At 40.8% G+C, this 144179-nt stretch overlaps 5 protein-coding genes across 32 annotated transcripts in view; 3 read left to right on the top strand and 2 right to left on the bottom strand.

The window, feature by feature from the left end:
• The window catches only part of LOC107969584 (zinc finger protein 781), a 30517-nt gene extending 1047 nt beyond the window's left edge, over positions 1-29470 (top strand). For 2 of the 7 annotated variants that reach the window (XM_063801625.1, XM_063801624.1), the window contains exons 3-4: positions 4790-4861; positions 20807-22469. In XM_063801625.1, coding sequence (XP_063657695.1) covers positions 21215-22198 — 984 coding nt within the window. In that variant the 5' untranslated portion in view covers positions 4790-4861; positions 20807-21214 and the 3' untranslated portion in view covers positions 22199-22469. Of the gene's footprint in view, positions 1-2125; positions 2223-4789; positions 4862-12560; positions 12698-14940; positions 15067-20806; positions 23396-27740 lie in introns of those variants that run through there. The other 5 variants (XR_010153865.1, XR_010153866.1, XM_063801626.1 and 2 more) reach the window with 5 other exon arrangements.
• Positions 29471-35522: 6052 nt separating this feature from the next.
• On the top strand, positions 35523-59829 carry ZFP30 (ZFP30 zinc finger protein). 18 transcript variants are annotated; one of them, XR_010153863.1, is made up of 7 exons: positions 35523-35926; positions 36468-36635; positions 43464-43549; positions 46632-46758; positions 48042-48137; positions 55094-57749; positions 58491-58920. XR_010153863.1 is itself a non-coding variant. In XM_063801620.1 (6 exons), exons 3-6 carry the CDS (start codon positions 43541-43543, stop codon positions 56416-56418), a joined length of 1560 nt encoding a protein of 519 aa, XP_063657690.1. In that variant the 5' UTR covers positions 35523-36300; positions 36562-36635; positions 43464-43540; the 3' UTR covers positions 56419-59829. The 18 variants fall into 18 exon arrangements, 9 of the variants coding, with proteins under 9 accessions (XP_063657690.1, XP_009433766.1, XP_009433765.1 ...); XR_010153857.1 differs by having other exon boundaries at positions 35524-35926; positions 48039-48137; XR_010153856.1 differs by having other exon boundaries at positions 35524-35926; positions 48039-48137; positions 55094-57759.
• Positions 59830-77278: 17449 nt separating this feature from the next.
• On the bottom strand, positions 77279-96267 carry ZNF540 (zinc finger protein 540). 2 transcript variants are annotated; one of them, XM_009435484.4, is made up of 5 exons: positions 96155-96267; positions 92800-92880; positions 91507-91633; positions 90154-90252; positions 77279-79862 (listed from the first exon to the last, which is right to left on the bottom strand). In XM_009435484.4, exons 2-5 carry the CDS (start codon positions 92806-92808, stop codon positions 78112-78114), a joined length of 1986 nt encoding a protein of 661 aa, XP_009433759.1. In that variant the 5' UTR covers positions 92809-92880; positions 96155-96267; the 3' UTR covers positions 77279-78111. The 2 variants fall into 2 exon arrangements, with proteins under 2 accessions (XP_009433759.1, XP_003316388.1); XM_003316340.6 differs by having other exon boundaries at positions 90154-90249.
• Positions 96268-96401: 134 nt separating this feature from the next.
• On the top strand, positions 96402-126979 carry ZNF571 (zinc finger protein 571). Of its 4 annotated transcripts, none has more exons than XM_009435486.4 (4): positions 99764-99806; positions 104467-104544; positions 106799-106925; positions 124625-126979. In XM_009435486.4, exons 2-4 carry the CDS (start codon positions 104536-104538, stop codon positions 126316-126318), a joined length of 1830 nt encoding a protein of 609 aa, XP_009433761.1. In that variant the 5' UTR covers positions 99764-99806; positions 104467-104535; the 3' UTR covers positions 126319-126979. The 4 variants fall into 4 exon arrangements, with proteins under 4 accessions (XP_063657683.1, XP_063657682.1, XP_009433761.1 ...); XM_009435485.4 differs by having other exon boundaries at positions 106755-106925; XM_063801613.1 differs by lacking the exons at positions 104467-104544; positions 106799-106925 and adding an exon at positions 96402-96509.
• On the bottom strand, positions 105540-141693 carry LOC112206381 (uncharacterized). Its single transcript, XM_063800405.1, has 8 exons — positions 141602-141693; positions 141088-141501; positions 140628-140678; positions 140285-140414; positions 139512-140090; positions 124827-124885; positions 120844-120990; positions 105540-105873 (listed from the first exon to the last, which is right to left on the bottom strand). The coding sequence occupies exons 1-5, from the start codon at positions 141691-141693 to the stop codon at positions 140004-140006; spliced, it is 774 nt and encodes a 257-aa protein (XP_063656475.1). The 3' UTR covers positions 105540-105873; positions 120844-120990; positions 124827-124885; positions 139512-140003.
• Between the last annotated feature and the right edge of the window lie 2486 nt (positions 141694-144179).

Genomic DNA, 144179 nt, shown 5'->3' with positions numbered 1-144179 from the left:
ATTATTAATTTTTTTTTGAGGCGGAGTCTCCCTCTGTTGCCCAGGCTGGAGTGCAGTGGCATGAGGTCGGTTCACTGCAACCTCAGCCTCGTGGGTTCAAGCGATTCTTCTGCCTCAGCCTCCTGAATAGCTGGGACTACAGGTGCGTGCCACCACACCCGGCTAATTTTTTGTATTTTTAGTAGAGACGGGGTTTCACCATACTGGCCAGGCTGGTCTCGAACTCCTGACCTCGTGATCCGTCTGCCTTGGCTTCCCAAAGTGCTGGGATTACAGGCATGAGCCATCTCACCTGGCCCAATGATAAAATTATAAAGAAATTGAGTACAAAATTAAGATCTGGAAATTTGTAGTCTTTGTTTATATATTTTTTAAAGCCAACTAAAAGATGTAATGAAAGAAAATATTTGGACGGATGCGGTGGCTCACGCGTGTAATCCTAGCACTTTGGGAGGCCGAGGTGGGAGGATCGCTTGAGCCCAGGAGTTTGAGACCAGCCTGGGCAACACGGTGACAGCCTGTCTCTATAGAAAATAATTTAAAAAAAAATTTTTAGCCATGTGCAGTGGCATGCATATGTAGTCCCAGCTCACTGCACTCCAACTTGGGTGACAGAGTGAGACCCTGTCTCTAAAAACATTAAAAATATTAATAAAGAATATTACTTAGCAATTATGCATGTTACAACATGGATGAACCTTAAAAATTCTAAGTGAAAGAAGCTAGATGCAAAATACTACATAGTATATGATTCTGTTTATATGATTCAAAGATAAACAGACACTAAAGCTGTGAAATTTTATTTTATTTTATTTTATTTTATTTTATTTGAGACAGAGTCTCGCTCTGTTGCCCAAGCTGGAGTACAGTGGCACGATCTCAGCTCACTACAGCCTCCACCTCCCAGGTTTAATAGATTCTCCTGCCACAGTCTTCTGAGAAGCTGAGATTATAGGCGCTCGCCACCACGCCCACGTAATTTTTGTACTTTTAGTAGAGATGGGGTTTTGCCATATTGACTAGGCTGGTCTCGAACTCCTGACCTCAGGTGATCCGCCTGCCTCAGCGTCCCAGTGTTGGGATTACAGGGGTGAGCCACCGCACCCAGCTGAGAAGAGATTTTATTCAGTACAGATTAAGCATTCTTAATTTAAAAAATCTGAAATCCAAAATGCTCTAAAATCCAGAACTTGATGTGCACTGACATGATGCTCAAAGGAAAGTTTATTGGAGCATTTCAGATTTTGGAGTTTTGGATTAGGGAGGATTAACTGCTATATAATGCAAATATCTCAAAATCTGAAAAAGTCTGAAATCTTCAGATTCCACTTCTGATTCCAGGCCTTTTGGATAAGGGAAATTCAACCTGTAATAGCTGCTGCAATGGGGAAGTGAACTGAACTGGACTGGAGTGCAGTGGCATGATCTCGGCTCACTGCAACCTCTGCCTCCTGGGTCCAAGCGATTCTCCTGCCTCAGCCTCCCGAGTAGGTGGGCTTACAGGTGTACAACACTACACCTGGCTAATTTTTGTATTTTTAGTAGAGACCAGGATTCACCGTGTTGGCCGGGCTGATCTCAAACTGCTGACATCAGGTAATTCGCCCGCCTTGGCCTCCCAAAGTGCGGGGATTACAGGCGTGAGCCACTGTGCCCAGCCAAAAGGAGACTTTTTAAAGGCTGGGGTGTGCTAGGGAAAAGCCACTGAAGGGTGCAAAGGGGAGTTTGGTCCATGTAACTAGTTTGCTAATTGCCATTTTTCTGGAGAAGAAACAAAGAAACAGAGTTTTTTCTTTTCTTTTTTTTTTGAGACAGAGTCTTGCTCTGTCACCCAGGCTGGAGTGCAGTGGCACAATCTCCGCTCACTGCAAGCTCCGCCTCCCGGGTTCACGCCATTCTACTGCCTCAGCCTCCTGAGTAGCTGGGACTACAGGTGCCCGCCACCGTGCCCAGCTAATTTTTTGTATTTTTAGTAGAGACGGGGTTTAGCTGTGGTCTCAATCTCCTGACCTTGTGATCCGCCTGCCTCGGCCTCCCAAAGTGCTGGGATTACAGGCGTGAGCCACCGCGCCCGGCCTCTTTTTTTTTTTCTTTTTTTAAGACAGGGTCTCACTGTGTTGTCTAGGCTGGAGTGCCGTGGTGCGATTGTGGTTTCCTGTAGCCTCGACACCCTGGGCTCAAGCGATACTCCCAGGTCAGCCCCCTAGTAGCTAGGACTACAGGTAAGTGTGACTAAACTGGTAATTAAAAAAAATTTTTTTGTAGAGGCGATCGATCTCACTATATTGCCCAGGCTGGTCTCAAACTACTGAGCTCAAACGATTCTCCCGCCTCGGCTTCCCTAAAGTGTTGGGATTGTAGGCATGAGCTACCACACCAGCCAGTTCTCAGATCTTTTTAATTTTTAATTTTATTTTTTCATAATTAAGTATCAAGCAAAGTTCTCAAATCTTTTATTACAGAAGGCCAAGTGGTGCAGCTTGGAGCACTGCACCCACCAAAGTTAGGCCTTTACTCTTCCAGAGGGGCTGGGAGTTATGTCCCTGAATGTTTGCATCTCAGGTCCTTGAGGAAATAGTTCTGAGTGGCACATGGTAGGTATACATCTCAAAGGGCAGAGAAAGCATTTATAATGATAAGCTTTCCTAGCAGTAGCCAGACAGGCCCCTGAACTCCCTCTTTAAGCAGTTAGTTTTTTTTTTAGACAGAGCCTCGCCCTGTCAACCAGACTGGAGTGCAGAGGCACAATCTTGGCTCACTGCAACCTTGGCCTCCTGGGTTCAAGCGATTCTCCTTCCTCAGCCTCCAGAGTAGCTGGGACTGCAGGTGCATGCCACCACTCCTGGCTAATTTTTGTATTTTTAGTAGAGATGGTGTTTCACCATGTTGGCCAGCCTGGTCATTAACTCCTGGCTTTAAGTGATCCACCCACCTCAGCCTCCCAAAGTGCTGGGATTACAGGTGTGAGCCACCGCGCCTGGCCAAAAACAGTTACTTTTAAAAGGGAGTTTAGGGGCCTATCTGCCTACCACTAGGTTTTTAGCTGGAACAAATAGTAAATTCTCCAGGCAGCATTAAACTTTGTCAGGCAGGCATTTTTTTTTTAATGTTTTTTTTGTTTTGTTTTGTTTTTTTATTGATCGTTCTTGGGTGTTTCTCGCAGAGGGGGATTTGGCAGGGTCATAGGACAATAGTGGAGGGAAGGTCAGCAGATAAACAAGTGAACAAAGGTCTCTGGTTTTCCTAGGCAGAGGACCCTGCGGCCTTCCGCAGTGTTTGTGTCCCTGGGTACTTAAGATTAGGGAGTGGTGATAACGCTTAACGAGCATGCTGCCTTCAAGCGTCTGTTGTCAGGCAGGCATTTTAAGGGGAACTGGGGTCAGCCTAGGAACATGGTCTTAAAATGCTGGAAGCTATTCTAGAATTTGGGCAAGTCTCTTACCATAGGAGTTTGGATAGAGTTGTTATGTGCTATGTGCGTGAGTTTATAGTTTACAGAGGCCGTAGGACCTGAAATCAGGCCGGGCGCGGTGGTTCACGCCTGTAATCCCAGCACTTTGGGAGGTCGAGGCGGGTGGATCACGAGGTCAGGAGATCGAGACCATCCTGGCTAACATGGTGAAACCCCGTCTCTACTAAAAATACAAAAAAAATTAGCCGGGCATGGTAGCGGGTGCCTGTAGTCCCAGCTACTCGGGAGGCTGAGGCGGGAGAATGGCGTGAACCCAGGAGGCGGGGCTTGCAGTGAGCCAAGATCGCGCCACTGCACTCCAGCCTGGGCGAGAGCGAGACTCCGTCTCTCAAAAAAAAAAAAAAAAAAAAAAAAAAAAAAAAAATCAGCAGGGAGATCCAGTCCTCCTTTTTATTTCTATGAGGTGGACAAATCCAGAGAGAAACCTCTTAGGGTAATGTCGGACGCTCTCTACGGTCAGTGGCACCCTGAGATTACTGTCTCTGTAGGGGTGGGGGGCATGGGATGAGATATTGGTGTGTGGGGTGTGGTTAGGGTTGGGGGATAGATTAATATTGGGTAGGGTGATGCTGTGGGGTAGGGGAGACTCTCAAGATCATTGATCTACAGGGTGAAATTAAACAGCTAATAGTGATTGATTAACCCTGACCCACAGCTCTGGTCTTGGGCTAGAATTTTAGAGCTGGAGGAGATTCGGGGAGAACGCTGGGAGCAGTGGCTCACGCCTGTAATTCCAGCACTTTGGGAGGCTGAGGCGGGTGGATCACCTGAGGTCAGGAGTTCAAGACCAGGCTAGCCAACATGGTGAAACCCTATCTCTTCTAACATACAAAAAACAGCCAGGTGTGGTGGCAGGTGCCTGTAATCCCAGCTACTGGGGAGGCTGAGGCAGAAGAATCACTTGAACCCAGGAGGCAGAGGTTGCAGTGAGCCGAGATTGTGCATTGCACTCCAGCCTGGGTGACAGAGCAAGACTCCATCTCAAAAAAAAAAAAAAAAAAGAAGGGGAGACACCTGAGAGTCACCAGAAATCGGAATTCCCTTGTCATGAATCCTTCTGGAAGCTCTGTGGAGAAAATTACACTTCCTAGAAGCCCTACCATGCCTGGGCTATCTCAGTTAGGTATCTGAGACCGCTGAGAAGTGGCAGCTCCAGGTAGCTTCCATCCTGACTTTTCTTTTTGACACAAAGATAAGTAAAAGATGCTGGTCTCTCTCTGACTTCTATCTGTGTACACAGGCAGAGGACCTGGAGAGCAGGCCTCAGTTTATGTTGACACAAAACTGGTTTCTCCTAATTCCATTCTCCTTCTCCAGTCTGTGTTTTTGCAGAGGTGCCCTGAGGAGCAGGGAAGCATGGCTATTGTGGATGTAAAAGCCATGTTCAAGGTGAGGGGAGATTTCTTTCTTCTGTTAACTCTTTCCTGTTTGTTTTTTCTCGGAAATGCACTTTCCACTTTGTTATAATGATCAAGTTTGGCTTGAGATTTGCCAGCATGATTTGTTTTAGGCCATATATCTACCTGGACCATAAAAGGCGGTATGATTTTCTTTTTTTACTTGAGCACCTCCTAGGCCATGTGGGGACCTTAATATCTGTGTTCTAGAGAAATGTAATTCTCTGCATCTCAGTTTCCTCATCTGTAAAATGGAGGGAATGATAGCACTCCCCTGTAGGTTTGTTAGAATGACTAAATTGATACATGTAAAGCCCTTAAGTATATTGGCACATAAAGTATATTCAATTTATTAATACATGAACTGTTACGATTATATTTTGTACTAAGTTATCTATGGATCAGGGAAAACAAAAATATAAAATTAATTGTGATAGATATTTGCAAATAAGAAAAAGAGCTAGATGCTCAAGTAGTATAGAACAGGAGTTTTTAATCTGCAGGTCATTTACTTCATATATTGGCCACAAATCCCTTGAAAATTTTTTTCCTGAAAGAGGTGTAGAATTTATTCTGACTTCAAAGGTATACATCTGTGGCCTGAAAAGATGCCCGGTTTAACCATAGATATGACCTTACAAACAATCTGTGCCTCCCAGATGGAAAGAACTAGAAACATTCTTCTCCATTCATGTGCTAGAATATTTAACACAAAGATGTGAAGTAACTTGCCCAAGCTGGTGCACAGCAGAACTGGAGTGCAAACCAGGCAGTCTGGCTTCACTTGAGCTCTTCCCCAGTGTGCTGTTTCTTCATTTAGTGACTTTCTAAAAATCCACTTATCAAGAGTCACATCACAGGCATCTATAAGCATAGCTGCATTTTATTTTGTTTGATTTTATTTATTTTTTTGAGACAGGGTCTTGCTCTGTTACCCAGGCTAGAATGCAGTGGTACAATCACAGCTCACTGCAGCCTCGACCTCCTGTGTTCAAGTGATACTTCTACCTCAGCCTCCCGAGTAGCTAAGACTACAGGTGTACACCACTGCACATGGCTAATTTTTGTATTTTTTTTGTAGAGACAGGGCCTCACTATGTTGCCCAGGCTGGTCTCGAACTCTTGGTCTCAAAACGATCTGCCCCCCTTGGCCTCCCAAAGTTCTGGGATTACAGGCATGAGCCAACGCATCTGGCCTCCGAGCTGCCTTTTAAATTATTGTGTTATATGCTCTTCTAAAATTATAGTTTTTTTTTGTTTTGTTTTTTGTTTTTTTTTTTTTGAGACGGAGTCTCACTCTGTCACCAGGCTGGAGTGTAATGGCGCGATCTCACTGCAACCTCCACCTCCCAGGCTGAAGCAATTCTCCTGCCTCAGCCTCCCGAGTAGCTGGGGCTACAGGCGCATGCCACCACACCCAGCTAATTTTTGTATTTGTAGTAGAGACAGGGTTTCACCATGTTGGCCAAGATGGTCTCGATCTCTATTTTTTTTTTTTTTCTTTTTTTTGAGATGGAGTCTCGCTCTGTCGCCCAGGCTGGAGTGCAGTGGTGCTATCTCAGCTCATTGCAACCTCCGCCTCCTGGGTTCACGCCATTCTCCTGCCTCAGCCTCCGGAGTGCCTGGGACTACAGGTGCCCGCCACCACACCCGGCTAATTTTTTTTTATTTTTAGTAGAGACGGGGTTTCACCGTGTTAGCCAGGATAGTCTCGATCTCCTGATCTCGTGATCCACCCGCCTCAGCCTCCCAAAGTGCTGGGATCACAGGCGTGAGCCACCGCTCCCAGCCAAATTATAGGTTCTTTTAAAGACCTGCCCCCTTACGTAGTAATTCGTCATGTATATCTTTCCTTTTTACTTAAAATGTTTGGTCATAGCTGTTAATGGTAGCGCAGTCATCTGTCATGTAACTGTTCTGTGATATATTCTTGTGTTCACTAAATTTTGCACTTTTCTAGGTTTCGTTTATTGATAACTTCCCAAGTATAGAATTTTTAGGTAAAATATTAAGCATTTATTAATGCCGGGAATATCAATGATTCTGTGCTAATACGTGGGAGAAATGAAGTGATTAGAAAGCCCTAGTTAAGTTTCTCTCAATCTAGCAAGGGACATATAATCTATACAGAAATAGATTAAAGTGTGACAGGAACTAGAGAAACACAGATGCTTTTCCTTGTGGGCTCATGGGAAGGTGACATTCTGACCACAGTAACCTCTGCTGTTTTATGAGAAAACCATCTTGAATACATAGAAACTCTGGAGATAAAGAGATTTTGTGTCGTAAGCGTTATGCCATGTAATTTTTTTTTTTTTTGAGACTAAGTCTTTCTCTGTTGTCCAGGCTGGACTACAGTGGTGCAATCTCGGCTCACTGCAATGTCCACCTGCTGGATTCAAGCAATTCCCCTGCCTCAACCGCCCGAATAGCTGGGATTACAGGCACCCATCACCATGCCTGGCTAATTTTTTTTCTATTTTTAGTAGAGACAGGGTTTCACCATGTTGGCCAGGCTGGTCTTGAACTCCTAACCTCAGGTGATCCGCCCACCTTGGCCTCCCAAAGTGCTGGGATTACAGACGTGAGCCACTCCACCCGGCCTTATGCCATGTAATTTTTAAATAAAGTTTTTTGTAAATAAAGTTTATATTTGTAAATAAACTTTTAATGTTAGATATACAGTCAGACGTCACCTAAGAACAGGGATACATTCTTCTGTTGTTAGGTAATGTTGTTGTTAGGTGATGTCATCATTGTATGAACATCAGAGGGTGGACTTACATACACCTAGATGGGATAGCCTACTACACACCCAGGCTATATAGTATAGCCTACAGCTCCTAGGCCACCAACCTGTATAGAATTTTACTGTACTGAATACTGTAGATAGTTGCAACACAATGATTTTATGTATCTAAATATATCTAAATACAGAAAAGTTACAGTAAAAGTATGGTATAGGCCAGGCGCAGTGGCTCACGCCTGTAATCCCAACACTTTGGGAGGCCAAGGCAGGTGGATCACGAGGTCAGGAGTTCGAGACCAGCCTGGTCAACGTGGTGAAACCCCGTCTCTACTAAAAATACAAAAATTAGCTGGATGTGGTGGCAGGTGCCTGTAATCCCAGCTACTCGGGAGGCTGAAGCAGGAGAATCGCTTGAACCTGGGTGGCAGAGGTTGCAGTGAGCCAAGATTGTACCATTGCACTCCAGCCTGGGTGACAAGAGCAAGACTCCATCTCAAAAAAAAAAAAAAAGGTATAAAAAGTAAACAATGGTACACCTGTACAGGGCATTTACCATGAATGGAGCTTGCAGGACTGAAAGTTGCTCTAGGTGAGTCAGTGAGTGAATGGTGAGTGAATGTGAAGGCTAGGACAGTACCATACCCCATTACAGACGATAAACACTGTATACTTAGGCTACACTAAATATGTGAAAATTTTTTTCTTCAATAATAAATTAACGTTAGCTTACTGTAACTTTTTTTACTTTATGAACTTCTTGATTTTTTAAAACTTTTTGACTCTTCTTTTTTGGAAATGGGGTCTCACTCTGTCTCCCAGGCTGGAATGCAGTGGTGCGATTATGGCTCACTGCAGCCTTGACCTGCTGGGCTTAAGCCATCCTCCCGCCACAGCCTCCTGTGTAGCTGGGACTATAGGCATGCACCATCATGCCCAGCTAATTTTTGTATTGTTTGTAGAGATGGGGTTTTACCATGTTGCCTGGGCTTAGTGGTGTTTTTTATGATGGTAAAAGATAGTATATCCTCAATGCAAAAATTCAGAAAATATGGAAAATCACAAAGTAAAGATTACCTATAGTACAACAACAACGAAAAATCTTTCCAGATCTTATATATATCCGCACACGTGTGGGTTTTCTGCCAAAAGTGGTTGACAGTCACTCTTCTGTTTGATAACTCTAGGATGACAATGACTATTCCGTTTAATAATGCTCTCTGTTCACTAGAAAATTGAGGTAAAAGATTTTTCATGTTACAAATTAAGGAGAAACTTTTTTTTTTTGAGATTTGAGATGGGGTCTCCCTTTGTCACCCAGGCTGGAGTGCAATGGTGTAATCATAACTCACTGCAGCCTCAATGTCCTGGGCTCAAGGATTCTCCTGCTTCAGCCTCCCAAGTAGTTAGGACTATAGGTGTGTGCTACCACACCTGGCTAGTTTATATATATATATATATATATTTTAGAGACAGGGGGTCTCTCTACATTGCCCAGGCTGGTCATGAATTCCTGGTTTCGAGTGATCCTCCCACCTCGGCCTCCCAAAGTGCTGGAATTACAGGTGTGAGTCACTGCGCCCCACCCCAAAGCTATCTTTTTTTTTTTTCTTTTTTTTGAGATGGGGCCTCACTCTGTCGCCCAGGCTGGAGTGCAATGGCATGATCTTGGCTCACTGCAACCTCCGCCTCCTGGGTTCAAGTGATTCTTCTGCCTCAGCCTCCTGAGTAGCTGGGACTACAGGTGCACGCCACCACACCCAGCTAATTTTTTTTGTATTTTTAGTAGAGACGGGGTTTCACCATGTTGGCCAGGATGGTCTCGATTTCCTGACTTGGTGATCCGCCCGCCTCGGCCTCCCAAAGTGCTGAGATTGCAGGCATGAGCCACCGTGCCTGGCAAAGCTATCAGTTTTATGATTATCTTGTTTTTCATTATATTAATACAATAATGGTTTGTTAAACTGTTTCCTCTTTGTACACATTTAAATCTTCATTTGAATAGAATCTAAGATGTATAATTGCTGAGTTTAAGGCATGCCTGTACATGCTCATACATTTTTCTAAATATAATCTTATGTGCAGGATGCCCTGAGATTATTTCTCATGTAATCATATGAGGTGTAACCAGTTGTCTCATTTTGCTAATCTCATAACTGGGAAATGATATTTCTTTGTTGCTCTACTGTGGGCGGCAAGCCACCCAGGCGCCAAGGCAAGAGATCGAGGACACGAGCTGTTCCAGTATAATAAAATATAAAACAAGAATAGTTATACCAGATATAGATCTTAGAGATATATGAATATCATTAATCATTAGTTTCTAGTAATTACTCTTTATCCCAATATTATAATAATCCTCGCTCTACAATCATAACCTAGGAAAAACCAGGCCATACAGAGATAGAAGCTGAGGGGACATAGTGAGGTGTGACCAGAAGACAAGAGTGCGAGCCTTCTGTTATGCCCGGACAGGGCCAGCAGAAGGGTTCCTTGGTCTAGCGGTAACGCCAGTGTCTGGGAAGACGCCCGTTGCTGAGCGGACGGTGGTCTAGCAGTAGCGAAAAGTGTCAAGGAACAACACCTGCTACTTAGCAGACCGGGAAAGGGAGGCTCCCTTTCCCCGGGGGAGTTTAGAGAAGACTGTGCTCCTCCACCTCTTGTGGAGGGCCTGACATCAGTCAGGCTTGCCCGCAGTTATCCAGAGGCCTGACCGTCTCCCTGTGATGCTGTGCTTCAGTGGTCACACTCCTAGTCTGCCTTCATGTTCCATCCTGTACACCTGGCTCTGCCTTCTAGATAGCAGTAGTCAATTAGTGAAAATACTAATAGTCCCTGATATGCAGAAATAATGGCATAAGCTGTCTTTCTCTCTGTCTCCTCTCCCTCTCTGCCTCGGCTGCCAGGCAGGGAAGGGCCCCCTGTCCAGTGGACACGTGACCCACGTGACCTTACCTATCATTGGAGGCGACTCACATTCTTTACCCTGCCCCTTCTGCCTTGTATCCAATAAATAACAGCGCAGCCAGACATTCGGGGCCACTACCGGTCTCCGCGCATTGGTGGTAGTGGTCCCCCGGGCCCAGCTGCCTTTTCTTTTATCTCTTTATCTTGTGTCTTTATTTCTACACTCTCTCGTCGCCGCACACAGGGAGAGACCCACCGACCCTGTGGGGCTGGTCCCTACACTCTACCATTCAAATCCTTGATTTCAAGTAGCATCTTACCTCTCTATTGAAATTTCTTTAGTAGTTGTTGTTTTAGAATTCTTCAAATTTATTTGCATCTTCTGCAAGGAAGTCTTCAAATTTATTTGTATCCTCTTTATTAAGATAGAGCAGGGGTCCCCAAAACCTGGGCCACAGACCAGTACTGGTCCTTGGCCTGTGAGGAACCAGGCCACACAGCAGGAGGTGAGTGGCAAGCAAGTGAGCAAAGCTTTCTCTGTATTTACAACCGCTCCTTATCACTCACATTACTGCCTGAGCTCCACCTCCTGTCAGATCAGCGGCGGCATTCGATTCTCATAGGAGCGTGAACCCTATTGTGAGCTGTGCATGTGAGGGATCTAGGTTGTGGGCTCCTTATGAGAATCTAATGCCTGATGGTCTGTCACTGTCTCTCATCACCCCCAGATGGGACCGTCTAGTTGCAGAAAACAAGCTCAGGGCTCCCACTGATTCTACATTATGCTGAGTTGTATAATTATTCCATTATATATTACAATGTAATAATAATACAAATAAAGTATACAATAAATGTAATGCACTTGAATCATCCTGAAACCACCCTGTCCCCACTCTGTGGAAAAATTGTCTTCATGAAACCAGTCCCTGATGCCAAAAATGTTGGGGACCGCTGAGATGGAGGTACTCCCTGCCCATCTTTACTGAGGTATAATTGACACATAAAAATTTTATATATTTAAATATATATTTATATATTTAATCTTTTGATAGAAATGTACATTGTGAAGTCATTGCCACTATCAAGCTAATTAACATATTCATTACACGATAGAGGTTTTAATAAGATATTTTGGGAAGATTCCCTCAAATGTTCCATTTTATTTTGTAAAAAGAGAAACTGTACTAAGAACTTTAGAGACTATCAGCCTCAAAGATTTGCTAAGATGCAGAAAAGCTGTTATTCTTACAGTTATGGTTTATTCTAGTGAAAGGATACATACTAAAGTCACCAGAAAGAAAAGGTACATGGACAAAGGTTAGGAGAAACCAGGTACAAGCTTTCAGGTGGCTGCTTCCAGAGGAGCTGTACAGGGACACACTTAATGCTCCTAACAATGACATGTCACAACAGTGTGTGAACTATTGCCAGCCAGGGAAGCTCACTTGAGCCTTGGTTTCCAGGGTTTTTATTGGGGAGTCAGTCTTGCAGGGATTTATCACTCAATGCCTGACTTTAGCTACTCAGTCTCCAGTTCCCCAGATGTCAAACTGATACAGCATGCTCCAAGGCCTGTGGCATACAAAAACAATCTTATCAGGTAGGATATTTTAAGGGCTCAGAGGTTATCTCCCAAGAGCCAGTCAAGGGCCAGTTCTTTCTTTGGAACGTGCAGGATTTGAGCATTCCAGGTGTACTGAGTTACCTGTCCACTCACCCAGGCCTTGGCTTAGGCTCTCTTGTAGCAAAACTATCTGAGCAGCTACACAGAAACAGCAATAGTATCAGGATGTAGATGGCTATCATTTCAAGGAGCCAGTATGGAATAGCAATGGATTTAAAGAAACAACTAACCTATCCAATAAAGCCATTACATGCATTCTCATATTTTTGTATTAATTTGATTACTCATTTCCCTCCTTGAATCTACTGTTATGTGCCACATGATAAATTTGTACAGAACTATTGAGCGTAGAAATTAGCTGATGGTTGGTTAAATTCTCCCTCAAGCCAGTCTTTTTCACTGTTACTTCATTAGCCAGGTATGGTGGTATGTGCCTGCAGTCCCAGCTACTGGGGAGGCTGAGATGGGAGGATCCACTTGAGCCCAGGAGGTCAAGTCCAGCCTGGACAACTATCAAGACCCCATCTCTAAAAATAAATAAATAACATTTTAAAAAAGATTGAAAGGTAAAGTTCCAGTTTCTTGTTTAGGGATCATCCCTGCTTTTGTCACTTGGAGTTACAGTCATAGTCCCAGGGCCACTGCATCAGGTAGGAAAAAAGAAAGTTGAGGTTATTTGGGGAAGATTTGTGTAACTGTGCCAGCATTCTGCCATGCACCCTCTCCTCCTAATCGCCCAGGACAGTAGAGGAATCTATCTAGTGGAGACTGTCTTTGGCTTTCCCCATCTTGAGAGTAAGCACACCCTCATGAAGGAATGCAAGCCAGCCCATACTTTACTTTCCCTTACTTTAGCCAACAACTCTATAGCTCTCCTATTCTAATTGTCTACCAAACCACTACTTTGAGGATGATATGCAACATGGTATATCCAATTGATGTGAGAACTCTTTGGACATTGTTGGACACTGCGGGGTGTAAAGTGTTTCTTTTGGTCTGAATAAATATAACACAGCAATGCCAATTGGCACGTTTCTATTCAAGATGTTTTATAGTATTTTGAGCCTTTACATCTACCACAGGGGAAGTGTGTCTATCCACTGCCAGGATCCTTTTGTAGGCTCCCAGGGCTACCAGTGGCCATCAGATAGAGTCTACATGCTATGCTACCTCTCTGCGTGGGCCTTCCCTGCTGGAAATCAGACCTAATTTGTTCTTCAGGTTCTGATGTTATCATTATCATCAATGTAGTATATTGTTACACTTAGGACTGGTCTCAAGTCCACGCTTTCCTAATCAAATTGTAATAGTAAGCTAGTGAATTCAAATAACCTGTGAGAATACAGTAGATATAAATTGGGATCGTCCCCTCATGAAGGCAAACTATGGTTGTCTCTTTCCCAAGATTGGGATAATGAAAAAAGCATTTGCAAGATTAGTCAGAGTACTGGTGTCCTTTAATTCGGTGGTACTACTTCATTCAAGCCTCGACAATCTACTGTTAGTCTCCCCCTTTGGCACAGACCTATCAGGGTTATTGTATAGAGAGTTGGTTGGTACCAGCACTCTAGCTTCTAACATGTTATTAATGAAGTGGTAATCTCTTGTATCTACCAGGTATTCTATACAGCTTCAAATTAACAACCTACATAGGCTGGGTGTGGTGGCTCATGCCTGTAATCCCAGCACTTTGAGAGGCCAAGGCGGGTGGATCACCTGAGCTCAGGAGTTCAAGACCAGCCTGGCCAACATGGTGAAACCCTGTCTCTACTAAAAATACAAAAATTAGCCAGGCGTGGTGGCACACGTCTGTAATCCCAGCTACTTGGGAGGCTGAGGCACAAGAACTGCTTGAACCCGGGAGATGGAGGTTGCAGTGAGCTGAGATTGCGCCACTGCACTCCAGCCTGGGTGACAAAGCAAGACTCCGTCTCAAAAAAAAAAAAAAATTAACAACCTATGTGGGCTTCAGCAGTTCTATAGGTTCCTGTTTGGCCTGTCTAATAACATTGATTGAAGGACAAACTTACATGCCTTTAGTTTTAAAATACTAGGTAGGAGAAGTGTTCCTCAGTCAGACATAATACCCTTCCCCATTATGTATTCAGGCAAGGAGATGTAACCACTTCACATAAGGTCCATTCAGACCTTCTAGTTTTCATTTAAACTTTCACCTTAATAACGATCAACCACTGCATCCCCATATCCTCCCAGTCTAACTGTAGTCCCTATTAGGGTATCACCAACAGATTTTGGAATCACACTGCACTGGGCTCCATGTCAAGGAGTCCTAGAAATGTTTCTTTTCCATCCCTGGTCTTAACTCACACACATGGATATAGCCTTGGTCCTAGCTTGGTTCGTCATCCTGATTAATTTGTCAGGCTGTTGCCTTAGTGATTCAAGACCAGGTTTCTCAGTGTCATCTTTGCATTTCAGCCTTTTAAGTTCCTTCAAATTAGGAGAAATAAAACATGGTCCTGGGATTACAGGCAAGAGCCATTGCGCCTGGCCCAGTTTCAATTTACATTGTTTTACACTGTTGGCTTCTCAACATGTTCTGATGAATAGAAATTTCCCACAGTGGCAGGATGTTGTATCCACCTCACAGCACAGGACTGCTCAACAATATGTGTGTATTCATTTCCTTATTGCCCCCTCCATAAGTTTCCAGTTTCAACCTACTGCTTACTATAGAATGCCTTCTAGGAAAATCCCTTTTTATATCCTTATCATTCACCTAAAATATATTTTCTTTATTATTACATATGTTAAATGGACTTTTCCTTTAAAGGATTGATGACATTCAGGGATGTGGCTATAGATTTCTCTAAGGGAGAGTGGGAATGCCTGGGCCCTGCTCAGAGAGACTTGTACAGAGATGTCATGTTGGAGAACTACAGCAACTTTGTGTCACTGGGTAAGATCACCTGTTCCCTGTAATTCAGAAAATATTCTCTCCACTGGGAATTCTGGGGCTGCATTAAATATCTAAATTTCTGTTCCATGTTCCAAAAAACTGGTTTGAGTTTTGTTTTCTTGGAATAGATTGCTACTCTCAGGCACCTTCATATTTCTTGTTCTTCACTGACCTTCACTCTTTCCCTGGGCTCCTTATGTAACTGAGTTTTTTCTTGATTTTTAAGGAGCTAGATGATGGTCGAGGGACATTTATGTAATAACCTGTAGGATTTAAGACGTGATGGTTCATCTAAAATTTAGGAAAACACATACCCTGTTATGTTTATGTTTGAGAGCTACATTCTAGGAATTTGACATTTCACAGGAAGACACATTGATTCTGTCTTGAGGCTTCTTGCTTTTTCTTACCCAAATAAGTAGAGATAGAGCCCACGTAGATTTAAATTTAACTAAGACCTTTCTGCCTCATTTGTCTCTTTGTTCCTTGTGTTCCTTAGGTCAGCTTAATGTGAATGTATTCTGACGTCTTCATCATTCTTTTATCCAAAAGCTTCTCTGGGGCCCATTTTTAAATTTTATTTTATTATTATTATTATTATTGTTATTATTATTTTGAGTCAAGGTCTCACTCTGTTACCCAGGCTACAGTACAGTGGTATGATTGTGGCTCACTGCAGCCTCAAACTCCTGGGCTCAAGTGATCCCCTCACCTCTGCCTCCCAAGTAGCTGGGACTACAAGTGTGCCACCGTGCCCAGCTAATTTTTTAAATTTGTGTAGAGATACGGTCTTGCTATGTTGGCTAGGCTTATCTTAAACTCCTGGCCTCAAGTGATCCTCCTGCCTTGGCCTCCTAAAGTGCTGGGATTACAGGCGAGAGCCAATATGCCCAGCCAAACTTTTTTTTTTTTTTTTTTGAGACGGAGTCTCGCTCTGTTGCCCAGGCTGGAGTGCAGTGGTGCAATCTCGGCTCACTGCAATCTCCGCCTCCCGAGTTCAAGCGATTCTCCTGCCTCAGCCTCCCAGGTAGCTGGGACTACAGGCATGTGCCACCACGCCCAGCTAATTTTTTGTATTTTTAGTAGAGACGAGGTTTCACTGTATTAGCCAGGATGGTCTCGATCTCCTGACCTCATGATCAGCCTGCCTCGCCCTCCTAAAGTGTTGGGATTACAGGCATGAGCCACCATGCCTGGCCAAAACTTTTTATTTTGAAATGATTTCGAGAGCTAGAACTAACCAGTATGCCAAATGTCCATCTACTCTTCAGTCAGTTTTCCCTAATGCTAACAATTTACATAAGCATAGTACAAACATCTAAACCAAAAAGTAAAATTGATATAATATTAAGTTATCTATATCCTTTTTTCAAATGTCATTAATTATCCTGGTACTGATCCAGGATCCCACTTGTACTGATCCAGAATCCCACATTGCATTTAGTTATCTTGTATCTGTAGCCCTCTTCAATCTTGGAAATGTTCTTTCTCTTTTATGACCCTAATTAACACTTTTAAACTGTGCTGGCCTGTTATTACATAGATTATTCCTGGATTTAGATTTGTCCTTTTTTTTTTTTTTTTTTTTGAGACGGAGTCTTGCTCTGTCACCAAGGCTGGAGTGCAGTGGCGCGATCTCAGCTCACTGCAAGCTCCGCCTCCCGGGTTCATGCCATTCTCCAGCCTCAGCCTCCCAAGCAGCTGGGACCACAGGCCCCCGCCACCACGCCCGGCTAATTTTTTTGTATTTTTAGTAGAGGTGGGGTTTCACCGTGTTAGCCAGGATGGTCTCGATCTCCTGACCTCGTGATCCACCTGCCTCAGCCTCCCAAAGTGCTGGGATTACAGGCATGAGCCACCGCGCCCGGCCTTGACCCATATTTTTATGATTAAAGTTATGTATTTTCGGGAAGAATACTGCAGAAGTGATGCCTTTTTCAGTGCATTGTATCAGGACATAAATAATGGCCAATCAAAAACAATATCTTGTTTTGATGCTTGAAATGGTATCCTCTAGGGTTCCGCATAGTAAAGCCACTATTTTTACCTTTGCAATCAGTAAGTAACTTGTAAAGAAATTTGAGGCTCTAGAAATACCCTCTTGCTCATGACATTTTTATCACTTTAGTTTCATCAGTGATTCTTGCAGAGAACAGTTATGGTTATTATGTTTTTGAGACAGGGTCTTGCTCTGTGACTCAGGCTGGAGTGCAGTGGCATGATCTTGGCTCATTATAGCCTTGACCTCCTGGATTCAAGCAGTCTTCCCGCCTCAGACTCCCAAGTAGCTGGGACCACTGGCGTGTGCCACTACACTTGGCTTTGACAGTAGTTATTTCCTCTGGTGTTTGCCAAATTATGATTTTCTGTTTCCATCAGTCTTCAGAGGAACCTGAATTAGTTTTAGGTTAAACCAATTCTAAATAAGAACATTTTTTGGCTTATTTGTTTTTAATATCCTATTTCCTTGAGCAGGACTTGCCATTTCTAAGCCATCAGTGATTTCCCTATTGGAACAAGGGAAAGAACCCTGGATGGCTGGGAAAACAGGGTGGTATCCAGGTGGGTAAGGGTGTTGGGGTACTCCCAGCAGAAGTGCATTTTAGGGAAGCCCAAACTGGCCAGAGTGGTGATGTCTTTTGTTTGAGATATTGTGTGGAAACCTTCCCTCAGAGGCCCAAGGTCTTGGGAGAAAAAGTTTGACAAATGGGAAGTATTTCAAATATTTACAAATAACTTTTTTTTATAGCAGATGTATTGAGGCATAATTGACATATAATGAACCAGCTGTTATAAAGTACATGGTTTGACAAATTTTGATGTGTGAAATGGTATACTTTATATGTGTACATGTTTGCTCATGAAACCATCACCATAATTAAGATAAAAAACCTATTAATCACTCCCATTGCTTCTGATCTAAGGAAAAAAGACTTCTTTATTATGATGATGATGAGACAGAGTCTCACCCTCTTGTGCAGGCTGGAGTGCAGTGGTATGATCTTGGCTCACTGCAACCTCCACCTCCTGGGTTTAAGTGATTCTCCTGCCTCAGCCTCCTGAGTAGCTGGGACTACAGGCATGTGCCACCATGCCCAGCTAATTTTTGTATTTTTAGTCGAGATGGGGTTTCACCATGTTGGTCAGGCTGGTCTCGAATTCCTGACCTCGAGTGATCCGCCCACCTCAGCCTCCTAAAGTGCTGGGATTATAAACATGAGCCACCGCGCCCAGTCAATATTTTTTTTACTGACTACGATATTTCTTGTAGATTTTTGAATGATGTCCTTTACTTGAGAAAGTAAGTTCCTTCTGTTTTTAGTTTGGCAAGAATTTTTATGATGATTCTGTGTTGAATTTTGTTAAGAGTATTTTGTTTTTATTCAAGTGATCATGTCATTTGACTTTTAAAATATGTTAATATGTTGAATTACATTAATTGATATTCAAATGCTAAGCTGACTTGTTCATGAGGTAAATGCCATTGAATGTTGTGTTATGGATTTAATATATATATTATTGGATTCTATTTGCTATTATTTTAAAAGGATTTTTGCATGATCATTCATGAGGAAAATTTGTAGTTTTTGAATGGTTTTTTGGTTTCAGTTGCAGGGTAGTGGTGGGCTTCTGTAATTAGCTGTGAGTCATTTCTGTACTCCAAAAGATTTTGTGTAGCATTGGTGTTATTTCTTCTTTGACTATTTGATAGGATTTGCCATTAAAGTCATTGGGCCATGTTTGTCCTTGGGGCAATGTTTTTACTATAAATTCAGCTTCAGTGATAAATAGACAGCTATTTCCTTCCTTCCTTCCTTCCTTCCTTCCTTCCTTCCTTCCTCCCTCCCTCCCTCCCTCCCTTCCCTCCTTCCCTCCCTTCCTCCCTCCCTCCATCCCTCCCTCCTCTCCATCCCTCCCTCACTCCCAGGGTCTTGCTCTGTCACTCAGGCTGGAGTGCAGTGGCATGATTACATCTCACTGCAGCCTCAACTTTCTGGGCTCAGACTCCCATGTAGCTGGGACTACAGGCATACACCACCATGCAGGGCTAATTTTTCTATTTTTTGTAGAGATGGGGTTTTGCCATGTTGGCTAGCCTGGTGTCAAAGTCCTGGGCTCAAGCAATCCATCTGTCTTGGCCTCCCAAAGTGCTGGGATGACAGATGTGAGCCACTGCACCTGGCTTGTTTTACTTATTTCTTCTTGACTGATCCTTGGTAGTTTGTGTCTTTCAAAGAATGTGTCAATTTTCTCTAACTTCTTATACTTCTGGATATTAAATGGTTCATATTTTCTTATGTAATTATGTTTAATTTTTACTTTTATTATTTATGTAGGGTTTATAATTAGAAACCCCTTTTTGTTCCTGGTATTTGTGTTTTTCTTCTTGTTTTTTATTGGTAGTTTGGCTCCAAGGTTTATCAAGCTTGCTGATCTATTCCATAAACCAGTTTTTGACTATTAATTATCTCTGTTATGGTCACTTTTCTCATTCATTGATTTCTGCTCTTATCCTTGTTATTTCTTTACTTCTACTAATTGTAGATTTACTTTGCCTTTTTTTTTTTTTTTTTTTTGAGATGGAGTTTTTGCTCTTGTTGCCCAGGCTGGAGTGCAATGGCACGATCTTGGCTCACTGCAACCTCCACCTCCTGGGTTTAAGCGATTCTCCTGCCTCTGCCTCCTGAGTAGCTGGGATTACAGGCACCCACCACCACGCCCGGCTAATTTTTGTATTTTTAGTAGAGACGGGGTTTTATCATGTTGGTCAGGCTGGTCTCAAATTCATGACCTCATGATCCACCTGCCTCGGCCTCCCAAAGTGCTGGGATTACAGACATGAGCCACCTCGCCTGGCCTGCTTTGCTCTTCTTTATCTACTGTCTTGCAGTAAAACCTTAGGTTGTTTATTTTATACGTTTTTCTTTTCTAATATAAGCATTTAAAGCTATAGGTTTCACTATAAATGTTACCTTAGCTATATAACATACATTTTGGTGTGCTGTACTTTTATATTGTTCATTTCTAAGTATTTTCTAATTTCCATGTGTATTCTTTAGTTTTCAAGTATTGGGGGACAGGTTCCAGATATTTTAATAATTTCAAACTGAGTTCCATTGTGATCAAAGAAAATATTCTGTGTGACATTGATCCTTTTTAGTGTGTTGAGACTTGTTTAATGTCCCAGCATATGGTCTATTTTGAATGTATAGGTATTTGAAGAGAATGTACATTCTGCAGTTTTTGATATTGTGTTTTGTGTATATCAACTAGTTGAAGGTGGTGGACAGTGTTACTTATATGCTCTATTACTTTACTAATTTTCTGGGGTAGGGGGATGTTCCAGTCGTTCTATCAGTTATTGAGAGATGGTTGCAAAATCTCCAACTATGATTGTAGAATTATCTATTTCCTGCTTTACTTTTGTCAATTTTTGCTTCATATATTTTCAGGCTGTTATTCTGCACCTACACATTTCTGATGCCAAGTCTTCCTGATGAGTTATTATAACTCTTTTATCATTATGAGAAAATTATCTTTGATAATATAGAGTAACTTGAAGTCTGTTTCATCTGATACTAATATAGCCATTCCAACATTTTTTTCCTGCAAATTAAATGCCAAGATTTAAAAGTTATCTAAGGCATTTCTTGCTTAAGGGCATTATTATCTGTTTGACTGCTTCTATGCAGTTTTATTTCTCATAAAAGAGGAAAACATGATGTTTATTTTCTTTAAGATATGCTGTCTAGATATGAGACCAAGGAGTTAACTCTTAAGAATGGCACTTTTGAAAAGGAATCATTAAAATGGAAAATAATAGAAAGTGTCAGAAGTTCTTGCCTTGAGGAATCTTTTTTGGGAAATGATTGGAAATGCAAAGGACTCTTTGAGAGACAACAGGAAACTACAGAGGAATATTTTAGGCATGTAACTGTGCCATTTGAAAAAATATCCGAATTCATCCAGCCTACATATTTTCTTCTAAATCAAATAATTCATACTGGAAAGAAACTCTATGAACAAAAAAAAAAATGAGAAAATGTTACTCAACAGGGAAGAATTCATATCAGTGACAAGCTTGACGAAATGTGTGGGAACACCTCTGTATTTTGCACAAATCATATGAAACATCAGACAAATTTTAATGCAAAGAAATGCAATGTATTTAAAGAATGTGGCAGAGACTGCTTGTAACTTTCAACTAACTCAATATCAAATAAGTCATGCTAATCAGAAACCCTATGAATGTCAGATATGTGGAAAGCCCTTTAGAAAGCGTGCCCACCTTACCCAACATAATCGAATTCACACTGGTGGGAAACCATATGAATGCAAAGAATGTGGGAAAGTGTTTATCTGTTGTTCAACATTGATTCAACATAAGAGAACTCACACTAGTGAGAAACCCTATGAATGTCTGGAATGTAGAAAGACGTTTAGGCGGAGTGCACATCTTATTCGACATCAAAGAATTCATACTGGTGAGAAACCTTATAAATGTAAGCAATGTTGGAAGGCCTTTGCTTCTGTTTCTGATTTAATAGACATCGGAAAATTCACACTGATGAGAGACTTTACGAATGTACAGAATGTGGGAAGGCATTTAACAATCGCTCAACTCTTATTCAGCATCAGAGAATTCACACTGGTGAGAAGTCCTTTGAATGTAAGGAATGTGGCAAAGCATTCAATAATTGCTCAACACTTATTCAACACCAGAGAACTCATACTAATGAGAAATCTTATGAATGTCAGGAATGTAAAAAGGCTTTTAGGCAAAGTGCACATCTTACTCAACATCAAAGAATTCATACTGGTGAGAAACCATATGAGTGTAAGGAATGTGGGAAGGCTTTCACTTGTGTTTCTGATTTTAATAGACATCAGAGAATTCACACTGGTGAAAAACCCTATGAATGTAAAGAATGTGGTAGAGCTTTTAACAATTGTTCAGCTCTTATTCAACACCAGAGAATTCACACTGGTGAGAAGGCTTATGAATGTAAGCAGTGTGGGAAGGTTTTTGTCTCCTGTCCAACACTTGTTCAACATCAGAGAACACATACTAATGAAAAACCTTATGAATGTCAGGAATGCAAGAAGGCCTTCAAGCATAATGCACATCTAATGAGATATCAGAGAATTCACAGTGGGGAGAAACCCTATGAATGTAATGAATGTGGGAATGCCTTCATTTGTTTTTTTGATTTTAATAGACATCGGAGAATTCACAAAGGAGAGAAACCCTATCAGTGTAAAGAATGTGGGAAGGTTTTCAATAATTATCCAACTCTTACTCAACATCAAAGAATTCATACCAGTGTGAAACCCTATGAATGTAAGGAATGTGGAAAGACCTTTACTTGGCTTTCAAACTTGAATAAACATCAGACAATTCACACTGGTGACAAACCCTATGAATGTAAAGATTGTAAAAAAGCTTTTCTTTGTTATTCAACATTTATTCAACACTATAGAACTCATACTAATGAGAAACCCTATGAATGTCAGGAATGCAGCAAGGCCTTTAAGCAGAGAGCCCATCTTAGTCAACATCAAAATATTCATACTGGTGAGAAACCCTATGAGTTTAAGGAATGTGGGAAGGCCTTTGCTTGTTTCCTACCTTAATAGAAATCAGAGAATTCACACTGGTGAGAAACCATATCAGTGCAAAGAATGTAGAAAATCCTTTATTGATTGTTCAACTCTTAACACCAGAGAATTCACACTGGTGAGAAACCCTTTGAATGTCAGGAATGTAGGAAGGCCTTTAGGCAGAGGGCGCATCTTACTCAACATCAAAGAATTCCTACTGGTGAGAAACCCTATGAATGTAATGAATGTGAGAAGGCCTCTTCTTGTCTTTCATAGGTGAAAAAGCACCAGAGAATACATACATGAAGGGATAAATCTTATGTATTTGAATAGCGTCTTTTTATTTAACAATCCTTATCTAACATCACCAAATTCACATTGCAGAGAAACTTCAGAAATATAAGAAATGTGGGAAACACTTTTACCTGTCCCTCAGCTATACTTTTTCATAACAGAATTTGTACAGGTGAGAAGCCTAATGAAAGCCCGATATGTGTAAAGATCTACTCTCACAATATACTCAACATTATATAATGTATAGTGTGATTAATATAGGAAATCCTTGATTTTGAAATTATTAATTATGGAATAGCAAACAATTTGTAAGTGAAGAAAATCCAGTGACTGTAAATTTTTTTGCCTCATAATTCACAATTTATTAAGCATCAGAATTTATATGGAAAAAATAGAATATCAATTATTAATAAAAACATTACCACTAAAATTATATTTGACTTATAGAGAATAATCATGTTGACTTTGTGAATGTAGAAAAGCTTTTATCTATTACACGAATCTTTTTCAGCATCATTATACTTTCACCAGTTTCCACGTCTGTTTTATTACCAAGTAATTTAAACTGTATACTTCAGATTACAAATTTCTTACATTGTGATAAGGTTATTGTGAAGATTAAATGAGTTTATCCAAAGACTTTGGGAATAGTTATTGGCAAATAGAAACTATTCAGTAAATATTGGCTGTCATGATTATCACCTTCATTACTACTCTTGGAATATTTATATAAGAACATTTAATTATGCAGATTTTACTAATATAATGAAATCCACCATCACAATTTCTCTGACTGCAAATCTATGATAATTTATTCTGGAATGAAAATTATTAAAATATAGTGAGTATGAGGAAACATTCATTTAAATTTATTTTAGTTGAATCAGAAAATTCACTCTGGAAACACTGAATGGATATAGTAAGTAAATTTTTTTAGAGTAAAGTTGATATGAGAAGTGATATATCTGAAGCAAGTTTCAAAAAGCAGTGTACGTTTTCTGACAGTAACTCAAGACAGGCTGGGTGTGGTAGCTCATGCCTCTAATCTTAGCACTTTGGGAGGCCGAGGCAGGTGGATCACTTTAGGTCAGGAGTTCGAGACCAGCCTGGCCAGGCTGGGCCTGGTGGCTCACGCCTGTAATCTCAGTACTTTGGGAGGCTGAGGTGGGCGGATCACGAGGTCAGGAGATCAAGACCATCCTGGCTAACACAGTGAAACCCCATCTCTACTAAAAATACAGAAAATTAGCCAAGCGTGGTGGCGGGTGCCTGTAGTCCCAGCTACTCGGGAGGCTGAGGCAGGAGAATGGTGTGAACCCGAGAGGCGGAGTTTGCAGTGAGCTGAGATTGTGCCACTGCACTCCAGCCTGGGTAACAGAGCAAGACTCTGTCTAAAAAAAAAAAAAAAAAACAATGAGACCAGCCTGGCCAACACGGCAAAACCCCATCTCTACTAAAAATACAAAAATTAGGTGGGTATGGTGGTGTGCACTTGTAGTCCCAGCTACTCGGGAGGCTGAGGCAGGAGAATTGCTTCAGCCTGGGAGATGGAGGTAGCAGTGAGCCGAGATCTCACCACTCCACTCCAGCCTGGGCAACAGAGTGAGATTTTATCTCAAAAAAACAAACAAGACAAGTAGATACAAAAGGTAAATTTTAAAAATTTGCAGTTTATAAACACCACCATATATAGTTCTTGGATTAAGTGAAAAATGTAATCTGAAATAACAAGCTGTTTAGATATGAAAGATAGTGAGAGTTTTGCATAATAAAACCTGAGGTATATGGCTCATCTGAATAAACATTCAAGCAGAAAAGTAACAAACCCAAAATTGACACTGGAAACGTATTCACAAATCAATCTGTTTATTCAGTGAATTTGAATGAATTACTTAAAAAGAAAATTAATGAGCTAAACAGAAAGTGGACTTTATCTAAAAGTGGTTTGAAATAACCAGTAATATAGACTAAATTTGCCAGTTATGATTGAGATGAGGAAGAGAAATAACATAAATGCATCAGTGCAAATGGGAACATGGAAATTTTACAGGCATTTTTAATATTATGAATTATTTTGTTTAGTATTTCAATTAAATTTAAAATATCTATGGTAAACTTCATTTTACAGGAATATGTAAATGTTTCTAGTTGGTTCACTGAGGTATAGAAAATTTGAATGAAGCCAAACTTGAAGCTATAGAAAGTTTGAATGAAGCCAAAATGTGAAAACTTTACTCCACAAGGAAGAATCCATGCCAGTGATAAGCTTAATGAAATGTGTGGGAGCACCTTTATATTTTGCACAAATCATATGGAACATCAGAGAAATTTCACTGGAAAGAAATGCAGAGAATATAAGGAATGTGGCAGAGACTTTGGTCATAACTTTCAGTTAACTCAGTATCAAATAAGTCATACTAATCAGAAACCCTATGAATGTTAGATATGGGGAAAGACCTTCAGAAAGGTCTTTCAAAAAAATTATCCCTTCAAAAACATTGAAAAATTAATCAAAGATAATTACCTTTAAAAGCTATTACTTAGGCCAGGCATGGTAGCTCACACCTGTAATTCCAGTGCTTTGGGAAGCCATGGCTGGTGTATTGTTTGAGGGCAGGAGCTTGATAACCAGCCTGGGCAAGATAGTGAGACCTCAACTCTATTAAAAAAATTTTTTTGGCAGGACATGGTGGAGCAGTTCCTCAGTCTTTTTGTCATTTATGACATTGACATTTTTGGAAAATACTGGCCATTTGTTTTATAAAACATCCTTCAATTTGAGCTTTTCTAACGTTTCCTAATTATTAGATTCAGATTATGTATGCTTTGGCACCCATATACTGTACTATACTATACCATACTGTACTATATACACAGTGCTTTTCCATTTTATTTTATTTTATTTTTGAGAGGGAGTTTTGCTCTGTCACCCAGGCTGGAGTGCAGTGGTGTGATCTCGGCTCACTGCAACCTCTGCCTCCCAGTTCAAGCAATTCTCCTGACTCAGCCTCCCGAGTAGCTGGGACTACAGGTGCACGCCACCACGCCCGGCTAGTTTTTGTATTTTTAGTAGAGATGGGGTTTCGCCATAGTGGCCAGGCTGGTCTCAAACTCCTAACCTCAGGTAATCTGCCTGCCTTGGCCTCCCAAAGTGCTGGAATTACAGGCATGAGCCACCGTGCCCCAGCCTTTCCCTTTTTATTAACAGTGCATCACATTAGTGATGCTAACCTGTATCTCTTGATTAAAGTATTGTTGACCAGGTTTGTCCATTCTAAAATTATCATATTCCCCTTTTTAATTACTAAGTGTTTTGTGGGAAGATACTTTGAAACTGTAAATGATCAAAACCGCTAATTTTTGTATTTTTAGTAGAGATAGGGTTTCACGATGTTGGCCAGGCTGGTCTCAAACTCCTGATCTCATGATCCGCCTGCCTCGGCCTCCCAAAGTGCTGGGATTACAGGTGTGAGCCACTGCACCCAGCCCAGATTAGTATTTTCTAATTAAAAAAAAGTTTCAACTATAACAGTCCACTCACTTTTGGAATTACTGACAAGGTTTATGTCTATCAATGCTTTTATGTAATTTTCATTTAAGTTGCCTATTCTATATTCATTTTTCTTTCCTTACTTGTCTCCTAATTTTCATTGATTACTGGTAATTTTTATAGCCAGCTTCATAAAAAGACACAAAAGACATAAAAGTGTATCATAGAATTTTGGGATGCCACCATTGTCCATTTTTGGAAAAGTAATTTAATCTTATAGAAATAATTGATAAACATTTAATGGTGATTACCTGTTCCTTCCAAATTTGCTTGGTAAACACTATGTCATACTTAAAAAAAATTTTTTTTGAGATGGACTCTCGCTCTGTCACCCACGCTGGAGTGCAGTGGCGTGATCTTGGCTCACTGCAACCTCCTTCCCCGGGGTTCAAGCAATTTTCCTGCCTCAGCCTCCCCAGTAGCTGGGACTACAGGCGCCCGCCACCATGCCTGGCTAATTTTTGTATTTTTAGTAGAGACGGATTTCCCTATATTGGCCAGGCTGGTCTCAAACTCCTGACTTTGTGATCTGCCCACCTCAGCCTCCCAAAGTGTTGGGATTACAGGTACATGTATATGCCACCATGCCTTTTTTTTTTTTTTTTTTTTTAAGAGACAGAGTCTTGCTGTGTCACCCAGGCTGGAGTGCAGTAGCACAATCTCAGCTCACTGCAACCTCCACCTCCTGGGCTCAAGCAATCCTCCTGCCTCAGCCTTCCGAGTAGCCGAGACCACAGGTGCATGTCACCATGCCCAGCTGTTGTTTTTGTATTTTTAGTAGAGACAAGGTCTTGCTATGTTGTCCAGGCTCATCTCCAACTTCTGGCCTCAGGCGATCTACCCACCTCAGCCTCCCAAAGTCGTGGGATTACAGGCATGAGCCACAGCACCAGCCATGCCTGGCTAATTAAAAAATATTTTTTTGTAGTGAAGGGTCTTGCTATATTGCCCAGGCTGGTCTCAAACTCCTGGCCTCAAGTTATTGTCCTGCTTCAGCTTCCCAAAGCACTGGAATTACAGGCATGGGCCCTGTTCCCTGACAGTATTGGTTAATTGTAACAAATGTATCATATTAAGGTAAGTGTTACTACTAGGGGAAACCTGGTGTGAGTGTATGAAATTGTCATATCTTTGTGTCTTATATAAATCTAAAACCATTGTAAAAAATAGTTCATTTAGCAAAAAAATTAATGACTTTTTTTCTTTTTTGGCTTTTGTAACCAAAAAGTCCAAAGATAAATGGAGCTTCAGGTATGGCATGATCAAGATGTTCACTATGTCATCAGGTTTCAACACTGAACACTCAGCTCTCCCTTTGCCAGTGTTTTGGCTTTGGCTTGAGGCTAATTTCCTCATGACTGCATCAGTTCCAGGCCTCCTATCTGGACATATCCCCTCCAGTACAAGAGGGAGAGCACCTTTGCCTGGCATTCCAAAATAATCCTCTGAGATTCACCTTGACTGGGTCAAGTTAATTGATACGCCCAATTGTAAACCAAGAGCTTCGGCTTGCAGGGAGCCCTCCCTACACAGAGGCACACACTGTCCCACATCTTTTGAGCTCCAGATGTCAAAGCTCTGAGTGTGGCTCGGACCTGCTTCCCTTCTCTCTCATCATCTTGGGTCCAGTTAACCCCATCACCAACAACCTGGGAAAGGGGAAAAAACGGGACCTCATGGCCAAAGGCTGTTCGCCGCTTATGGCACCCCTGCAACTGGACCGGAGACTCTTGCCAGGGCTGGCATGTACAAGTACAAGCCACACTTACACTCCATTCATGACTCAATAATGACTTCACTTCAATCTCATAGTGAAATCCCCAACTGCTTCCACACCACCAAGTCCCCAGCACAGGCAACACCTCTCCTAGGGAAGTCCCAGCCAACAAGCTCTGCCATTCTTCTACCTGCAATTCTGCCCTGAAAATGTCTGGGCCTCAGTTCCGTGAAACAGGCCGGGCAATTTCTGCCCTACTGTGTAGCCACTTGAGAAATCAAGTCAAAGAATTTACTCACATACTGACATCCTGCAGGGTAAAGCTGTACCTTTTTTTTTTTTTTTTGAGATGGAGGCTTACTCTGTCACCCAGGCTGGAGTGCAGTGACATGATCTTGGCTCACTGCAACCTCTGCCACCCGGGTTCAAATGATTCTCCTGCCTCAGCCTCCTAAGTAGCTGGAATTACAGGCGCCTGCCACTATGCCTGGCTAATTTGTGTATTTTTAGTAGAGATGGGGTTTCACCATAATGGCCAGGCTGGTCTCAAACTCCTAACCTCAGGTGACCCACCTGCCTTGGCCTCCCAAAGTGCTGGGATTACAGCCGTGAGCCACTGTGCCCGGCCAAGGCTGTACCTTTTATGGGTTGTCAGCAGCTCAATGTCTTGCTATTAAAACAAGAGGTTTAGTAGACATATCCAAACATGAGAAGAGTGGGGCACAGGATTCTACTCCAGACAGCAACACCAGCTATGCGGGCTCCTTCCCCACAGGGGTCACAGCAGTCCTGGGACGGATCACTGTAGAAGAAACCAGCACTCACACACCAGGACTCTGTTTATGAGCTCACTCAGAGATCTACCTGCCCCACTCTCCTACTCCAAGAGAAGGCTTATCATTGGTCCTGCTTCTTGTACCTTGCGTGGAAATTCTGTCTTCAAAGGCAACCCTGTAGTAATTGAAGCAAAGCAGATGTCTGATGCATCAGAGTGACCCCGGACCAGGCCGCATCCCATTGATTGGCAATGCCCAGCTGACCATGGGGCTTCTGGGATGGAAAATTCATGGAACAGGACAGTACATCAGATTCCTGTCAAGACCCCTCTCCATATACTTAGTAATAATAATAATAATAATTTTATAGTTGGTGAAAAGGTAACACATGTTCATAGTTCTTTTCAAAAGCAAATCAAACTGTTAAAAAGCATGTCCCATTAAAGGTAAGTTTCTCTCCTGTTCTGACAAGTCCTTCAGTTCTACACCAGTCCCAGAAATCCACTTAATCATTTTCTTGCATCTCATTCCAGATATCCCATCCGCACACAAGCACATGTATGCATCTAAGTGTACTTCCTATTTTTTGCACATTTCTAGTTTTTACTTAAACAATTGTTATTCAATTCCCATATTAAACTTTCTTAGAGACTATTTTATTTTTATTTTTCTATTTCTGAGACAGGGTCTCACTCTATTACCCAGGCTAGAGTGCAGTGGCATGACCACAGCTCACTGCAGCCTCAGTTTCCTAGGCTCAAGCCATTCTCCCACTTCAGCCTCCTGAGTAGCTGGGACTACAGGTGCATGCCACCATGCCTAGCTAATTTTTAAATTTTTTTGTAGAGATGGGATCTCATTATGTTACCCAGGCTGGTCTCCAACTCCTGAGCTCAAGCAATCCCCCTGCCTAGGCCTCCCAAAGTGCTAGGATTACAGGCATGAGCCACCACTCCCAGCATCTTAGAGACTTTTTTTTTTTTTTTTTTTTTTTTGAGAGAGAGAGAGGGTCTCACTCTATCACCCAGGCTGGAGTGCAGTGGCATGATCTCAGCTCACTGCAACCTCCGCCTCCCAGGTTCAAGCAATTCTCCTGCCTCGGCCTCCTGAGTAGCTGGGATTACAGGCGTGTACCACCACATCTGGCTAATTTTTGTGTTTTTAGTAGAGATGGGGTTTCGCCATGTTGGCCAGGCTGGTCTCGAACTCCTGACCTCAAGTGATCTGCCTGTCTCAGCCTTCCAAAGTGCTGGAATTACAGGTGTGGCGCCCAGCCTCTTAGAGACAATTTTATATCTACATGTATAGACCTAAAGAGTAACCAGATTATGTAACATTCAAAGCAGTATGCTTTTGAGAGTGAAAGTGGGTGATATCATTTACTCCAGGACAAGGACATAAACCAGGACTGTCCTCAACAAATACAAACATACAGTTATCCTAGATAATTATAATCCAATGCACAAAGGTATCCAATTTTTATAACCAGTGACCCATTGATAATTGTAGGATGCTTTCAGACTTCTGCTATTGCAGTGAGTATCCTTGAATGTACAGTGTGTGTGTCTTTGCACACTGTTCCCAATGCCCGACATATATTAAGTAACTTAACCTCACAACAGCCCCGTGATTTACCCAAGCAATAGGCACTAATATTATCTCCACATGACAGGTAAGGCCTCTGAATAGTTCCAAATAGGAAGAGTGGTTGTTTGTGGAAATGTTTCTGGTTGTTATAGTGTTTAGGGCGAGTCAGGGGGAAGAGGGAAGACGTGATGGTCCTGCAAGCCTAGGATGACCTGATGTCCTGCTTTGCCTGGGACAGTCTGGCCCATGCCTGCTGTCCACATGTTAATGACAGCATCTCCTTTGACTTTTTTTTTTTTTTTTAGACAGAGTTTCCCTCTGACAACCCAGGCTGGAGTGCAATGGCACAATCTCGGCTCACTGCAACCTCCACCTCCTGGGCTCAAGTGATTCTTGTGCCTCAGCTTCCCGAGCAGCTGGGATTATAGGCGTGTGCCACCAAGCCCAGCTAATTTTTGTATTTTTAGTAGAGATGGGGTTTCACCATGTTGGCCAGGATGGCCTCAGGATCACGTGAGGTCAAGAGTTTGAGACCAGCCTGGCCAACATGGCGAAACCCTGTGTCTACTAAAAATACAAAAATTAGCTGGGCATGGTAGCGTGCGGCTTTAGTCCCAGCTACTTGGGGAAGCTGAGACAGGAGAATCGCTTGAACCCAGGAGGCGGAGGTTGCAGTTAGCCGAGATTGCACTGCTGCACTCCAGCCTGGGTGACAGATCAAAACTCCATCTGAAAAATAAAATGGAAAAGCACTGTGTATATAGTACAGTATGGTATAGTGTAGTACAGTATATGGGTGCCAAAGCATACATAGTCTGAATCTAATAATTAGGAAACATTAGAAAAACTCAAATTGAAGGATATTTTACAAAACAAATGGCCAGTATTTTCCAAAAATATCAATGTCATAAATGACAAAAAAGACTGAGGAACTGCTCTAGATGAAAGACTAAATATACTTATCAGCCAAATTCAATCAGTGATAATACAATGAATTCTAGACAAATAAAAAAGTGCTATTCAAGAATACTGCAGGTACAACTGGTAAAATATATTAATAAAGGGCATTCATTAGATTTTTGTAATATTAAATTTCCTGATTTTAATAATTAATGGTAAAGTAACTAAATGTCTTTGAGCTTAGGAGAGACTCACTTCAGTAATTAGATGTAAAGGGTATGATTGGAATTTACTCTCATGTGGTCCACTAAAAAATATAAATATGGACAGAGTATGATAAGGCACATGTGGAAAAGCATGAACAACTGGTGAATCTGGGGGAAGGCTATAGGAGAATGAAAATTCAAAATTATTTCAAAATAAAAAATGTCACATTGAGTTTTAGGAGTGTAAATTTTTTCCTATGTAAATATTAGCCAAAAACATATTAAGAGACCTTCATATTTTATGAAGTTATGGTACAAGAATTAGTTTCATTATTTTCATTCATTCAACTGTAAACACATTTATACATTCTCTTGTGTATCTGTAATTTTTCAGAATTAATTTAAAAAAATAATAATTGGGCTAAAAAAGGAGTGAAAATACTGAAACAGCTAGAGAACATCTCTCAGCAAGTTGGAAGTTAAGACCAAGGGTTTTTTTCAGAATACAACCTGATGAATTTGAAAGGAATAGAAAACTGTAAATAAAAAGGTAGAAAATACACCCTGAGAAGTCATCAGAAGAAACTGATAAAGATAAAAGTGGAAATTAATGAAACAGAAAACAAAAGCAGTAACTAAAAGAAATAAGCTGGTGTAAAAAAAAAAGTCCGGTACAAGCAAAATCTTACTTAAAAGAGTAATGAAAGGCTTCTCCATAAACAGAGTAAGTAGATGCATTGATTTCCCATTTCTCCTCTGCAAAAAAAAAATATTAAAATGAATATATTAAGTAAAGGAATATAAAAAGTATTAACATGTAAGAACCAAAGAAAATGAGGAGGGAGACTGCAAAAACAAAACAACAACAACAACAAAAACGCACACACAAAAACAGGAGAACTGTCCAAGAATTCTGGTATGAAAGGGCTTAGGAGTCAGATTTCTATTAATGAGGCAATTCAATGCATAAACCCCTGGAAGCTCAGGCACCAAAGAGCATGACCCTGGAGAGATGTGGATCTGGAAACAGGAGATTGGTTGAAAGTTTGAACACAAACTGGCTGTTCACCTTTTTTACTTTTCCTCTCTTATGTGATCAAATACACTAAATTGGGGTAGGGGGTGATCTGTGGCTAAAATGACCCAGAGAGGATGTATACCTGCATAAAGAAAGACAGAACTGAGGCACAGGCAAACTAAATGAAAAACTACACTCAAAACTGTGGGCCTCTGAGAGGTCTTTGAGGTCTCAGACATCACTAACTCACTGTCCTCAAAGGAGGAACTAAAGAACAGCTCACATCTCCCAGTGAAAAGGCTGGCTCTGAAGTCAGGTTGAGAAGATTCACTCCATGACTAGAGGCAAGGATTACCACACATTTCAGGGAAGTATCCAGTATAAAAAGAGAACAATTCAAACTTTTTTGTAAAGGGGGAATTTGATTTGGATATAAAAGACAAAAATAGATTAAAAAAAAAAAGCACCAGAAAACTTTAAACTAATTGCCCTCTGAGAGATTAGAGGTTTTATTGCATCCATAATAAAAACGAAAGGCTATGAAGAAATAAAAATTACAGAATATAAAGGAGCTCTTGGAAATTAGAAATGATTATCAAATTAAAAATAAATACAATTGTACTGTAAAGTCAACAAAATTTCCCAAAGTAAGAGAAAAAGAGAAAAAATAGGAGACAAAACATACAGCTCATGAAAAGTCCTTCCATGAAATACAAATTCCAGGACAAGAGAACAAAAATTCAGAAGGATAGAGGACTGTCAAAAAAGAAAAAGAGGAAGAAAAATGTTCAGACCTATAAAGTGCTGACCTATAACTAGCAGAAAAAAATGTTTAAACATACATGCCAAGTGCATAAATTATGAAATGTAAGTGCATTGTGGATTACAGGTGGCAATAGGTATCTGGGCGTTGGTGGGAGTGGGACATGAAATTAAAAAGGAACAGAAAACAATTGGTATTAGACTTGACAACATTAGCTACTAGAACACTGTGAAGTGATGCCTCCAAATTCTGAATCTAGGCAAAGTGTGAAGGCAGAATAAAGACATTTTCAGGCCCAGCGCGGTAGCTCACGCCTGTAATCCCAGCACTTTGGGAGGCCTAAGTGGGCAAATCACCCGAGGTCAGGAGTTCGAAATCAGCCTGGCCAACATGGTGAAACCCCATCTCTACTTAAACTATAAAAAAAAAAAAAAAAAAAAAAAAGGCCAGGCGTGGTGGTGCACGTCTTTAATCCCAGCTACTCGGGAGGCTGAGGCAGAAGAATCGCTTGAACTGGGGAGGCAGAGGTTGTAGTGAGCTAAGATTGCACCACTGCACTCCAGCCTGGACAACAGAGTGAGACTCCGTCTCAAAAAAAAAAATTTCAAACATGAAAGAACTAAAAAACATCTTTAATACATGCATCTTAAGGAACTTATTGGAAAAGAACTTTAGCAAAAATTAGCTGAATTCTAGGAAACAAGAATCAAACTTAGGAAAACAATGACGGTAAATTTTAGGACAACTGTACAGTCCAATTGCAGCCACAGAATGGAAGAGAGATTCTACTCCGATGTTTGAACCACTGAAAAAATAATCGATGAACATTTAGCATATCTGTTGGAACATTTCTAAAAAATAGCAACAAGTACAAAGAAAACCAATAAATCCTTGATAAACAAACTCATGTAAGAAATGTACTTGGTTTTAAAGAGAAAATAATTGACTTAATTAGTACATATACTCCACATATTCACTTAACCAAAACTTGAGATATCTGGAAGAGATCGAGGAGAAAGAAGAAAGTTTTAAATATTTTAAATGAAGTATTACAATGAACATTTTTATTACTAAAGGTATTTTTAGCTACGAAAATGAGGCTGATCTTTCAACTAAAGATCAAAGAAACTTACTATCCAAGAATGCCTGGAGACATTGAATTTATCCAAGAGTTCATCCAGGAACAAAGGGGAAAAAACAAATCTCATTTGTTAGAATATTCCAAGTCCAGGTATGGAAGAAAATAAAATGCCTCTCTCTCCCGTTTCATGGTGTCCTATTCAATTTTCTGACACAGTCCTACAATTCCATCATTTGGAAGTAATAGCAACCTTATTCCTTTCCAATTTTTTTTTCTGCAATTATTTTACTTGCCTAACACCACAGTCCTGAGGGCACACAAGAGCCAGATGCAGATAATCAAAATCCCAACACTCAGTTTCATAGGGACCCACAAATCGTCTCCATGGAAAACCAGAACCAGAAGCGCTGCCCTATCAGGAGGATTTTGGAAATAACACTGGATGAGGCAGAGCCACAGTCACAGATCCGATCTCAGGTAGGTCACAAACGCAGACACAAACCGCAAAGACCCCAGAGACCCGCTACAGCCAGCGTCAGAGTCAGGCACCACCGCGCAGCCTTCTCTGCGGCACCATCCTAATCCCCCGCTAGAGAACGGCACACGCGCACGCAGCAGCCCCGTGCACGGAAACACTACTCCGCCAGCGGCCAGGCACTCGGTCCAGGTACGCGGGGGCGCGGCGGCCGTCACTCAGCAAACACCACAGGCAGTACGCGCCGCGCCTTGGTCCAGGCTCGCGATACTGGGGTTTCCTCCATCCAACTCACGCCAGGGTCACGGCTACAGGCCTAGATTTGAACACTTCATCCCCATCGGGATCCTGTAGCCAACCTCCACCCTCCTCCAAACCTCCCGACCCCTCGGCAGGTGCGGCCCCACACTTCTCCCTTGCTCCCTGAAGGGCCCCAGCGTTCGCCCCCCCGCGCGCTTGCGCACTCCAGGCAGAAGCCGATTTCCAAAGGTTCCGGTGAGGCGTCGCTGGGGGCGGGGCGGGGCTCGCAGCCTCCGCCTGTCTCCGAGCCGAGAACCAAATGAAAAATAAAAAGGCGGAATATTGTTTTTTTAAATTTTGGACCGCAGTGTCCACAGGGGAGCAGGCCCGGATTATCTTTAATGGCACTGGTCAGTCACGGGGCGGCCATTACAGGTAGAGGCCTGAGGCAAGGGACACTGCGGCCCCTCTGGCTCCGTCTCCCCGGCCCGACTATCCCCGCCGAGACCCGGCCCCACGCGCCCCTCCCGGCCCGGAGCAGCTGCGGGACTTGCCTCCGCCCCCCGCGCGCTTGCGCATTCGCGACCGAGACAGGCGCTCTCCCGTATTCTGGCGCCGCTGACTCCAGGGCTGGGCTATCCTCTGAGTCGGGTGAGGCTGGAGCTGGGAGCCGGGCACCACCGTGGCCGCTGCTTTTCTGAGGGAAAAGAGTGCGGAGTGGGCCAGGTTTTGCAGGCCGGGCCGAAGGTGGAGAAAAGGTTCCTGTGGAGCCTCAGGCCGCTGTGCTTTTTTTCCCGGGACTGAGCTTCTGCAGCCCTGAGGCCTGGAGGCCCGGGCGGTAGTAACTGTGCCGGGCCAGGTTCGTGGGTGCGGCCTGTGGTGCAGTTGGAGACCGAGGCCCCAAGCATCCTCGTCCGCGCTTCAGCCACTTAGGCTCGGCCGTAGCGAAAAGGCCCAAGAGGGAAGTCAGAGGTGAACGCCCCAGGATGAAGGTCCCCTGCAAAACGCTGGGACCTAGATTTGGGGTGGGTGTCTGGGGTCTGGGAGGACACGCTGGACAGTTCCGAAAAGACACAGTGGGTGGTCCCGGGCGTGGGCAACCGGGTGCGGAACTACAGCGTACCCGGAGCTGCGAACCCAGACGCGGGTGACTGCTGACCCTCTGCCCTGTCGTTTCCATTTGTGCATGCAGGTGGCGGTTAGTTGGGGCCAGGGAAGCGTGGAGGGTGGGTTCCAATCGAGTCAAGAAAAGCCTGGGGTGTCCTGAACTCTGCCTGCTTCCCCAGCCCTGCCAGTTTCCAAAGAAGGCGCCTGAGAAGGAGAAACGAATCGCTGCTGCTCTTCTAAAAGCCGGTTCCCTGTGAGTTCGTGCTGCTGCTTTGTTTCTGTGAAATGCATTCGAGTTCCTTCCGTTTAAAATCCTGCTTAGGAATGATCTATTTATTCATTGATTTGGGCCTTAGGATTTCCCTACCTACTTAACGGCAGGGGACCTAATTAATAGATTTTCCGTTGTTAGTGCCCATGCTGTTCTATAGTTAGACACATGGTTAGTTAACTGTAGGCTGCAAATTCAATTACTCTGTGAGCGCTGTTTTTCTAAGGATCTTGATGATATGGAAATACCCGTGCTGGAGATTAATGTTCATACTTTGTTTTTCTTTGTTTTTTAGGGTTTAGATATGTTTAATGGTTCTGGGGTAGGAGTGGAGATTTCTTTTTTTCCAGGAAATTCATGAGTGGAAGTTTTTGGTACCAGCCAGATGTGGTTTGAGGTCTGGCAGCATGAGTTTATTTTGGGTATATCTTGGATCGACTGAGGGAGGTGTAGTGTAGTGGTTAAGAATTTCGAGCCTAGATTAAGTGGAATTGAATCCTGACTGCCACTTAAATCTGAACGAGTTTAAGCAATCTGTGCTTCAATTTCCTCAGAATTGTAATAGTGTATACTTTACGGTGTTGTTTTGAAGATTACATGAATTAATATTTGTGAAGCTCTTAGGAGAGTGCCTGGCACATAGTGAGTCCTTAATTCATACTAGCTACTGGTATTAAAATGGTGATGCTCAGTCATTTCCTATCAGCTTTGTGTATTTCCAAGACCAATGCAAATGTGAAGGTAATTATGATGGATGCTTGCAAGCAGGAAAATGAGCCAGACCCTGCAGTGGACCAGAACAGGGATTGGTAACATAAGTCCTTGGACTCTGTTTATGAGCTTTCAGGGCAACAAAGATATTTTAAGATTATATACAGAATTGTTGTATGTATTTGTAAATGGTTAATTTTTTCAGTGGAGCGAGGAAGTCTATCATTTCATGGTATTATCAGAGTTGTATAAGCTCCAACAACATTGATTCTCACTGTCTAGAAATGAAATAACTGGTAATGACTTTCGGGATGTTCTTTTATAAAATTAATATCTAGCAGTATGGAAATGGTTAAATCACACTCCATGTGATGGAATGTTATGCAATAATAAGAATTTTGTTTATATTTAGTCATAAGAAAAAAGTATAATGTAATATTGAGAAGTATTGTTGTAAATAAGAATCATCGAGAAATTGTTACATATGAATCTTGTATACTACAATAAAGGTTTTTAAGTTATTTTGCAACAATGTAATATTTAAATATTAAATTGCTAGGTATTTAATGATTATTTATTTATTGGAGCTGAGGAGGGGTAAATGCAAGTTATTAAGTAGCTGCTGTGAAATGAGCATTTGTTTTTGTCTGCAGTTCTTACTGGCTCTTAATCACTTTGGAAATGACATGAACCAGGATTGTAATCCTTCACAGAACTATTTCAGGGTCTTGATGAGATACAATACTCAGGAACTGGTAGAAATTATTTTTTCAGTCACACTGATTTCCCTGTTGTCACCATTTATGCAGGGCCTATTTAATCACAATTTTCTTTTTTCTTTTTTCTTTTTTTTTTTTGAGACGGAGTTTTCGATTTTGTTGCCCGGGTTGGAGTGCAATGCCGAAATCTCAGTTCACTGCAACCGCTGCCTCCCGGGTTCAAGCGATTCTCCTGCCTCAGCCTCCCAAGTAGCTGGGATTACAGGTGCCCGCCACCATGCCAGGCTAATTTTTTGTATTTAGTAGAGACGGGGTTTCACCATGTTGGTCAGGCTGGTCTTGAACTCCTAACCTCAAGTGATCCACCTGCCTCGGCCTCCCAAAGTGTTGGGATTACAGGCGTGAGCCACTGCACCTGGCCCACAATTTTCTTAATGACTGTAAGGTAGCCTATCTTCCCAGTCATTTAAAATTTTTTGGAATAGCTTTTTAAAATATTTCTGATGACAGAATTAATACAAGCTTGTGAAATATTAGTAACTACGGAACCTATAAAGAAAATTAAAATGATCAATGGTCCCAATGTCCAGAAATAATAATTATTAATGTTTTAGAGCATATTTTCCCAAAATATTTCTACAAGTCTGTGTGGTTTTGTGTGTGGTTTTATTTATTTATTTATTTTTTTGAGGTGGAGTTTCGCTCTTGTTTCCCAGGCTGGAGTGCAGTGGCGCGATCTTGGCCCACTGCAACCTCCGCCTCCCGGGTTCAAGTGATTCTCCTGCCTCAGCCTCCCAAGTAGCTGGGATTACGGGCACCTGCCATCACGCCCAGCTAATTTTTTGTATTTTTAGTAGGGACAGGGTTTCACTATGTTGACCAAGCTGGTCTCGAACTCCTGACCTCAGACAATCCACCTGCCTCAGCCTCCCAAAGTGCTGGGATTACAGGTGTGAGCCACTGTACCCGGCTGGTGGTTTTCTCTCTGAAGAACAGGCTAATACTAATTGCAAATTTAAAAGAAACTAAGACCTCTAGTTCTTAGTTTAAAAGAGGAATTCAGTGCTCTTGTGGATTATATGACTCCATGGATGTATGGAGAAAACTGACATCCCAGTGATCCACTTCTGGTTTGACAGACCTTCCAAATATTTACAGTTCTTCAGATTATGGAAATTTCAGTTAAGTTGAGATTTAAATCTGATTTTAAAATTAATTTTAAAATCTCAGAATTGAAATTTTAAGAGTTTTTTTCATCTGTTCAAGTCTGTTTCCCTCTAATGGTCTAAAAAATCTAATCATATATTGTTTTGTAAACTTTTTTTTTCTTTCAATGTATCTTGAATATTTTCCTTTCCTTAACTGTTTTCTAAAATTTAGCATTTAGTGATTACCTTAGTATTCCATTTTATGGATGTTTTGTAAATTTTTTAAGAAATGACTTATTGGACAGGAATATTCCAAACTGCCCAAGCAATTCCTTCAGGAGGATTTCTGGCTCCTATGACTTGATCAACTTTTCACCTCAGAGTCATGTGAATTTCAGAGTTAGGCATATTTAGGAATTGACTTTTGCCAGGTGGGATACAGGTATTTGAAGCATTTGACTGTATTTCTGAAGGATTGATTTTTCATTCTTAGAATATAAAATAGACAGCTGTGCTATTTTTTTTTTTTTTTTTTTTTTTTTTGAGATGGAGTCTTGCTCTGTCGCCCAGGCTAGAGTGCAGTGGCGTGATCTCGGCTCACTGCAACCTCCGCCTCCCGGGTTCAAGCAATTCTCCTGCCTCAGCCTCCCAAGTAGCTGGGACTACAGGCACATGCCACCATGCTCGGCTAATTTTTTGTATTTTTAGTAGAGATGGGGTTTCACCGTTTTAGCCAGGATGGCCTTGATCTCCTGACCTCGTGATCTACCCGCCTTGGCCTCCCAAAATGCTGGGATTACAGGTGTGAGCCACTGTGCCCGGCCAGCTGTGCTATTTTATACCAGGAGCTTCATCCTTCAATTACATGATTCGGGGAAATGAATTAATGATAATTTCTTAGAAAACTAAACTTACAAAAAACAAGATCATTTTAATCCCAGAAAAGTCATATGCAAAAAAGGCAAAATAACCTGAGTATACTGCATAGTTCAGTTGGTAACAATGTTTAGTCACAGTAATGTAAACTGAATTTAAAAACTGATTTACTCTGAAATAGAATAAAACCATATTGAGGCTGGGTGCAGTGGCTCACACCTATAATCCCAACACTTTGGGAGGCCGAGGCTGGTGGATCGATCACATGAGCCCAGGAGTTCAAGACCAGCCTGCCCAACATGACAAAACCCCATCTCTACAAAAAACACAAAAATTAGCTGGGCGTGGTGGTGTGCGCCTGTAATCCCAGCTACTCGGGAGGCTGAGACAGGCAGAGAATCGGTTGAACCCAGGAGGTGGAGGTTGCAGTGAGCTGAGATTGTGCCACTGCACTCCAGCCTGGGTGACAGAGTGAAACTCTGTCTCAAAAAAAAAAAAAAAAAAGAAAAAGAAAATCATATTGAAAGGACAAAGGGACTGCAACTATGCATATGTGGGTGGGAGTTGAGTAGGTAAAAGACAGCTAAAACTATGCCTCTTATAGTAGTAAGTGAATATATAATGATTACAACTGAAAATTCAGAAGTGGAAATATTAGCATGTTTTTTAAATACCAAAAGGAATGGCTAATAGAGGTAAAAATTACTGCCTCTAGATTTGGAAGATGGGGCAGAGTAGCAGGGATGGAACTGTTGGAGCTTTTTGTGATATTCCTTGCATAGCTGTTTTGAATTTTTGTTCAGGTATAAGTGATAAAAATTTTTAATTAAAAAATTCAGGCCAGGTGCAGTGGCTCAAGCCTGTAATCCCAGAACTTTGGGAGGTGGAGGCAGGTGGATCACTTGAGTCCAGGAGTTTGAGAGCAGGCTAGGCAACATAGACTGCATCGCAGTAAAAAATAGCCAGGGTGGTGGCATGTGCCTTTAGTCCCAGCTACTCAGGAGGCTGAGGTAGGAGGGTCGCTTGAGCCCTGGAAGTGGAGGCTGCAGTGAGCTGAGATCCGAGATTGCACTTTAGCCTGAGCGACAGAGCAAAACCCTGCCTAAAAAAAAAAAAAAAAAAAAGTAAAGATTCCAGGGAAGAACAAATAAAGATCACCTAGGACTGGGATACCATCAAGTAGAGGTAACAATAAAATTTTATTCCAATTCACAGATCATTTTATACACATGCATATACATGTATGCATGTGTATGTAGTTTACCTGCCGAAATACAATTACATTACAATCATATTTTCTAACCTGTCTTCTTCCCCCAACAATATGTAGTGGCCATCTTCCCATGACATCAAATATGAATTTTATCTTCATTTTTAATGGGTGTTTATTTTTCTTTTTTTTTCTTTTCTTTTTTTTTTAAGACAGGGTATCACTCTGTTGCCCAGGCTGGAGTTCAGTGGCATGAATGGGGCTCACTGCAGCCTTGACCTCCTGGGCTCAGGCGATCCTCCCACCTTGACCTCCCAGGGAGCTGGGACCACAGGTGTGCACCACCATGCCCGGTTAATTTTTTGTAGAGATGGAGTTTTGCCATGTTGGCCAGGCTGGTCTTGAACTCCTGGACTTATTAAGCGGTCACCTGCCTTGGCCTCCCAAAGTGCTGGGATTACAGGTGTGAGCCACTGCACTCGGCTGTTTAATTTTCCATTGTGTGAATGCATGATAATTTATTTGACATTGCTGAAGGACATTTAGGTTCTTTCCAGCTTTTTTGGTCCCATTTTAAACACTCTATCCACATATTATTTCATTCTTTGTACATCATATCATTGAGTATCCATTTCCCCAACAGCTTAGTAACTATGAGGTGTCATAGCTTTTTGAAATCTGCCAATCCAGTTCCTTCAATATGCTCTCTAGTTAGGAGTAGATTTTGACTGATAAGCTGATAGGTTATTTCTTTTTCCTATTTTGTTCTTTTTTTTTTTTTTTTTTTTTTTTTTTTTTTAAGAGACAGGGTCTTACTTTGTCACCCAGGCTGGAGTGCAGTGGAAAGATTATAGCTCACTGCAGCCCTGAACTCCTGGGCTCAAGCAATTCTCCTGCCTCAGCCTCCCAAGTAACTAGGGATACAGGCAGGTGCCAACACACCCAGCTAATTAAAAAAAAAAATTTTGTTGTTAGAGACAGTATCTTACTATGTTGTTGAGGCTGGTTTTCAATTCCTGGCATCAAGCAGTCCTCCCATCTGGGCCTCCCAAAGTGCTGGGACTACAGGCATGAGCCACTGCACCCAGCCTATTTCTAGCTTCTAGAACATTATCCACACTCAGGCTTCATAAATTTACTTCTTTAAGTCTGAGTACCAAGAAAGATTGCTTGGTAATTGAGATCATGCAGGCAATATTGATGATCCTGAATAGGAAAATAAGGAGCAGAGAGCTCTGAGTTAAGCCTTGGGGAAGGGATCCCAATGTGCACCTGCAGTTTTGCCATAATAAAGGCTGCTATATAGCCTTTCTACAGGTGTTTTATACCTGTGGTTCTCAAAGTGTGGCATCTGGACCAGCAGTATCAGCATCACCTGGAAACTTTTTAGAAATGCAAAGTCTCAAGTCCAATCCCAGACCTACTGAATGCCAAACTCTGGGAGTGAGACCTAGCAAGTTGTGTTTTAACAAGCCCTCTGGGTGATTCTGATGCATACTAAAGTTTGACTACCAAACTTTGCTGCCCATTATAAGCACCCATGGGAGGAGGAGGTAGTTAAAAAAAAAATCCTAAATCCCACGTCACACTAATTAAATCAGTGTGTTTAAGGGTGGGAGCCAGGCAACAGTATATTTTAAAGATATCCAGGTGATTCCAATTTGAGCAAAGTTTGGGAAATTCTTGTCTATGCTATTTTTTGTCTTCATGTTTGGGGAGGCCAGCCAGATTCCTAAGGCCAAGAAGGAAGTTTTGGTTTAGATGGTGTAGCCCCTTTTCAGCTGGGAAGGTGGGGATGGAGGGAGGAGGATCTGTTCAGGACAGGTCTGCACAACCCATTCTTTGGTCCAAACCAGCCCGCCTTGGGGTCAGAGCTGGGGACCAACTGGCAGCCCTCCTGCTGAAGTGTCTAGACATATGCTTTGATGCCGCAGAGTCTCTGCTCTTCAATTCCTTGTGCAGCTGAGCTGATTTCGCTGTGGTTTTGGGGAGGACATCTTTGTCTAAACTACCTCTTACCTATCAAAACTTGTCTGTGTGTTGGGGGTGGGAGTTGCATATAGGAATGGAGAAGTAGTACCAGTTTTTAAAATTTGGAAACTCTGAGGCAATTCTCTTCTCATGATTTTACATGTTCTTTCTGCAGCTCTGGCGTCTGTGGACCCTGCTTCTGAAGTACATGAACCTTGAGGAAAATTGACCAGTTCTAGCAGTTCTAAAATCATGGCTCGTGTAAGTTGGAATTTCTCTCTACTTTGGAATTCTGTCATTTTTTTCAGGTTATGTGAACATTCTCATTTGTTATTCTGCAACTTTCTAACAGAGCCCCATTCAACAGCTGCTCCCCAGTCTTCCCCATTCCAGCACGGGATGGAGCCAGCCAGATTCCTAAGTGCCCCTGTCTTCTCCACCTGTATCTGTATTAGTCCATTTTCACGCTGCTGATAAAGACATTCCTGAGACTGGGTAATTTATAAGGAAAAAGAGGTTTAATGGACTCACAGTTCCACATAGCTGGGGAGGCCTCACAATCATGGTGGAAGGTGAAAGGCATGTCTTACATGGTGGCAGGCAAAGAGTGAATGAATGCCAAGAGAAAGAGGAAACCCCTTATAAAATCATTAGATCCCATGAGACTTACTCACTGCCATGAAAACAGTATAGGGGCAACTGCCCCCATGATTCAATTATCTCCCACCGGCTCCCTCCCACAACACATGGGAATTATGGGAGCTACAATTCAAGATGAGACTTGGGTGGGGACACAGCCAAATTGTACCAGTATCCATGTGTGCATTGACCAAATCATTCAGCATCTCTTGTGTGCTCCTTATCTGTCTAGAGCAGAGATGGGGCAGAAATGAAGTTCCTAGAAGTGGGCATTTTATCTGAAATTCTCGGGATTAAAATAGCACTGTCCAAAATAATTGTAATTCAAGCTACAAATATAATTTAAAATTTTCTAGTAGTCAAATTTTAAAAGTGTAGACTAGTATGCAAGGTCAAATATTTTAAATACTTTAGTAGTCACATAAAAAAGTAAAAAGAAACACATGTAGTTTATTTTAATGTCTTTTATTTAACCCAATATGGCCAAAATATTATTTCACAGTGTAATCAATATAAAAGTCATGGTCAGGCCCTGACAGTGGTGGCTCATGCCTGTAATCTCAGTACTTTGGAATTGGAAGGCTGAGGCAGGAGGACTACTTGAGCAGAGGAGTTCGAGACAACCCTGAGCAACTTAATGAGATCCCATCTCTTAAAAAAACAAAACAAAGCAAAACAAAACAAAACAAAACTGGCCAGATGTGGTGGCATATGCCTGTGGTCTCAGCAATTTGGGAAACTGAGGTGGGAGAATTGCCTGAACCCAGGAGTTCGAGGCTGCAGTGAGCTGTAATCAATAAATGGGCTGTGATTGTGCCACGCCATTCCAACCTAAGTGACAGAGTGAGACCCTGCCTCAAAACCAAGATAAAATAAAGAATATATATATAAATCATCAATATGTTTTACTTTGTTTTTTTGCTTCTAAAGTCTTCACTATCTGGTATCTGGTATATATTTTACATTTACAGCACATGTGAATTTGGACTAGTCCCAGTTCAAGTGCTCAGTATCCACATATTGCTAAACTAGAATATTGGGCATTGAAGCAGCTTTAGAGATTTTTTGTAATGTAAATTCTAAATATAACATATTTAAAAGTATAGCTATATCTAAATATAATCACTATTAAGTGTAACATATCCATCAGATGGAGTACAGCAGTCCCTCGTTACCCAAGGGGGATACATTCCAAGACCCCCAGTGGATGCCTCAAAACCTCAGATAGTATGGAACCCTATATTTACGATGTTGTTTTGATCTGATAATCAGGTAGTATATACAATGTTGATATGCTGGACAAAGCATATCACATCCCAGGTGGGGCGGAGTGGTTAGTGTGAGATTTCGTCATGCTACTCAGAATGGCATGGAGTTGAAAACTTATGAATTGTTTATTTCTGGAATTTTTCCATTTTATATTTTTGGACCATGGTTGACTGTGGGTAACTGAAATTGAGGAAAGCAAAACCATGAGTAAGGGAGAACTACTGTATCATGCAGTAAACTGTAAATATTAAATAAAGAATCTGTTATAATAAAAATGCTAATGATACATTATGATAAAGTTACATCTAGAAGACATTTTTAAGTTTTATGCAAACTATACTTTTTAAAAGTAGACATTTTACAGTTCATTTTTTGGGGAGAATACCATCAATTATTATTATTTTTTAAAAATCTTTAAAGGAAAAGAAGATAGAGTAAATCCCATTTATTGAGAATTTTTTAGGTCCTTTGCAAGTACTGTTCCTATGAACCTATTTCAGTTAATTGAAAAATTCTGATAATTACCCGAATATGTCTGGAAATAAATAAAATTATCTCCTATTCCATAGTACGTAGGAAGTTTTGGCCATAGCAGTGGTGGGAAAACTAGATACACTATAAATCTGGCCCACAAGCTGTAGCTTGTTTGGAACAGCCTGCAAGCTAATTACATTTTGAAATAATTGTTACAAAAAAAAAGAAGAATGTGGAACAGAGACCATATGTGGTATACAAAGCCTAAAATATTGGCCCTTTACAGAAAATGTTGCCAAACCCTGGTCTTTTGTTTATAGAAATCTTCAAGAACACATATTCTGCTTCAGTCACACTCACATCTTTATTGCCACCTTCCCACATCACAGGCTTCCAGCCCTAGTCTATTCATTTGATGTATGAAGTGAACATGTATCATCAAAACCCTTCTTCCACATTTTTTTTCTTTTTTTTTTTTTTTTTTTGAGACGGAGTCTCGCTCTGTCGCTCTGTCGCCCAGGCTGGAGTGCAGTAGCGCGATCTCGGCTCACTGCAAGCTCCGTCTTCCAGGTTCACACCATTCTCCTGCCTCAACCTCCCGAGTAGCTGGGACTACAGGCGCCCGCCACCATGCCTGGCTAATTTTTTATATTTTTAGTAGAGACGGGGTTTCACTATGTTGGCCAGGATGGTCTTGATCTCCTGACCTCGTGATCCGCCTGCCTCGGCCTCCCAAAGTGCTGGATTACAGGTGTGAGCCACCACGCCGGCCTTTTTTTTTGAGACAAGTTCTTGGTATGTTGTCTAGGCTGGTCTCAAACTCCTGGCCTCAAGCAGTCCTCCTGCTTCAGGCTCCCAAAGCTAGAATTATAAGCATTGAGCCACTACACCCAGCCACCTTCTTCCATCTTCAAAATATTTTCATTTATCTTACAAATAATACATGCGTTTATCATTTCAGGATTTGGTGATGTTCAGAGATGTGGCTGTAGACTTTTCTCAGGAAGAATGGGAATGCCTGAACTCATATCAGAGGAATTTGTACAGAGATGTGATATTAGAGAACTATAGCAACTTGGTGTCACTGGGTAAGCATAGCATATCTGTGTCAGATAATTTAGAAATTCACAGGACTGAATTTCTGGGCTGTCTTTCTTTTTGTTTTTTTCCAAAGACGAAGTCTCGCTGAGTCACCAGGCTGGAGTGCAGTGGCGCAATCTTGGCTTACTGCAACCTCTACCTCCTGGGTTCAAGCGATTCTACTGCCTCAGCCTCCCGAGTAGCTGGGACTACAGGCGCACGCCACCACACCCAGCTAATTTTTGTATTTTAAGTAGAGACGGGGTTTCACCAGGTTGGCCAGGATGGTCTTGATCTCTTGACCTCATGATCTGCCCACCTCAGCCTCCCAAAGTGCTGGGATTAGAGGTGTGAGCCACCGCGTCTGGGCTGTCTTTCTAAAAACTAGCTAAATGTCTGCTTTGTGCTTTGACAGTAAGTACCACTATTAAGCACCTTCATCTTTCTGTATAATTCAGTGACCGTTACATTTTTCTTTGACTTTTCTGTTATTACCGGTCTTTAATGACAGCTGGATATAAATTCTTAGACACTCATGGCAAAACCATTGTCAAAATAATCTGATTTCATACTGCTATGGATGGTCCATGTTATTTGTAACTCATTTACAGTGAGAATAGGAAGACAGAAGTGTCTGGCTCTACATAGCTATTAAAAGAGTCTATGTGAGCTATTAAAAGAGTGTAGCTTTTACAGTGTATGTGATGCTGGGTTGAATTGACAGTTTGTTAAAACTCAAGTGGACAGTATTCAGTTTCCTACAACAGACATATTTTAACTGCTTTGTGATTAAGTTTAAAATACACGAATTTGCATTTAATATTGTATGCATATCCTGGCAAGAAACTTATTTTTCTTTTTTAAAAAAAATCAAAAAATAGCAAATGTAGTACCTCATGAACATATATGATGGTTAACATGTACCAGGTACTCATCTAAACATTTACATTAAATTGAATCTCACAACAATGCTATATATACGCATTACTGTTATCCCTTTTTCACGTCTGAGAAAACTGAGGTGCAGAGAGATTGAATTAGTTGCTCTACTGACATGGGAAAGAGAGGCAGGATTTGAAACCAGTGCTTTCAACTATTCTTTACTCTCAAGAGACAGAGCCTGTGTAAGTTTAAATTAAAATAAAACCAGGTCCCTACTTCTGTGTTCTTGTTTTTCCTTGTGATCCTAAAGTAACTCTATGCTATGAATGTTTTTCAATCGTGATAGTCTTTTTCGTTTTGAAGCCTTAAATAAATTCTTTATTATATTCTATTATTTATTTTTAAGCAGGATGTTCCATTTCTAAGCCAGATGTGATCACCCTATTGGAACAAGGGAAAGAGCCCTGGATGGTTGTGAGGGATGAGAAAAGAAGATGGACTCTAGGTAAGTGCTGATCAGGCAGAGGTCAGCCATTATGGCATGGCCAGACCTGCTGGTTGAGGAGGAGACACACCCCTTAGATGTCAATTGTGAAGAAGAGACCTGAAACTTGGGAAGAAAATTTAGATCTTCTCAGCATGAGCCATCAAAGACATTTCATCCATACTTCCACTTATCACTCGTTTCTTTTTTTTCTTTTTTTTTTTTTTTTTTTTTGAGACGGAGTCTCGCTCTGTCGCCCAGGCTAGAGTGCAGTGGCGCGATCTCTGCTCACTGCAGGCTCCGCCTCCCGGGTTCACGCCATTCTCCTGCCTCAGCCTCCCCAGTAGCTGGGACCACAGGCACCTGCCACCATGCCTGGCTAATTTTTTTGTATTTTTAGTAGAGACGGGGTTTCACCATGTTAGCCAGGATGGTCTTGATCTCCTGACCTCGTGATCCACCCGCCTCGGCCTCCCAAAGTGCTGGGATTACAGGCGTGAGCCACCGCGCCTGGCCTCAGTCGTTTCTTTTCTATCTTGTTTCCCTCCCTTTTCTTTCCCCTATTTCAGTAGGGGAAAGCTTTCTTCCCTAGTGATTCCATTTTACCTGTATTTTGAATCTAATCCCTTTCTAGCTCATCTTTTATATTTTGACTTTTATGTATACATTTTTTCATTGCCCCTGTTCATGGAGTTTAAATTGTAGTGGGGAGTCACACAGTAAACAAGTAAATAAAATCAGTAAATGGATTACTAAAATATCCTGAAGTAATTAGGTATTATGAAGAAAAGTGAGTAAGGTAAGGATATGGAGAATTATAATGAGTGAATAGAGTAATTTTAGATGGGGTTGGTCAGGCTCCAGTTGGCCAAAGATGGGACTATTTGAACGTCATTACATATAATGACTGCAGTGTATTGCAATGCATAAAATACACTTAATTTTATAAATTCTTGATACTAACAGCAAATTATTCATCATTGAAAGTTACTAGAAAACTAACATTTAAAAAGCATAAATTAAAAGGAAAAGAAGCATTTATCCTGCCTTTCTTATAAGAATTATATGAATAGGTAGTAGATGGAGGTATGTTTCTCTTAATAAAAGTGTTCAGTGAATAAATGAAGAAGAAATGATAGAATATTACCATTGTGGAACCCATAAGAACTATTGGATTTAGATATTGAATATCAGTGCTGATAGCATCAAAGAAATAGAGGCAATCGGGTGTTGTTTCTCCTAATGAAAGAGCACGATATCACCTATGAGGTAACTTTGCCAACAAAAGGTCCTAAGTCTTATCAAGCATCTAAAGCCAATTGCCAACTTACGGGAAGAAGACAGAGGACTATGTTCTACACCTTGGGAATGTAGTGAGCCAAATTCAGAATATGGGAAACTACAGGACCAAAAACAGGTTCTTCAACAAATAAATTACAAGGGAAATAAATAAATGATAGGAAAACCTATAGATTAAAAGAGATGTAAAAGACACGTCAACAGTTGTATTCTGTGAACTCTGTTTGGAAGAGTTATTCTTTTTAGATTGTTTACAATTTTATCAGATGGAAGTGTGGACATTGACTTTTGATGATATTTAATAATTCATTTTTTGGGTTTGGATAATGGTATTGTGGTTATGTGTAAAAGTGCTTTTTGAGATGCAAACTTTGTACACATGAAACGATGTAATATCCAAGATTTGCTTCAAATAATACGAAGGAAGTAGATTGGGAGGTGCGTAGGCCAAGATTGGGCATGGGGTTAATGCTGGATACATGGAGATTTATTATGCTGTTCTGTCTACTTTTTGATACGTTAGAAATGCTCTGTTATAAAGGTTTTTCATTTGTTTGTTTTAGAGTTACTGAGAGATAAAAGGAAAATGGTGGTGAGGCAATGATGAAAATAAGGTTAAACCATTCTTTGGATGAATTTTGCCATAGAAGGGAAGCAGATACATAAGAGTACAAGGAATATATTTTACGATGTGAAATATTAGAACATGTTTATAGGCTACGAGAATGATTTCAAAGAGAGGAACATTGATGAAGTAGAGAGAGAGGGTAGTTTTGTAGGCAGCGACCTTCAGTAGATGGGAAGGAATGGAACCAATTGATGAAGTAAAACCACATATATGGTAAGAATTCAGACATAGATTGATTGGAGAATGTGGTGAAGAGAATACATATTTTTCTTTCAGTTGTTTCTGGTTCCTTGGTGAAATGGCAGTAAGATTATCGTCTGAACCTGAGGATTCAGTATTTCATTGGAATTCAGTATGGATTATGCAGTATTAGATCAGTGTTAATTTTCAAGAAGTACAATTTTGTGGTCATAGGGTTTTAACATTTTCAGATCTCTGATGTTAATATAATTAGAATTGTCTTGGTCATAAATATTCTGTATCCTGTATAATCTTGTATCAGCCAGAAAAAAAAGGGGTGGGGGAGACATTATACCTCAGGAAACAGCATACCTCCGGGGATGACAAGATAATTTGCTCCCTATTTTATTTTATTTTATTATTTTATTTTACTTTATTTTATTTTATTTTATTTTATTTTATTTTGAGACGAGGTTTCTCCATGTTGCCCAGACTGGTTTCAGACTCCTGGGTTCATGCAATCTGTCTGCCTCGGCCTGCCAAAGTGCTTGTATTACAGGTGTGAGCCACCACACCCTGCCCCTATTTTATTTTTAATTAAAGCTGATGCCCTGTAAATGGAAATAACACTTCTTTCATTTTGATCTAAGATGGACTAATATTTTGTTTTCACATTAGCAGTGCTTACTAGACTAAACTCTTTGATTCAGTAGAATCCAAACTAGTATTTGGCTTATTAATTTTATTAATATTAAATTATATAGTATTATATAATTAAATAATGTTAATATTAAAATTAAAATATATACATATTTTACATACATGTTTTTGGAGGTAGAACATTAAAATTGTCTATCATAGTCCAATCTTTTGATGTTTGGCCCAGCATTTTGTTTCAGTGTAGGTCTAGCCCATTCTGTCTTGATTAAAGTACTTATGAAACATAGGCTATTCTTTCCCGTTTCAACTTCTTTGAAGTAGAACAGGAATGTAAAGATACTTGTGAAGCAATCTGAGGGCAGAATTCTTGAATTTTTATGTTTTCTGTCTTTTACTATTTTCTCACCCATGCCTACGTTGACAAAAATGAAATGTTTATGTATAGCCAATACTACGAAACATCCAACTTAGTTTTCATAGAAATAATTGTCTTTAAACATTAATAATTTTAGTTGCTTGCAGCAGTAAGAACTGTAATAGGCAAACTTGGGAACAAACATGGCTATTTGGTAGCGTACAGCTCAGCTGTGTATATTATAGAACAGCCTTCTAACTGAGAATGTTCGAAATACCAAGATCTTGATCTGGCTTGTCACTTAAGTAGGGAGCCATATGTGACAATCTCAAGTTCACCTTATCAACACTGGCAATTTTTTTTTTTTTTTTATGAAAACCTTCAAATTTTACAGGATAAATTTTACAACCTATTCTAATTTGATTATTAGTGAATACAGACATTTTGTCCTAATTTGTTTATGCTTATATTTACTTTTGCATTGTCTTCTCACTTCCTTTATTCCATTACCTTTTCCATTGTTTATTATTTCTTATGCCAATTTGTATGGGCTTAAATTTCTTTCTTTTAATTTTAGTTTTTCGAGATTGGGGTCTCATTACATTGGCCAGGCTGGTCTTGACTTCCTGGCCTCAAATAATCCTTCCACCCCAAGTGATCCTCCCACCACAGCCTCCCCAAGTAGTTGGGGATTACAGGTGCGAGCCATGGTGCCCAGTTTGTGTGGACTTTAATGCTATAAACAGTAACACGTTCTCACTTTCTTATGAATGTTTTAGCCTTTAATTCGATTTTTGACTGGCTTTCCTTTTAGATTACTGGTTTTATTTTTAATTTGCAGGTAAATCCTTTGAAATGAGCATCTTATTTCTTAACCTTTGTATTACCTTCATAACTACTTACTTATTTACTACCATTATTTAGCTAATTATGATGCTTTTATTAATATCACTTATATCTTATTTGTCTTATTGAGGCCATAAATGGACTTTATCCCCAAAATTCTAGACAACTGCCATAGTTTTGTACTGCTTTTTTTGGGTGGGGAGACAGAAAGAGAGAGAGAGAGAGAGAAACACGATTATATAGCAGTATTTTCTGTTCCATTCATTTACCTGTCCCTGGTCACATTTTACCCACAGCATTTAAATTATTGTTGTCTTTTACTATCTTTTTAGTGTATACTTTTTAAAAGTAAACTTATTGAAATATAAATATATACAAAAATATACAGATAATTAGTGAATTGTCACAGTGACCACACCCATCTAATTAGTACACAGATTCAGAAATAGAGCTTTACTAGGATACCAGAAGCCCCTCTTGACTTCTTTCAGTCATTCCTCCCCACCAAGACTAACCACTGTCCTGACACCACCATAGATTATTAATTATCATTTTTTAACTTTATAAAAATGGAATTGTACAGTATAGATTGTTGTATGTCTAGTTTTGTTTATTCACCATTATGTTTTTGAGATTAGCCCTTGCTGCATGTAGTTGTAGTTTGTTAATTCTTGTTGTTGTATAGTATTGTGATGTATTAATATGCCATCATTTATTAGCTGTTCTTCCATTGATGAACACTTGGACTCTTTCCAGTTTGGGTATATTACAAATAACGTTGCTTTAACCCTAACTCTAACCCTAACCCTAAAGCAACATTATTTAAAATACCTTTTCCTTTTTGAAGAGTATTGAATTCCTATTGCAAAGATTTTGAGAACAGGCGCATTTGCAAAAAACATCTCTTTGCTCAGAATTTTACTAGCCTTTTACCATAGTATAAACCTGTTGTTACACCTGGAAAATCACTGAAATATTCTCTAGGAAGTACACAAATGGCATTATGGGGACTTTCAGGAAGATATGGGGAACCTGTAACATAGATGTGCAAGTTATGTAAACTCAAGTAAAGATAAATATTTGGAGCCTCTTACTACCTTGGTTGTGAAAGGGGGCAAAGTTCACTTACGATTATGCAAAGTAGGAATTGAACTGCAGTGGAGGTATCTGCAAGTGTACATGAAGAGGCAATTGGAAGGATGATGAAGTGTAAAGAAATCACTATTTTCCATTTATATATTTTACTGAGATAGCTTAGATGTACTTGTTTCCCATCTCTGTAGGAAGTGATAAAAAGAATGTTTAATCGGTGTAGTAAGGTTTAAGATTGGAGGCAGGATACCATATGCCATAATTGTTGACTAATTATGAGAATTTAATTCACAGTTAATATGTACTGTGGATTTGCTATTCACTGGTGAGTGAAAAATTGTTTCTGCCCTTGGGGAAGTTTAAGGTAAGAAAATAAAGAGAATAATAAGTGGAGAAAGTAATGAATAACAACCCAGTTGAGAAAAGTGTTCAGCAAGAAATAAGTAGCCAGGCATGGTGGCTGACACCTGTAATCCCAGCACTTTGGGAGGCTGAGGCGGGCAGATCACTTGAGGACAGGAGTTCGAGATCAGCCTGGCCAACATTGTGAAACTCTGTCTCTACTAAAAATACAAAAATTAGCCAGGTGCGGTGGCGGGCACTTGTAATCCCAGTTACTTGGGAGGCTGAGACACGAGAATTGCTTGAACCCTGGGGTAGAGATTGCAGTGAACCGAGATCGTGCCACTGCATTTCAGCTTGGGCAACACAGTGAGACTCTGTCTCAAAAAAAAAGGAAAGAAGTAGGCTGGGTGCGGTGGCTGATGCCTGTAATTCTGACACTTTGGGAGGCCGAGGCAGGTGGATCACGAGGTCAGGAGTTCAAGACCAGCTTGGCCAAGATGGTGAAACCCCATCTCTACTAAAAATACAGCGGTGGCACATGCCTGTAATCCTACCTACTTGGGAGGCTCAGGCAGGAGAATCACTTGAACCCAGAAGGCAGAGGTTGCAGTAAGCCGAGATTGCGCCATTCCACTCCAGCTTGGGCAACAAGAGCGAAACTCTGTCTTTAAAAAAAAAAAAAAAAGAAAGAAAGAAAAAAGAAAGAAGTGACTGGGATAGAAAACAAAGGATATATATTACATGAAGTCAGCAGGGATAATTTTTCTGATTTTTAAAATGAAACCTGATGGATGAAAGAAACCCAACCATGCAAACCCAAGTCAGGATTCCTGGGAGATTTAATAGCCAGTGAAAAGCTCCAAAAAGTGGAAAGATTGGGTCGGATGTGGTGGCTCACGCCTGTAATCCCAGCACTTTGGGAGGCCGAGGCAGGCGGATCACTTGAGGTCAGGAGTTCGAGACCAGCCTGGCCAACATGGTGAAACCCTGTCTCTACTAAAAATACAAAAGTTAGCCAAGCATGGTGGCGCACTCCTGTAATTCCAGCTACTAGGGAGGCTGAGGCAGGAGAATTGCTTGAACCTGGGAGGCAGAGGTTACGGTGAGCTGAGATCGAGCCACTGCACTACAACCTGGGCGACAGAGACTCCGTCTCGAAAAAAAAAAAGAAAAGAAAGATTGTGACACATTCTAGGAGCAGAAAGGAGGCAGGCAAGTGTCATAGGGACATGGACAGCAAAGGGGACAGTGGCTTGAGTTGATACCTTGTGTTCGACAGACTCCATGTTACTCCTGATAAAGTATTTGCTCTGTATTCTAATTGAAAAGAGAAATTGAAAAATTTAAGTGGGGAGTCTGAAACTTTGACCTACACCCAAATAACCTGGTCTTAACTCATCATTTTCTTATTTCCTTTTAGCTTCTTTTAAATTACCTATTTTAGAGATTTTGAGCCCATTTACTTCAATTGGGCTTTCTTTTTTTTTTTGGTCACTGATTTCTATTATAAAGTTTTCATTTGTTTATTTTGTGTAGAACAGGAAAATATGTTTTTGTCTTGTTTTCTTTCAGATTTGGAATCCAGATATGACACTAAAAAGTTATTTCAAGGAAAGGATATTTATGAAATGAACTTATCTCAGTGGAAGGTAATGGAAAGAATTAAAAGCTGTGGACTTGAAGAACAAGAAAGTCCTCATGAGGTGTGTTTCAGGCAAGTGACAAAAACCACCTCTGAAAAAATGCCTACTTACAGAAAACTCACATGTCTTCCTCTGTATCAGAAAAGTCATAACAGAGAGAAACCCTACGAATGTGGGGAATGTGGGAAGGCTTTTAGAGTACGACAACAACTTACTTTCCATCAAAGAATTCATACTGGTGAGAAACCCTATGAATGTAAAGAATGTGGAAAAGCCTTTAGACAGTGTGCCCACCTCAGTCGACATCAGAGAATTCATACTTCTGACAAACTCTATGAATGTAAAAAATGTGGGAAGATCTTCACATGTGGCTCAGACCTTCGAGTACATCAGAGAATTCATATTGGTGAGAAGCCGTATGAATGTAAAGAATGTGGGAAAGCCTTTAGAGTTAGAGGACAACTTAATCTCCATCAAAGGATTCACACGGGTGAGAAACCCTATGAATGTAAAGAATGTGGGAAGGCCTTTAGGCAGTATGCACACCTTACTCGACATCAGAGACTGAACATTGCTGAGAAGTGCTATGAGTGTAAGGAATGTGGTCAGGCCTTTCTGTGCAGTACAGGCCTTCGACTACATCACAAACTTCATACTGGAGAAAAACCCTATGAATGTAAGGAGTGTGGAAAGGCCTTTAGAGTGCGGCAGCAACTTACTCTCCATCAGAGAATTCACACTGGTGAGAAGCCTTATGATTGTAAGGAATGTGGGAAGACTTTCAGTCGTGGCTATCATCTAACTCTCCATCAGAGAATACATACTGGTGAAAAGCCCTATGAATGTAAGGAATGTCAGAAGTTCTTTCGTCGTTACTCAGAACTTATTTCACATCAGGGTATTCACATTGGAGAGAAACCTTATGAATGTAAGGAATGTGGGAAGGCATTTAGACTGTTCTCACAGCTTACTCAACATCAGAGTATTCATTTTGGTGAGAAACCCTTTAAGTGTAAGGAATGTGAGAAGACTTTTAGACTGCTTTCACAACTTACCCAACATCAAAGTATTCATACTGGTGAAAAGCCCTATGACTGTAAGGAATGTGGAAAGGCCTTTAGACTTCATTCATCACTGATTCAACATCAGAGAATTCATTCTGGTGAGAAACCATACAAATGTAAGGAATGTAAAAAGGCATTTAGACAACATTCACATCTTACTTACCATCAGCGAATTCATAATGTAACTTAATAATTATTAGAACCCTTCCTTTGCGAATTTTATGTTGAGCATAGGAAGTACATTCTAGAGGAAAGGTTTTTGAACATGGGAATCCCTTTTGCTTCATGCTCACAACTAAGCATAGGAAGTTTTATTTAAAGGAAAGAATATGTTAATGAACATATAGAAGCCTTTCATCACCTTTGAAACCATGTTAAACTTTAGGAAATTCATCCTAGAAAAGAACTTTATTACAGGACTGAATGTGGAAAAGCTTTTGATCTTACCTGTTATTATCTCCATATTCTTCCATCTGTGTATATACACACGAAGGTTGCTAGGGAACCACTTCATTCTGAAAATGTGTAAAGGAAAGGAAAGTCATTTAGTCTGCATTTCCTGTAGGAACTGTATTTCAAGGCAACCAGAAGTTAAGGAGGTAAAGTTCTTCTTTATTAGAAAATTCCAGGCTAATGAATGCAGAAAGAATAATAGAAAATTATATTAGAAAAACTATTGTGTAACACATAATGAAATAATGGATCTAGGCATGATTCTCTGTAGAGGTTGACACCATTCAGTGAAGGTTGTGAACTTTATAGTGAATAGATGAGACTGACAACGTCTGAACCCACTCATCATCTCAACTTCACAAAAAGCAAGAGAGTAAAAATTACGTGCCTCCTAATGTGATACAGTAAGATATACACATCTTGCCAAAAATATTGAACCTGAATTTAAGCCTCAAGAGCCAACTCCCAGTTTAGAGAAAATTCAAGGAATGGAAGAGTAAATTACATGACACAAAAAGGAGCAATTAAATCTAAAATAAGGGTAATTCTACAAGAGGAATCACCTGGTTTCCCAACCAATAAAATGGCATTTTAAGAAATAAGGTGGAACTCCTAGGTATTGACAGACTTGAGACATCAATCAAATGCAATGAAAGAGTGGTTTTTACTTAGATCATGAGTTGAACAAACATGTAAAAGAAGAGATACTTACAATAATTGGGAGAATGGAATATTGACAATATTAGATAATATTAAGAAACTTTGTTACGTGTGATAATAGCATTGTGGTTATGTAAAAGTATATTTGTTAGAGATAATTTCTGAAGTTTATACACAGGAGATGATATATCTGGAATGTCCTTTTGTTCATACAAAAGAAAAATGAGGATGAATAACAAGTTTGGCAAAATGATGGTAACCTAAGTCTTGGATACATGGTTTTTATTTGTTTTGTTTTTGCTATCCTACTTTTGTGTATTTAAAATTTTCCATGATGTTCTTTTAAAGATCAAATTATCCATGAAATTATAGCCAGTTTAAAATGAATTATTTTTAAAAAAATTTCTGGCTGGGCCCGGTGGCTCATGCCTGTAATCCCAGCACTTTGGGAGGCCGGTGGGCAGATCATGAGGTCAGGAGTTCGAGACCAGCCTGACCATCATGGTGAAACCTCATCTCCACTAAAAACACAAAAATTAGCCAGGCGTGGTGGCATGCGCCTGTAATCCCAGCTACTCGGGCAGCTGAGACAGGAGAATCACTTGAACCCAGGAGGCAGAGGTTGCAGTGAGCCGAGATCACGCCATTGCACTCCAGCCTGGGCAACAAGAGCAAAACTCTATCTCAAAGAAAAAAAGAAAATTTCTACATATTAAAACTTGTGGATGTTGCCAAAGCTCTACACATTGGGATTGGAATATTAATTACACTATAATGACGATAATGTATTCAGGAAGTTAAAATGTAGGTCCACATTTTATTTAGTTGACCTCTCTATCTCTATATTATAGTACCCATGGTATGCACCTTTTTTTTTTTTTTTTTTTTTTGAGACGGAGTCTCGCTCTTTCGCCCACGCTGGCGTGCAGTGGCACAGTCTCGGCTCACTGCAAGCTCTGCCTCCCGGGTTCAAGCCATTCTCCTCCCTCAGCCTTCCGAGTGGCTGGGATTACAGGCGCCCGCCACCACACCAGGTTGATTTTTGTATTTTTAGTAGAGATGGGGTTTCACCATGTTGGCCAAGCTGGTCTCAACTCCTGACCTCAGGTGATCCACCTGCCTCGGCCTCCCAAGGTGCTGGGATTACAGGCGTGAGCCACCATGCCCAGCTCTCACTTCATATGTTTAAAGAATGAGTAAAAGAAAGCAATTACTACTGCTAAATGTGGGAAATAATGGACTAGACCTGTACTAATATATGGTAGTCACTAGCAACCTGTTGAGCACTTGAAATTGAGTTATTGAGCACTGAAATGTGGCTAGTCCAAATTCAAATGGTGTTTTTTTGTAAAACACAAGATTCTGAAGACTTAGTTATTTTAAAAAAGTTAAGTATCTCAATTTTTCATATTGAGTACATATTGAAATAATATTTTAGATATATTGGTTCAAATAAAATACATTAAAATGAATAACACTATTTTTTGTTTTTAAAAGTGTTATAGGAAAATTTATATATGTAGCTCACGTATTTCTATTGTCAGCGCTGGCATAAACAATAAAAAGTAGACTTGGTTTTTTTGTGTGTGTTTCTTTAAAGGATACCAATATAGTCAAGACCTTTGCAGTTTTGATCACAGAAATATGAAAGATTACACAGCTACAGCTATATGAATGATAAAAGTGACAGCTATGGATTTTTAAAGTTATAAGTTGCTATACTATATATATGTAATGTGTGTGTGTATAGTGTGTAGGTATATATATTTATATTTATACACACACTATACATGTATTTTAAAATATTGAAAATCCAGAATTATTTTATGGTAAAAATTACTAAAATTGACTTCACATGCTGAATGAAGAGAGCCTGAGTAGACCAACAAACAAATGAAAAATTAAGACGGTTAGAAGATACGCTTTCTAAAAGAATACATTTAGAATCTAACTTTAAAAAAAAAAAATCCTACTCTCCTGAGCCAGAGTGGTCTCAGAGAGACTCCGAGAACCTAATTTTTTACAAGTAAAATCTTTGAAGAATTGGTAATTGCTAAATTTTTCCAACATACTATTCTACAAGACTAACCTAAAACTGATTATAAGAACTAGGTGAGGAGGGCTGGCAAAACGAAAATCTAGACATTTTCCGTATGAAGAGAAATCTGGTAATTCTAATTTCTATGGCAAATTATATCCAACAGTTTAAGTATAGAATAGAAAATCATTTATGTGGAATATCTTGGACCAGATCCATCCAGCTTTAATTATATATTTAGATTCTAGGCATTCTACCTTCAGAACATCATAATGATAGTAAAAGAGATACGATTCTGGCCCAGTATCATCTCAATTCATGCTTATTGTCTTTTTTTTTTTTTTAGCTTTCTATGTATTAAGAATGGAATGAATTTTATGTATGTAAAAGTGTAACCCAACACCTTAAAATTACCTTCTCAAAATTAATAAAGACAGTTCTTATAAATGATTGCATCAGTTGGACTTCGGTGATTTCACCTTGGTCATCCATTATGAACTGTATTTGCTGTTATAATTGGGAAGCCATGATGTTCAGTGTATTACATCATTATATTCCATTTCTCAAATGGAATAAGAAACTTGATAGCATTTGAAACCATTTCCCAGGAAACACTAGTGCTTGATGGTATTTTTAGAAAGCATTCTGTGGTTAAATGAGCATATTAAAATTAATAATTAAGAAAATAAAACTATAGCTTCTCCAAATAATGAAGTAATGAGAGTTTAATTGATTTTATTTAACTTAATGTATCTGAAGCACCTTTTACCCTGTAACTTTCACTCTTAATGCTTGTGAGTATGGGATATGAACCCATTTTAACAGATAACTGCTGTAACCAAAACAGGTGACGGCAAAGGTGGAAAGTTCGGACCTCATGTCAGGTGGTTAGTTGTGTTGGAAGGTGGATGTGAGGTATGTTTCCCTGGATGTGGCATCATGTTCTAAAGTCACCTGTTCTTTCTGAATATTGAACTGTTGCTTTTCTGCAGAAATAAAATTTCTGAATCAACACTATACTGCAATGAAAATGAACAACCTATGACTGTGTATAATACAGATAAATCTCAAAAGCATAATGCTGGGCAAAAGAAGCCAGACATAAAAGAGTGTGGGGAAAAGCAAGAGAGATCAGATTGTTACTGTGTCTGTGTAGAAAGAAGTAGACATAGGAGACTCCATTTTGTTCTGTACTAAGAAAAATTCTTCTGCCTTGAGATTCTGTTAATCTATAACCTTACCCCCAACCCCGTGCTCTCTGAAACATGTGTTGTGTCAACTCAGAGTTAAATGGATTAAGGGCGGTGCAAGATGTGCTTTGTTAAACAGGTGCTTGAAGGCAGCATGCTCCTTAAGAGTCATCACCACTCCCTAATCTCAAGTACCCAGGGACACAAACACTGCGGAAGGCCGCAGGGACCTCTGCCTAGGAAAGCCAGGTATTGTCCAAGGTTTCTGCCCATGTGATAGTCTGAAATATGGCCTCGTGGGAAGGGAAAGACCTGACCGTCCCCCAGCCCGACACCCGTAAAGGGTCTGTGCTGAGGAGGATTAGTAAAAGAGGAAGGAATGCCTCTTGCAGTTGAGACAAGAGGAAGGCATCTGTCTCCTGCCCGTCCCTGGGCAATGGAATGTCTCGGTATAAAACCCGATTGTATGTTCCATCTACTGAGATAGGGAAAAACCGCCTTAGGGCTGGAGGTGGGACCTGCGGGCAGCAATACTGCTTTGTAAAGCATTGAGATGTTTATGTGTATGCATATCTAAAAGCACAGCACTTAATCCTTTACATTGTCTATGATGCAAAGACCTTTGTTCACGTGTTTGTCTGCTGACCCTCTCCCCACAATTGTCTTGTGACCCTGACATATCCCCCTCTTGGAGAAACACCCACGAATGATGAATAAATACTAAGGGAACTCAGAGGCTGGTGGGATCCTCCGTATGCTGAACGCTGGTTCCCCGGGTCCCCTTATTTCTTTCTCTATACTTTGTGTCTTTTTCTTTCCTAAGTCTCTCGTTCCACCTTACGAGAAACACCCACAGGTGTGGAGGGGCAACCCACCCCTTCAAAAGAGGACATACTATATGATTATATGGAATACAAAAATTGAGAACTTTTTAATGTAGTTAGAAGTCAGGATACGGCCAGGCACCGTGGCTCACGCCTGTAATCCCAGCACTTTGGGAGGCCGAGGCGGGCGGATCACGAGGTTAGGAGATCGATGAAAACCCGTCTCTACTAAAAATACAAAAAAATTAGGTGGGCGTCGTGGCGGGCGCCTGTAGGCCCAGCTGCTGGGGAGGCTGAGGCAGGAGAATGGCGTGAACCCGGGAGGCGGAGCTTGCGGTGAGCTGAGATTGCGCCACTGCACTCCAGCCTGGGCGACAGAGCGAGACTCCGTCTCAAAAAAAAAAAAAAAAAAAAAACTGAAAATACAAAAAATTAGCCGGGCGTGGTGGCAGGCGCCTGTAATCCCAGCACTTTGGGAGGCTGAGGCGGGCGGATCATGATGTCAGGAGATCGAGACCATCCGGGCTAACACGGTGAAACCCTGTCTCTACTAAATATACAAAAACAAAATTAGCGGGGCATGGTGGCGGGCGCCTGTAGTCCCCGCTACTCAGGTGGCTGAGGCAGGAGAATGGCGTGAACCCAGGAGGCGGAGCTTGCAGTGAGCCGAGATCGCGCCACTGCACTCCAGCCTGGGCAACAGAGAGAGACTCCGTCTCTAAAAAAAAAAAAAAAAGATACTGGTGGGGGTGAGGGAGGTAGGGGTACATGGCAGGAGGGATAGTGATGGTAAGAGCAATGGGAGGTTTCTGTAGATGCTAGTAATGTTTTGTTGCTTGATTTGGGTGCTGATTACTCTGATGTATTCAGTTTGTGAAAATTCATTGAGTTGTACATTTGTATACTTTACGTTTATTATAGTTCAATTAAAAGTTTTTTTAACTTAGGAAAATAAAAACTGAGTTTATATTGATACTTCCAATTCAAATTTAATACCGCATTATTTTTAACTTTAATTTTATTCTCGCGGCTTTTCCTTTTCCCCTGAACATCTTGTTGGATTTTAACAATGAACTAATGTATGTGCTGTGATCTATAAACAGTATAAAATACTTACAACAGAATACGAGCATTACCACCAAAAATGAATGCTGAATGAAGTTGAAGATTTCTTGGCATCACTCTCCGTCCTTCAAATATCATTCACTACGAATGTAGAGGGAAAATGCTTAGTTCTAACCAACCTGATTTGCAGCTAGATTCATTCGTTTCTATTTATTTTCAGTGTTCAAGGACTGCCATTTTTATTTCTGATTTAATTTTACTTTTAAAGACTATAACATTTTCATGATTTTAAAGTTAAAAACATAAAATGTGTTCAGAGAAATTTTGCATCAGTTTGTGTTCCATACAATCTGTTCCATCAATTCCCTCTTTAAAAAAAACCATTTTATTACTCTTTGGTATAACTTTCCAGTGGTTCTTTTTGAGAAGGGTTTAAGTGCTCTGATGATTGCTGTGTAACAAGCCACCCAAAACTTCGTGCCATAAGACAAGCATGTTATGCTCATAGGTTCTGTGGGTCAAAAATCCAGAGAGAATACAGCAGGGATGTTTTTTCTTTGCTCCGTGATGTCTGGAGTCTCAGCTGGGGTTATAGTCCAGGTAGGGCTAGAATATCCACTTCCAGGCTTCTTCTCTCTCATGCTTGAATTTTGGACTTGGAGGACTTGAATACCAATCTTAGCTAGAACTGGCAGCAGGAACACCTACATGGTCACAGATTTTTCACAGAATGTTTATTCCAAGATGAACATCCCAAGAGTGAACATTCTAAGAGAACCAGGTGGAAGCTGGCCTTTTCTGACCTAGCTTTGGAAGTATTACAGCATCACTTCTGCATTTTAATGGTTACTAGTGAGACTTAAATCCAGCCCAAATTCAAAGGAAGAGGAATTTGAGTTTACCTCTTGATGGAAAAGTGCTAAGAACATACTGTGGAAGACCATGTGGGATGGGAAATATTGTATCCATCTTTGAAAAATACAGTCTGCCACATTTTGCCTCCTGGCCACCATTCACATCCTGCCCCATGAAAATACACTCATGCACTTCCCTCAGGCTTCCAAAGTCTCATCCTATTACAGTATCAATTTGAAGTCTAGGACCTTATCTAAATCAAACCCAGCTAGATAAAGAAAATGTGTGTGTGTATATATATATACACACACATACACCATATATATATACACATACACCATATATATATATACACACACACACACACACACACACACATACATATACCATGGAATACTACACAGCTATAAAAAAGAACAAAATCATATCCTTTGCAGCAACAAGGATGGAGCTGGAGGCCATTATTCTAAGCAAGTTAACACAGGAACAGAAAACCAAAACCAGCATGTTCTCACTTATAAGTGGGAGCTAAACACAGAGTACACATGGACACAAGGCAGGGAACAATAGATACCAGGGACTACGTGAAGACAGAGGGTGGGAGGATGAGAATCAAAAAACTACCTCTTGGGTAGTATGCTTATTACCTGGGTGATGAATAATCTGCACCAAACCCCTACAACACACAATTTACCCATGTAACACACCTGCACATGTACCCCCTGCACCTAAAATTAAATTTGGAAAGAAAAAAAAATCAAGTCCAGGTGTGGATAAGCCTCCTTCAGTGCAGTTCCTGGGATACACTCCTTGAGTATGAGCCCTCTCAGTCCACAATATTGGGAACTAACTTCAATCTACAGTTTCTTGACACACCCATATCCAGTGGTGGAACAGGCATAGAATAATAAGCATTCAGATTCAGAAAGTTGGTGGGTAAAACAGTTGAAGAAAATTGCTAATCGTAACAATTCTGAAATCTGGCTGGGCACACATAACCAGCTCCTTGATCAGCGTTCCCTGGAAATGATTTTCTATGGCTCTTGTCCTGCCATCTGATCTTTTGGTTCCACTTTCTGAGTCACGCTGGGGTTTTCTTTTTTTTCTTCATAAAAAGTAGCACATGTTTACAACTGAGTACTATTCTCATACTTTTTTCTTGTAGATATTTGGGAGCCCAAAGATCCTTTCTCACTTTGTACCGTTTCTGCCCCTGTAAGCTCAAGCTTGTAGTGCATCAAGTAGTACAATTCTCTTGAAAATTCTGTGTATACTGTGAATTTTATTAGGGTTCATTAAATGAAACAAAAGACACACCACAGGCTCTTCTCTTTATTGTGCTCCCTAAGAGGCCACTGTGGAAAAATGACAGATACTTTTTTTTTTTTTTTTTGAGACAGAGTCTTTCTCTGTTGCCCAGGCTGGAGTGCAGTGGTACAATCTCGGCTCACTGCAAGCTCCGCCTCCCAGGTTCACACCATTCCCCTGTCTCAGCCTCCTCAGTAGCTGGGACTACAGGTGCCCGCCACCACGCCCAGCTAATTTTTTTGTATTTTTAATAGAGACGGGGTTTCACCATGTTGGCCAGGATGGTCTCGATCTCCTGACCTCGTGATCCGCCCGCCTCAGCCTCCCAAAGTGCTGGGATTACAGGCGTGAGCCACCATGCCTGGCCCAAAAATGACAGATTCTTAGAGGCCCTGCTGTTTCACAGAAAGAATAAACATTGGCTTCATCTTTTCCCTGAGGCTACATTTTCATGACTGCACTATAGATGTGTTTTCCCCCCAACTCAGGCCCTTTATAACTTTGAGAACGCTCCCAGTTGCTGAGAGAGATGTATAAAAGTTCTCAACTATAATGAGTTCTGATAGCTTTTCGTTTATGTATTTTGAAACTCTGATATATGAAGCATAGCATTTAGGATTATTATGTTTTCTTGGTGAACTGATCTTTTTATAATTTTCGTTGTTTTTTTTGAGGGCTCACTGCAACCTCTGCACCCTGTGTTCAAGCAATCTCCTGCCTCAGCCTCCCGAGTAGCTGGGATTATGGGCGTATGCTACCACGCCCGGCTAATTTTTGTATTTTTAGTAGAGACAAGGTTTTGCCATGTTGGCCAGGCTGGTCTCAAACTCCTGACCTCAAGTGATCCGCCCACCTCAGTCTCCCAAAGTGCTAGGATTACAGGCGTGAGCCACTGCACCAGGTCTTTTTTTAATAATTTTGTATAATTTCATAATCTCTGCTCTGATTTTCTCTGAAACTGGCATTTTCTGATATTAGTAATGCCACTCAGCTTTCTTTTGGTTAGTATTTACATGGTGTATCTTTTTTCCTATTCTCTTTTAAATTATCAATATCATTATATTTGAAATTAATTTATTTTAATTTTTAATTTTTTTTTTTTTTAGAGACAGGGCCTCAGTCTGTGGCGCAGGCTGGAATTCAGTGGCATGATCCTAGCTCACTGCAGCCTTGAGCTCTAATGGTAGCTCAAGCAGTCCTTCCGTCTCAGCCTGCTGCATAGCCAGGACTACACACATGTGCCACCACATCCAGCTAATTATTTTATTTTTTGTAGAGATGGAGTCTTGCTATGTTGCCCAGGCTGGTCTTGAACAACTCCCGTCTTGGCCTTTCAAAGTGCTGGGAGTACAGGTGTGAGCTGCTGTCCCTGGCCAAGATCTTTTAAAATTGTGTCTATTTGGAGATCTCTGAGCCTCCTGAATCTGCAAGTTCAAATCTCTCTTGCTAGACTTGGGATGTTTTCATCTATTATTTCATTAAATAGGTTTTCCAGCCCTTTTGTTTTCTCTTCACCTCCTGGAACATCTAAAATTCTAATATTTGTTCTCCTATATTGGTGTCCCAATATGTCATGTAGGTTTTCTTCATTTTCAAAAATTCTTTTTTTTTTTTTTTTTTTTTTTTTTGTCTGACAGGGTTATTTCAAAAGACTTGTCTTCAAGTTCTGAGATTCTTTCTTCTGCTTGATGTAGTGTATTGTTGAAGCTTTTGAATGTATTTTATATTTTATTCAGTGAATTCTTCAGCTCCAGAATTTGTTTTTTTAAATGATATCTGTTTGAAAATGTCTCATTAATATCCTGAATTGGTTTTTTTCTGATTCCTTTGTTTTGTTTTTCATTATTATCTTGTATCTCACTGAGCTTCTTTAAAATCAATATTTTTGGTTGGGTAGAGTGGCTCACACCGGTAATCTCAGCACTTTGGGAGGCTGACGGGAGAGAATCACTTGAGCCCAGGAATTCAAGACCAGCCTGGGGAACATAAGGAGAACCTCATCTCTAATTTAAAAAAAAAAAAAGTGGAATATGGTGATGTGTGCCTATAGTCGCAGCTCTTCTGGAGGCTGAGGTGGGAGGACCGCTTGAGGCTGGGGTGGGAGGATCACTCAAGGCTGGGAGGTCGAAGCTGCACTGAGCCATGATCACACCACTGCATTCCAGCCTGGGTGACAGAATGAGACCCCATCTCAAAATAAATAAATAAAAGTAAGATAAATATTTTGAATTATTTTTTCAGATTTTATAAATTTCTTTTTGATTGGGATCTTTGCTGGAGAATTAATGTGTTCCTTTGGTTATGTCATATTTCCTTGCTTTTTCATGTTTCTTGTGTTCTTACATTGAGATCTTCACATCTGGTGTAATAGTTGCTTCTTCCAATGTTTTGAATTTGCTTTCATAGGGGAGGAATTTTTCTTGAAGATGTATCTGTGGTGTTGGTTGGATAGGCACCTTGGCTTTGATTCTAGGTGCATGAAGTAGTGTAGTCTCTCTATGATTGCTTCAACTGCAAACGGTGTCAGTGGTTTCTGTGATTTCCTCAGTGGCTCAGGGTGCTGTTGTCAGTGTAGGCTGTGGTGAAGTTTTACTTGGGACTGGGTTGCCAGCCACATGGACCAGTCTCCAGGCCCCATTGTTGGCAGCAGTGGGCTGAGCATGCCTGTCTTTTGGTCCCAGGGTAGCATATGCTGGCACTGGTGTTAGAGGGTCCAGGCAGATTGGTTCTTTTTTTATTCAGACAAGATCTCACTCTGACTCAAGCTGGAGTATAGTGGTGCAATCATGGTTCACTGCAGCCTCAACCTCCCAGGCTCAAATAGTCCTCTCACCTCAGCCTCCTGAATAGCCATCACTACAGGCGTGAGCCATCACACTCAGCTAATTAAAAATTATTTTTGTACAGATGGGGTCTTGCCATGTTGCCTATGCTGGTCTTGAACTCCCGGCCTCAAGTGCTCCTCTCACCTCTGTCGGGGAACCTGCCCCGATATTCACGTAGGTTCTTTTCTACTTTCCTTAAGCATCAGCCAGCTTGAGAAATAAAGGGACAGAGTACAAAAGAGAGAAATTTTAAAGCTGGGCATCCGGGGGAGACATCACATGTCGGTAGGTTCCATGATGCCCCACAAGCCACAAAACCCAGCAAGTTTTTATTAGGGAGTTTCAAAAGGAGAGGGAGTGTGCGAATAGGTGTGGGTCACAGACATCAAGTACTTTACAAGGTAATAGAATATCACAAGGCAAGTGGAGGCAGGGCAAGATCACAGGACCACAGGACCGAGGCAAAATTAAAATTGCTAATGAAGTTTCAGGCACCACTGTCATTGATAACATCTTATCAGGAGACAGGGTTTTGAGATCAGCTGGTCTGACCAGAAATTATTAGGCGGGAATTTCCTCTTCCTAATAAGCCTGGGAGCACTATGGGAGACTGGAGTCTATTTCACCTCTGCAGTCTCAACCATAAGAGATGACCACGCCCGGGGGGCCAGGTCAGAGACCCACCCCCAGGTGTGCATTCTCTTTCTCAGGGATGTTCCATGCTGAGAAAAATAATTCGGTGATATTTCTCCCATTTGCTTTTGAAAGAAGAGAAATATGGCTCTGTTCTGCCCGGCTCACTGGTGGTCACAGTTTAAGGTTATCCCTCTTATTCCCTGAACAATTGCTGTTATCCTATTCTTTTTTCAAGGTGCCCACATTTCATATTGCTCAAACACACATGCTGTACAATTTGTGCAGTTAATGCAATTATTACAGGGTTCTGAGGCGATATACATCCTCCTCAGCTGACAGGATTAAGAGATTAAAGTAAAGACAGGCATAGGAAATCACAAGGGTATTGACTGGGGAAGTGATAAGTGTCCATGAAATCTTTACAATTTATGTTTAGAGACTGCAGTAAAGACAGGCATAAGAAATTATAAAAGTATTAATTTGGGGAACTAATAAATGTCCATGAAATCTTCACAATCCACGTTCTTCTGCCATGGCTTCAGCCGGTCCCTCCGTTTGGGGTCCCTGACTTCCCACAACAACCTTGGTCTTCCAAAGTGTTGGGATTACAGGCATGAGCCACTGTGGCCAATTCTTGGGCCTTCAGGTGGCTTGCTTGAGTGCCAGGAGTGGCAGCAATGGGCTGGGTGGTTAGGTGGGTCCCTAACCCCCTGTGCAGCTGAATTGTGTGGCCTATGCCAGTAGCAGTGGTGGGACAACCTTCTGGAACCTATGCAGTCCATGCTGGTGTTGGTAGTGGCTACAATGGGCTGGGCAGCCAAGTCCCCAGGTCTGCAGGTGGTGTGTGCAGGTGGCTGCCAGCTGTGGTGGTAGTGGCAGGTTGTGTAGGCCTGACCTCAGACCCTGGGAGGAGTGCTCAGGTGCCAATGGTTGTGGACTGGGCTGGGCGATCCCCAGACCCCTGGATGGCATTCTCAGGCCAGGGACTGTCCTTGAGCCATCTGGTGGTGCTTGCAGGTGCTGACTGTGGTAGGCAGGGATGGGTTTATCCCCAGGCCACCAATGGAATACACGGAGGGGCAGGGGGAGTAGCAGCTGTGCTACAACCATGCTATTGGGGACATCACAGTTGCTTTCAAATGGTAGCAGCCATAGGGAGCTGGGGGAAATGTGTTTTGCTCACCTCTTGGTCCTGCAGAAGCCTACAGTGGTGGCCAATGCAGGCAGTGGATTTGTCCTTAGTGCTCATGAAAATGTGCAGCCACCACTCTGCTTGTGGGAAGTGGGGTCACTGCCAGTGGCTGCTGCCTCATCCCTGCTGGGGTAGCTATGGGTGGCAAATGTGATGGGGTTCCAGGGATGTGGAGATGCAGGGCCTGTTGGGCCCCAGGGCAGGATGCATTCTGGTGGGGATTGGGCTATCAAAATGGTGCCATGCAGCAGCTGCTTAGGACTCAAGGGTTTGTGGGACCCAACATGCACTCCCCCTCTGGAGCAATGCCCTTGTGCAGTCTTCAGGCAGCTACCTGTGTTAGTCTCAGGGCTCATGAGGGTAGAGGGGGTCTCCGTTGGCGAAGATTAGCCATTGATGGGAATATGGACCACTGGGGGTCTCTCACTTAACCGTTTCCCTGCATTAGGGAGCCTCTCCAGGCTCCCAGACTCTCCTGGCCAAGCAGGCTACCTCTCCTTCTTTCAGCTTTTCCCATCACTTCTCTGTTGCATTCCAGTGTTCTCCCTCAGATGATCTATTCAAAGTGTGATTATCTATATGCTAATTTGGTTCCTTTCTGTGGAAGAGGCTAGTACTAGATGGATCTAGTCAGCCACCTTGAAGCCCTTCAAAAATAGATTACTCTGGCTGGGCGTGGTGGCTCACGCCTGGAATCCCAGCACTTTGGGAGGCCAAGGCTGGAGGATCACCTGAGGTCAGGAGTTTGAGACCAGCCTGGCCAACGTAGCGAAACCCTGTCTCTACAAAAAATACAAAAATTAGCCGGGCTTGGTGACAGGTTCCAGTAATCCCAGCTACTCAGGAGGCTGAGGCGGGAGAATCGCTTGAATCCAGGAGGCAGAGGTTGCAGTGAGTACACTCCAGCCTGGGAGACAGTCTTGCTCTGTCTCAGAAAAAAAAAAAAAAAAAAAAAAGATTAATCTGGGCTGGGTGTGGTGGCTCATGCCTGTAATCCCAGCACTTTGGGAAGCCGAGGCAGGTGGATCACCTGAGGTCACAAGTTCAAGACCAGCCTGGCCAACATGGTGAAACCCTGACTGGGCTGGGTGTGGTGGCACAGGCCTGGAGTCCCAGCTACTCGGGAGGCTGAGGCAGGAGAATCACTTGAACCCGGGAGGTGGAGGTTTCAGTGAGCCAAGATTGCACCCCCGCACTCCAGCCTGGGAAACAGAGCAAGACTCTGTCTCAAAAAACAAACAAACAAAAAAGTAGATTACTCTGGTTTCTAAATTTTTCAAGAGTTGATTCTGTAAGTTTTTGTTTATTCATTGCTTTTGTGAAGGGATGAATTGTTGGTTTCCTCCTCTGCCATTTTCTTATTTATAGTGTTTTTGGGTGGATCACTTGTATCAATTTTTTTAGCAGTAGCTGTAGCCAAGTTTATCTGACTTGCGGCCTGTGGGCCTCATGCAGCCCAGCAAGGCTTTGAATGCGGCCCAAGACAAATTTGTGAACTTTCTTAAAACATTATGAGATTGTTTTATGATTTTTTTTTTTTTTAGCTCATCAGCTATCGTTATTGTTAGTGTATTTTATGTGTGGCCCAAGACAGTTCTTCCAATGTGGCCCAGGGATGCCAAAAGATTGGACACTTTTGCTAGGCATTACGTTATATATACATAACTTACAAAGTCTACTGGTTTGACATTTTTCCAGTTTGAATTAGGTGTAGAAACCTTCCCTTCCCTTACCCATCCCAAATTATAATCAAGTTAAATATTTCTTTTATATACATTGGAAACCACCTAAGAGTGATACAATTTTTGCTTCAGTTGTCAAACATAATTGAGGAAACTCAAGATAAGGAAATTACCCAAAATTTTGCTGTGTTTCTTCTACCTTCCTAATTTTCCAAGATTCCTTGTTTAATATTTAATTTCTGTTCTCAGATTTTCTTTAGCCTTTCTTTTTTCTTTTTCTTCTTCTTCTTCTTCTTCTTTTTTTAATACAGAGTCTCTGTCTATCACCCAGGCTGGAGTGCAGTGTCATGATCTCGGCTCAGTGCAACCTCTGCCTCTGGGGTTCAAGCGATTCTCCTGCCTCCGCCTCCTGAGTAGCTGAGACTACAGGTGTGTACCACCATGCCCAGCTAATTTTTGTATTTTTAGTAGAGTACCACCATGCCCAGCTAATTTTTTGTATTTTTAGTCTCGAACTCCTGACCACAAGTGATTGGCCTGCCTCAGCCTGCCAAAGTGCTAGGATTACAGGCATGAGCCAACCCACGCCCAGCTAGCCTTTCCTTTATGGTAGGTCTGCTGGCAACAAATTCTCCTAGCTTTGTTTCACCTGAGAATGTTCTTAATTTCTCCTTCTTTCCTGAACAATATTTTCATTAGGTATGAAAGTCCACGTTCTCCATTTAGTTGGCATTGACACCATACAGGAGGGGCTCATTACTGCCTGATGAAAATGAAAGACCCTGGTTTCACACTGGGCTTTTTCTGAGACTACTTGGTCAGGAAGTTTGGACACCTTGTTACAGCCTATAAAGGTAAAAGTCTAGACTCTCCACTTGGCCTTTGGTGTTAAGAGTGGTGGTGGGGCCACAGATTTTTCTGTGGCATTTGGCTGAAGTAAGGGGTTATTTAAAAGTTTCCTGTCTCGGCTGGACGTGGTGGCTCATTCCTGTAATTTCAGCACTTTGGGAGGCCAAGGTGGGCAGATCAGTGGAGGCCAGGAGTTGAAGACCAGCCTGGCCAACATGGCAAAACCTCATCTCTGCTAAAAATACAAAAATTAGCCGGGCATGGTGGTGCACGCCTGTAATCCCAGCTATTCGGTAGGCTGAGGCAGGAGAATTGTTTGAGTTCAGGAGGCAGAGGTTGCAGTGAGCCAAGATTACATGACTGCACTCCAGCCTCGGCAACAGAGGGAGACTCATCTCAAAAAATAAATAAAATAAAATAAAATAATAGTGTCCTGTCTTGCTAGACTCCCTTTCCTGTTTCTTTAGCTATACAGAGTAGGCTTTTCTTTAGAATTTTTTTTTCCATCTCTGAATATTGGCGTTTTAGGGTTGCCAGCTTCTTTAGCTCCAAGTCTGGGATATAAATAAAGTCCATGGAACTTCACGACTATGTCATTTCTTGGGTCCTGTGGTCCCTAGCCAGTCTGCTCTCTTCTCTCCACCTTTCAGAGTCATCTTGTGTTTGTTTTATATATAACGTTCAGAGTTTTCAGTTGTACTTAGTGGGAGGAACAGGGAAAAGGACATCTCTTCCATTTTCCCAGAAATGGAAGTCCCTCTATTAAAGATTTTGTTTCCACAAGGACATTTAAGTAATTTTTGTAATCTCTAGTTGATTTTGTTATAGAGATTTGCTATTTCCCATCATATCATTTTGAGGATGCTATTCATACTTACTCTTAATATTCGTACTTAAACAAAACTCCTGTTTCGTTTATTCTACTACTGCCTTTATAGTATTTCCCATTGGATCAGCATTGTTTCTCTATTATATGGGAGTCAGCTTTTTTGGAAATGTTTGGTAATTCTGATATGTCTTTAGTTTCACAGTGGAGAGTACTTTGGATGTAGTCTGCTTCAGTGCAGGAATAGGATGTGCTGCTCTGATGTGCACTCTGACTTGTTTTTAGAGACAGAGGAGTGGCAGGTTTTTTGTGCTGCAGCATGCCTGGCCCGCCAGCCCCAGGCATAGGGATGCTCCTATTTCCCCTAGGACAATACCAGTCACTGGCCTCACCTCCTCCTCCTGGAAGCAGAGACTAGGGCTTGCTAACTGGGTTAAGGGAAGGTGATGTGCCAGGTTAAATCACTTTACTTCCCCAAGCAACCAATCTCACTATTGGTTGTGAGGACAATCTCACTATCCCCACTTTTGCTTCTTGTGACAAACCCTAGGCCCAGGCCACCCTTATTATGTCACATTCACCTTTCAAAGTAGTGCACACTCTTGTGTTTTGTTTTCTGGTTCCCTTAGATGATCTAATACCAGTGCTTCCTCTATTTCAGGTATTCTCCATTGTTCCTAATTCACCAATAGTTGTTTATATTTTCGGGAGCTGTTTATATGTGTGTGTGTATATGCATGTGTATGTAATAGTCCCAATACCATTTATAAAAATTTAGGGCCGGCTGCAGTGGCTCACACCTGTAATCCCAGCACTTTGGGAGGCCAAGGCGGGTAGATCACGAGTTCAGGAGTTCGAGACCAGCCTGGCCAACATGGTGAAACCCCGTCTCTACTAAAAATACAAAAATTAGCCGGGTGTGGTGGCAGGCACCTGTAATCCCAGCTACTCAGGAAGATGAGGCAGGAGAATCGCTTGAAACCAGCAGGCAGAGGTTGCAGTGAGCCAAGATCGCACCACTGCACTCCGGCCTGGGTGAAAGAGCAAAATGCTGTCTCAAAAAAAAAAAAAAATTAAATGAAAACATTATTAAAATGCCTTTGCCCTGACAGTTGTTTTCAGGAAATTCTTGTGAACATTAAATTCAAATAAGTCTTTGTGTCTGGTTTGTGTATGTGCATGTGTATATATACATACACCATATTCCATCAAATATAAAATGCTTTGATACTGGCACAAGGCTTATCTTACTAAAAATATCAATGAACGTTTTCACAAGACATTGTATTAGTCCATCTTCACACTGCTATAAAGAGCTACTTGAGATTGGGTAATTATAAAGGAAAGAGGTTTAATTGACTCACAGTTCCACATTGCTGGGGAGGCCTCAGGAAACTTATAGTCATAGCACATGGTGAAGGGGAAGCAAGGCATGTCTTACATGGTGGTAGGAGAGAGAGAGGGGGGTGGAGAACTGCCAAACACTTTTAAACCATCAGATCTCATGAGAACATACTCACTATCATGAGAACAGCATGGGGGAACCACCCCCATGATCCAGTCACCTCCCACAGGGTCCCTCCCCCAACATGTGGGAATTATAATTCGAGATGAGATTTGGGTGGGGCTTTTTAGCATTGATGAAATCAGGAGGTATCAGTGATAGTAAGGCTAATATATCTATATGTGTATATATATATATATGATAATGAATCTAGATGATAATAGGACTGTAGCAATTCTCTTTTTCCATAATTTAAGCTGCATATGTATAGAACCAGAATATTCCAGTGCCTGCACATTTCAGATATATTTACTGAAAAATTGTATCATTTTGCTGACATTTTATTTAGCATTTTGATTTTTCTCTTTAATTAGGACTCATTTAAATTTTGGTTTTTAGTAACTATTCTCTCTAGTTTTATCATTTGGATTATGTCAGCCATGTATCATGAGCTGGGAAAATTCTGGTAACAATTATCCTTGAAGTTTTTATCAAACTAAAACAGATTGTGCTAGCAGACTGTGTTGTTCTAGCTTGTTCTATAGCTTAAGCTGAATTTACGTTTTCCATTTACTAGTTCACTCAAGCATGATTATGTTGTGTAAATTTCAATGAAGTACATTTTCTAGAAAAGACTTCATTAGCTCTGGAATTTTATATACATTGAAATGATACGACTTTCTTATAATTTGACATCCTAAAAGTAATGGTAATACATATACCCAAAGTACTAAAATCACACCCTAAAAATTAACAATTCCATAGAATCTTATAATATCCATTCCATGTTGAAATTTCCGTAATTGTTCCAAGAATATATTTCATAGATATTTAACAAGGATTTACTCTCAGGATCATACATTGTAACATTTTGGTGGTTCTGTCACTTTTTTTTTTTTTGAGACGGACTCTCGCTATGTCGCCCAGGCTGGAGTGCAGTGGCGTGATCTCGGCTCACTGCAACCTCCGCCTCCTGGGTTCAAGCAATTCTCCTGCCTCAGCCTCCCAAGTAGCTGGGATGACATCGATATCTCTGGTAATGTCCTTTTTAAATTCGTGACACTTATAACTGTGTCATCTTTTTTTTCTTTTTACTGGATTTGGAAAAATTGAATAAGTCTATAATCTGCTTATTACTTAATTTCTAATTTTAATTGCATTAACTAGTTCCTTCTTTTAGCATCTCCTTTATTTGGTACCTTTTTTTGTTTCTTGAGTTAAATACTTATTTTTTTCCCGAGTTTTATCAAGTGCCTACTATGCAAAAGGCGTCACAGTAGTGTTGAGGATACAGAGAACAAAATGTTCTATCCCCAAATCGTGGTTTTCTGTATGCATTAAGGGATGTTAATTTACCACTGAGTAGAGTCTTGGCCACATCCTACAGATTTCAATATGTAGGCATTTCAATATCACTGCTTTCTGTTAAATCAATATTTAACTTTTGATTTCCAGTTTAATCCATGACTTGTATTATACATGTAGATGATTGTAAATTTGTAAGAGGAGGTGCAAATTATCACCAAATTACTTACTAATTGCAAAGAAAATAACATACCTTTACAATGGAGAGATCTGGCAGTCACTACCTTAACCAAATGTAGCATCACTAATAAAAGGACAACCTGCCATTATATGCCTCCTGTGTGTACAGACTGTATTATACCTATGAAGTATTCTTGCTAAAAATGTTTGACCAGAAGCAAATCAAGCTGCTGTTTAAGTTTCAGTTTGGAGACAGAGGAAAAAGAGGAACAACATTATGCAGAAATAAAATAAGACAAACCCAGAATCCAGGATATTCTACGACAACTGTGATGGACTCTTCTAAAAGCCAATAAAATGACATAAAGATGAGGGGCTGTTCAGTTTAAAAGTGACAGAGCAGGCCGGGTGCAGTGGCTCACCCCAGTAATCCCAGCACTTTGGGAGGCCAAGGTGGGTGGATCACAAGGTCAAGAGATCGAGACCATCCTGGCCAACATGGTGAAACCCCATCTCTACTAAAAATACAAAAATTAGCCGGGCGTGGTGGCAGGCGCCTGTAATCCCAGCTACTCGGGAGGCTGAGGCAGGAGAATTGCTTGAACCCAGGAGGCGGAGGTTGCAGTGAGCCGAGATCACGCCACTGCACTCCAGCCTGGGCGACATAGCGAGAGTCCGTCTCAAAAAAAAAAGTGACAGAACCACCAAAATGTTACAATGTATGATCCTGAGAGTAAATCCTTGTTAAATATCTATGAAATATATTCTTTGAACAATTATGGAAATTTCAACATGGAATGGATATTATAAGATTCTATGGAATTGTTAATTTTTAGGGTGTGATTTTAGTACTTTGGGTATATGTATTACCATTACTTTTAGGAGATACAAACTGATTTAGGGGCAAAATGATATGATGTTTATAACTTAACTCTCAAATGGTATCGCAAAAAAATGTATTTTATAGAAAAACAAAGCAAAATATACATTTTCAAATCTAGGTGGAAGGTAAAATGGGTGTTCATTATAGAATGCATTCTATGTTTCTGTGTCTCAGAGCATTTTCATAATAAAATTAGTAAAAGATTTCTAAATAGACAGCTTTTTTCTTTTTTTGAGACAAAGTCTTGCTCTTGTCTCCCATGCTGGAGTGCAATGGTGCAATCTCAGCTCACTGCAACCTCCGCCTCCTGGATTCACGCGATTCTCTTGCCTCAGCTCTTGCCTCAGCCTCCCGAGTAGCTGAGACTACAGGTGGCTGCCACCACACCCAGCTAATTTTTGTATTTTTAGTAGAGACAGGGTTTCTCCATGTTGGCCAGGCTGGTCTCAAACTCCTGACCTCAGATGATCCACCCATCTCAGCCTCCTAAAGTGCTGGGATTACAGGCGTGAGCCACCATGGCCAGATAGCTTTCTTTTTTCTATCCATTTAATTTCTGTATTATTATGGGTAAATTCCCTCACACCTCTCTTTGATGCTTCAGCAGCTATATTCTAAGGTCCTCCCACTCACTACATCCTTAGGGTTTCTCTTCATCTTTAATTTTAGAACTTAAGCAATGAGGTCTGAATTCAGATCTTTACATTTTCTTTATATTCTAATGGAGTGCCTTAGTTATCTGGGCTGCATAACAAAATATCGTAGACTCAGTGGCTTATAAACAACTGAAATTTATTTCTCACAGTTTTGGAGGCTGAAAGTCCAAGGTCAAGGTGCCAGCATGCTTGGGTTCTGGTGAAGGCCCTCTTTTGCACTGTAGACTGCTGACTTCTTGCTGTAACCTCATGTGGTTGAAAGAGCTAGCTGGCTCTTTGGCTTCTTCTTATAAAGGCAGTAATTCCACTCATGAAGGCTCCACCCTCATGACCTAATTTCTTCCTAAAGGCCCTACCTTCAAATACCATCACCTTGGGATTCGTGTTTCAACATAGGAATTGTTACAGGAACACAAACATTCAGCCCATAACAGATTTTATCAAAGAAGTACTTCATGAAATATAAGTGATGAGTGGTTTTTCCAAATTTGTCATCTCCATTGCATCTTCCTATTAAGAAATCCACTAATAATAATGTTGATGATAATAAAAACAGTAATATCCAATATTAATCCAAAGCAGTTTGGGCCAGATAGTTGTTGCTGTATTATACATGTTGGAAACAACCACACTTTTAGGTGTGTTTCATTTTACAGCTGAGGTACCAAGAAGCAAATATTTTGTCTAATATCACACAGATAGTATAGTAGTGGAAAGGCAATGATGATAAGTATATGCTGTTGCTAGAACACTTTTCCACAACTGTTACATTAACAGCTTTATTTTCTAGTGTGAATTTTCCTAAATTTAAGGAGAACTAAGAGGTATTTAAGACTCACACATTTATTAAGTTAATATGTGTAAAAAAAACATCAACACATTGACAGAACTTCTGGCCATAAATATTTTGATATTCTATAAATAGAGCATGACATGGAAACTTTTTCTTATATTAAATTACATTATGAGTTTTCTGATGTTGATAAAGATGTGAATATTGTCTAAAGGCCTTTCTACATACCTTACACTCATAGGGTTTCTCACCAGTATGAATTCTCTGATGTTCAGTAAGGTGTGAATTAAGTCTAAAGGCCTTCCCACATTGTTTACACTCATAGGGTTTCTCACCAGTATGAATTCTTTGATGTATTCTAAGGTCTACACTACGACTAAAGGCCTTCCCACATTCTTTACATTTGTATGGTTTTACACCCGTATGAATTTTCTGATGTTCAGTGAACTGCCCACGCCGACTAAAGGACTTCCCACATTCTTTACAGTCATAGGGTTTTAAACCAGAATGAATTTTCAGATGTTCTTTAAGATTCCCTCTACGAATAAAGGCCTTTCCACATTCTTTACATTTATAGGGCTTTTCACCAGTGTGAATTCTCTGGTGTTCAGTAAGGTAGAAACCAAATCTAAAGGTCTTCCCACATCGTACACATTTGTAGGGCTTCACATCAGTATGAATTTTCTTATGTAGACTAATTTGAGAACGAACTCGAAAGGTCTTCCCACATTCCTTACATTCGTAGGGCTTCACACCAGTATGAAGTCTCTGATGTTCAGTAAGGACTGAACGAAGCATAAAGGCTTTCCCGCATTCCTTACATTCATATGGTTTCTCTCCAGTATGAATTCTAGAATGTACTCTGAGGTCACCACTATAACTAAAAGCCTTCTCACACACCTTACATGCAAAAGGTTTTATACCAGTATGGATTGTTTTATGCCGATTAAGCTGTCCACGCACATTAAATGATTTCCCACACTCCTTACATTCATAAGGTTTCTTACCTGCATGAGTTCTTCTGTGTTCAGTAAGGTAAAAACTAAGTCTAAAGGTCTTTCCACATTCCTTACATTCGTAGGGTTTTACACCAGTATGAATTTTCTGATGACGGGTAAGTTGTCCGCATACACTAAAAGCTTTCCCACACTCCTTACATTCATAGGGTTTCTTACCTGTATGAATTCTCTCATGTTCTTTAAAGTAGAAAATAAGTTGAAAAACTTTTCCACATTCTTTACATTCATAAGATTTCTTACCAGTATGAATTCTTTTATGTTGAGTAAGTTCTAATCTACTAAAAAAACCCTTATCACATTTCTTACACATATAGGGTTTTTTACCAGTGTGAATTTTCTGATGTCGATTAAGTTGTGGGTAAAGAATAAAGGTCTTCCCACATTCTTGACATTCATAGGGTTTCTCACCAGTATGAAATCTCTGATGCAGAGTAAGTTGATAGCTATGACTAAAAACTTTCCCACATTTCTCACATTTACAGGATTTTTCACCAGTATGAATTTTCTGATGGAGAGTAAGCTGATAGACATTATTAAAAGTACTCCCACATTCTTTACAATCATGTTTCACATCAGAATCTATTTTCCCATGTTGAACCAAGTTTGAGTCACAGCTTTTCTCACTATTATGAATTCTCTGATTCAGAGTAAAAGAGGGATGTTTTCTATCAGTTGACATTTTTTTAGAGACGATTTTCTTTTGACTGATAGATCTTTCTTTAAGTCCCTGTTGACCCTCAAACTCACTTTTGTTCTGCCACTCATTTCTAAAAATGGATCCTTTCAGATGAAGAGTTTTACTTTTTTCTATTATACTCCCTTTGGATAAACTGATTTCATGAATGTCCTTTTCTGAAGATAATTTCTTGGTCTTATGCCTGGATAACAAACCTGAAAGAAAACATAAAAGCAAACAAAAATTATTTTCCTGTAGCCAGCATAACATAAATTTTACATTTTCAAAATAGGAAACAAAGTGAAAACGGTTCTCACTAGAAGTCAGTGGCTTAAAGAATATTTCAATAAAGTTATATAATTTGAAATTAGGCAACATGAGCTTAGAAAATGAGAGATTATAGCCGGGCGCGGTGGCTCATGCCTGTAATCCCAGCACTTTGGAAGGCCAAGGCAGGTGGATCATCTGAGGTCAGGAGTTCAAGACCAGCCTGACCAACATGGTGAAACCCCATTTCTCCTTAAAAAAATACAAAATTGGCCGAGCATCATGGCAGGCACCTGTAATCCTAGCTACTCAGGAGTCTGAGGCAGGAGAATCACTTGAACCTGGGAGGCGGAGGTTGCAGTGAGCTGAGATCGCGCCATTGCACTCCAGCCTGGGCTACAAGAGCTAAACTCTGTCTCAAAAAAAAAAAAAAAGATTATATAAGATTGTGGTGATATGGCAAATAGTTTATTTACGTCAGTGGTTCTAAAATTTTATTGTGGATGAGAATCATCTGGGGAACTTTATCACAAATACTGCTATTTAGTTACACACAAGTCAAGTGAACCAAATCTATAGGAGTAATTTGGTATCTGAATTTTTAATAACTCCACTAGATGATTCTGATATAGATCAAAGTTTGAGAATCTCCACTTAACAATTTTAACAGTTTTTCTTTACTCTTAGAATAAAATCCAAACATGTTACCATATAATATAATATGGTCTTTGGTTACCTAAAGACCTCTTTCAAAGACATTGTCCTCCTTACTCCCTCTTATTATGACTTGCTTCTATTCAGCTCCTCGATTGTGTCATAGCATTTCCCATTTCATATAGTTTTCTATGGGATTTTTCATCTCCTAAAAATAATCTGTCCAGGGCTCTGTGAAAGGCCAACTCCTTCTCATTCTTAATGGTTGGTTAAATATCTCTTACACAGAAAGGCTTGCCCTACTGACTGTAAGGCAGTCTGTGTCCTTTATTCTCAATTCCAGCATCATGTTTCATTTCTTCATTTCACAATTTTCAAATGCATATCCACTGATTTTTCTTTTTGCTCTTTTGTTGATTTTCTGATCCCTAAACCTTCCCAAAGGAAGATGTAATCCTTATTTCATTCAACAGTGAATAACTACCCACTAGCATATAGCAGGCATTAAACAACTGACTGTACAATAATCATTGTCTTAAAGGAAATTATGATGATGAATGACAGATAAGTCATGTATAGGACAGCTGAATATCAGGACAATCACTTAATTTTTACATTTTTGTAACAATTACAAAGGAGCTCTAATCTCTCTCACCTTATTACAGTGATTAAATGCACTCTTTCCTACCTTACTTCCTTTACAGATCAGAACAAAAGTAAATCCAAGGTAGTTCAACCAAATGTTCAAAATGAAAAAGCCCTTGTTTTGCCTACTCATCCTTTAAATGGCTATCTAGTTAAACAGAGATGTTTCCAATCCTGTTGTTCACTGCCTCCTGTGCAAAGAGATGTATGTTTACACAGCTGAGTTTTACTATTATTCAGCCACCTACTGGATGCTCACTCTACTGTTTTTTTCTTTTCTTTCTTTTTCTTTCTTTCTTTTTTTTTGAGACGGAGTCTCACTCTGTCACCCAGGATGGAGTGCAGTGGCACAATCTCGGCTCACTGCAACCTCTGCCTCCCAGGTTCAAGCGATTCTCCTGCCTCAGCCTCCTGAGTAGCTGGGATTACAGGTGCATGCCACCAAACCCAGCTAATTTTTGTATTTTTAGTAGAGACGGGGTTTTACTATGTTGGCCAGGCTGGTCTCAAACTCCTGACCTCAGGTGATCCACTTGTCTCGGCCTCCCAAAGAGCTGGGATTCCAGGCATGAGCCACTGCGCCTGGCCACTCTACTTTTTTTTTTTCCCCAAGACAGAGTCTTGCACTGTCGCCCAGGCTGGAGTACAGTGGCACCATCTTGGCTTACTGCAACCGCTGCCTCCCAGGTTCAAGTGATTCTCCTTGCCTCAGTCTCCCAAGTAGCTGGGATAACAGGCACCCACCACCACGCCTGACTAATTTTTTGGTATTTTTAGTAGAGACGGGGTTTCACTATATTGGCCAGGCTGGTCTCAAACCCCTGACCTTGTGATCCGCCCACCTCGGCCTCCCAAAGTGCTGGGATTACAGGCGTTAGCCACCGTGCCCGGCCCACTGTACTTTCTTTATAAGCTTTCTCAGATGATATCTCTTCTGTTCTCTTACATCTAAAACCAACCATTCCTATACTTGATAGAGAAGTATTTAAATGATTTGTATAGATATTGTAACAGGTGTGTGCCATGTTGAATGGTTTCTGGAAAAAATGAACAAAGAAACTCAACAATTTTAGGGAGAACAGAGTAACTGAATAGTATGAGGAGATGGCTGGGAGACTAGAAGTGTCAAGGAATCTTATTAACACAGATAAGTTAAATGAAAGCTGGAGGGTGGCAATCTAAATAAGAAAAGAGCCTTAAAAAATCTAAATACTGGCCGGGCGCAGTGGCTCACGCTTGTAATCCCAGCACTTTGGGAGGCCAAGGTGGGTGGATCACCTGAGGTTAGGAGTATTTTCTCAAGTAGATAGATCATAACCTGCTGGGGTTTTATTAGAGCCTAATGATATAGAGGAACGAAAATACCCAACTCAGCCCTCTAAGCTATCCTGTCACACCTAGCGATGGGGAAAAAACTGGAAGCACTGGTTAAGGTCCATCAGGTGGCACAGGTGCACCAAAAGACTGAGACCTAATTCTGGGACTGCGGAACACTCCTCTCCCCTTACACCTTATCACTGCACTCCTAAAGGCCTATTTACTATGTTTCCCATTACCCAGTACATCATGTTCACCTTCCAACAAAAAATTAGAAGGACAACTAAAAGGCAAGAAACACTTTGATGAGAGTAAACAAGCATCAGAATGAGAGTCAGATATAGCAGGAATGTTGGAATTATCAGACCAGGAATTTTAAAAGACTATAAGAAATGTGTTAAGGGCTTTAATAGAAAAAATAGACAACATCCAGATGGATAATGAAAACAGAGAGATGAATATTCTAAGAAAGAATCAAAAAGAAATGCTAAAGATCAAAAACACTGTAATAGAAATGAAGAATGGCTCTGATGTGCTCACTAGTAAACTGGACACAGCTGAGAGTCTCTGCACTTGAAGATGTGACAAGAGAAACTTCCAACACTGAAAAGAAAGAGAAAAAATACTGAAGGAAACAGAACAGATATCCAAGAACTCTGGGGGTAAGCATAAAAGGTGTAAATACACATGATGAAAATACCAGAAGGAGGAAAATGAGAGAAAGGAAAAGAAGCAATATATGAAGCAACAATGAATGAGAATTTCTCCAAATTAATGTGAGACACCAAACCAGAGATCAGGAATGTCAGAGAACTGCAAATTAAAAACAACGAGATACCACTTCACACCTGTTAGAATGGCCAAAATCGAAAACACTGGCAACACCAAAGGCTGACAAGGATGTGGAGCAACAGGAACTCTCATTCATTGCTGGGGGAATGCAAAAATATTATAGCCACTTTGGAGAACATTTTGTCAGTTTCCTACAAAACTAAACCTATTCTTATCATACTACTCAGCAATCATTTCTTTGGTGTTTACCCAAATAAAATGAAAGCTTATGTTCATACAAAAACCTGCACACAAATGCATATAGCAGCTTTATTCAAAACTTCCAATACTTAAACAAAAACCAAGATGTCTTTTAGTAGGTGAATGATTAAGCTGTGGTACATCCAGAGAATGGACTATTATTCAGTGCTAAAAGAATAAGCCATCACAAAAAGATGTTGAGGAAACTTAAATGCATATTACTAAGTGAAAGAGACCAATCTGAAAAGGCTACATACTATATGATTCTAACTACATGATAGTCTGAAAAAGGCAAAACTATGGAGACAGTAAAATGCTCAGTGGTTTCTAAAGGTTAGGGTGGAGAGAGGGATGACTAGGCCAAACACAGAGAAATTTTAGAGCAGTGAAACTACTCTGTATGATACTGCAATTGTGGATACATGTCATTATATATTTTTCAAAGTTAATAGAATTTACAACACCAAGAGTGAACCTTAATGCAGACTGTGGACTTTGGGTGGTAATGATGTGTCAATGTAGGTTTATCAACTGTAACAAATGTACCACTGTAATGTGGATTGTTGGTAGTTGGGGAGGGTGTGTATGTTTGGGGACAGAGAGTATACAGGAAACCTGTACTTTCTGCTAAATTTTCCTGTAAACCTAAAACTGATTTTAAAAATAAAGTTTGTTAATTAATAGAAAGTTACTCCAGAAACTAGTAAAATATTGCAAAATATATATCTAGTATCTAAACTAATAAAATATTGCAAAATATATATATCTGATAAAGAAGTTGATTATAAGATATATAAAGAACTCTTACAAATCAAGAAGATAAAATGGATAATATCAATGGGAATTTTTGTGTCCTTGTATGAGAAAAAGAGTTCTTCAATACAAAAGCACAATTCATAAAAGAAAAAAAAGATACATTTGGCTTCATCAAAATGAAAAATATTTGTACTGCAAAAGATAAGATTAAGAAAATGAAAAGACATGCCATGTACCGCAATCTGGGAGAAAGTATTCGCAGATCATATATGTAAATAAAATGCTCATATTCAGAATATATTTTTAAAACTCTTGCAACTCAATAATAACACAAACAACCTAATTTTAAGAATGGGCAAAACACTGAACAGTCTTTCCACCAAAGATGTACCAATAGCTAATAAGCAATTGCTCAACGTCAACCACAATTAGATACCACTACACACACACTGGAATGGCTGTTCTCAAAAAGACAGGTAATAGCATGTGTTGGAGAGAAGACAGAGAAACAGAAACCCTCATGCATTGTTATTGGGAAGGTACACCGATATAGGTAGTTTGGAACACATTTTGGCAGTTTCTTATAACAGCCCCAAACTGTAAACAATACAAATGTCCATCACTGGTAAATAGATAAGTAAGATAAGGTATATCCCTACAACAGAACATATTCAGCAATAAAAGAGAATATATCACTGATACATGCTGCTTCATAAATGGACCTCCAGAACATTATGCTAAGTTAAAGAAGCCAGAGTCAAAAGACTGTACATTGCATGATCCCATTTATATGAAATGTTCAGAAAAGGAAAATCAACAAAAATGGAAGGTAGGTCAGTAGGTGCCTAAAGCTGTAGATCGAAGAAGGGATTAACTGCAAAGGGGCACAAGGGAACTTTTGGGGGTGATGGAAGTATTCTAAAACTGGATTGTCATGATTCCTGCCTAACTATAAATTGACTAAAAGTCACCAAGTGTGCACTTACAGTGAGTAAATTTTATGTTATGTAAATTATACCTCAATAAAATTGCTAAAAATTTTGATGGATAAAATTTCTGAACAGACACTTTTTACCAAAGGAGAAAAAGGAATGACAAATAAATGAAAATATGCTCATCACTAGTCATTAGTTAAATGCAAATTAAAATCACAATGAGATACACCTACACATCCACTAAAATAACTAAGATTAAAATGACTGACAATACAACAGGTTGGCAACAATGTGGAGCTATTGGACATCTAGTGGGAATGCCAAACAATATAGCCACTTTGGACCGTTTCTTTCTTTTTTTTGCGACAGAGTTTCACTCTTGTTGCCCAGGCTGGAGTGCAGTGGCGTGATCTTGGCTCACTGCAACCTCCGCCTTCCAGTTTCAAGCCATTCTCCTGCCTCAGCTTCCCGGGTAGCTGGGATTACAGGCACACGCCACCACACCCGGCTAATTTTTGTATTTTTAGTAGAGACGGGGTTTCACCATGTTGGTCAGGCTGGTCTCGAACTCCTGACCTCGTGATCCACCCACCTCGGCCTCCCAAAGTGCTGGGATTACAGGCGTGAGCCACCGCACCCAGCCCAGTTTCTTTTTTTTTAAATGAAGTTTTTACAGGTGTGTACCACCATGCCTAGCTAATTTTTGTATTTTTAGTAGAGACAGGGTTTTCCATGTTGCCCAGGTTGGTCTTGAACCCCTGGGCTCAAGCGATCCGCCTGCCTTAGCCTCCCAAAGTGCCGGGATTACAGGCATGAACTACTGCGCCCAGCCCAGTTTCTTATATATACTTATATAATCCATGAATCCCACCCTCAGGTGTTTAACCCAAGGTAACAAAGCATACATTAAAACAAAGACTTGTAAACAAGCACTCATAATAGCTTTATTCATGCCTGTGAAAGACTAGAAACAACTTAGATGTTCATAAACTGTTAACTAATAAGTTAAGCAGATATGAAATACTATTCAGCAAGAAAAAGGAATTAACTACTGAGACTTCTAACTACTTGGATGAATCGCATAAATATCAGAAGTAGAAGTAGTATGACACAGAATACTGCATATTCTGATTTATTTGATATGAAATTGTAGAAAAGACAAAATTAGGGAAAGAAGGCAACTTAGTTGCCTGTCACGGGCTGAGCTGAAAGTGGGGGAAGGGTACTGACTGTAAAGAAACATAATGGAAAGTGTTGACATGATAGACATGTTCTACATCTTGACTGAAGTGGTGATGATTACAAGACTCACGTGTTTGTCCAAAATAATTAAACAGATACAATTAATGAATTTTATTCTATATAAATCATATCTCAATAAAGCTGATTTGAAAAAAAATAGTAAGGCTGGCCGGGCGCGGTGGCTCATGCCTGTAATCCCAGCACTTTGGGAGGCCGAGGTGGGCGGATCACAAGGTCAGGAGATCGAGACCATCCTGGCTAACATGGTGAAACCCCATCTCTGCTAAAAATATAAAAACTTAGCCAGGCATGGTGGTGGGCACCTGTAGTCCCAGGTACTCCGGAGGCTAAGGCAGGAGAATGGCGTGAACCCGGGAGGCGGAGCTTGTAGTGAGCCGAGATCGCACCACTGCACTCCAGCCTGGGCGACAGAGCGAGACTCCGCCTTAAAAAAAAAAAAAAAAAAGTAAGGCTATTTTCCAAAGCTCTATGTAATGCTCTAAACAAAATAATCCTGTATATTCCAGAATAAAAAATTTTAAGGAAACTATTAATTTCCTGTATTGACCACAGAAGAAATAAAAAGCCTAAGCAAATGAAATTCCATTGTGAAACACCTATCCTTGCAAACAATTTCATAGACATCTATCAAAGTTTTAAAGAACAGATAATTTTAAAGTTAGTTTAGCTACTCGAGAAAAGAGCAAAAAGAAAAGTTATCTTATCCTTTTTATAAAATTATGATAAGCAAAACAACTAAGCAGAATTAAGAACTTTAGAGGCAAACATTTTTAAGAAAGAATGAAAAACTATCATGATTTGCAAATGATCTGATTATATACAGCCCAAGAATTTCAACTAAAAAAAATCTGCAAATAAAATACAAATCAGAATTTGGCTTGATATAGAGGAATCAACATACTATATAGAACTTAATAGCCTTTTCTTCATAGTTTTAAAAATGCATTATTTTTTACATTGACAGATAAATTTTATGTATTTACTCTGTACAACATATTTTGAAGAATATATACATTGTGAAATGACTAAATCTGGTATACAGTAAATAATCAATGTTAACTGTTATTATTATTAACTCCTGATTAACAGAAAATAAAAAGTGAACGAGCTATTGAGATGCAAGTAAACTGAACACCAGTATTCAAAATATATTTACATCTTTCACCTCAAACATAACTCTCCTTTCCCTCCTGCCAATTCTTAGCTGATGATCTCCCTTATTCCTCTAATAAAAATGAAGCATTGAAAAGAAATACATAATACCACATCAATCAACCCATCTATATCCATTGTCGTATCTATAGTTCTCTAAATTTTTCTTGTGCACTGGATCCTACCTCCTTGTCCTCCAATTTCCATAATTATCCTTCCCTCTACTACAATTTTTCCCCTTTCTATAGAATCATTTTCATCTTAAAATCTCACATCTTGAAATAGACTCCTGGCCAGGCATGGTGGCTCACGCCCAGCACTTTGGGAGGCCAAGATGGGTGGATCATCTGAGGTCAGGAGTTCAAGACCAGCATGGCCAACATGGTGAGACCCCGTTTCTACTAAAATACAAAAATTAGCCAGGCGTGGTGGCAGGCGCCTGTAATACCAGCTACTCAGGAGGCTGAGGCAGGGGAATTGCTTGAACCCAGGAGGTGGAGGTTGCAGTGAGCCGAAATCATGCCATTGCACTGCAGCCTAGGCAACAAGAGCAAAACTCTGTCTCAAAAAAAAAAAAAAAAAAGACTCCTTACATCCCATATCCTCTTCTAGCTACTAACCTCTTATCTAGTTCCCTCCTAACAGATTTCCCATTAGAAAAGTTTTCTATCTCCCTGTCATCACTGCCTCACCTCCCATTTTATTTCAGCCACATCTAGCAGGCTTTTTTCACCTCTGACTCCACTGAAACCTTGTCCTCTTAACACAAGGTCACCACCAGCTTCTTTCCTGCCATATCCTATAGGCAGTTTACAGTTCAGTTGACCTCACAGATGACTACTCCCTTCCACTTGAAACATTTTCTTCATTTGACTTTTTTGGTACCACTCTCCAGGCTACTTGTTCTCAATCTACTTGCTGCCTCCTCTTCCTTCTCTGAATAGAGTGCCCTGGGCCTCAGTCTCTTTCTCCTCTGGCTCCCTTCATTCTATGAAACTCATTCGCTAAAGGGAGGGAATCAGCAAACTTTCTGTAAAGGACCAGACAGTCGATATCTTATGCACTGCGAGCCATATGACTTCTGTCTCAACTACTCAACTCTGCCATAGACAACACATAAATAATTAAGTATGGCTACGTTTCAATAAAACTTTATTTACAAAAACAGGTAGTAGGTCAGATCAGCCCTAAGTGATCTCATCCAGTCAGTTGATTGGCTGGACACCCAAGTTAATATAACTCATCCTACCATCTCTCTGTTCAACATCTCGATCTTGATGACAAGTAGGCATTTTAAATATATATACCTAAATCAGGACTCTATTTCCATCTTCCAAGCTATCTTTCCCATATGTCCATCTCAGCAAATTATATACACTTAGCTGCTTGTTCACCTATGATTTCTTGTTCACTCATACCCCATGGCATGTCTGTTAGCTCTACTTTCAAATCATAAGATGAATACAGCATCTTCTTACCACCCCTCACCACTACCATCCCAATCCAAGCTACCTTCACTGCTAATCTAGACTTCTGAAATAGCCTGATAACTGATCTTCCTACTTCCAATCTTGCCCCTGTTTAGTATATTCTTCACAGAGCATCTACAGTGATCATTTAAAAACATATTTTTGATTATGGCTTTCAATCACTCTTGGAAAAGAAAAATCCAAATTTCTTACTATGATAAACAGAACCATATAAGACCTGGCCCCTGCTCAGCTCTAAATTCATATTTAGTTAACTCTTCCCTACTCTGAATCTGCTCTGAGCTTTTCCAGTTCTTCAAACACACAAAGCTCACTTCTCTGCTGTGCTTGGAATTATTTTCTTCCAGATATTCACATGGCCTAAGCCTATACTGCACATCTCTGCACATATATTCTCTCTTCAAAGAGCCTTCCCTGGGCAGCCCACCTCAATTAAACCTGCCCAAACTCTATCTCTTTACCCTTCATAGGTTTCTTTCATAGCATGCGTCATTATTTAATATTATATATTCATTTGTTTACAGTTTACTATGTATCTCTGCTACTACAATGTTAACTCCATTAGTGTAGGAAGGTTTTGGCCTTATTCACCAAGGCACTGATAACACTTGGCACAGAGTGAGCACTCGGTAAATATATGCTGAATATGTGAAAGACTGAACTTTTAGGCATTAGAAACAAGCACACATGTCAATGGAGAAAAGATAGGAAGCAATTGATTGCACTAGGAAAGAGCATTCTCTTTACTGAAATGGAGAGTAATACGAGGGGAAACAAAAACAAAGACAGGTGGTAAGTAGGAGCCAAGATGAGGTTCTTTTGATAGTTCATGCTCAGATGATCTGTTTTCTTCCCTGTCTTAACCTTTACTCCAAAGGCCTGAGGCCTCTGAGAGTAACTCCCTAAACAGCATGCAAAGCCTGTGTATGCTCCCTCACCAGCTGGCCATGACTGGCAATGAGGGCTTCCATCTGCCTGATGAACTCTCAACTCACCGGGGCACTGTCTTCCTGTCACATCCTTCGCCGCCACGCAGGGCTCTTTCCCTTGCTCCAGTAAGGTAATCACATCTGGCTTTGAGCCAGAATATCCTGCTTACAAGAAAGAAATAAAAGAATATATAGAAGTAAAACATTGCACATTCAGAAACATTTTGAGACTTGGTTAAATTTATATGGATCAACATGATTTCGATGAAGACTTCGGAAAAAACTGACAGGATTAAAGAATATTCAACTTAGTGTAACCTCAGGATCCCAGAGAATAAAGAAACTTGATGGGCAGGGGAATTAAAATTCATCTAGGAGAATTTTAATTCATTTTGGAATTAAAACTCATACAGACTGGCTCTATTGAGAGGCAGTAGTTATTGAGGGCATACACTCTGAAGCCAGACTACGTGGGTCCAAATTCTACTCTACTGCCTATTGACTAATGATTGTAAACAAACTGGTTAAATTATTTGGGCCTCAGTTTTTTCATCTGTAAAATGAAAATAAAAGTAGTACCTTTTATTTTCTTTTTTTCTTTTGTATCTCATAGCTAGTACTTAGAATGATGCCTGGTATATAGTAAGCACTCTATTAGCTATTATTATTTTTGTTGTTGTTAATTTACTTAGAGCAAAACAAGAAGCTTCCTAAAATATTTCTAGGTTCTTGCTAAGATATTCATTTAAAGTTAGATGCTAAGTTAATAAATTTTATTTTACTTTAACTAATTTCAACTTTTATTTTAGATACAGGGCCATACGTGCAGGTTTGTTACCTGGGGATATTGTGTGATGCTGAGGTTTGAGGTACGTTTGATCCCACCACCCAGGTACTGAGCATAATGTCCAATAGGTAAAACTTACAATCACAAATCAGTAAGAGAAAATATTTGTTTTAGGAAGTAGAATGCATTCACTTTAATTTTAAATCAATGTTATTGGTCTGAACCATGACATGTAAATTGTAGACCCTGGGTAGGGCTGTTATCCTCGCAGGCATGTTACCAAATAACAGAGCATCCATAGCAATTCTGAGCTCAAATGCAATGTGAAACCTGATTTCATTGACATTGGCTTTGGAGTAAATGCCACAAAATTCAAATCCAGTTTCTTAACTATTAAGGAAGAAGTAACTACAGGAATGGATTAAGGAACATTTCATGAGGCTCAGTGAGGTATGGTGAAAATGAAAGCATTTAGTGGAAGTGCCATTCACAAACCATCAAAGTTCAGTCCATTCCTTGAGGAAGAGAGAAGAAATTCAGCTAGTTTCTTAGTAATTAGTCCTAAATTTGTGGAAGAGAAAGCTACTATTTCAGATAACAGAGTCTACATTATTTGACATAGGTGACCTTACCCAGTGAGACCAAGTTATTATAATTCTCCAACATCACATCTCTGTACAATTTCCTCTGGGTAGTGTCCAGGCACTCCCATTCCTTCTGAGAGAAGTCTATAGCCACATCCCTGAACGTCACCAATGCCTGAAACCATAAACCAACATATTACTGGTGAAATTACAGAACAAGTATTTTAAAAAGAAGAAAAGGAGATAAAAGGTTTCATTGCAGCAAGGGGTACTATACTAAACTCTAGGCTGGGGCTGAAAGCTTATGATAAAGATAGAAGAAAGGAACCAGGTGTTCTAAAGCAGAGTCACCTCATTTTCTTGAAGAATCCAGCCACTATATGCAAAATTTCCTGTATATTATGGGGTTCTTTAACTACTCAAAACATTTCTGGGAACAAATAAATGTTTCCCAATTCAATTAAACAGTGGATACAAGCAAATAAACTATATTTCTACCTCAAAAATTCTCAATAAATTATTACTTAATAATAAATACTTTAAGAAAAACCACTTAATAAAGAAAAAAGAATCCTATATCCTCTTTTTCCTTTCAGTTTATCTATCTATCTATCTATCGATCAATCGATTGATCAATCGAGACGGAGATCTCACTCTGTTGCCCACGCTGGAGTACAGTGGTGAACTCAGAAGTTCAAGGCCATAGTACCTCACTGCAACTCTGGGAGAATACAATTAACGAATATTTATGTATCTGGATGATTTTCTTATAAGTACTACACACCTTCTTTTTTCTTGAGATTAAGAATATTGATGTAATGAACCAGAATCATACTGATGTCAAGACTAGCACATTCCGTTTAACCACAAAATGCGTCTTACTATGGGTTTTCACCTCAGAGATTCTCAGGAAAGATCCCCTGGCCTCTCTATAAGCAGGCCCCAACCACATACTGAAACTGAGGCCAATCAATATTAAACTGCATTTTATCTACAGACACAGGATCTGTGGAAAACTGCAGTGCTTTCCTATGTGTAGTCAAATGATTCCATTCTTGGTTTCATCACACCTCAGATCTGACAAAGGATGGTAAAGTACCTCCCCCTCTAGGAACTTCATGTCTGTTCCATCTCTGCCCTAGACAGAGACTGAGTACCCTGAATGAGTTGGTCAATGTGCATGTGGATACTGGTTAGAAAAGAGAGGGGGCCCATGGGAGGAGCTTGGAAATGTGGGGATGAAGAAAAACTTCTTAGGAAGTGTCAGCATAAAGAGTGAAAATGTTCACATGATCTTTAAAAACAAAATAATCTAAAAAGGAAAGAGAAACTGTGACTTACATGGGCCATGGTTTTACACTCACAAGAACTGCTCAGTCTTCCGCAGGATTATTCTGCTGGAGAAGCAAAGTTCTGAGAAGCCTGAGTTAGAGGAGAAAAAAATGAGACAGTGAGACTAGGTCTGCCTCAGAGGTAACAATATGATATAAATTAATAATCTTTTATTTTCCACTGTTGCTTGCAAATACCTCCCCTACACTTCCCTCACCTCCCTCCAACACACCACAGCAAGGGAACCTGGCTGTACGAGGATGGACACAGTGCAGAGGTTATCCTGCATTAGAACACATGACCAATATTTCAGCAGGAGAGTTCTGGGCCAATCCCCACTATGAGGATACTGATCTAGGCCCAAGGCTGGGATGTTCAGAATTGCCCAGAGTAGATTCTCTTCCCTCAATTCTCACCATCCAAAGGGGACAGACCACATTATCCAAAGCAGACTGCCTTCATGGCCTTAGGAGCTTCCTGGCCTCCCCAGACTTAAAAACGAAAGATAGAACAGACTAGGAGTTCGCAACCTATGGCCCATGGGCCAAATCTGGCCCGCCCATATGTTTTTGTAAATAAAGCTGGAATGGAACACAGCTATGCTCATGTGTTTACTTCTGACTATGGCTACTTTCAGAAAGCTACCATAGCCAAGTTGAGTAGTTGCAATGGAGATTGTATGGGCCACACAGCCTAAAATACTTCCTATTTGGTCCTCTATAAAAAACATTTGCTGGCTGGGCGCAGTGGCTCACGCCTATAATCCCAGCACTTTGGGAGGTCAAGGCGGGCAGATCACCTGAGGTCGGGAGTTCAAGACCAGCCTGACCAACATGGAGAAACCCCGTCTCTACTAAAAATACAAAATTAGCTGGGTGTGGTGGCGCGTGCCTATAATCCCAGCTACTCAGGAGACTGAGGCAGGAAAATCGCTTGAATCTGGGAGGGGGAGGCTGCAGTGAGCTGAGATCGCCCCATTGCACTCCAGCCTGCGTAACAAGATTGAAACTCCATCTCAAAAACAAACAAACAAAAAACCAAAGAAACAGTTGCTGATCCCTGGCATAGACAATCCATGATGGCCTTTATCATTGCAAAATTATACTTGCACACTGGGATCCCTTTTCCTAGCCTGAACTAGAACTCCCACAATCCTCAGGGCTCACCACTCCCCATTTCCCTCAATCAGAAGAGTCCCCAGGGTCCCTGCAGGACATCATTCACCCTCCCTTCTCCCTCAGTACCCAAACTAGAGGGAGAAGTAAATATATGGCCCTGGAAGCAATAAAAAAAATCAACTTTTATGTGATGCATACCTTATATATAGCTATTTAATCCTTAGAACAGTTCTACAATGTCATTATTATCTCCACTTCAACATCAGAAAAACAGAAACCTAAATCCACTGTTAATAAACAAGACATCTGAGTTCTGAATCCACAATTCTCCAACTACAAAGCCAGTTCTTTTTCAACTGTGCTCTTGTCACTGATACCCAGAATTTCTTATTACGCCTAATAAAACCCAAGCGTGAATAATGACTTGGGTTTAATGACTAAAAGCTATTAAATGTTGCTACTTATTAAGATAATATACGTTAAAGTGGCAAATAGCATTTTATATTTACAACACAGGAACATTGAATAGACTGATAATAACATGTTAAACTGGAGTAAAATAGATGCCCTCACGCCATGTTATACACTGGTGCCACCTTAAAGAAGGTAAATTAGAAATTTATATTAGCAGAATTTAATAATATGAGCCGGATGTTTCAGTAATCCCACTCCTATGACCCTGTCTAAGGAAAATAATTATATATGTTCACTAGGATATATGCAGACAGGTGCAGATAGACTAATTTTAAAATGGAAAAAGCTAGATACAAACATAAATTAGACTTCAATAAAGAACAGGTTAAATAAATTCTAGTGTATCCATATAATAGAAAATAAAGTAGCCATCAGAAATAATATAGATTGGGAGTCTGCAAACTTTTCCTGCAAAGAACCACATAATAAATATTTCAGGCTTTGTGGGCCAGCTGGAGGATCCCTTGAACCCAGGAGTTCGAGACTGCAGTGAGCTATAACTGCACCACTGCACTCCAGCCTGGGTGAGACAGTGAGAGCCTGTCTCTTTAAAACAAACAAATACAGTATCTGCAAAGTGCAATAAAATGATGCACAATAAAATGAGGTATGCCTACATTATCATTAATGTTGACGCGAATATCTTCAAACAAGAGGGAAGAAAGTGCATTTGTCTATAAAAGGGCAACACAACAGATCCTCGAGGTGATGGAAATGATCTATCTTGACTATCAATGTCAACATTCCTGGTTGTCATATTATACTACAGTCCTGCAAGATGTTATCATTGGAGAAGACTAAGTTGAAGATAACACACAATGTCTCTATTATTTCTTACAACCTCATATGAATCTACAATCATCTCAAATTTAAAAAAAAATTAAGGAAGTTTTAAGAACTTCATTTTCAAATATTTGCTAGATGAATTAAGTTTTTACCCCCTTCAAATCTTGAAGGCAAATTAATGCTCCAGGTTGTACTGTTCAATAGGAAGACTATTAGCCATATATAGCTGTTTACATTTAGATTTATTAAAATTGAACACAATTTAAAAAATTCGTTCCTCAATCAAACCAGCCACATTTCAATTCCTCAATAGCCATATGTAGCTAGTGGCTACTATATTGGAGAGCACAGATATAAAAAATGGAACTCAGTTTTGCAGAAATTCCTATTAAAAAGCATTGTTCCAAAGCGTTACACGACTGACACCCTCACTTTACAGGTGAGAAAACTGAAGCCAGGAGATATCACTATAATACAGCGCTGCACACAATCGTGCTCATTCTCACCATATTATGCTCACACACTTCTTTCCCCACATTCACTGCCACAGGCGAACTCTCAATGAATCATTCACTACATTTATATAACTTCATGGGAATCTATTTTAAATTCATGACCATGCAAAGAAAAATCAATTTCTTACAGGTTATAAGATACTCAGTCGCAGGCTGAATCTGATTAAACAGACATCAGTCACCCTCAAAGCTATAATCAAACCATTCCCAAGACCCTTCCGCACACAATACTAAATGCGCCACTAATAGCCTCAAGCATAATCTGACGCACATCACACAGGCATGGCCACTACCCACTCTGCACCCACAGAGGACACTCGGACACGCGCGCGCACAGACCCACACACACACGCACACACACACACACGGCCGCAAAGAATGCGTCACACTTCCGAACCCCGTTGAGCAGCAACCCGGTATCGTGGCCACTGCGTCACGGCCAGAGCTGTCAGAGAGAAATCCAGACCTTACCTGACAGCCTTTTGCAGCTCTTCTAGCCCGGGATGACATTCCCCTGAAGGCACCACGGCAAGACTCAACCTCTTTGTGTGAGATTCTCTGGAATTTCTGGGGCGTTACTTGAGTATAATGAAATAGGGTAGGCTCGGACCATAGTAGGGTAAGTCCCACAGTTCGAGCAAGGGAGCCTCAGGGATCGTTCTGTTCTGGAGCGCCGGACCCGATCTTAGCTGCTGGGCCTGCGCAGACACGATCCGGCCGGTTTCCAGTTGTAGACTACATTTCCCGAAGGCCCCCGCGTCGCTGCGCAACGTCGTACACTTACGCTGTTATGTCTTGACGCACAGAGCTTGTCTGCGCCGGCCAGGTGAGTGGGCGGCCTCACCGGGAACAGCTCGCAGCTTTTGGGTTGCCGCATCGAAAAAGTAGTTCGTGTATGGTGCTGGGAATACCGGTGTCCTGGCTGGGGCTCGGTGCTGACAGGAACGGGACGGTGCTCTAGGCTAATTACTTATGGAAGTCGGCCTTGCGCTTGCGGAGGGGTGTCGGCACCGTCACTTTGGTTCTGGCAGTGGCGGGGGTGTGGTGCTGCTAGTTGTGTTCCTCCGCACCGAATTTATGAGTGTGCCCCTGGAGCCCCTGCCGCGGACAAAATCGGCACCATCACTTTGGGATAGGGAGGCTAGAAGGAGGTGGGTGTTACTAGTAGTGTTCCTCCGCCTGGACGTGTGCGTGTGCGCTTGTGCGGCCGCGGGGTGGGCTCACCTGCCGCCTGTTAATGCTCCTAGCCCTTGGCCCCTCCCGGGCCGCAGTACTCCTCGTGTGACACGGACATCATTAAGCCAGCTGAGAATCGTGCGGTTACAGCTGCTGCAGTTTCTTTGCAGAGTAAGAGGCTCTTTTTGAAGTTTCCCTGATGGTGAGGCTTTACCCCTGGAAGTGTCTTAGGAAGAAGACCACTGTTAAAGATGTCCTATTCTAGCTTGACAGCCCTGTGGGGAAGACTAATCCCTTTCTAGAGGTTGGTGTTATCCTAAATTGTTTCGTCTGCTCCGAGAGCTCTGATGTTCTATGATGCTTATTTCTTTTCTCGGTTCTGCGTTTTCCAAGAGAGGCACCCAGAGGAAAAGAATATCGCACTTCTGAAAGTCTTGTGTGAAGTTCCTGTTTTCTTTCTAACCTCAAATTTCTTCCTTTCCGAAACGTTTTCTACCTCCAGCAACATCTTCCTAAGGAAGAACCAGCCATGCTAGTGACTGGTCCTTAGGCACCCCATAAATGATGCTGCGGGGATGGGATCATCAGTTTAGCTCTACTCCCCAGCCACACTACACCTCTCCTTTCCACCCAATGATACAGCAGTCCTTTCTGGTCTAAGATTTTTTTGTTTGTTTGCTTTTTGAGACGGAGTCTCGCTGTGTCGCCCTGGCTGGAGTGCTGTGGTGCGGTCTCGGCTCACTGCAAGCTCCGCCTTCCGGGTTCACGCCATTCTCCTGCCTAAGCCTCCGGAGTAGCTGGGACTACAGGCGCCCGCCACCATGCCCGGCTAATTTTTTGTGTTTTTAGTAGAGACGAGGTTTCACCGTGTTAGCCAGGATGGTCTCGATCTCCTGACCTCGTGATCCACCCGCCTGGGCCTCCCAAAGTGCTGGGATTACAGGCGTGAGCCACCGCGCCTGGCCTGGTCTAAGGTTTTGATGAAAAATAACTGTACTTTCTGGGGGAAATCTGAAGAGTTTTAAAATTTTAACTTTATTGTGGATGTTTTCAAGCAGGCTAAAGAATAATACGAACCCCAACATGTTCAACACCTAGCTGTAATTAAAAACATTTGTAAATACCTTTGTATCAATCCTTCCCCGTTTTTTCCTATAGTATTTCAAAATTGTATTTTATCCTCTTATAAGCATATATTACCAAAAAGGACATTATATTTTAAAATAACCATGATGCTGTTATACCAACATAAAAAAAAAACTAACAATAAGTTTAAAACAATAAATTTGTTTCTTATGTTGGTGTAACAGCGTGGTGGTTATTTCATAATCTTGTATACCCCCACATTCAGATTTTCCCAATTATTTCAAAGACATATTTTTACAATAGGTGTGTTCAAATCTGGATCCAGATAGAGTCCACACATTGCATTTGGTGGCCAAACCTGTTAAACTTACTTAATGCATGATAGTTTCCCTCCTGTGTTTTGTTTTGGTTTAATTGGTGCTGTTGATTTGTAGAAAAACTAGATCATCTGTCCCATAGAATATTCTGTATACTGCTTTTAGCTAATTGCTTCTTTGTACTGTCTTATAATTTGTTTTCCGTTCCTTCATATTTCTGTAAACAGGCAGTTAGATCTAGAGGTTTGATGGAATTTGGATCAGATTTTCCCTAAATCACCTTTAATTCATAGTTGGTGCTGTGTACTTCCTATTACATCACATCATGAGGCCCTTACAGTCTGATGTCCCACTTTCAGTGATGTCATATTGATGTGTTTAAATGCTGTCCATTTAATCCTTTCCTTTTTTTCACCTAAAGCATGCATTCTCAATGAGGGTGGAGGATATCACCTTCCAAGTGGGTGAAACTTGGTTTTTGAGAAGGAAGAGGACAAAAACTCATAGGTATTACAATGATCTGTGGTCCTTCAAAGGGCCACAGTACATAAACATATATACAGTATATCTATGGTAATAAAATTTCATGAGAGTGGTGGCTATTAGAGAAAAGTATCTAAAAAGGTTCCTAGGGATATGACCGTGAAAAATTTTAGAAGGATTGAGAAGCACTGACCTAAAGGTGATAACGTCCACTTACGATTGATACCAAGATCCATTCTTTATTTATTTTTTCCTCACTCTGTCGCCCAGGCTGGAGTGTAGTGGTGCGATCTCGGCTCACTGCAGCATCCACCTCCTGGGTTCAAAAGGTTCTTCTGCCTCAACCTCCCGAGTAGCTGGGATTACAGGCATGTGCCACCACACCTGGCTAATTTTTGTATTTTTAGTAGAGACGGGGTTTCACCATGTTGCCCAGGCTGGTCTGCAACTCCTGATCTCGAGTAATCCACCCACCTCAGCTTCCCAAAGTGCTGGGATTACAAGTGTGAGGCACCGCGCCTGGCCCATTATTTCATTAACGGTTATATATGGTGATTAAAAAAAATTCTCTCAATTCCTCCTGTATTCATTAGTTATAGTTCTTCTATATATAAGAACTTTTTTTCATCAATTATTTGGTTATCTTAAAATATGGTTCATGGCCGTGCGTGGTGGCTCACGCCTGTAATCCCAACACTTTGGGAGGCCGAGGCAGGCGAATCACCTGAGGTCGGGAGTTCGAGGCCAGCCTGACCAACATGGAGAAACCCCGTCTCTACTAAAAATACAAAATTAGCTGGGCATGGTGGCACATTCCTGTAATCCCAGCTACTAGGGAGGCTGAGGCAGGAGAATCATTTGAAACCGGGAGGCCGAGGTTGCGGTGAGCCGAGATTGCGCCATTGCACTACAGCCTGGGCAACAAGAGTGAAACTCCATCTCAAGATAAATAAATAAATAGAGTTCATATGGAAAGGCAGAGTAATTGATTTGATTCTTTCCCTTTATATATTTTCAGAGAAATGAGTTGGTGCCCTACAACCTTCTAAGGAGTCCCAAAAGTGAGTGTCTGTTTTGAATACCATATGTTTCGAACTATTGTGATCATTATTCTTTTTTATATCAAACTGCTCTTTTTTAAGCCAGTGGTAGTCCTTTCCAGGCAGTTCTGTGTCTTTCTGTAATGATTCTAGTAGAGTTGATAGCTTATTTGCTTTCTGGCAGAACAAATGATCCCAAGATCAACTTCTACATTTCCTGTGCCAGCCCTGAAATGAGCCATTTCTCTAAGGAGTTCTGATTCCTCTTGTGGTATACAGTGTACAGTGACCACTGTCTGGGCATTAGAGTTTCTCATTGCCATAAGGCTGTCATTTATTCTAGGCCATTTCAGGGAACAAAGCTAATAATTTGTTTTTAAAGTATAAATCATGAATCATGAATTTATAATAATAGTTCAGACAAATTACAGAGTATTTTCTTGTTTGATTTTATACTTGTATCTCTGTTTTATGCTAACAATCTTGGTTGCTAAAACATTAATATAATTTACGTTCTTTATTCTAAAATATAATTGTTTGAAAACAACAGTAACTGTCACTACTGTTAAGATAGAGAATGCATTTTAGATTTCTTTTGGTTTTTATGTTTTGCTATATTTAAGGTTCATGGATTACATTTGGTTATGCTTTAGTCTCTTAATTAAAAATCAGTACTCACATAGCATTGGTTTTTTAAAATTTTTATTTTGATATAATATTACACTTACAGAGAAGTTGCAAAAATAATAGAAAAAACTGTCCTATGTCCTTACATATTTACCAGTTTTTAACATTTTGCTTTTTTGTTTGCTAATTCTCTCTACATATATACTTCTGAACTACTTGATAGTAATTTTCAGACATCATTTTCCTTTATCTATAATTACATTAGTGTATTTTCTGAGCACAGGGGACTATAACTATAGTTCATTTATTAAAATGAAGAAATGTAGCAGAGATGTAATAATTGTCTAATCCAGAGTTCATAGAAAAATTTCACCAATTGTTACAATTTTGTCCTTATAGCTTTTTTTTTTCTTCTTTTTTTTGAAACGGAGCCTCACTCTGCCCCCCAGGCTGGAGTGCGGTGGCGAGATCTTGGCTTACTGCAAGCTCCGCCTCCTGGGTTCACGCCATTCTCCTGCCTCAGCCTCCCAAGTAGCTGGGACTACAGGTGCCCACCACCACGCCCAGCTAATGTTTTGTTTTTTAGTAGAGACAGGGTTTCACTGTGTTAGCCAGGATGGTCTTGATCTCCTGACCTTGTGATCCACCCGCCTTGGCCTCCTGAAGTGCTGGGATTACAGGCATGAGCCACCGCGCCCAACTCCTTATAGCCTTTTTTGCCCCTTATCTGGCGTCCAATCCAAAATCATATCTAGGATCAAACATTTCATTTAATTAAAACATCTCTTTAGTCTCTTTTAATCGAAAACAATTCCTGGACTTTTCTTTGATCCTTTGTGATCCTGACTTTTTTGAAAACTACAGGCCTGTTATTTTGTAGATTGTTCCTCAGTTTGTATGTGTTTGATGTTTCCTCGTGATTCAATTCAAGTGTTCTTTTTTTTTTTGAGATGGAGTCTTGCTCTGTTGCTCAGGCTGGAGTGCAGTGGCGCGATCTTGGCTCACTGTAACCTCCGACTCCCGGGTTCAAGCAATTCTTTGCCTCAGCCTCCCAAGTAGCTGGGATTACAGATGCCCGCCACCACGCCTGGCTAATTTTTGCATTTTTTTTGTAGGAATACTGCTTCAGTTCATTGGCCAGCACCGTCAGTTAGTTGCTTTTTGTATTATGTCCAGATCTGATAGGTGTATCTTCAAGGAACTTAGTCCAGTAGGATCTTAATGATATTGGATTCAGAAGTCTTCTCAATTTCGTTTCAATTTGAATTTCTCTTATTTAAATGAGGATGAGCATTTTACATGTTGAATGACCATTGACTTTTTTTTTTATGAATTGTCTGTTGTCCATTTAAAATAATGATTTTTTTGTCTTTCTCTTGATTGTTTTCCCTCGATTTTTAAAATACAGCTCTTTGGATTTTAGGACTCTGTTTTTTATTTAAGTTGCGCATATTTTCTCCCATTTTGGCATTTGTCTGTGTATTCTTTTAGGCAATTTTTAAATGTAGGAACATTTATTCATATGATTGTGAGATACAGAATTTTCCCCTCTGAAGTTAAGAAGGAACAGTCTGTTTTTCCTTCTAGCATTTTTATGATTTTTTTTTTTTTTTTTTGAGATGGAGTTTTGCTCTTGTCGCCCAGGCTGAAGTGCAGTGGCATGATCTCGGCTCACTGCAACCTCCACCTACTGGGTTCAAACGATTCTCCTGCCTTAGCCTCCCAAGTAGCTGGGATCACAAGCACCCGCCACCACACCCAGCTAATTTTTGTATTTTTAGTAGAGATGGGGTTTTACCACATTGGCCAGGCTGACCGTGAACTGCTGACCTCAGGTGATCCACCTGCCTCAGCCTCCCAAAGTGCTGGGATTACAGGCATGAGCCACCACTCCCTGCCAATTTCATTTTTTAATATTTAGATATCTTATATATTTGGAGTTAATTTGGGTATGTGTTATAAAATGGGGTTCCAATTTTACCTTTCTCCAATAACATTTACTGAATAATCCACCTTTCCCCAGAGATCAGAGATTCTATTCAGTTACATTAATCTTTTCTTTCTATTCATATGCAGTATCCAACTTTTTAAAAATAAAATTTCAACTTTTATTTTAGATTCAGGGGGTACATGTTCAGGTTTGTTATATGGCGTATTGTGTGATGCCGAGGTTTGGGGTATGATCCAGTCACCCAGGTAGTGAGCAGGATACCTGATAGGTAGGTAGGTTTGCTCCTTTGCCCTCCTCCTTCTCTCCGTGCTCTAGTAGTTGCCAGTGTCCATGTTCTCATCTTTATGTTCAGGTGTACCCAGTGCTTAGCTTCCAGTTATAAAGGACAACATGTGGTATTTGGTTTTGTTTCTGTGTTAATTCACTTAGGATAATGGCCTCTAGCCACATCTGTGTTGCTGCAGAGGATATGATTTTGTTCCTTTTTACAGTATCCAACATTGTAATGATAGGAGTGGTATTTTGAAATCTCTGCTCTCTTTATTATCAGGCATTTTTTTCCAATTCTTGCTTTTTAATTTTCTTGCTTGTTGAATTTAAATTGAATGTATCTGCTTTCATACTTGTACTTTTATTGGGGTCATATTTAATTTGTATATCATATGTCAAATATCCTATTAACTTGCAGAGATTAACATCTTTATATCATTTTATATATATTATTTTAACCCATGGGATTTTTTTTTTTTTTGAGATGGAGTCTCGCTCTGTCACCCAGGCTGGAGTGCAGTGGCGCGATCTTGGGTCACTGCAACCTCCACCTCCCGCGTACAAGTGATTCTTCTGCCTTAGCCTCCCAAGTAGCTGGGACTACAGGCATGTGCCACCATGCCTGGCTAATTTTTGTATTTTTTAGTAGCCATGTTGGCCAGGCTGGTCTTGAACTCCTGACCTCAAGTGATCTGCCTGCCTCGGCCTCCCTGGGATTACAGGCGTGAGCCACTGCGTGCAGCCAACCCATGTATTCTTAATGACGATGATATTGCCTCAAAGGAGGTGAAAATTGGTTAGCGGGGAGGACAAAATCTTAGTACAATGGCTTATGGTGCTTCAAAGCTCAACTATACCCAACAAAATCTTACTTAAATTATTTACTTGCTCTCTTACTGGGTTTTCTTGGTATCACACAAGCAACATTGATGTTAAGTTCATGGATTATACATGTATGCAAGATCAATGCTACCAAAAAAAAAAAAGATCAGTGCTACACAACTATGGCAAGTAGGTGGCTGTAGTTGGGGAACTTGCTCAATCTTGAAGTCATATTGCAAGAGGGGGCGTGCTGTGCGCACATTGGCTGTCATGTGGATGTTGCTCCTATTTGACCCTCCGTGCTTCTGTGTGTGCCATGGCTTGGAGAATTAGGTTACAGTTAAAATAGTTTGTTTTGTTATTCTACAAAAGTTATTCAACCTGTGAAATAAAAAAACAAATCCAGACTTTGGTAAGGAATGACTTTATTCACAGGAACACTGCAGTAAGGGAGGAGGTGTTGTAATTGGGAGAATACTCCAGCCATAAGATCTGCAAGCATAGCAAAGGTCAGGCATAAAGGAATTTTCTTTTATAGGGAAGAGTAAACAGGCAGGAAAGAACTAGATTCAGGGGAGTGGGATGAGACTGTTTTGGATCTGTTGACCCTGATATGTCTGTCAAAATGTCTGTGAGTCTAGCTGATGTTCATGACATCTGAAAGAAGGCCACATTTTGGTCTCTGAAGCCCCTTCCTAAGATTGGGAGCAAAGTACCTGACTTAGTGTTTGGGTCCAGGAGGATGGTGGGGGGCTCCCTGGGCATGCCTCTGTTCTACTGTGGAGGAGGAGATGCCATGGGAAAGTAACAGCACCTAGGGTCCTGTTCAACATGGACATTAAGGAAAGGTCTGCCTGAACCCCTTCTGCAGTAGCTGGCTTCCATTGGGTTTGTGGAAGAACTGAGATTTTTTCCAAATTCCCAAAAGAGGAGAAGTAAAGGTAGTTCTAAGTAGTTTATTTTGTGGGCTGTGAGCCAAGTCTAATCTTGTGGCTTTTGTTCCTTGTCCAGCACTGGCTTCTCTGGACTTTGCACACCTCCAGGAGAAGAACCCAGAAAATTGATCAGTTCTAAAAAACCATGCCCCACGTGAGTTGCTGTTTCTTTCCTTGTTGAAGTACAATCATTTTGTTGTGTAATGTGAACACCAGATTTATCCCAGAATTTCCTGCCTTGTTTGGTTCCTTAAGGGAACTGCTTCCAAACGTCTCCCATTCTAGCGAGTAATAGTAGCAAAGAGCCCAATTCTTCTCAATGCTTTTCCCCTCTCCAAACAGTTTTCAGATATTCATTCAGCAGATAATTCTACATTGTCCACAGGCATAGTCTTCTGCCCAGAACTCTGAGGGAACAGAAATACCTCCTTTTAAGATTGGTACACATTAGTACCACGGTTTGGTGAGGTAGAGATGAGTGTTTAAATGTGATACATGACAAAATTTGATCTTCTCTACAATCCTGGGTTTTCCATTTGAAAGTGATAGCATTTTTTTGTTGGATGTTCCTAGTCTCAGTGTGTGGCAAGATTTTCTGTGAAAGTTTGAAAATTGGTTGGGAATTGGGTTCTATGAAGGAGGGAGTCTTGTTGCTGATATAGTTTCCTGTTGCTGCCGTTACTAATAACCACTAATTCAGTGGCTTAAATCAATATAATTATGATTTATACCTCTGCTGGTCAGAAGTCTGAAATCAGTCTGAAAGGGCTAATATCATAGTATTAGCAGAGCCATGTTCCTTCTGGAGGTTCTAGAGGACTGGAGAATCTGTTTCCTTGTCCTTTTCTGGTTCTAAAGGCTGTCCACGATCCCTGGGGTGTGGCTTCCATCCATTTTCAAAGCCAGCAATCACATTTTGACTTGTGCTTTCATCATCACGTTTCCTTTTTTTACTCACCTGCCTCCCTCTATCACTTACAAATACATTGGGCCCAACCAGATAATCCAGGATAACCCCCTCTCAAGATCCTTAATTTAATTGCACTTCTAAAGTCCCCTTTGCCATGTAAGGTAAGGTATACATAGGTTTTGTAACGAAATTCAGGTCCAGACCACTTGTCACTTGAAAGTTCAAGAGATGAGCATTGGTGAAAGGATGGTTAGCTTTATTCAGGAATCCAACAACCCAGGGGAGGCAGTGAACTAGTGTTCAAAGACCGCCGAGTTCTGTCTCCATATCAGGGGTTTTTAAGGGAAATTAGAAAAAATGATGATCAAAACATTCTTGTGAAATGTGCAGTCTCAGGTCATTGCTTTGTTGGTCATTGCTTTCTTGGTCAGTGTTTTGTGGCCTTCTGTAGGTGCCATCAGCCTATTCTTATCAGGCTGGTCAGCCCATTCCCAGAGTTGTTAGTCTGCATATTTTAATTCTCTTATCTCTGTTGAAGGTCCTGTTTTCCTGAGACTGTTCTTACTGAATAATCTACAAAGTCAAGCAAAGTAATAATTATATTTAAGCAAGCAAGCTTTTCTTTATCATTGAGTCAGTACTGTTACTGTTTCAGGGATTAGGTTGTGGACATGTTTGGGGGGCCTTTATTCTGCCTTCTACAACCCTCTTGCCCAGGAACCAACAAGAGAGGATGATCATAGTCAAGTTCACCTTGGGATTTCCTGGAATGTACCAGTTCAGAGTGATGTCTCTGTGTGCCTGGACTGGCATCCAGTACCTTGCTATAGCCTAGGAACGTGGAAAATAGGAGCAAAGAAAACATGCCAGATGCATACTCTCAAGAATTATAGATTCTAAGAGCTCAAAGACATTAGAGAATTTGTCTAATTCAGATACTCCCAAATAAGCAGATCATTTTGTATGTAAAATGGAAATATGTCCATTCTGTTCTGTGACATAATATAACTTGATGAATCTGAGTCTTCAAAAAATTCTTAGGTTATATTCAAATTTTATTTTCTAACCTAGAGATTTGGTAAACATTGTTTGGAAAAAATTCATCTTTTTAAAAGTATTTAAAGGCAGAAGGGAGAGCAAGAACTTGTATTAATTGAGAGTATATTAGTTATTGAGGATTTGGAAGCCTTATCTGCTGTGCAATTAAAACCTGTTGTGAAGAAAACGCTTGCAGTATTTTCTTTAATCAAGAAACTGCACACATCTGGCTTTTTAAATTCTCAGACCTTTCTGGATAATGGAATTGTTCTATTGTACAGAGGAAGTTTTATCTGTGGCAATAGGAATGATAGAGAATCAGGTTAATACTACTGTTTAGGCAACCAATTTCCTGTTGTTTTGTGTTACTTGCTTCCTTCAATTACCTCCTCCATTTTCTTCTCATTTCACTTCAGAATCATTCCTGTAGAATCATCCTGTAATGGATTTGTTGTTTCAGTTGTTGGTGACTTTCAGGGATGTGGCCATTGACTTCTCTCAGGAGGAATGGGAATGCCTGGACCCTGCTCAGAGGGACTTGTACAGGGATGTGATGTTGGAGAACTACAGCAACCTGATCTCATTGGGTAAGATCATCCTACGTGAATATTCAGAATTTGTTCCCCATAATTTCTGCCTCATTCATTGTGAATTTCTGATCTCCATTCCCTAAGGAAAGGCTTACGTTTGAGTAGAAGTAGAAATGGACAGCTCCACCGTGTACCTTTTTATCTCTTATCCTTTAGACTGTCACATCTTTCTCTGTCACTTCCTGTCAGTGTCTCCCTTCTTTGATGCCAATGGACTAGATTTGAATCTGGGAATCCCCTAGCATGACCATGTACCATTTCCTTTCTTTTAAGCTGTATGTGCAGTCCCTAAGCCAAATATACTTTCCTTATTGGAGCAAGGAAAGGAGCCCTGGATGCTGATGAGAACCATGACATAAAGACAGAGCTCAGGTGAATAAAGGCTGGTCACAGTGTCAGCTATTGCTAATAATACAGCTGATCCATAGGTGGCAGCACTTTGAGGTGTGTGCCTGAAGCTCTCTTCAAAGGCCTGTGGAAAGAAGGCTTGAGACGTAGGGAGAGCAGGAAGGTTATGTGTGTGAGTTCCCCGTGGAACCTCCCTCCCAACTCCCGTTTGCCACTCTTCTGTTTTACATTCCCTTTTTGTTTTAATAAGGGAGCTACCTTTGGTCTGATCTCTTTTGGGGACAATGCTTTTATCTATTTTTTGAATTACGTTTTTTCCTGGTTGCTCTTTTATAGTTAAACTTGGATAAGTATCTCTAGCCAGCACATACGTACTGAGAGCTTGCTATGTTCATAGGTTAGGAGGACCAGGAATGATAGCTCAGGGGAGGTAACATTTGAATTAAGACCTGAATAAAGTTGGCTGTAAATCAGGGAAAGGTGTGTTCAGGCAGAGGGAAGAGAAGATCCTGAGAGAAACTGAGCTTCACTTGTTTGAGAATCAGCAAGAAGGCCAGTGTGGCTACTGAAAGTGGAAATTTGAGGTGAGATTAGAGAAATAGGCAGAGATCAAATCATGTAGGACCTTGTTGGTTGTTGCAAGCAGTGAGATTTTATTCTAAGTGTGATAGGGAGCCCCTGGCTGACTTTTTGCAGACAAGTAAAGGATCTTTGTTTAGAGGTCACTGAGTGCTATGTGAACAGTGAGGATAAAAATGAAAGCAGGAAGACTAATGAGAGGACTAGTTCAGAAGTTCACAATAGAGATAACAGTGGCTTGGAATTGGGTTTAATATGTGGAGGTGATGAGAACAGGCTATATTTTGAAGGTAGAATTAATACCTTCATAATGGAGTTATTTTGAAGATTGGCAATAGAGGCATCAGGGTTTGGAAGGCTGGAGAAGGAAGTCAAGAGTTATGTATTTGATATGCTCATTAGATATCTGTGTGGTGAAGTTAGATAAGCATTTGGAAGCCTGTGGGTGGAGGGGACAGTCAGGACTGAAGAGATAAATATGGGATTACTCTCTGTACCGAGGAACTGAATGAGATTATGGAGCGAATTGGTTTAGATGGAAGGCAAGGTACAGTTCAAGGACTGAACCATGGGGTGTTCCAACATTCAGTCAGGAAAACAATCTAGCAAAGGAAATTGAGGACTAACCTGAGTAACCTGTGACCTAGGAAGAGGGAATGCAGTGTATTGGAAGCCAACTGACAAAAGGAGGAAGCAGTTAGCTGAGAGATAATGCTAGGAGTTCAAGTAAGAGGAACGCTGAAAATTGGCTATTGGATTTGGCAGGATGAAGGGTGTTGGTGACCCTGACAAGGTGGGTTTGGCAATGAGAGGAACAAAAACCTCATTGTGGAGTATTTAAAAGAGAGTGAGAAAGAAGTAAGTCAACAATAAAAACTAGAGTCGGACAGTGAATTAACTCACCAGGCACTGTTGAAGGCCCATTTGAGGAACCCTCAAAGTTACAAATAGAGTTTACAATATTTTAGAAGGTTTTAAGAACACTGTAATAATTAGGGGAAAGAAGTGTGATTACAGTTTATATATGCAGTATTATTTCAACTACATAAAAATCCATGGAACAAATTTAGGAAGGAAATATGGCAAAATGTTAATTATGGTGGTAGGAGAGAAAGAAAAGCAAAAGGTATAGACAGGAAGCATGCATACCTCTTGAGAAGTTTTGCCATTCTCCTGGTTCACCCTGCAGCTCCTGTCCACTGCAGGGTGAACCACAGAATCAGGAGAGGTTTTTGTTTTTTGTTTTTTTTTTCAAAGGAGAATCATTAAAGTGGTGGTAGGCTGGGCACAATGGCTCAAGCCTGTAATCCCAGTACGTTGGGAGGCTGAGGTGGGTGAATTGCTTGAGCCCAGGAATTCAGGACCAGCCTGGGCAACATAGCAAAACCCCATCTCTACTTAAAATAAAAATTAGCAGGGCATTATGTCACATGCCTGTGGTCCTAGCTACTTGGGAGACTGAGTTGGGAGGATCATTTGAGCCCCGAGGTCGAGGTTGCAGTGAACCATGATCACACCACTGCATTTCAGCCTGGGCGACAGAGCAAGACCATGTCTCCAAAAAAGAAAGAAAGAAAGAAAGAAAGAAATGGAGATAAAATGCTGGAGGGGTGGTATAAAGGTAAATGATCTGGTAACTTCAGTGGTGGTGGTCAAAAAGGACAGTTGCTTGAAAGTGTGCTTTAAGACGTGTTGCTGTTATTGGCAATAACATCCTTTGACATTATGTATTATTATGTTAGTACAAGTTGTGCTAATCATTATTAAAAAGAGACTAATCTATTATGGATTTGGCAATTGGGGGTAGGAAACATGATGTTTGGGAATGAAATGATTAGAATATAAATAAATGGTCCTATTATTGTAGGAATAGTGAAAGATGTGAATAAATTTTAGCTTGTCTTTTTCCCAAGGGGGTCTCACGTTTTAAGGCTTCAGTGTTCTTTGGTGATGGATTTTAAGAATAGGCATATTTCAAAAATTTCAATTGAAGTAAATAATGCTAGAATTATTGAAAAAAATTATGTGGATGTTTCTAGTTTTGGTATTTAAACATAGATGCTGGTCACTTTTCAAAGTGTTATAGTGGAACTAATTCAAGTGTAATAGGTGTCTTAGTTCATACTGTGTTACTATAAAGGATACCTGAGGCTGGGTAATTTATACAGACAAGAGGTTTATTTGGCTCGTGGTTCTGCAGGTTGTACAAGAAGCATGGCACCTATGTCTGTTTGGCTTCTGGTGAGGACCTCAGGCTGCTTCCATTCATGATGGAAGGTGAAGGGGAGCCAGTGTGTGCAGAGATCACATGGTGAGAGAGGGGAAAGGTGACAGGCTTTTTTAAAAACCAGCTCCCTTGAGAACTAGTAGAGCGAGAGCTCAGTCACCCTTGAGGGAGGGCATTAATCTGTTCTCGGGGACCAGCCCCCGTGACCCAAGCACTCCCACTAAACCCCATCCCCCAAGACGCCATACTGGGGACTAAATTTCAACATGAGATTTGGTGGGTACAAACCACATCCAAACCATAGCAGATGGTATTTCATGTTGTATATCCATCAGTGTAGTTATTGTCATGGCATGCCTGATAAGAAAATGTTGTGGAAAGAAAGTCAAGCTAACACCTACAAATACAAAATGGATTTTGGCTCAGGTTGAGTGTATAACCTGAAAATATGGGAATCAGTGAATAAATCCTGTGATGGTGAAGACTGCAGCTATTGATAGAACATGTTAGAAATGTGCTGTAGCACAGTATATATCATGAGGATTGATGTCTGCTGATGAGTTAGAACAGTTCCTGTTAGGCCTCCAACTGTCAGCAGGAAAATAAAGCCTAAACCTCATAATATAGCTGGAGATCATTTAGTATTACCTCCATGTAGGGTTGCTAGTCAGTTAAATACTTTAACTCCTGTTGGAATAGCAATAATTATAGTAGCTAGTGTAAAATACATTCAGGTATCAATGTCTATCCGTGCTGTAAATATAGCCTCAAACGATAAAGCTTATGAGCTAAATTGATATTATGGGTCATATTATTTCTATATAATCAAATGGTTCTTTTTTTTCCAGAATAATAGGTAGCAATATGTGAGATTATTCCAAAACCTGGTAAAATAAGAATGTACACTTTTGGATAGACAAAAATATCAGAATAAATGTTGGTCTAAAATTGGATCTCCTCCTCCAGCTGGATCAAAAAAAGTGTATTAAGGTTATGGTCTGTCAGTAGTATGGTGATGCTGGTTGCTAGTACTGGGAGAGAGAGTAATAAAAGCACAGCTGCAATTAATAGTGGTGTCTGGTATTAGATATGGCTGGTGGCTTTATAACTGTAATAAAATTAAAATTAGTAGCTCTGAAAATTGATGAAACACCTGCAAAATGTAATGAGAAAATGGTAAGATCTTCAGAGGCTTCTGCATGTACTAGATCAGGCCATCTTGAGTTATTTTATACGGTGAAAGGTAGGGGTCCACTTTCATTCTTCTGCATATGGCTAGCCAGTTATCCCAGCACCATTTATTGAATAGGGAATCCTTTCCCCATTGGTTAAGGCTCACCTGTTTTCCAATGTCACAGTACTGCTGCTTCCTGTAGAAGGGGCTTCCTCCACAGGGCCTATGTGAATGGGTGTTGTGCTGGTGTCAGCTGGTTGGGTTGGTCTGACCTCAGACCCTGGGGGAAATGGTCAGGCGCCAGCAGAGTTGGAATGGGGCAAGTAGTTCCCCAGTTTCCCCCAGGCCCCTAGCTGGCCCACTGGGCAGCCTGTGTGAGACCTGAAGGGGCTGGACTGCAGTCGGGCTAGCCCAGAGTTCAGGTGCTGGGTATGATGTGGGGAGGCGGGACAGGTTGGTTTCCAGGTCACTGGTCAAACTCTCATGCAGGGTCCTACAGAACACTTAGCTGGTGGGAGCCCAAGGGAATATCAAGGTATGTGGGGTTTGGATTTTCAGAAGGGCTCTGGGCTGCAGGTGAAATGTTCAGGTGGGGGCAGGGCGGCTGTGCTGTGGGCCTTTCACTGGAGCAGGACTCCTGCAATGGAGACTGACAGCTGCGGAGCACGTGGCGCGCTTGCCCTTCCCTCCCTTCCAAACAATGCCGAACTTCACTGTTTAGGGCATACAGAGATGCCAAGTGTTATCTGTTACCTCTGGGAGTTCTGCCCCAGAGGAACACAGAACCGCAGGCCACCAGAGTTTAGGCGGAGGTGCGGTTGCTGCAGAGGTGCGGTTGCTGCGCTGGAAGCCTGAGCTGGTGAGCCTTAGCCGCCTCAGAGGAGGTAGGGCAGGGGTTGCATGGTCTGCTATCTGGGAGGTTCCTGGGGGAATGTGGAGCTGTGCCTGCCTGCAGAGTTCAGGTGGGGACAGGGTCGCTGTGCTGGGGAGCTCAGGCGGGGGCAGGGTGAAGCCGAGCCTTTCCTGGCGAGGAGGGGCTGGGCATTCTGACCGCCCCTCAGCACTGTGACTGCGGCTTCCACTGGGGTTATGGCAGCTGGCACCAAGCTGCTCAGGGATCCGGGGCTTGTGGTGCTCCACATGGGCTTGAGCAGTGCCTCTGCAAAAACTCTAGGTGGCTTTCTGTGTTGGTCTAGTGGCCCAGGGATGGGAGTTGGGGGTTCCTCCTGTGCCCAGGATTGCAAAGGGCCATGTGGGAAGTGTGGCTTCCCCAGGGACTCTCACTCTCTCACCGTTTCACCATGTTAGGGAGCTTCTCCCACTCCATGCCAGTCCCAGGAAGGTGGCTGCCTGGCTTCTCTCTCTGTTCTCTGTCAGTTCCCTGGCGTCCGTGGTAAATCCTGACATGGTCTTTTAGACCAGCGCTATCCCAACCTTTTTGGCACCAGGGACTGGTTTCATGGAACACAGTATTTCTGGCCGTGGGGAGTGGGGCGAGAGGGGAAGGGCGGACTGGTTTGGGGATGAAACTGTTCCACCTCAAATCATCAGGCATTAGTTAGATTCTCATAAGGAGCCCGCAACCTACATCCGTCCTGTGCACACTTTACTATAGGGTTCGAGCTCCTATGAGAATCTCAAGCTGCCGCTGATCTGACCGGAGGCGGAGCTCAGGTGGTGATGCTCACTCGCCCACTGCTCACCTCCTGCTCTGTAGCTTGGTTCCCCACAGGCTGCCAAACAGTAAGGTCTGTGGCTCGGGGTTGGGGATCCCTGTTTTAGATGATCCACTTAAAGAGACAGTATTTACTTCCGACTTTGTTTCCTCTCCCTGAGAGTGGTGCACACTAGCTGCTTCTAGTCAGCCATCTTGAGTGCCCCCTGTAGAGTTACATTTAAATTTACATTGATTAAAATTTGAGTAAATTTAAAGTTGAACTGAAATTCTGTTCTGAATAGCCGGCTATCACTCATGGATCTTCTCACTATTTTGCTACATATATGAGTTAGTCTGTGGGTAGCTTGTCTGGTTTTGGGGTTTTTAGCTAAAGTTCTCTTTGTAAAATTGTTGTTAATTCATTACATAAAAGGTAGAAAGGATTAGCTTTGCTTTTTTTGTCCTTAATATTCTTTCATCTTTGCATTATGATACTTTTTCTGTAGCACCTGAAGAAATTCCCTTCTCCTATACTTTATGTTGTGAGTAAATGTTTTGGTCTAAATAAATATAATTATTAGGTTCTGTTGATTTGGGGCTAGGTTTGGTTCAAAGTGGTCAAATCAATATGAAACCTTCCAGATGTAGGCTGGGTTTAATAAACACTTTGGTTTATTAAAGCATATAGTATGCTTACTTTGTTATGATTTACCTCATATAAATTTATGTTAATTATAAATTTGGATATATTGAAATATTTGAGGAGGGTGATGAAAGGTTGTGTGCGTACTTCATGGCCCTATTCAATTAAGCTCTCTGTTCTTAATTTACTATGAAATTTTCCTTTCACCTTAAATTTCATAAAGTTTGTTGTGAGTGGAATGTTCTTTAATTAGAAAATATAGCCCATTTCTTTGTGTTTTATAAGCTGCACCATGACCTAACGTTTTATGTAAATACTTGTGTTTAGTACCTTTTAAGGTTTTGCAGAAGATGGCGGTGTATAGGCTGAATTAGCAAGAGATAGTGAGGTTTACTGGGGTTTATTGATTACAAAAAAAAAGGAATATAAGCACTGCCAAGTCCTTTGTGTTTTAAGCTGTTGCTGGTAGTACTTTGGTGAATTAACAAAGTTACTCTGGTGAATTAACAAAGTGAATAACTTTGTTAATTTAATTAAGTTTATGGCTAAGCATATTGGGGTATTTCTTCCCAGTTTGGGTCTTTGCTATCATGTATTCAGAATATATTAAATCACTTTCACAGTTTATTTTTATATTAGCTGTAGCTTTTTATGACCTAGTTAAGGTATAACTTTATTTGTTTATAATCTTAAACATGTTTTATGCTGAGTTTTGTTAATTTGGGTTAGTCATATGACTGCAAGCATGAAATTTTACCAACCCTAAGGAAAATTAGTATAACTTAGTCAATCTTGTGTTAATTGCTTAATTTGTATCATTGCTGTTTTCTGTGGCTGTATGGTAGAGTAAGGTTTTACGAGCTGCTAATTAGTGTGCTTGAAGCCTGCTCTATTTTATTTTTGTTGATCTAGAGGACATTCTCACTAGAATGCAGATAGTTGCAAGTGTTACTAAAAATGAATAAAGAGGCCAGGACCAAACCTATTTGTTTATAGAGTTATATGAACTCATTTAGGCATTGTCAGTGCCTTGCTTTGTGAATTAAGCTACATTAGCTTATATGTGGAAAATTCTCTCTCAAGAAAAAATGGCTAAGTTTAAATGCTGTGTCATTATTGGTGGATTTTTTAGTAAATTTAGTAAAAAACAAACTTTTAACCCAGAAAGCCTAATTTTTAATTTATTTTTTGGATTTTGATAAATTCTTTAGGAGTTGGGCTAAAACTTAGTTCTAGATGAACTTGTGTGTGTGTGTGTGTATGCATGTATGCCTTACCTGTAGTTAATAAATACAAGATTTCCTGTTTTGAAGTTTGGCAAGAATAAAAGCCTTATATCCACAAATACTACAATAGCTTGAGATTGTGGAGTTAATTAACGGAAATTGTGTGTATATGTTTGTGTCATGTTTTTTACTATGTCCACCGAACATGGAGTAATTAACACTTTATGGTTTCAGTGTAGAGAAAGACTATTCAATTTCAGCTCAGCTACAGTTTGCTTTATTGCATCAAGTCCGTGACAGCCATGTTGGATCACAACATTCCCTAAATTAAAAAATACCAAGTATGTGACACCATCACAGTGATGTGTGATCATGGACTGGTTAGCCATTAGTCACCAAGATGTCTTATTAAAGAGGAATGAATGGGCAATCTTAAGTCCGTGACCCTGAAGTAAGAACCAGATGGCAGGCATAGTTTCATCCAAGTTTCATGGGCCCAGAACGAGAAGTGGGACACATCTCAAGCAAGTTGCTGGTTTCCTGAAGCTTAGTACTAAAGAAATCCTGTTGGCGGTAATAAGCTTGTTGTCAAGGATTGATTTGACTGAATGTACTGTGAATAATCAATAATTTCATGTCCTATGTAAAATATAAGGATTTAATGTATTGAACAGTATTTGTATGGTAAATCTGACATATGTGGGTATGCCATTCAATGGGTTAAGCACTGTTTGTAATTTCATGTATATGCTTATATGCATGGGGAGTGGATCTTAATGTATGATTACACATGTATATACAATGTACAATCAAGCATAATAGTACTAGTACATTATTATCAGGAAAAGCACATAATGCATCCATAAAGTAGTTAGATATTATTTTCTCAGTACTGACATAGCATTTAACAATGATTTTTCTCAAGTAGCAGAGTCAGGTTATAGTTTAAGTGGAACTTCAGCTTCAGAACTCTGAGACTTGAGGTTCTAGTTTTGTTATTTGGGGTGTTGTATTGTTAGGTTTGTTCATAGAGTTATTTATAATTATGTGAATAACAGGTTATGAAGTGGAGGTGATTTTTGATTTTGAAAATGTAAAGGATTGGGTAATTTTTGAGGGTGAAGAGTTTGGACGTCTTCAGGAAGTTTCTGTAGGTATAACAGCATTATATAGTTATGAAGGCCGACTCATGGCTGTGGCCAGTTGATCTTTATTTGTTGGTATCTTTATTGTTACTGAGATTACTCTGGGAAATTAGATAGCTAGGAGTATAGCCAGTAAAAGTGAGATAAGGAAGGAGAAGAAAATACTTTCATTAGGAGATGGTTATTGAAACTATCATTTGGAAGTGAGAAATGATTTTTAGAGTGACATTTTCTAGTCATATCTAGTAAAACTGGTGCTATGTTTAGGTTTGTTGAAAAGTTTAGGTATGGTGATAAACCATGAACAACTGTTGGGAAGAAACCTAGAATGTTGGAAAATTTGTGTATGTATGAGGATTCAAATTTAAGATTTTATGTTATTAGTTGAGTTCTAATGTTATAATGAAACTTAAGGTAGTTAAAGCATGAGCTAAGAGTTTCAGGTAGAATGGCATAGTCATTTGGGGAATAGTTATGGGAATAATATTTTTGGAGATAAAAAAATTTAGTGAAAATAATACTGATTGCAAGACATTCAATTGAATTAGCTCGGAGGGGACTGTTTTTGTTGATTTGAGTTAAAGTTGAAAAGCAGGGTTGTCCCAGGACTGTAAAGAAAATAACTTGAGTACTATAGACAGCTCTTAGGGAGGTGACAATAAGCATGATTTAAAGGGCTCAGGTGTTAGCATACGTTGCGGTTTTAATAATTAAATCTTTGGAGTAGAAGCCTTTAAGGAAAGGCATACCTATTAAGTGTAGACTTCTAAAAATGAGTAAAGACGTAAAGAGTATAGTTTTAAATAGGCCTCCTAGTTTTCTAGAATATTTTTCTCATTCAGGGTACGAATAATGGATCCAGAGCATAGAAAAAGTATATGTTTCAGGAATACATGTGTACAGATGTGAAGAAATGCTAAATGTGGTTGATTAATGCCACTAGTGACAATTAGGAGACCTAGGTTTGAGGTGGAAAAGGCAATGATTTTTTAAAATGTTATTTTGTGTTAGGGCACAGATTGCTGTGAATAAAGTAGTAATAGCAGCTAAGCAGTTTTGTTATTTTCTTTTTTCTTTTTTTTTTGAAACAGGATCTCGTTCTGTTGCGCAGACTGGAGTGCAGTGGCACAATCACGGCTCACTGCAGCCTCACACTCTTGGGCTGAAGTGATCCTCCCACCTTAGCATCCTGAGTAGCTGGGACTACAGTTGTGCACCACCATGAATGGCGGATTTTTTGTTGTTGTTGTTGTAGACACAAGGTCTGTGTCTACTGTGTTGCCCAGGCTGGTCTTGCACTTCTGGGTCCAAGCGATCCTCCTGACTCAGCCTCCCAAAGTCCTAGCATTACAGTTGTGAACCACTGCACCCCACTGTGTTTTATTTTCAATTAGTAGATAAAAGTGTATTAATAAGAAAATTCTTGTTACAGCTGTTGTGCTGAAATGAAGTAAGGCTAAAACTAGTGTTGAGCCCTCTGTCACTGATGGCAGTTATGGGTGAAAACCAAATTGGGCAGATTCACCAGTTGCTGCTGCCAGGAGAAGCCTAATTAGACAGTGTCAGGGTTGGGGTTGAGTGTGGAAATTTTTTGGAATTCTCAAATGCTTGAGTATAACAATCATGCCGTTAATAATAGGAATCCAATATCTCCAATACTTTTATATAGAATTGCCTGGAGGCTGCTATGTTTGTGTTTGTTAGGCTGTATTATCATCCATTAAGTAAAAATGATATAATTTCTGTTGTTTTTCATCCAATAAAGAGTTGGAAGAAAAAAAAAGAGTTGGAAGAGGTTGGTGGCATTAGCTAAGATTAGTGTGGTGGTGAGGAATATAAGTATGTACTTAAGTAACTGATTAATATTTAGATCTGAAAGTATGTATCACATTGAAGATTCTATAATCATGTGATGAAAGAAGCTACTAGTACAAATATTATTGAGACGTAGTCTAACTTAAAGCTGAGTGTCAGTTTTAAAGTTTGAATAGTCATTCAATGTCAGGTTGAAATAATTATTTCTTGCCCTGAATGAATAAATATTAGGGTTGGAAATAGGCTGGTGGCAAATGAGTATTTTTGTAAATAGTTATAGTAATTGGTAAAAATAAGTTGGTAAGTAAAATTATGATAGAAGAACAGAAGAAATTAATTAATTTTATTTGAAGTTGCACCAATTTTTGGCTCCTAAGGCCAACAGATTACTTCTAACCTTTAAAAGTTCAGAAAGCCACATTGTTATATATGGAGGCATGAGTTAGCAGTTCTTGCATACTTTCTTAGCAAAAACAGCAGTTCCCCCTTATCTGCGGCGTATACATTCCAAGGCTCCCCCAGTGGATGCCTGAAACCAGAGCTAGTACTGAGCCATATATATAATGTGTTTTTTGAATCTGATAAAGGAGATAGCTACTGGGTGGTGACTAATAGGCAGATCCTATTTCGATAATGGCAAAATTAGACAATATGCTGGTCAGAGGGATGATTCAGGTCTTGAGCAAGATGGAGTAGGATGGTGTGAGATTTCATCATACTATTCAGAATGGCACACAGTCTAAAACTTATGAATTGTTTATTTCTGGTATTTTCCATTTAATATTTTGGACCTCAGTTAACTATGAGTAACTGAAACCACACAAAGTAAAACCTTGGTAAGGGGGAACTACAGTAAAGAGTTTTAAGCTTCTATATAAGATTGACAACTGAATGTTTTATTTAAACTATGTTTACAGTGTATGGGTCCTAGAATAATTTTGGAGTTAAGTGATAGGGGTAACAGAAGTAGGAGATGTATAAATATGAAAGTATTTTCTCATGTGAATGATGGTTTGATGTTATTAATGTGATATGTGAATTTTTCTCATTGTGATGTGATTGATAGATAGACTATATGGCCATAATTAGTACATTAGTCCTATTTGGATAATGGTAAAATTAGATCATAAAAAAAGATATAATTTCAAATAATTCTCCATTCTGGTTAATAGTTGATAGTAAGGCTATCAACTGCTAACTCATGCCTTCATATGTAACAATGTAGCTTTCTGAACTTTTAAAGGTTAGATGCAATCTGTTGGCCTTAGGAGCCAAAAAGTTGTTGCAAAAGGCTAGGTCAGTTAGGCTAGCCCATACTTATCATGTTTCTGTTAAAGGAAGTAATGTCTGTAGTCTGCAAGCTAATAGTACAGATGCTCCTCAACATATGTTGGGGTTACTTCTGGATAATGTCAAAAATATTGTTAAGTAGTTCTGTGTAACCCCTTGGTAAGTCAAGGAGCATACTGAATGTGTATTGCTTTCTTACCATGGTAAATTTGAAAAATCTTAAGTCTAAGTATCATAAGTTGGGGAACCTTGTGTATGGTTTGGCTATGGATTTGTTCATAGTTTGAATTTGTGTTTTTGTTTGTTTTTGTTTTTTTGAGATGGAGTCTCGCTCTCTCACCCAGGCTGGAGTGCAGTGGTGTGATCTCGGCTCACTGCAACCTCTACTTCCTGGGTTCAGGCGATTCTTTTGCCTCAGCCTCCCAAGTAGCTGGGATTACAGGTGCCTGCCACCATCCCTGGCTAATTTTTGTATTTTTAGTAGGGCTGGGAGTTTCACCATGTTGGCCAGGCTGGTCTCAAACTCCCAACCTGAGGTGATCTGCCCACCTCAGCCTCCCATGCTGGGATTACAGGCATGAGCCACCGTGCCTGGAATCGTAGTTTGAATTTGTAAGGCAAAATCATTTTGATGTTGTGTGGTCATGGGCAGTTATTAGGGCTCCTATAAAACTTCATGGCATTTGGATGAGAAATGCTATAATTAGTAATGCTGTATGAGCTACAGATGAATACACAATGAGTGATTTTAAGTCTGTTTAGTATGAACAAATAGAATTTGTTATAATTATTCCTCATAGTGATAATATTAGAAATAGGCTATATACTGTTAGTAGATTTAAAATTAGAGTAATTTGTATTACACCACAGCCTATTAATTTTAGTAATGTGGCTGCAAGAACTGTGGGTGCAGCATTTGGGGCTTCTACATATGCTTTTGGTAATCAAAGATGGAGGATATAAAGGGGTGGGTTTTTCGTTGTTTTTCCTTTGTTTTTACTATGAATGCTATAATGCCTTCTATTATAGGAGACTATTCAGAAGTTTGGTAGTATTTGAATTCAGTAGTAGGTTATTAAGATATTTAATGAATCCATGGTGTTTTAGATATAGATTAATTCTATGAGTAGGGGTAAAGAGCCAATCAGTGTATACAACAGGAAATGAAAGTCCTGTGTTTAATCATTCTGTTTGGTTTTCTCATTGGGTAGTAACAATTACAGTTTGAATTAGAGTTGCTCCAAAGAGACTACAGAATACAATTAGTTCTATGATGGTAAATGTCATGATTAGGAATATTTGTAGAAAAATTAACATTGAGTATTTTTTTTGTATATCTGATTCCTTGAGTTGGTGTTGACTTGCTATAATTATGTCTATCTTGGGAGAGGTTAGGTGAAGCGAGGTGGAGGGAAAGACATGAAGGAAAACATTGTTTCTGGCCAAGTAGTGTGCTCAAAGTTTCAAAAGGATCAAGAAGGTGAAGAAAATAATCACAGGCGGGGCAGAGGTTGTAGACGATTTGTAGAAAGTACACTGTGAATTCCAAAAGGCATAGTTTGGAGTGAAGCAGGACATGGATGGGATAAGAGTCCTAGTGATGACCAAGGACCCAGGAAACCAAAGCTTTTAAGACAATTGAGATAACCCAGAGATGTCAGGCATTAAAGGATTGGCCTCTAGTGGTCTTTTAGGGGAGGGTGGGTGGTTATTCTTTTTATAACTTAAGGATAGTAAGGCTATTACACTAAGAGCTTATGGAAATTGAGATCTCTGTGGAGAAGCCAGCCTTAATAGCAGAATGTGCTTACCAGAGCTATGGAGGCTTTCCTTGTAGACTGCAGTGGGTGGAGTGGCTGTCTTACAGAAGAGAGATTACTGGAACAGCATTGCTAGGAGCCTGGGATTGGGGACAGCTTCTCAGGAAGTGCAATGGTACATGAAGTTTCAGGTGAGCCCTGAAAGAATGAAAAACAGGTAAGGAGACTGAGGATAGAGAGAAGAGGGAAGAGCATTCCTAGCAGAAGTAACAGCGTACTGCAGGCCATAGGAGGATGGAGCTTGGTTTATATGAGGTATTGAGAGAAAGCTTTTGCAGCTGGAGCCTAGTGAGGCAGAGGTGCCACAAGGGAGTTGGAGAGGTTGACTGGAGCCAGGCCAGGCAGAACCTGCTAGAGGTTATGAATACAACCTAGTAGGTTATAAGCAGCACTTGTTGTTTTTAATAAAACAGGAGATAAAATAACAAAATATGAATATATAATACATATAGCAAAGATAATTTTATGACATCCTTGTTTTATGTTTGAGTGTGTGTACTCAGTCATAATATGTATTTCTTACTATGAAATTTTAGTCAAAAGAAGTTTGAAAAATACTGCAGAAGAGTTTAGATTTTATCCCTCCAATTTTTGCAGGCTATTGAAAAATCTTAAGATGGTGACATAATGTGATTTTCATATTTACTATTCCATTCTATCTGCCAGATGGAGATTAGAACAAAGGGTCTCATAACATTACTGAGTAGGTTTTTGTTGTGGTTCCGGATGCTTTGGGGCCAGGCGCAGTGACTCATGCCTGTAATCCTAGTGCTGTGGGAGTCCGGGGCAGGTGGATCACTTGAGGCCAGGAATTTGAGACCAGCCTGACCAATATGGTGAAGGCCTATCTCTACTAAAAATACAAAAATGAGCCAGGCATGGTGGTGCACACCTGTAATCCCAGCTACTCAGGAGGCTGAGGCAGAATTGGTTGAACCTGGAGGCGGAGGTTGCAGTGAGCTGAGATGGCACGACTGCACTCCAGCCTGGATGACAGAGCGAGACTCCATCTCAAAAAAAAAAAAGATGCCTTGGGCTTCCCGAGTGTCAGCAGTGGTGTTGGTGATAAGGTAACAGATTCGAGAGCTACTTAGGAGATATATTCAGTAGGACTTGATGGGGGCAAGAATAAAAGAAACCTCCTAAAATGACTCCTCCTTTTCAGACTCCATTTTGTTGTCTTCACTCATCACCCCTTTTGCAGTTTTCCCTTTTTTCACCATATCGTTTTTTCATTAATTTAATGACAATAAAAAGAGCTGCTACTTAATTGAATACATTTTTATATGTACTCCTCATTCTGGGCACAGTTCTGAGACTTTGGTATTCTAATCTTACTTTTTCTATATTCCTCTAGATTTCTGTTTAGCACCATCCTGTGTTCTCATAGTGCCTCCTACCCCAGAATCATATTAGATTAATATTTCTTCCCATTTTTATTAGGGCACTAGCACATAGGTAGCTATTTTGGGTCCCAACTGAATTTATTTGATTCCTTATAGTGTTCCCTTAATCACCATAAGCCCATTGATTTCTTTCAGTGTTTTATAAACCATATTGTTCTTCTATGAAAGAAACAAAAGCAGGGTCTATCTTGTTCTAGGATATGTTGCTGACATGAATTGGTGTTAAACTGAGCTGTGCTGTGTATATGGCAAATGGTGGGGGGGGTAGTTGCTTTTGTTTTTATCATTTCTTTTTGCTTTTCAGCAAAAGTGTGTTTTCTCAAGTTTTGGAGGCTTGTTTCTAAAAGACTCTTTAAATTTGAGCTTACTGATGTGTATTTATTTTTCTTCCCATGACCAGTCTTTGTTATTCTACAGCCTATATACAGTGGTCAGAGACCCTGTGCCTGCTGATCCAGTTACATCAGATAGGTTTCTCTGCATTTGAAAAGTACACTTGTTTCTCAACTTCTTTCTTCGGAATAATATAACATCTTTATTGTGTAAACTTGTCACTATTTCTAGGAGATTTTGAGGTACTTCTTCGGGAAATATAAGAACATTTGGCCTTAAGTAATAAATATTGGAAAGTAAGACATGAAAAACTATATTTTAAGTAATAAATATTGGAAAGTAAGACATGAAAAACTATATTAAAGGAATAAAACATTGTATGTATACTGTGTTCTGGGGACTAGCTATATAATAAAACAGGCATTTTCCCCCTACACATGTAGAGCTTGAGGAGTAGAAAGATCAACAGATAAATAAATGAAATTTTAGAATTGCAAAAATTCAAACAAGAATTAGGAATAAATTACAGGTATAGAAAATACATGGCATGGACCTAATTAAAGTGATCCAGGATAGTCTTTCTGAGCAGCTGACATTTAAGCTAGGACATTTCACACGCAAAGGAGGTGGCCACTTTGAGAGCATTCTTGGCAGATGGAACAGCATATGGAAAATCTAAAATGGGAAAGAATTTGACATGTTCTTGGAACTTAAATCAGGCCAATAAGATTAGAGCATTGTTCTGAAGATAGTAGTGGCTCAATTTGAGGCTTAAAAGGTATGTTGAAGAAATTGGAGAAATTTAAGAAAGAATTGGATCGTAAAGGGGCTTGTAGGCCATGAATAGGAGTTTGGATTTTATTCTAAATACAAGGGTAAACCATTGAAAGATTATTAGCTCTATTCTCAAACTTTGTGTTTTATGAGAAGCATCTAAGGAGATTTATGAATGAAGGAACATATTTTAGAAATTGTTGACAAATATTGAATGCCAGCAATGTGTAAGTAATGATGTTAGGCACTAGAGATAAAGCAGTATATGAAACAAAGCCCTTGCTTTGATTAAGCATGGGACAGACAGACAATATTCAAACTTTAGAAATGGTATATCCATTAGTGAAAAATGCAATATAGGTACAATTGTGTGTTGGATGTTTTGATAATGTGACAGCTGAGCAGAAAACTGAAATGAGGGAACAAGCCATGCAGGTATCTAGAGGAAGGGCATTCTAAAGACAAAACTGTAGGCATATGCTTGACACTTTTTTAACACCAAGGAGGCCATTATGACCACAGCCAAATGAATAATTAGGGGAGTGGTAAGTGATGATATCAGAAAAGTGGCCAAAGTGGGAGATGACATAAGAAAAGTGGCCACAGGCAAGCTTGTGTGTAGGGTCTTGTGAGCCATATTAAGGACTTTGGATTTTATCCTGAGATGGCAGACCATTAATAGGGAAGATTTTTAGCAGGAGACCATTAATAGGGAAGATTTTTAGCAGGGGAAATCATGTTATATAAACCACATTTTAAAAGAATTCCTCTGGCTGCTGTATGAAGAATAGATCATAGAAGCAAGGATGAAAGCAGAGAAACCAGCTAAAAGGTTATGACAATGAGAGAGGGGTGACTTGGCCTAGGATGGTGGTAGTAGAGGTGGTCAGATTCTTAATGTTGACAGGAGAGCTGATAGGATTTGTTGATAGATTGTATGTATGTCCAGCTACACATCTGTTTGTTTTCAAGAGGGTGTTTTTATTACTATTTTATAAGCTTCCTGGGTGTCTCTAAGCCATTCCAAAGTTTGAGAACCACTGACTTAACCTATTTTTCTAATTACCTTCTTTCCTATAAGCTCTCCTTTTTCTTTATTCTCTCCTTGTGCCTTTAAAGAAAAATGGCACAAAATATTTCTGTACTGTTCAAGCCATTCTATTCTTAATGAGAATTATTTTCATCTATCATTTTTACCATAGAATTTTTATTTCTCCTTGTAAACAAAAGCAGGAATTTGCTTTCTTTTTATTCTACAGACTTGGAATCCAGTTGTGTGACCAAAAAGTTATCTCCAGAAAAGGAAATTTATGAAATGGAATCACTCCAGTGGGAGAATATGGGGAAACTTACCAACCATCACCTTCAATACAATGGTCTTGGAGACAATATGGAGTGCAAAGGCAACTTAGAGGGTCAAGAAGCAAGTCAGGAAGGGCTTTACATGTGTGTCAAAATTACCTGTGAAGAAAAGGCCACTGAAAGTCATTCAACCTCTTCTACTTTTCATCGGATAATTCCTACCAAGGAAAAATTGTACAAATGTAAGGAATGTAGACAAGGTTTCAGCTACCTGTCATGCCTTATTCAACATGAGAAAAATCATAATATAGAAAAGTGCTCTGAAGTTAAGAAACACAGGAATACCTTTAGCAAAAAGCCAAGCTATATTCAACATCAGAGAATTCAGACTGGTGAGAAACCTTATGAGTGTATGGAATGTGGAAAGGCCTTTGGTCGTACTTCTGATCTCATTCAACATCAGAAAATTCATACTAATGAAAAACCTTATCAGTGTAATGCATGTGGGAAAGCTTTTATTCGTGGTTCACAGCTCACTGAACATCAGAGAGTTCATACAGGAGAGAAACCATATGAATGTAAGAAATGTGGAAAAGCCTTTAGTTATTGTTCACAATATACTCTTCATCAGAGAATTCATAGTGGTGAAAAACCCTATGAATGTAAGGATTGTGGGAAGGCCTTTATTCTTGGCTCTCAACTTACTTACCATCAGAGAATTCATAGTGGTGAGAAACCTTATGAGTGTAAGGAATGTGGAAAGGCCTTTATTCTTGGTTCACACCTTACATACCATCAGAGAGTTCATACTGGTGAAAAGCCTTACATATGTAAAGAATGTGGGAAAGCCTTTTTATGTGCCTCCCAACTGAATGAACACCAGAGAATTCATACAGGAGAGAAACCCTATGAATGTAAAGAATGCAGGAAGGCCTTTTTTCGTGGCTCACAACTTACTTACCACCTGAGAGTTCATTCAGGTGAGAGACCTTATAAATGCAAAGAATGTGGGAAAGCCTTTATTTCTAATTCTAATCTAATTCAACATCAAAGAATTCATACCGGAGAGAAGCCCTACAAATGTAAGGAATGTGGAAAGGCCTTTATTTGTGGCAAACAACTTAGTGAACATCAGAGAATTCATACAGGTGAGAAACCCTTTGAATGTAAGGAATGTGGAAAGGCCTTTATTCGTGTTGCATATCTTACTCAACATGAGAAAATTCATGGTGAGAAACATTATGAATGTAAGGAATGTGGGAAGACCTTTGTACGTGCTACACAACTTACATATCATCAAAGAATTCATACAGGTGAAAAGCCCTACAAATGTAAGGAATGTGACAAGGCCTTTATTTATGGCTCACAACTTAGTGAACATCAGAGAATTCACAGAGGTGAAAAACCTTATGAATGTAAACGGTGTGGGAAGGCTTTTATTCGTGGCTCACACCTTACTGAACATCTGAGAACTCATACTGGAGAGAAACCCTATGAATGTAAGGAATGTGGGAGGGCCTTTAGTCGTGGCTCAGAACTTACTCTACATCAAAGGATCCATACTGGTGAGAAACCCTATACATGTGTCCAGTGTGGTAAAGACTTTAGACGTCCTTCACAACTTACTCAACATACAAGGCTTCATAATTGAGAAAGCCTTGAATGTGATTAAGTTTAAGAAAATCTTCATCATCTATTTCATATCTATAATGAATGTAGGACATCTTGCTTCTGCTCAGAATCTGCTCATTCTTAGAAGGCCTACATTAACATGGATGCAGAATAATTTCAGAAACCCCTTAAATAATTCCTTAACATCTCTACAGACGCTAGAATATAATGCTGAATTATATCCTTTATTAAGCATCATCTCCATTTCACCATATCCTAACTGAAATCCTATATATTTCTTGTGTGTTCTTTTCTATTTGTAAAATACTGTAATTGTATTACAATGACTAAATTATAATTAAATACATATAATTCCCTTTCGATAGTATCTGATATTTGTTGTTAAAATGATTGCCATTATCATCATTACATACTGTTAGAGAACTCAAATGGTGGGACTATTTTATGATTACAGTAAAAAGATGCAACCATTCTCTTATCATGTAGCCCCTTTAGAACAACAGATACTTTATTTTAGAACAAAACCTTTAGTAAAGGTATGAAGGACTTCTGAGCATCAGATAATCCATACCAGGAAGAAACTTTCAAAAATTGCTTTAGGGCTGTTGTTTTTTGTTGTTTTGTTTTTTAAGAAAGTGAAAGATTATTTTTCTACAACAAATTCCAAAAGCAAAAGTTTTTGGCCCACATTTTCTGATTGTTATTTTAAGGGAAAAAGAATTTCTTAACAAAATGATGGCCAAGGTAGTTCCATATATATATACATATATTCCGCATGTGTGTATGTGGAATATATACATATATTCCGCATGTGTGTATGTGGAATATATTCCACATGTGTATATATTCCACGTGTATGTATTCCATGTGTATATATTCCACATATGTATACATTCCACGTGTGTATATATTCCACATGTATACATTCCACGTGTGTATATATTCCACATACGTATACATTCCACATATGTATTCATATATGTATGTATTCCATATATGTATATATTCCATATACATGTATATATTCCATATACATGTATATATTCCATATACCATACATGTATATATTCCATATGTATATTCCACATATGTATTCCATATATATATATTCCATATGTATATGTGTGTGTGTATAAAATATATATTTGCCTTAAATGGAAATATAAACAATTTACCAACTACAGTTTTTCCTCATTTGAATCTAACCCATTTCTGATATACTGAATGGTAAATTTTTAGAGACCCAGATCTCGGAGGCTACATTCCATTTTTTGGTCTTTTTGTCTTTTTTTTGAGACAGGGTCTTGCTCTCCTTGTTCAGGCTGGAGTACAGTGGCACAATCACAGCTCACTGCAGCCTTGACCTCCTAGGCTCAAGCGATCCTCCAACCTCAACCTGCCAAGTAGCTGTCACCATAGCTGTTCATCACCATGCCTAGCTCATTTAAAAAAAATTTTTTTTAGAGATAGGGTCTCACTATGTTTCCTCATCTGGTCTTAAACTTCTAGGCTCAAGCATCTACCTGCCTCAGCCTCCAGAAGTGCTGGGATTACAAATGTGAGCCACCACATCTGGCCCCATTATTTTATTTTTGGTTTGTATTATTTTTATTTGGCCCCATTATTTTAAATAGGAAAAACAGTATGTTTTCAGTTCATTAAAAAATCCTAACCAAATTTAATTTGAATTCAACTTAAGCCACCTAAATGACCTCTATCAGGGATTTCTGAATAATGTAAAACACTCAAAAGCCAGTTAACAGTTAATTACCAGATATGTTTGTGCATGCAGTGATTTTGAAAAATATAATACATGAATTATGCTTTCCTTCTATGCTTTAAGGAACAGATACTATAGTGACAATAAATGTAATACATTAGTACATAATGGACGCAAATGACAGATAAAAACAGCTTTAAATAATTTGAACTTGTTAATTAGAATGTTGTTGAATGAGGGCTGATGGTCAGAAATTAATGATGGTGAGAAGAGGTTAATGGTGTTCAGTGAGTGAAGGTGAGTGAGAATAATATATTGGAGCAGCAATCAATCAATGCCTACAGTTCTTCTATGATTCCAAGCATCTGGTGCACAGAACTCAAGACCTCAAAATTGAGTTACTGTATACAAAGCTGTTCATAGAAAAACAAATGTTACCAAGAAATACTTACCTTTTCTATATGCAGTGTTATCTCTTGTCTTCCAATACATTATCTTTTTTGGTTTCAAACAAAAAAAAAACGGAGTTTCGCTCTTGTTGCTCAGGCTGGAGTGCAGTGGTGTGATCTTGGCTCATTGCAACCTCCACCCCCGGGTTCAAGTAATTCCCCGGCCTCAGCCTCCCACGTAGCTGGGATTACAGGTGCGTGCCACCACGCCTGGCTAATTTTGTGTTTTTAGTAGAGGCAGGGTTTCTCCATGTTGGTCAGGCTGCTCTCAAACTCCTGACCTCAGGTGATCTGTCGGCCTCAGCCTCCTGAAGTGCTGGGATTATAGGCATGAGCCACCACACCCGGCCTACATTATCTTTAATGAACATTGCAGCCCACTGAATTGTCATCACTCTGGAAACCATTGATTGTATATAGTGTATGATTATAATCTAAATGTTAATTCACTGTTTTACAAACTATTGTCAAAAAAAAAGTGGTAACTGAGAATCATTAGAACTGAATAATCGGTGTAACCACCATGATGCCACAACACTCATGCATTCTTCGTCTCTAAAGTACGTTTTGCTCAGATTGGATAAGTTATGCCTTCATTATTCAGTCATTAACAATTGAGAGATTAACATAATTGCAAAATTATAAATTTAAAGGAAAAGTTAAATGTCAGTAGACTGTTAGGTGCCCTTCTACCATCAAACATACTTGCATATTAACTGCCATTTGCAGACAATATCTTGAGCCAGACTTTTCAAAAATATGTTCAAGAAATAATTCCCAAAATACGTAGAGCGGGTTCTACCTCATTGCATATGATACAGTGCATAACCAAATTTCCTTACTGGCATTGTGAATTCCACTCTGAACAAACCAAATTAAAAGGTTGAGAAGACCTGCAGTAAAGAAAATACTATCTTTTGTTTAACCCATTGTTTCCCAGTCCTGACCATTAATCCTTTCTCTTCTGTATGCTTATTAATATCTTTGGCTTGTGAACACACTTGCAGAATTTCTTTTTAACCATAAAGAATGATGGTAAGGGGAAATTTTAAGCATTATGTCAGTTATTTAAATTTGATGGATGATATAGTGCTTTTCTGTTCTTCAATCATGGACTACGCTAGAGAGGAACAATTTCTGTAGCCAAGGTTTTTACAATCCTCTACACTCCATCATTGTCTAGATCAATTTTATAAGGGTTTTGTCTTTTTTTGTTTAGAGGTGGGCTCTCTGTCACCCAGGCTGGAGTGCAGTGGCATGGCTCATTGCAGCATCAAACTCCTGGGCTCAAGTGATCCTCCTGCTTCAACCTTCCAAGTAGCTGGGACTATAGGTGTGCACCACCACACCTGGATAATTTAAATTTTCTTTTTCTTTCTTTCTTTTTTTTTTGTAGAGACAGGGTCTTATTTTGTTGCCCAGGCTGGTCTCAAATCCCGGGCTTCAAGTGATCCTCCTGCCTTGGCCTCCTAAAGTAGTGCAATTACAGACATGAGCCATACCTGACCAAGGCTTTTTCTGTTGTTACAAGATTGTTTAAAAGAAGAAACTTAATAACTGTTAACTCTTTCAGCACTTATGTTTATTTCATAAATCATGTTTTCAGACAAATTTCTCTCAAAATGGTTGGGGGGGGAGGAATGTACACTAATCAGAATTACTAAGACAGACAAAAGTGGTTGCAGCACTGCTTTAGTTGCTCCTTTGAGTTTTGTTACCATCATAAGTGTTCAAAACTAAGCTTTACTTTCTTTACATCCATGTTTTTCTTTTTAAAAATCATGACATTCACGCCTGTAGTCCCAGCACTTTGGGAGGCTGAGGCCAGTGGATCATGAGGTCAGGAATTCAAGACCAGCCTGGCCGATATGGTGGAACCCCGTCTCTACTAAAAATACAAAATTAGCCAGGTGTGGTGGCACATGCCTGTAATCTCAGCTACTCGGGAGGCTGAGGCAGGAGAATTGCTTGAACCCAGGAGGCAGAGGTTGCAGTGAGCCAAGTCGTGTCACTGCACTCCAGCCTGGGCAACAGAGCAAGTCTCTATCCTAAAAAAAAAAAAAAAAAAAAATCATTACATTTATCTTACAAAGTTACATACGAAGTTTATCCTATACCAAGGAAATAGTGTAAAATTTATTTTTATTTATATTTTTATTTTTTTCGTTTTGAGACAGAGCCTCATTCTGTCACCCAGGCTGGAGTGCAGTGGCGCAATCTCAGCTCACTGCAATCTCTGCCTCCCGGGTTTAAGCAATTCTCCTGCCTCAGCCTCCTGAGTAGCTGGTATTACAGGCGCCTGCCACCATGCCCAGCTAATTTTTATATTTTTTGGTAGAGATGAGGTTTTGCCATATTGGCCAGGCTGGTCTCAAACTCCTGGCCTCAAGTGATCCACTCGCCTTGTCCTCCCAAAGTGCTGGGATTACAGGTGTGAGCCACCATGCCCAGCTAAAAAAATTTTTAAAAACCACCTTCATTGTATTGCACTCATCTGCTGTTAAAACTTTGGTGTTTATTTTTTGATGTTTTCTTCTGTGCTCAAGTATGGGCCTCATTTCAGTCTGGTAACAGTATACTATAATAGGATAACTGCAAATATATCTGTCACTTTAATTTGTTTTAACTTTAGAAAATTTTAAACATGGGCAAAAATAAAATAGTACAGTGTACCCATAACCTCTTTAATAATCACCCTATTTTTGCCTTTCTTTTCTCTCCCAATAAGTTTTCACTGGGATATATTAAAGACAACCAGCATGCTATATACCTTTTCCCCCTAAATATTTTCAGTATGTATCTTGAACAGATAAGTCAACCTTTCACAATAATAGTTGGTTTGAGTCCAGATTTAAATAAGGTCTGTACATTATATTTTGTTGGTATTTGTTTTGTGCACCTTGCTTTTCTTTTTCAAAATGCCTGCAGAATTACATGTAGCAACCTAGTAACAGCAATGCCATGATATACTCTATCCATTCCCCATAAGCTGAGTATTCAGGTTGAGTTTTCTATTTCTGCAAACTAGTGCAATAAATATCTTTATATGTTTATTCTTGGATTTTATTTATATAGAATATATTACAACTGATTATACTGCCAAGTCAAAAGTATTTGTGCATTTTAAATTTTAATAGATCATGCCCAATTACTTTTGAAAATGTCAATTTACATTCTCACCAATAATGTGTGAGAGTGTTTCTTTCCAGTGACATCACCAGTGTCAAAAAACATGAGCTTCTGTTGGAGCCATGATGGAATAATTGGTTTGTATGACTGTGATCCCTGACAGAAGAGAATCATGTGGGCCAGGTGTGGTGGCTCATGCCTGTATTCCTTGCATTTTGGGAGGCCAAGGCAATCACTGGAGCACAGGAGTTTGAGACCAGCCTTGGCAAGTTAGTGAAAACCCATTTCTATAAACAATACAAAAGTTAGCCAGGTGTGGTGGTGCATGCCTGTATTCTCAACTACTTGGGAGACAGGTGGGAGGATCACCTGAATTTAGGGAGGTCAAGATTGCAGTGAGCTGTGATCATGCCACTGCATTACAGCCTGGGTGACAGAGTGAAACACTCTCTCTCTGTCTCTCTCTCTCTCTCTCTCTCTCTCTCTCTCTTCATATATATATATAGTGAAGTTGTGCAATAGTCACACAAACTTTCTACTTGGAGACACATTCTGGATAATGAGAAAGCTGATCCCAAACAACATGAAGTTCTTACTGTGTTAAGAAGATAACAGAGAGACATGCTGGCTGGTGCAGGACAGAGTTCCAGAGAGGAAGGAGATATACAGAAAAGATTTTCAGAAATGTGCACAGAGGTCTTTCTCTCTACCCGGCTTAATTGGGACCCAAATTCCTCAAGTGGAGGGAGAGCTTTGGATGATTTCCACCGGTATCTTCTCGCAGGTATTAAGGGAGACGCTCGGAAACCCATAAACTTGTCTAAGGCGACTGAAGTCGTCCAGGGGCATGATGAGTCACCAGGACCGTTTTTAGAGCACCTCCAGGAGGCTTATCAGATTTACACCCCTTTTGACCCAGCGGCCCCCGAAAATAGCCATGCTCTTAATTTGGCATTTGTGGCTCAGGCAGCCCCAGATATTAAAAGAAAACTCCAAAAACTGGAGGGATTTGCTGGAATGAATATCAGTCAGCTTTTAGAAATAGCCCAAAAGGTTTTTGACAACCAAGAGTTTGAAAAACAAAAACGAGCAACACAGGCAGCTGAAAAGGCTGCTGATAAAGCATTCAAATGACAAACAAAAATCTTAGTGGCGGCTATCCAAGAGGTACAGAATGAAATGGCCCGTTAATTTGGACAGACACACAAGAACAGGCTTTTTGAAACCTGAAAAAGGCATTAACTGAAGCCCCTGCTTTAGCCCTCCCTAATATCTCAAAGCCATTTCACCTGTTTGTCCATGAAAGCCAGGGAGTTGCTAAAGGGGTGCTTACTCAGACCTTAGGACCCTGGAGACGCCCAGTAGCCTATTTATCTAAGAAACTGGATCCTGAGACCTCTGGATGGCCAAGTTGTCTGCGAGCCAAGCAGTAGCCGCTACAGCAAGCCTAGTCCAAGAGGCTGATAAGTTAACTCTGGGCCAAAATTTAACCCTTAAGGCTCCTCATGCCATAGAGACTTTACTTCAAAGTGCTTCTGGCGAATGGATGTCAAATGCTCGCATCTTGCAATATCAGAGTTTACTGTTAGATCAGTAAACCGACTTTCTCTCCCACACGGTGTTTAAATCCAGCTACTATCCATGACTGTCAGGAACTGTTGGAAACTACCGAAACTGGCCCACCCGATCTTCAAGATGTGCCCCTAGAGAAGGCGGACGCCACCATGTTCACAGACGGTAGCAGCTTTCTCGAGCAGGGAGTACGAAAGGCCGGTGCAGCTGTTACCACAGAGACAGATGTGTTGTGGGCTCAGGCTTTACCAGCAAACACCTCAGCGCAAAAAGCTGAATTGATCGCCCTCACTCAGGCTCTCCGATGGGGTAAGGATATTAACGTTAACACTGACAGCAGGTACGCCTTTGCTACGGTGCATGTACATGGAGCCATCTGCCAGGAGCGCAGGCTACTCACCTCAGCAGAAAAGGCTATCAAAAACAAGAATCCCCCGTCTTCAAAGCCTAACAGATCAAGCAGCTCTCTGGGGAACAACCTGCGACCAGGTAAATGCCAAACAAGGTCCTAAACCCAGCCCAGGCCACCGTCTCTGAAGAAACTTGCCAGGAGAGAAGTGGGAAATTGACTTTACAAAAGTAAAACCACACCAGGCTGGGTACAAATACCTTCTAGTACTAGTAGACACCTTCTCTGGATGGACTGAGGCATTTGCTACCAAAAACGAAACCGCCAACTTGGTAGTTAAGTTTTTACTCAATGAAATCATCCCTTGATATGGGCTGCCTGCTGCCATAGGGTCTGATAATGGACCGGCCTTCACCTCGTCTATAGTTCAGTCGGTCAGTAAGGCGTTAAACATTCAATAGAAGCTCCATTGTGCCTATCAACCCCAGAGCTCTGGGCAGGTAGAACGCATGAACAGCACCCTAAAAAACACTCTTACAAAATTAATCTTAGAAACTTGTGTAAATTGTGTAAGTCTCCTTCCTTTAGCCCTACTTAGAGTAAGGTGCACCCCTTACTGGGCTGGGTTCTCACCTTTTGAAATCATGTATGGGAGGGCGCCGCCTATCTTGCCTAAGCTAAGAGATGCCCAATTCGCAGAAATATCACAAAAGAATTTATTACAGTACCTACAGTCTCCTCAACAGGTACAAGATATCATCCTGCTACTTGTTCAAGGAACCCATCCCAATCCAATTCCTGACCAGACAGGGTCCTGCCATTCGTTCCAGCCAGGAGACCTAGTGTTTGTTAAAAAGTTCCAGAAAGAAGGACTCACTCCTGCTTAGAAAAGACCTCACACCATCATCCTCACAACGCCAATGGCTCTGAAGGTGGACGGCATTCCTGCTTAGATTCATCACTCCCGCATCAAAAAGGCCAACAGAGCCCAACTAGAAACATGGGTCCCCAGGCCTGGGTCAGGCCCCTTTAAAACTGCACCTAAGTCAGGTGAAGCCATTAGATTAATTCTTTTTATCTACCTCACTTGTTTGTTTTTGCCTGTTATGTCCTTTGCGCCTTCCTACTCCTTTCTCCTCACCTCTTTCACAACAGGATGTGTATTTGCAAACACCACTTGGAGGGCCAGTACCTCCAAGGAAGTCTCTTTTGCAGTTGATTTATGTGTACTGTTCCCAGAGCCAGCCCGTACCCATGAAGAGCAACACAATCTGCCGGTCCCAAAAGCAGGAAGTGTCAACCTTGCAGCAGGATTTGGACACTCCAGGAGCCAAACTGGATGTGGAAGCTCCAAAGGTGCAGAAAAAGGACTCCAAAATGTTGACTTTTACCTCTGTCCTGGGAATCACCCTGACACTAGCTGTCGAGATACTTACCAGTTTTTCTGCCCTGATTGGACATGTGTAACTTTAGCCACCTACTCTGGGGGATCAACCAGATCTTCATTCCATAACTCGTGCTTCTCGTCCTAAATTATGTACTAGAAAAAATTGTAATCCTCTTACTATAACTGTCCATGACCCTAATTCAACTCAATAGTATTATGGCATGTCATGGGAATTAAGATTTTATATCCCAGGATTTGATGTTGGGACTATGTTCACCATCCAAAAAATCCTGGTCTCATGGAGCCCACCCAAGCCAATCGGGCCTTTAACTGATCTAGGTGACCCTATGTTCCAGAAACCCCCTAACAAAGTTGATTTAACTGTTCCTCCACCATTCTTAGTCATAAAAGATACACTCCAAAAGTTCGAGAAAATCTAGATAGGCGCCAACAGGAACGAGAAAACAACATCCCCTGGTATCAAAGCATGTTCAACTGGAACCCCTGGCTAACTACTTTAATCACTGGGTTAGCTGTACCTCTCCTCATCATACTATTAAGTTTAATTTTGGGGCCTTGTATATAAAATTGGTTTCTTAATTTTGTAAAACAATGCATAGCTTCTGTCAAACTTATGTATCTTAAGACTCAATATAACCCCCTTGTTATAACTGAGGAATCAACGATTTGATTCCCCAAAAACACAAGTGGGGAATGTAATGCCCAACCTTGTTTTTACTAACCCTGTTTTTAGACTCTCCCTTTTCCTTTAATTACCCAGCCTTGTTTCCACCTGAATTGACTCTCCCTTAGCTAAGAGAGCCAGACAGACTCCATCTTGGCTCTTTCACTGGCAGCCGCTTCCTCAAGGACTTAACTTGTGCAAGCTGACTCCCAGCACATCCAAGAATGCAATTAACTGATAAGATACTGTGGCAAGCTATATCCGCAATTCCCAGGAATTCGTCTGATTGATAACGCCCAAAGCCCCCGGTCTATCACCTTGTAATAGTCTTAAAGCCCCTGCACCTGGAACTGTTTAATTTCCTGTAACCATTTATCCTTTTAACTTTTTGCCTACTTTATTTCTGTAAAATTGTTTTAACTAGACCCTCCCCTCCCATTTCTAAACCAAAGTATAAAAGAAAATCTAGCCCCTTCTTCGGGCCGAGAGAATTTTGAGCGTTAGCCGTCTCTCGGTCGCCAGCTAATAAATGGACTCTTAATTCGTCTCAAAGTGTGGCGTTTTCTCTAACTCACTCAGGTACAACAAGGGAAAAACACTGTAAAAGAGTCTTGGTGATCTGTGGGAAAATATAAAGATATATGTAAATGTGAGTCTGAGAAGCGGGGAGAAGGCAGAAAAAATATTTTAAAATAATGGTTGAAAATACTCCAAATTTTTTGGAACCTATCAGCCACAGATCTAAGAAGCTCAAGGAATTCAAAGCTAAACACAAGACAAATTGCTGAAAACTAGTGGTAAAGGAAAATCTTGAGAACAGCCTGATGGAAAAAAGATACATACATGGGGACAAAAGTAACAAGATTCATAAACTCCTTGTGAGAATCTATGCAAGCTAGCAGAGAAAGGAATAGGGGGGAAACTCTATCTGGTACTTCTGCACTTGGTAATAATATGAAAAAAGTGAAAACTTTTATAAACAAATGAAAGCTAAAGCCTCAGGGAAAAAAGAAATTGTGTTCTTTGCAGCAACATGGGCACAGCTGGAGGCCGTTAAGTGAAGGCATGCAGGATCAGAAACCCAAATACTGTTATGTTCTCACTTATAAGTAGAAGCTAAACATTGAGTACACATGGACACAAAGATGGGAACAATAAACACCAGGGCCTGCTTGAGAGTGGAGGGTGGAAGGAATGTGAAGGTCAAAAAACTGTCAGCTACTATGCTCACTATGTGGGTGGCAAAATCATTTGTACACCAAACCCCAGGGATATGCAGTTTGCCAATGTAACAAACCTGCATGTGTACTCCCTGAGCCTAAAATAATAGTTTCAAATGAAAAAAGAAATGAACGGTAAGAGAATTCATCACCAACAAATGCAGATGGAAACATGGATTCATACATATGAATGGAAATTAACAGAAAAGTTAAATATGAGTAAATATTGTTTTCCTCATATTCTCTTGAAAAAGTAATTGAGTTTTTAATGCAAAATCAATAATGTAGTATAGGGATGGTAATATTTGTGGCAATTAAAATATGAAAATGGCTCAAAAGGTGAGAAGGTGGAATGGAAGTATTATTTGTGTGAGATCCAAGCAAAATATACGATAGGGTATAATATGTAAAACTAGACATTGAAAGCTAAAAATGAATGTTGAAAGCCTCTAGGAAAAAAAGCACTCACAATTCTAAAAAGTGCTGTAATAAATAAGCCAGTAGTAGAAGTAAAATAGAATATAATTTTAAAAATACAAAAATAGGCAAAAAATTAGAAAAAGAATTAAGGATAGATAAGAGAAACAGAATAAAGAGCAAGATGATTGTTACAAACCCAAATATATCAATAATTACAAACAATGTTAATGGCCTAAATACTTCAGTAAAAAAACACAGAAGAAAGCCAGGCGTGGTAGCTGATGCCTGTAATGCCAGCACTTTGGGAGGCCAAGGTGGGTGGGTCACCTGAAGTCAGGAGTTTGAGACCAGCCTGGCCAACATGGTGAAACCCCATCTCTACTAAAAATACAAAAATTAGGCAGGCGTGGTGGTGGGCACCTGTAACCCAGCTACTCAGGAGGCTGAGGCAGGAGAATCGCTTGAACCCAGGAGGTGGAGGTTGCAGTGAGCCGAGATCGTGCCACTCCACTCCAGCCTAGGTGACAAAGGCGAGACTGTCTCCAAAAAAAAAAAAAAAAAAAAAAAAGATGTTAGGTTATATAAAAAAAGATTAAAATATGAAGACTCGGGTTAAAAAGTCAAAAGTATATACCAACTCAAATAGGTTAAAAGTTAAAAAAAAAAAAAAAACACCATGCAAACACTATACCAAAATGGCTATGTGAACATAAAACAAATTGTCTTTTTTTGTTCGAGACAGAGTCTCACCCCATCACCCAGGCTGGAGTGCAGTGGTGCCATCTTGGCTCCACTGTATGTAATCAGTAGTTTTCAAAAACAGGCATTTGACACTGATTACAAAGTCAGTGTTATAATGATTTAATAATCATGATAACTAGATTAATATAGACCATAGACTAGATTAATCCAGTCTACAATCAGATGTCAACTAATACTGTCACTTTATAGCAACTTTTCTTTCTCGCTTTTTTTTATTTTTTGAGACCAAGTCTCGCTCTTGTCACCCAGGTTGGAGAGCAATGGTGCGATCTCGGCTCACTGCAACCTCTGCCTCCCGGGTTCAAATGATTCTCCTGCCTCACCCTCCGGAGTAGCTGGGACTACAGGCGCACGCCACCACACTCGGCTAATTTTGTATTTTTGGTAGAGATGGGGTTTCACCATTTTGGCCAGGCTGGTCTCAAACTCCTGACTCCAAGTGATCCCACCACCTCAGCCTTCCAGAGTGCTAGGATTACAGGCATGACCCACTGCACCCGGCCCTCACAACAAATTATCTTTGAAACAAAGAATATTACCAGGGATTTATTCTAAAAAGGCATATTTTATAATACTATAGAAGTGTATTGACCAAGAAGACAAAGCAATCATACAAGTACTTGTGCCTAGTACCAGAACTAAACAATACATTAAAAACTGCTAGAAATAAAAATAAATGAACTCAGAATCATATTTTGAGATTTTAATACTGTTCTCTCATTAACTTTTAAAAGTATATAGAAAATCTATAAAGATATAAGATACCTGAACGGTGCTAATAGCCAACTTGTTGTAATTGATACTTATAGAATAGTCCACCTAAGAGCAGCAGCAGTGTTTTCACTTATACAAAGAACTTTAGCAAGCTTGTTTATATTGAGCCATAAATTGTCAATATATTGAAAAGGATTGAAATCAGAAAATCTGTTTTCTAACCACAGTAGAATTAAGCCAGAAATTAATGTCAAAATTAAAAAATGTTTGCAAATTAAGCAACACACATTTAAGTAAACTATGGGACAAGTAAAAAATTACCTATTTGGAGTCAAAAATAACAGCATATAAAATTTTGTGGAATGCAACTAAAGCAGCACTTTGAGGGAAATGTATGCTTTTAAATACATATCAATGGTTTAAGTTCCCACTTAAAGAAACAGGTGAGACTCAGAAAAGGAATTAAGCTTAGAGCTGAAATCAATGACCCGCAAGAAAGCGAAAAACAAGAAAAGCACACTTGGGACCACAAGAGGGCGCATAAGAGAGCCCGCGGACTACAGAGAAACGGCGCTCCACCGCACGAGACACATTCTTTTCACCAGACACCCCCCCGCCCCCCCCCACACACACAGAAACACACACAGACATGCAACACTTGCACAGAAACACACACAGAGATATGCAACACTCGCACAGAAACACACACACCCAGGCAGCTCCTGAGGCTGCTTGGTTCTCCTGTCCGCCAGAAGCCCCTCCCCGGAGACAGCAGCCCCGGTACACACAGGCAGGCGGTACCTACCTCGCAATCCCAGGCGGGACAACGTTCAAGGAGACGCGCTCCCAACACCGTCTAGGCAGGCCTGACGCGTCGGGGAGATCCGATAGGGATGACGCGGTGCATCCTTGAAGCTACGCTGGACGTTTCTTTAGCCTGGTTCTGCCCTGCCCGACTCCTAGGGTCGGGGTACCAAGGCGACGATCCCCCGGAGAGGAGGGGGCCATAGCCCAGCGCGACGCACTGCCAGGGAGGGCTCCAGCTCCGCCAAGCCGCTAGGGCCCGTCCCCAGGCAACGGTGGCTGTCACTGTGACGCGAGCCCCGGCTCAGCCGTCGCGCCTGGTGACGCGCGCCTGGCGCATGCGCATTCGCGTGCCCGGCTGGCGCTGCCGCAACGTCAGGGCTCTCAGGGCCCATAGGAAAACGGTGGAGGCCGTGCTGGCTGCGGCCCGGGGAAGAAGGCTGCGTGCGACCAGCAGCGCAGGACCCTGACAGTCCTGACCTCAGTGCCTCCTTCAGCCCACTTCGTGTACGGGTCTGGGTGGAGGAGGAGGCGCTTCAGACCTTGAGGTGGGCACTCGGGACTGCTCTCTGATTTGATTCTAGATTGGAGGGTGTGGGCAGGAATCAGGTCCCGTGGGGCTGGGGATCCAATCTGGTGAGGAGTTGAGGGGTCGCTGGGGTAGGAAAACATACCTGAGACCCCAGTGGAGGGTGTGGGCAGGATTCAGGTCCCGTGGGGCTGGGGATCCAATCTGGTGAGGAGTTGAGGGGTCGCTGGGGTAGGAAAACATACCTGAGACCCCAGTGGAGGGTGTGAGCAGGACATTCCCTCGCCCCATGAGCTGACTGGCCCCCTTTCGACCTGGGCCTCCCAGGGCCCTGTCCTGGTCTCCAAGACCAGGGCCTTCGGCTTCTCAGCATTGCTGTCCAGAAAAGGCGGGAACAAGGACAAAGTCAAGCCCGATGTGAAGCAGAGGTGGCAACACCTAAAACTGGCATCCCATGGGGGCAGAAAATGTGGAGAGAGTGTCTCAGAGGTCTTCTGGGGTGAATCCAAGACCAAAAGGGATATCCAGGCATGCTGGCGAGGGCCACTGAGGATCCCCCCAAGAAAGCGAAGCACAAGCAAAGCACACCTGAAACCATAGGAGGGCCTGTGCCGGAGTCCAAGCCTCGTCCAGGGATTCCTGCCAGAGGAGCCAAGAGGATCCTGCAGAGTGATCCAGCACCCACACCGGGATCACAACCCACCACCGGGCCTACACCCAGCTAACCCCCAGTCCCTTTTGCTCCGTGAAATCCCTGGCAGCGAAAAGGCAGTGCTGAGAGGCAGTCCCAGCCAGGAACAGAGCAATGGGAGACCCCTCAACAATGAGAAAACACCAGCAGATGAGATGAAACATAGCCTTCATTAGAAGGCAAAGGCCAGCTACGGCTGGCTACCTCTCATTCTATGTGAATCATGCAGCCATCTGGTGCAATAGGGAGACCAAGAGTTTCCTTATTGGGGAAAGCTACGGGCACCCACGGTTCCAAGAGCATCACAGCTACCCAGTCATTAAGAAATGTGAGTGTTGAGAAGGAAACACTCATCACCTACGTCCCCGCCAAGGTGGTCCTGGACGAACTGGGAAACATTTGCTGTGAAGGACGTTCTGGAGGACTGTGAGCCAGACCAAGGAAAACCTGGGCCGACGAGAATCAGGGAAGGCAAGAAAAGAGGGAGAACAGAGTAGAGGCCGCAGCCCAGGCAGGATCAATCCATCCCACTCCCATGTGCCTCGGGGAACCAGGGTCCAACAGGGGACCTGGCCAGAAAGGCGACAGTCTTCGGTCCAAAGGTTCTCCGAACACTCGTGTCTTCTATCGCCAGCACAGCGCCATGGTGTGGACAGGTTGTACAGTGAAGAGGAAAAGGGGATGGCGTTGGAAACAGTTTCTTTGACATCTGTCTGCACCTGTTCTGCAGGTGAAGGTGCGGGACCTCCTCCACACCTCAGCGGATTGTATCTTCACCCCCATCTGACCTTTTTTCTGCACACATCCTTTAATCCAGAATGAAATCTGAAGAGGATGAAGGAGTGCCCGCCTCAGGTCCTGAAGCTCCGACTCCGCCAGCCACCGAATTAGAAGTGGGCTCAAGGGGGTACTGAGGACAGGACGGCTAGGGTCCGTCCAGCCTTGGGTGTGCCGCAGGACCATGGGCCCCTGGAGGAATTTGTTCTTGGTTGTCGTGTGCTGGTCTTCTTTCTGGAAGAGTGGGCGGCTTGGGAGGGGAGGTGATTTGGACGTTTGCGGGTCGCAGCCAGCCCCCCACTTCACCGAGGCTTTAGGAACCAAGAGCGAAACAAAGAACGCTTGCCCCGCAACCCAAGCCCGGCCAAAGAGACGGGCACATCAGAGGGTAGGCGGACTACAGAGAAACCGCGCTTCACTGCACGAGCCACATTTCTTTCACCGGACACCACACACACACTCACACGCACACACAGAAAGACACACGGAAACATCCAACAGTCGCACAGAAACACACACAGCCAGGCAGCTCCTGAGGCTGCGCGGTTCTGCTCTCTGCCAGGAAACCCCTCCGGAAAGAGAGCGCCCCGGGGAACACAGGCAGGCTGTACCTCGAAATCCCAGCGGGGACACCTGTCAGGGAGACGCACCCTCACACCGCCCATGCATGCCCGACGCATCTTTGGGATCCTTAGGGATCACGTGGTGCTTCCTTGAATCTCCGCTTGAGGTTTCTTCAGGCAGGTTCCGCCTTGCCCGACTCCTAGGATCGCAGGACCATGGCGACGATCCCGCGGAGAGGGGACGCACTGCCACAGACGGCTGGGGGCCAAGCCGCTGGGGCCAGTCCCCCGGCAACGGTGGCGGTTACTGTGACGCGAGTCCCCCCTCAACGCTAGCGCCTGGTGATCGCGCCTGGTACGTGCACTTTCGCGTTCCCGGTTTGTGGGCCGCATTGTCAGGGCTCTCAGGCTGCAGCCCAATAGGAAAACAGTGGAGGCCGTGCAGGCGGCGGTTCGGGGAAGGAGACTGCATGCGACAAGCAGCGCAGGACCCTGACTGTCGTGACCTCAGTGCCTCCTTGAGCCGACCTCGTGTTTGGGTCCGGGTGTAGGAGGAGGTGTTTCAGACCGTGAGGTGGGCACTCGGGATTGCTCTTCTGATTTGATTCTGGACTGGAATCAAATTGGAATTGACCCGGAATCGGGTCCCACGGGGCTGGGGAACCAATCTGGTGAGGTGTGGAGGGGTCGCTGGTGCACAGAAACATACCGGATACCCTCGGGGTGGGTGTCAGCAGAACATTCCTCGGCTCCATGAGCTGACTGCCCCCCTTTGATCTGGGCCTCCCAGGGCTCTTCCTGCGTCTCCAAGCTCAGGGGCTCCTGCTTCTCAGCACTGCTGTCTGGAAAAGGCGGCAACGAGGACTAAGGCAAGCCCACTGTGGGGCAGAGATGGCAACACCTGGAACTAGCTTTTCATGGGGGCAGATAATCTGGAGAGTGTCCCAATTACATCTCCCTTTATTCTATCCCATACTACTAAACCCCACCAGCTATTTGCCTACAAACTGTGTATCAGTCAGGACATCAGGACACCAAGATAAAGGACTAGAGTTTGGTAATCAACTACTGGCTCCTCCAGCAGCTCAGAATGTGGCCTGTATGCATCACTTCACTTAATTCATTCAAGAAATGCTGACTGAGTTCCTGCTGTGTGTTGGACACTTTCTTAGAAGTGGGACACACTGCAGTCTGTGGGACAAAGGCTGGGCCGCTCATTGCTTATGTTCTAGTTGAAGAGAGAGTCAATCGACAACATTCTACTTTCAGACATTGATAAATGCTGTCATGAAAAGACAAGGAACATGAAAAGGTAAGAAAAGGGATGGAGAGAGATGGGATGAGGGGTGCCTGGGCAGACAATGCAATGATCTGGCAAAAGAGTAGGACAATCATGAGACTGCATGTGTTCCAGTTTCTGCTGCTGTAAAACAGCATCCACAGGTTACATCTTTACTATTCTGTTACATACATACTATTATTTAAATAAAAAATAGTACTAGTTAACTGTGAAAATTGCAATTAATAGGGCAGATTAAACAAATCCTTTAAATTTAAACAAATGTTTTACGGTTTTTTATCCTCTGATACATTGTTTCAACTTTTAAAAACCCTCTTTATTTGATATTTAAACTCTATATTAATGTATATTCTTAAGATACACAAATTTAAGATTTTTTTCGAGACAGGGTCTCATTCTGTCACACAGGCTGGAGTGCTGTGGTGCAATTATGGTTCACTGCAGACTCCACCTCTCCAGGCTCAGATAATCCTCCTGCCTCAGACTCCCGAGTATCTGGGACCACAGGTGTGCATCACCACACCCAGCTAATTTCTTGTATTTTTTTTGTTGGGATGGGGTTTTGCCATGTTGCCCAGGCTGGTCTCAAACTCCTGGGCTCAAGTGATCTGCCTGCCTTGGCGTCTCAAAGTGTTGGGATCGCAGGCGTGAGCCACTACATCCAGCCTAATTTAAGATTTTTAAAAAGCAGAATGTAAATATGGTCATGCATTGTGTAATTCTGTGGATACTTTCTGAGTAATGCATGGTTAGGTGACTTCATCATTATGTGAACATTATAGAGTGTACATACACAAACCTAGATGATG

The sequence above is a fragment of the Pan troglodytes genome, chromosome 20, assembly GCF_028858775.2.
Source record: "Pan troglodytes isolate AG18354 chromosome 20, NHGRI_mPanTro3-v2.0_pri, whole genome shotgun sequence".
NCBI lineage: Eukaryota > Metazoa > Chordata > Mammalia > Primates > Hominidae > Pan > Pan troglodytes.
The sequence above is the reverse complement of the archived record's forward strand: the minus strand, read 5'-3'. Positions and strand labels throughout refer to the sequence as shown.

Excerpts from the sequence above, each read along its gene's own strand:
- ZFP30 (XM_009435489.5), top strand. The coding sequence starts at position 46,614 with ATGCGTTTATCATTTCAGGATTTGGTGATGTTCAGAGATGTGGCTGTA. Across the intron at positions 46,759-48,041 it reads TAGCAACTTGGTGTCACTGG|GATGTTCCATTTCTAAGCCA; the intron begins GTAAGCATAGCA and ends ATTTTTAAGCAG. Across the intron at positions 48,138-55,093 it reads GAAAAGAAGATGGACTCTAG|ATTTGGAATCCAGATATGAC; the intron begins GTAAGTGCTGAT and ends GTTTTCTTTCAG.
- ZNF540 (XM_009435484.4), bottom strand. Across the intron at positions 90,253-91,506 it reads TAATAACTTGGTCTCACTGG|CAGGATATTCTGGCTCAAAG; the intron begins GTAAGGTCACCT and ends CTTTCTTGTAAG. Across the intron at positions 79,863-90,153 it reads GACAGGAAGACAGTGCCCCG|GTTTGTTATCCAGGCATAAG; the intron begins GTGAGTTGAGAG and ends GTTTTCTTTCAG.
- ZNF571 (XM_063801612.1), top strand. The coding sequence starts at position 96,656 with ATGGAAGTCGGCCTTGCGCTTGCGGAGGGGTGTCGGCACCGTCACTTT. Across the intron at positions 97,031-99,763 it reads TGCTGCAGTTTCTTTGCAGA|AGAAATGAGTTGGTGCCCTA; the intron begins GTAAGAGGCTCT and ends ATATATTTTCAG. Across the intron at positions 99,807-124,624 it reads CCTTCTAAGGAGTCCCAAAA|ACTTGGAATCCAGTTGTGTG; the intron begins GTGAGTGTCTGT and ends TTTATTCTACAG.
- LOC112206381 (XM_063800405.1), bottom strand. The coding sequence starts at position 141,693 with ATGGTCCTGCGGCACACCCAAGGCTGGACGGACCCTAGCCGTCCTGTC. Across the intron at positions 140,415-140,627 it reads AGGCCCTCCTATGGTTTCAG|CAATGCTGAGAAGCCGAAGG; the intron begins GTGTGCTTTGCT and ends TTTTCTGGACAG. Across the intron at positions 140,091-140,284 it reads ACCCTCCACTGGGGTCTCAG|AATCAAATCAGAGAGCAGTC; the intron begins GTATGTTTTCCT and ends CCTCCAATCTAG.